The sequence below is a fragment of the Oreochromis niloticus genome, linkage group LG3 (genome assembly GCF_001858045.2).
Source record: "Oreochromis niloticus isolate F11D_XX linkage group LG3, O_niloticus_UMD_NMBU, whole genome shotgun sequence".
Lineage (NCBI taxonomy): Eukaryota > Metazoa > Chordata > Actinopteri > Cichliformes > Cichlidae > Oreochromis > Oreochromis niloticus.
Window position 1 is genome coordinate 4,643,884 of NC_031967.2, and position 121,896 is coordinate 4,765,779.

Sequence of the window (121,896 nt, forward strand, 5' to 3'; positions counted from 1 at the left end):
GGGATGTTTTGAATGTTGGACATCAACTACTAAGGATGATTTTTCATGAATTCTTGAAATAGACATAATTCTATTGTATTGGACTGTATTGCATTGAATACAAGTTTGCTTTAATATCTGAGGAATTCTACAGTAAATCTGTCTGAAAGTTGGCACAGAGGTACAGTAGGTGTCCCAGAGGAGGGATGTGTTGAAAGTTGGACATCAACTACTGAGGATGATTTTTAATGAATTTTTGAAAATGACATATTTGTAGTGTATTGACTGTAGAGAACTGAATATAAATCTCCTTTAAGATCTGAAGAATTTTACAGTGAATCTGGCTGAAACTTGGCACAGAGGTACAGTAGGTGTCCCAGAGGAGGGATGTGTTGAAATTTGGACATCAACTACTAAGGATGATTTTTAATGAATTTTTGAAAATGACATAATTGTATTGACTGTATTGCATTGAATACAAGTTTCCTTTAATTTCTGAGGAATATTACAGTAAATCTGGCTGAAACTTGGCACAGAGGTACAGTAGGTGTCCCAGAGGAGGGATGTGTTGAAAGTTGGACATCAACTATTGAGGATGATTTTTAATGAATTTTTGAAAATTACATAATTGTAGTGTATTGACTGTATTGCATTGAATACAAGTTTGCTTTAATATCTGAGGAATTCTACAGTAAATATTGATGGAACTTGGCACAGAGGCACAGTAGGTGTCCCAGAGGAGGAATGTGTTGAAAGTTGGGCATCAACTACTAAGGATGATTTTTAATGAATTTTTGAAATTGACATAATTGTAGTGTATTGACTTTATTGCATTGAATACAAGTTTGCTTTAATATCTGAGGAATTCTACAGTAAATCTGTCTGAAACTTGGCACACAGGTACAGTAGGTGTCCCAGATGAGGAATGTGTTGAAAGTTGGACATCAACTACTAAGGATGATTTTTAATGAATTTTTGAAATTGACATAATTGTATTGACTGTATTGCATTGAATACAAGTTTGCTTTAATATCTGAGGAATTCCACAGTAAATCTGTCTGAAAGTTGGCACAGAGGTACAGTAGGTGTCCCAGAGTAATAATCTGTTGAAAGTTGGACATCAACTACTAAGGATGATTTTTAATGAATTTTTGAATATGCAACCAGACTGTCACGATGGTTGTATTGGGCTGTTCCATTGTAATTTGTGTGTGCGCGTGCACGTGTGAGTGTTCGCGCGCGTGCACGTGCGCGCGGGTCTAGGCTTTCAATCGGGATATAAATCGAAAAGGCGATACCTTAAAGACTGGTGTAAAAGCGCAAGGAAATTTATGCGGCGGAGAGGAAACGGCTGGCTTGACCGCGGCTCACAAATGACGGCTCACTTGACCGCGGTAAGGAGCCGGCTAGCCTAGTTAGCTTTTGCAAGGTTAATTATTTAACATTAACGTGAAAGTCCGGATCAAAGAAACGCTTAAAAACGTATGTTTGATAATATAGTGGGTCAAACTGAAGCCTAATCACCGTATTGGCGTGTACTCCCTAGAAACTGGAGGATGATGACATAACCTGACGTATCCTGAAAGTAGTCCATGCTACAATAAAGATTCAGGGGTCTGTTACAAACGCTGTTGTGGACGTGGGATTTAAAAAATTGTATTTATTTGATCTCTTTTATGTACTAAACCGTCTTCTGTGTTTCTATGTGGGTCCTGACGCAATGCGTATGGACCAAACTAATTTCATATATGTGGATACCTTCCTTACACAAGCCCCTCTTGTTTAACTAAAACCTCATGTTACATTAAATAATGTAATGTCAAGATTTGCGTCAGGTCTCCAAACTTTCCTAATGGCTAGAGAAAGATGCAGATATCCGGCGAAATGGGCTGTTACAATGAGTTTAACAAAATAAAGCTGACATATATGATATACGAGGCATTTTTCATTGAGTGGCAGAAATTCTAAGTTGATCCTCCTCCAGTGGAATTCATATTTAATGTGTCTTATGCATTTACTACACATGTACAATGACTTTAAATGCCTTGCTGACGAATATGAAATTGTGTTCAGATGGGGACACTGAATGTGTCATTTTCACACCCTTGTATGCTGTGAGGAAACATTTGTATTAGCTCTTTTTCAGATTTCTGTTATCAAAGTGCTTAGAGTAACACAAGTTATGGACAGAAATATTTTAGCACTGTACATCAAAGTGCTTTGGCCACGTCCAGTAAAGTCTCTGTGGTGCATATATGGTGTAAATCTTGCTAAAATTTGAAAGTGCGGACTTGTTTGACTTATTCTGAGTGTCCTTGCCACCCAGGGGGTCTCCACGATTGTTATGCATGGCCACCCAGCAGAAGAATGGCCACAGGTCAGAGGAGGAGGCTGAGAAGCCAGAACCAAGCCCAACAGAGAAAACCCTGATGGAGGAGAAGACCCAGCTGGAGGATCAGCTCAAAGACATGACAGTAAGTCAGTGTGGGCTGCAGATCAGCCTCCAGTTCAGTGGTCACCAAAGTTACACTGACTTGGTATAAATATTACCATGTCGATACCTTTTTCTGTACTTCGTCTTTTGTCAAGTTACGCTGTTCTTTGTGAAGTTACTGTTCTTCACACAGCAGGACATACATTTATAATCTATCACTCAAAATAAAAAATTAAAAAATGAGGCTTGGATTCTCCAGTGGGTATGTGATTAAAATATTTGGCCCTTTTTAGCTCAAATGAGTTTCAGTCTTAGTGATAGAACCCTTTATAAAGGGGCTTAACAAATGTAAGTGCAGTTTTTAGCCAGCAGTTTGTTTCCACCTTGTTTCCAGGAAAAGTACAAGAGGGCGTTGGCAGACACAGAGAACCTCAGGACGAGAACTCAGAAGATGATAGAGGACGCGAAATTATATGGTAAGGGCTTGTTTCCATTTAGGCTTTCAGTTTGCACCTGTGGACGTTGGATCTGCTGGTGCAAGCCACTGCCTCGATGTCATTTCAGCTGGTCCTATACCTTTTGTTTTTGTAACCTCACACACTTTGTTGCTGCTGTTGCAGCCAGGTTGAAGACATGAGCACACGAGCATAGCAATAGTTTAATGATATATCAGAGAAGTATTACAGAAGCTCAGAGATTCACAGGTTATACAGAGGGAAATCTGGCAACAGTTTAAAGACTTTGAGACTTTCTACGAGGGGAAAAAAAGATTTCTCTGCTTCTGGTTTTGACAACTTCTCCTCCTTCACCAATGCTGATGTGGAGGTTTTGTCTAAATGGAGATACTTATCAGTCATGAGAATACTGCAGCACCTATTCACACCCTTGTCACTAGTATAAACCATCAATGTGTAATGCGGTGAGTAAACAGGTGCCATGTGATTCAATGTTTGTTAGGTGGTAAGGCTAAAACGATCTGCTGTTGCATGTTCCTACCACTAGATGTCAGAAGAGGTCAACTTTAGCCTTGTTAGAAAAATGATTTTCTTATGTGGTTTAATGCAGTTGTTTTTGTATAGTGACATCATATCTTTTAGATTTTGGTATATGTTGGTAGGTTATAGTTAAAATGACTCAAGAAAATGCTGAGTAGTTTGAAGATCATACAAGGTTAGAGTTGATTGTTGATAGACGTGGAAAAATGCAAGGACAATAATGATATAATTGAAGGTGTAACCTGAATAGTTATCCAACATCTTACCCTCACCAGGGATCCAGAGCTTCTGCAAGGACCTGCTGGAAGTTGCAGACATTTTAGAGAAGGCCACAGAGAGCGTGCCCAAGGAGGAGGTGACAAGCCAGAACCCTCACCTGAAGAACTTGTACGACGGCCTGGTGATGACTGAGGTCCAGATCCAGAAGGTGTTCACCAAGCACGGCCTTATCAAGCTCAACCCAGATGGCCAGAAATTTGACCCCTATGAGCATGAGGCCCTCTTCCACGCCCCTGTCGAGGGTAAAGAGCCTGGCACTGTTGCCGTAGTAACCAAAGTGGGCTACAAGCTTCATGGTCGTACCCTCAGACCAGCTTTGGTGGGTGTAGCCAAAGCTCTCTAGAACTGACACTGCAAGTCTGTAACAGAGCGGGATTAGTATTTCTTTCCTGACTGTTGGTTGACCTCAGGCTCAGCAGACTGCTCAAGGCACCCTACCAACATCTTCTCACATGTCTGTCCACACATCCCCTTCCTAGGGTGCCTCAAAGAGAAGGGGAGCCCAGCTGAACTTTGTATCTGGACGGTATCCAACAGTTTTTAACTGATACACTATGTATCGCACAGGATTTTTTTTTTTTTTTTTTTTCTTTCATTAGTCATGCAAGTTGTGATCTTTGTCTTTTGATCAAGGAACCCAGGACAGGTATTCATATACATAGTTCTCAGAACTATAAATAATAAGGAAAAGTATGAAGTGAGATCTCGAACCCCTGCTTGCAAGACTTTTTGGGCAGAGATGAGGTATAAAATATGTTCACAAAGTGGTTAATGTTGTTATCATTCCAGACTTCAGTGTAAAGTGCTCATATTAATAACCGTAATTAGAATAATAATTCAATTCATCCTGTGAAAAAGTGAAAGAACAGTACAACAGGAAATGATAGAAAGGTTGACATTTGCTCTGTGCTGATAGCGGCTTTCTATCAGTGCTATCAGCCCTGTTAAAGTAATCCTGGTATTGTGGATGTGATCAGGTGGGGTAAGCCAACTTCAGCCAGCGTAACATCTCTCCCAGAGTCGTGGTGGACTGTGATGTGAGAGCTTTATCTGTCAAGAAGAAGAATTCTGTATATGGACCTTTTTGTCCAAATTGTCACTGCGTCCAAATAAACTGGTGAATTTTGAAATCCTTATTGTGGTATTGTTTGGCTTTTATACACATCTTTAATGGACTGCATTTTAATGAAAGATGCAGGTAGCTCATGCAACCAGTTCAGAGTCCAAAATCAGTTTACACTTGGTTAATTAATTAATTAATTTTTCTTCTCTCAAGGATATAATTAACAGTTGTCCATTCTGACCAATATCTAATTCATTTATAACTCAAGAACTGACCTTAGGTTTCTGTAATACCAGAGTAAGCTTGTAAAGCTGTCTGTACTTTTTATTTGTTCCATAAACCGTAACTAAAAGATTTATATGGTTCCCAGATCTGAAAAGTAGGTCACGCAAATTCAAGGTTCAGCTACTAATTTCTCATATGATTAAATATCACTTCATTTTTAAATGTGCAAAATAAACATTATCATGTATGCAGACATAGCAAGATGTGCTTCATTGTGGAACTGACAAGTCTCGTTTAGTCTTCCCCAGCCTCTGAGAGCCACCTTTTTGCTCATCGTGTACATCAGGGGTGTCGAACTCCAGGCCTCAAGGGCTGGTGTCCTGCAGGTTTTAGATATCACCCTGGGTCAAAATAAAACTTGAATCAAATGATTAGTTAATTACCAGGCCTCTGGAGAAATTCAAGACATACTGAGGAGGTAATTTAGCCATTTCAATCAGCTGTGTTGGAGCAAGTACACATCTAAAACCTGCAGGACAGGATGATTACAGTAAAAAAGAAGAAAAGAGCTGAAATAGGAAAACAGCTACTACTTACAACTACTTTAGAATTGCAATCCACTACTGTACTGTAAAGTAGGTTAAGCTTTTATTGTTGTTGTTTAGCTAATTTTCTTTATGAAATTTATTTTTCTTTCTTTTCAGTTTAGTTTTGTTACATTTTTTTATTATTTATTTATTTACATTTTTATTATTGTTGACATGTTATTACAGTTACTCCATTCTATTCTTGCTTTCTCAAATCAAGTCTTCTTTTCCAGTGAAAGGGATCATTGAAACTTCTGTCACCTCATTTATATTCTGCCCTGGTGTGGACGTTAGGTCAGCTATACAAGTAACAAACCCTCTCTTTGTGACTCACAACACAATTCTGGCATTTTGTGTTAGTTTTTGAAAGATCACATTTACTGACACTGAAACACCACCACTTAGAATGATAAAGTATTTGCACTTTTAATACATCTCCACAGATACTTTGTCATTTTCAACAACAAAGTAACAGAACAGCAAAACAACTCAACATAATGAGACGGGCAACAAGATTTAGGACAGCTCGACAGCATGCCACAACTAGAACCAAAGCCTCTTCTTCTTTGCGATTCCAAAAACTTTTTTTTTTAATTACAAAAAGCTATAAAAATTTCCATGACATAAAATACTGTACATTTCACAGGTCAGCATAGTTCTCCCCTCCCCTAAAATGTATCTTATAAAGATATTTACATTTGGTAATGTAAAGTCAGCAAATCCCCTTACAAAAAGTATTTTCCCAATGAGAACAAAAGCAAATTCTTCAGTTTCAATTTTTGATTGAGACTTTAATATCAAAACACACCATTTTGGAACAATCTAGAACAGTTAGTTGCACGTGCAAACCTGAAAAAAGAAAAAGTGACAATTAAAGAAAAATGACCAGATGGTTTCAGCATCACCTTCGAAAAACATTCTGGGCCAGAGGCTTAAAGAAATGCTTATTATATCCGTTTTGCAAAATCAACAGAACACTCATCTAGCGTTCAACCAGCATCTTCTGGAAACCCACTACAGCCAATGAACACATTCAAATCCAGTAGGAAGATGTTAGCTAAGGGTTACAACAATGTACAGGAGTGGACCCGAAAACAATATCCGTGACCTAAAGAAATCTGCTTGAATGAATTTTTCAGTGTTTTCTACATACTGTAAATAAGAGGGATTATTTCCTGCTGCAGATCAATACACATTTGGTACTCTAGCTGGTTACAGGCAGACAATGTACGTTGGACTGTTTGTGCTCATCAGTGCAACAGGCACACACTATTTGTATGATACACTGACTGATTGTCAGGGTCTTTTCATAAGACTTTGTTGACAATCAAAAAATCAGCTGTAGCATTTAGCATAATGAAGCTCCTTTGGCCACGAATGTTGTTAACATATAAGTGAAATTTAAAACCCTGCACAAATGATCCTCAAGCTCAGAGCAAAACTTTACGTTCTTAGACGCTACATCGTCATAAACAAAACGCAACGCTCCACGTTTAAAGCAACACTACAAAAACAATGCCCTGCATGACTTGCATGACTACCCTCGCTCCATCCAGGAAACTAAATTTTAGTCAGCTACAGAAAAAGAAAAGAAGAGAATGTGAATCTAGACATTTTCCAGCACAGGTAACACCCACACTACCTCTTGTCTTTCTAATCCTTTTGTTTTTAGACGTACTCCTGCTTCAGCTGTGAGGCAACTAATGTTCAGCTTGGGTCACCAAAAAAAGCAATACAAAAGAAAATAATGCCACACAGTGCCACTGTTCTGCTTCTACTTTTAGCCAATGTAAAAAGTGAAGTGAAAGCATATTGATAGGCTGCACATCAGCCTTGTTGGGCAGCTGTAAATGTGGTCAGCTATGAGACTAAAAGACTATTGAACCTTAAACCTTAAGGTGCAACGTTGTGATGATGTATTAGCTCTGTGTACTCGCTCGGTAAACAGCAGTCTTGTACTTTTAAAGTCCTATCATCTGTAGTACAGCACGTGGACTGTAAAATATTTAAAGTTTTGAAGCTGAACCCACACTTTCCTCCGGACAAACTAAAAGGAATACAACAGTTATTGGTGGGTTGCTGACGCAGTCAATCAAATCGCTCCACTTACATTTTCTACAACATAGAAGGTTGAAAGAAAATATTCTTTTTAAATATAGAAAATATTTCACGCTGAGATTTTAGGGGCTTTAAAACAAATATAAGCCATACATAATTTTAACTTAAATTTAAAAAAAAAAAAAATATTTAAGTAGGATCTTTTAAAATTAGCTATCAAACAAAAATACATTCCGAGTTGGACTTTTTACAGGTTAAAAATAAGCCTGGCAGTGCCCTCTGGTGGACAGAGTGTGACTGGCGCTGACTATGATCTCTTCTTTGGCATTTCTTGTCATTTATTGGTCAAACCTGCGGTGACACTGCTGATATTAGCATTAGTGGATTTTTAAGTCATGTTTAGGAATAAGAAAAGATTCCAATATTGATATACTGGTCAATATTTGTTTAATATAAATATACACATATATATTCTTTTTTAATGTTAGTTACATTAAAAAAGGGACAATAATGGGTGTCGTTTTTTGTTTTGTTTCGCTTTAATTATCCAGCAATGCATTTCTCAAACTAGTTTCTACTCTGCTACATGTACTGAGAGTATTGTATGGAATGGAAGTTGGAGCACAGTCTCCTGCAAAAACTCTAAATTAAATTTCTAAATTACCCCAACGCCTTTTTCTGCATCAGTTTTTTGGTAAAAAATTTTTGGGGGAAGATATACAGCAATACTAAGACATGTGTAATAGGCTGACATCAGCAGATGATCAGCCACCTGCAGCAGGTCAAGCTCTAGCTGATCTAACTAAGCAGTGATAGGCTAGCAATGATATCAACCGGAAGGTATGGATAGGAATGAAGTCGAAGGGACCTGTGGAAACTCATCTTTTTGTATTCATTACTGTACTCGACATTTGGTGCAAACTGCAAACTCTGATAGGCCGATAATGACAGTAAACTTCAGCGAGCCCATATATCAGTCCTGCTCTAACTAATATCATGCTATCTAATTAAGTTTGCCCTAAAACCAGCCAGGTTATGGGCAAACCCTGGTTTTTGGAGCTTTTTTCTTTGTGTTTTTTTTTTCCAATCACCTTATTTTGCAGCCACCAATGGGGTAAGAGTTTATCATAAAATCACATTTTGTTATTTACTCTTCTTTTCAGCATGAAGGTTATTTGCCCTGTCGCCGGTTGCATTCATTACATTATTTCTACCTTCAGTGTACCTGCTGTAACAACACCAAAACAGCTCTGCAATACCTGCAACTGTTAACACTGCACTTATTATTTTGTCAAAACATTTAGAATAGAAAGTACTGTAACCCACACAGCTGTATTAATCCCCTGTTCCTTTCCAAATGCAAAAATATAGGCAGTTTTGTTCCTTGCCCTTGTATGAAAATATTTTTTTCTCCAGTTGGGCATCTTATTTCTTTTCAACTTACATATTTACAAGGTCACTCCTGAAAAAAAAAAAAATGGTGAAAACCAGTAGTTTTTCCTGCCTCCAGCGCTTATAGCTTATCTGTTTATAATTTCCTGAGCAACGATGGAGTGCTAAGAGGTGTCTCGGGATATCCAGCCACTTTCTGTGAGGAAGGTGAGAATGCGCTTCTTAAGAACCTTGTCCAGGTAGCTGGGCATTCGGCTCTTGGCGGGAATGCCCTGCCTTTTCTGCAGGTGATCTTTGATGATGATGGTTTTGACAGTCAGGTAGCGTGCCGGGCTGAGATTGAGAGAGTTGCACAGCACCTTCTCCCTGTCTGACAGCAGCTCGAAGCCCGTCAGATTCTCAATGGCAGCAAACTCACCATCTTTGCCCTCTTCTTTGATCCCACCTCCAACCCCTAGTCCTCCAGCAACGCCTCCTCCAGCTCCACCCCCGAGTCCCATCCCGGAACCAAGCCCTCCTCCTCCCGAGCTGCCTCGCTTTGAGGTGACCACACTTTTGTTCTCTTTGCGTTTCTCCCGTTTGTGGCGTGCTGCTTCGTATTCCGCTGACTCCTCCAGGCGTGTGATGCCGTTTCGGCGGTAACGCTGCAGCTCGCGCACCTTGGCCCTCAGCACTCGCTCTTTATGCATGTTCTCAAAGAACTCTTCAAACTCCCGATGGGCCATGAACTGGCAAAGCGCCCGCAGCCTCACCCGCTGCTCCTTCTCTTCCTTAGTGATTTTTCTTTTAGGTGTACTTGGGAGAGGACCAGCTCCCGATGCCGTCATGGATCCTGATCCGACTGCACCACCACCAGCCCCTGTCCCACTCACGCCAGCTGCACTTCCTACGACTCCCAACATCCCTGTTTTGTCCTTCTCCTTGTCCTTCTTGTCTCGGCCCAAAAATGAAGGCACCAGGTTGTAGTCACGAGCGATGTTCTTACGCCGCTGGCGTTCTCTGAGCTTACGCACATACATGTCCACATGGGCGCGCTTCATTTCAATTTCCACGTCCTCATCATCATAGTTGACACACAGTCCGCTGATGAGCTTCTCCGCGTCCTGGTCATACTCAATCTCATAGTCGTCACGTAGTGGCATGTAGCCCAGCTGCTGTTGCTCAACCAAGCTGATATCCAGCGGAGGGAGCGGAGTGGTCAGGCTGGGCGACAGGGGCCCCCCACTCGGGCAGGTGTGATCGGTCACCCGGTTTGGAATACTGTCAGGGATACAGGCCTTCCCCAGGTTTCCATGGATGTACATGGTGACATAATGTTCCATGACTTCCTGAGGAGTCCGGGATGCTCCGACATGATCAGCCATGTCCTCCTGAAAGGCCACAAAAAAGAAGTTGTTACTAAGAGGACACCTACACCATTTCTGATCACTGATATTCATATTTTATGCTTTTCAATTTTGGATTGTTTTTAAAATTAAACAAGTTAACTTTAGACATCATCATGAGATATTTGAAAATGTACATTTTCTGATGCATTATAGGGGTGCATAATTTTATCTAAAAATTTCCAAGTAAGTCAAACTTAATATAATTTATTTTACACAGACAAATATTCTAATACGCTACACATAAGCCATATGCACTTTGTAATTCACTTTAAATGGGGTTTTGGAGGTGAAGTGTAACTGGTCCACATATACTTAAGAGGGTCTGTCCATTAACAGATGTCTGTGCATTTTTCTGACCATTTGACACGCAAAAATTTATTTTATACTTGAGTAAATTAAACATCACTAGGTGGTGGTTGGTTTGTACCACAAGATCCTTGGTGGGATAACTCTGCATATCTGTAACATTTCCAGCAAACCTTTTGTGACACTATTCCACTCTTAAATGTTAGCCTTGGTTTTTGGCCCTTTGACCCCTGGGATAGGCTTCAACCCTCTCCTGACCTTGAGATGGATAAGTTGATAACAAAATAGATTGATACGCTTTTGCATTATGAAAAATGAGATTTGATTACAGTTACATTACTTTGCTTTTTGTGTTTAAACAGAACTATTCTTTCTTTTCCCTTTCCTCTTCTTCTGACTTTGTTTCAGGGGGCGCTAAAGCAGATCACATCTCACCCTGTCCCTATAGTCACACCAACCCTCTGCATACCCTCCATCACTACATCCACAAGCATCTCTGTGGTCTTTCTCGTGCTGTTTTCTTTCTTTTGTGCTCTTTTTTGTTAATTTTCTTATAAAAATAGAGTTTTGAATGAATGTCTAAGCTAAAGTAGGCACTAAAAAGCACTGTGACTCAAGGAGTCGTGGGATATTATGGAAAAAATTTAACATTTGTGTAGATTCCATCAGTCTGATATCAAAACAGTTGGTCTTTCGTACACATTTAATTCAGAGGTTGATACACTTTACATGTTTCTTTAATATGCTGCATTTTAACACAAGTTTCAGGTTAGGTTTCAGTTAATAACGAGTTAATTACTACTTACTACATAACAATATAGTTTTTCCTTACTTATTTGCTTCCTGTCTTGTCCCTTGTTGTTTTGTGACTCGGAGCAATACAATTATTGAATCATAATTATGATTATTTTTCCTTTTTATGCCACGTATTGTTAACATTCTACGTTTCTTAAAGTAAAGTGTAACACTATTCTCACATCTATTTTATTCAGGCTTTTCTTCTGTTTTTAACGTCTCGAAAATTATGTACAACGATAACAACGAAAATAAGAAGAAAAAATCATTTTTATCTTAAAGGTCATTAGCGTTATTCTTATATTATCGCTACAAGCCTACTGCTATTGTTTCCCTTTTCTAAGCACTAGGCACAATGAAACTCCTATGAGTTTGTAAAGAAAGCTCTAAAGGTCAGAAAAATAACTTAAAAAGTGATGTACCCAGTTTCCAAATCCATACTGCTCGATAGCATCGAGTAGCGACTGCTCTTCCCTGCTGGTCCACCCTCCTTCTGCCTCTGGACCCCAGAGAGAGAACCGACCGCCGTCGACCTGCTGGTAGCCGTGCCATCTCCGGTGATTACCGATTTCAGCGCCCGCTGAGAAGCACTCTGGGCACAGCTCGATATCAGGGCACTCGGTGCAGCGAAGCCGCAGGTTTGTAACATCTGCAAGGCAGTTAACGCAGTACTTCTTCCCCAAGTCGGCCATCTTGCCTGGCGTCTGCTTCTTGTTGTTGGAGGCAAACCTTCGCGCCTGCGTACAGCGAGCCTCGCAGCGCGAGCTACTCACATCCTGCTTATAAATATTAATGAGAATGGGTCAGGGCTCCTGTGATTGGTTGTCCTGCTTAGTTTCCAGGACAACCGAAACAAAACGAACAGTTTCATTGACCACAGAACTGCACGAGCCTTATCGCTGTATACAAAGTAAATATTATTTAAAATGGACAGAGAGGCGGGAAAGGGAGAAAATAAGGTAAGAATTCACAGTGACAGAGACACAGAGGAGAATTTTATTACTGTTAGTGGGGATAAAAATGAAGCTGTCTCAGCTGAAATGCCCACATCAGACCCTGAAGAAAAGCACGGTGATAGCGGGAAAGTCACAGAAGAGTCCCCTCCTGAAGAGGCCGCCACTTTTGAACCAGAAGCCAAAAGTGAAGATGAGCTCTGCACTGAGTTTGATGTGATGAATAAAGTCAAAGAACAGCCACTGTCCCAAGAAGAAAGTGTGGTTTCTGAGATGAACAGCACTTACCACGATGACGCTCACAAGCTACAGCCTGAGACCCAGGACACGGAGATCTCCAGCCCTCTACACCACGAAGATGAAGAGGCTGAAAAAGAGGGAACCACATCTCCATGTGCACAAAAACTAAACATAAAGTATAAAGAATACAGACAGCTCCTCCAGAAGCTGTGCAAGGAGCGAGATAAGGCCAGGCATAACAGCAGCCAGCTGCAGATGAAACTGGCGCAATACTTCAAGAAGGCTGGGGACAGTGTCCAGCTGGAGGGCGATAAGCCTGTGTCAGAGCAGCTGCAGGAGTACAAGAGGTACATCAACACCCTGACTGACCTGAAGCAGCAGCTCTGTGCTGAATCAGAGGCAGCCCAGCGTCAGGCAGAGGACCTGAGGCTACAGTCCGAGGAGCAGCTGGGCAAGGTTGGTGTTGTTTTAAGGGATTGTGTTTTTTACATTAAAGCACATCCCATATTCACATCTGCAGTAGCACAATAACAATTAAACTTCCAGCCTATTAAAGCTTCAGTCTCCCTCGGTATCTGGTAGGTCATAGATGATGTGATTTATTGTTGTTTGGTTTAACTCCAGAGTTCATAAAAACTGAAAGAAATGAGATGGGTCTGATTTCATTAAAAATTCTGTCTCTGTTTTTTATGCTTTCAGGCAGAATCCTTTTCTACTACTCAAAAGTGTCGTTTACTAATCAGTAGTTGTTTCACACTTCATTGTTCCCCACTCAATCTTTATCTGCATCCCACTTCTGTTACCAGTGTTGGGCCTGGAGGGGGCAAATACTGGCCCTACTAACCCCTAACCCTACTTTAGTGGAAATTTAGTGAAAGCCCCAATCAGAACCTTTAGATACATCTGCATCTAAAGGACAAAGGTCACTCTTTCGAGGATGCTAATGTTTACATTTTGGTTCTAAAGAGGAGTGAAAGAAGCCATCTATGTCCAACTGTTAACGACCCTCTTTGAACAGAGGGGGTGGGTTACGACACCAACTGTCTGCCATCTATAATCCATTTTTGACATCCCTTCCCAGGCGCCACATGATAGTGTGAGGCAATATCTCCCAATGGTTTCATCCAAAACCTCTGCAGATATCACACACACCCTAGCTCATGTGGTGAGCCACATAATCAAGGGCTTAAATACTTCTGACTCTCCATTTTTGATCTTAGAACTCAAGAAGCTTATCGAATGAGAGCTGAATCATCTTCAACAAACTTAAAGAAGTCCAGTCGCTTTTCTTTCCAAGCTCCTTAGCTGACCCCCTGTGAACAAGCACTTAACAGTTGAAAAGAAACACACTCCGCCCTAAAGCGGGTTTTATAACTTCTGCCTTCGTGACTCTACTGGTGTTGCTGTGGCATAGCTTTTGTCATCTGACAGGATGCACAGGTTTGCCTGCTTGCCTTAAACTGACCATAACCTTGACTCCGAATCTTAACCCTTAAACAAGTCAGAAGGGTTGTAAAAAACTGAAACCTTTAACCTTTCATCAAGCAGATGGTCTAAAACTTGCTAAGACTTTAATCACTCACTCCTGTTGCTTGTAAGATGGATTTTCCAGAAAGCTGGATTCCACATTCTATCTGTTCTGCAAAGACACATTTTCAACAGGCACAATTTAGATCCACTTTTAAAAATAACAACAATGTGATGTAAAGTGTTTATGTGACTAAATACATTGTAGCTTTAAAAGAAAAAGAAAAAAACTCCCTCTCCAAACACGCTCTGCACTATTTAGGTGAAGTGAGAAACCCAAACAAAGAACAAAGTTTAGTCAACTGAAAAAGCCACAGTTTCTGTCAGGTACTGGAGTTTCATTTTACACTTTAAATGTAAATCCCCCCCAAAATTAAAAAAAACAAAAAACGCTGATGCTGATTGGCATGTAAGCATTATTTTACATGTCTTTGTACCTACTCCATCACTGACTCGATGACTCGTTTAACAGCTTCACACTTCTTTGTTTGGACACCAAACCCACAACACCTTTTAGGAAGAAACTCGTTATGTAAATTAAGATTCACAGTCTACACCATAAGGCCTCTTCTTACAGGCCAAACAGAACAATAGGATAGCTGCACTTATTACAGTCCTGAGAGATCAAAGTCAAGCTACAAGCAAAAAGAGAAATTCTGTGATACAGTAATGTCCAGTGTTCCTCAATTGACTGAAGCGTTATCAATAAAACATTTATTTCCCATGAGATTAGATTTGCTACAACTTTACTGCCATTGTTGAGAGTAGATGTGAAGAGAAAGCTGCACACAGTTACAGTGTGTCTTGCTGAAATGTTCAGTCATTCCTCAGCCTGTATTTAAAAAGGAGCCTTAATTACAGCAACAGAGGATTAGTTAAACCAGTGATCTTTTGTCACCTCAAACTGATGTACTTAGGGTACAAGAAAAAAGAGACATAAACATTTTCATTTGCTCACAAATATGAGCACAGTTCTGCCCCCGTTCTTGCTGTTCACAGTAACACCCACTGCAATGTATCTGCAAGAGAGGCGGACAAATGAGAAAAAGAGAGCAGCTTTTCAGCCTCTGTCTTCACAGGGGCACAGTTATCTTTTCTTGAGACTGTTTTTAGTGTAGCCTATACAGGCTTCTGTTCATTAGTGTTGTCCTTCATTTTAAATATGAATTCAACGTTAAAAGCACAAACAAAAATAAGTAGATTTTAACATCACAGTTTTGATATGGCAAAATTTTCCAGTTTCCAGTCATTGTGGATCAAAATTATTGAAAGACTTACAACCCTAATTAAGTTGATAACACTTAAAATTGTGTTATTTTTGTAATTGTGTGTGTTGGATCATTCTGTCCACCACAAAAATACGACTTTAATGGAATTAGTACAGTGCTCTGCAAGGGCAAAAGGTGATATATTTCAGTTCAGCAGTCCGATTAGCTGCATTTGAACCAAAAATCCATCTATTTGTTTGTTTGTTTTTGTTGACTTCATTTTCACTTCAAACATGGGTGAACTAGACACATAGATGTTAGCACAGTAAATGCATGAAACAGTAAATCATTTTTTATGTATTCATTATTATCATTATTTTTGCCTGTTTAGAAAAAGGGAAAAGCTTTTAAATGATACCCCGGTCTCTACAGGGAAAATGAGCACAAGTGAGTCACACATGCACACTTGCAGGGAAGCTAGATGGATGTGCAATGCATACTGAACTGTGCAGACACAGTGAAAGCTGTGGAAGATGCACAAAGACCGTTTGTTGAATATAACTTGAAACTAAGTACAAATCTGCTGGCAATTTAATAAAAAATACACTGAAAATACAGTGACTGTACATATAACCCTGTTATTAAAATAATTTAGCAAACTGTTAATGTACTCAAAAACTGTCTCATCTTCATCCTCAGGTGGAAGATGAATGGCGAGCACTGATGGCACTGAAACAGGATACAGCTGTGAAGATGCTAAGCAGACGCCTGGGTAAAGAAGCAGCTCGGGCCAAAGTGGAGGCGTCTCTGCGAGCTGAACAGCTTCGGCAGGACGAGCTGATCAAACTGCGGCTGAAGCACATCAAGTTGAATATGAAGGTTCGCAAGCTGGAGGCAGAGCTCCGCCGTGGGGAGGAACATGACAGGGACCCCATACAGATCCAGTTTGAGCAGCTGCAGGCTGAGAAGCTAGAGCAGAAAAAACAAGCCGAAAAGCAGCACGAGGGATCAGTAAAGCTGCAGAAGAAGATCAGCAGTAGCTTGGAGGTATGCTGACAAATCCATGGATACAGATTGCTTCTAATTTCTTTCATTATGAGCAATAGCAGTGATATTTGTTGTCCCTCTTATGTCAGTGCCTGTCAAATATAAAGGAGAAGCTGCACTGGTGCCAGATGGAGGTCAAGGTGAAGAGAGAGCAACTGACTGAGGTGGAGGCCGTGGTGGCTGGGAAGAGGGACCACCTAAACAGGGTCAAGCAAGAAAACAGTCGCCTGCACAGACAAAACCTGAGGTTGAAGGAGCAGCGTGGGCTGCTGGGCAACAGGGTCCTGCTGCAGGACTTTGAGGATACTGTGAATGCCTCTGACGAACTGGAGGAACAACTAGAACATCTGAAGTGCCGGCAAGCCGAGATCCTCTTCAGCTGTGGCGGGTGGAAAAGTCAATAATGACTAAAACTTTATCTTAGGTTTCAAAAAGCTATGAAAAAAATGAGAAAAGAACACATGTAGCTGACAAGGAGCTACCAGGAATGAGAACGAGCACTAGCCCTTACAGTTTGATTCAGTGTAGTGTCTCCCTGCCTGCATGCTGTAAAACTTGGAAAAACATAATCTGCATAAGAAGTCATGGTCGGGATTCCATGCATCCTCTCAAAAACAATAATCATCTTAGATAAGGTGACTCAGAGATGTTGAATGCAATCTTAAAAACATTGATAGAAATAAAGATACATTTTTGTGGACTTTTTGTATTTTAATATGAAAATTTACTTGCTTTACCACAAGGTTTTAGTGTATTTGTCCTGTGGTAAAGAAATAATTCATTTAATTTAATTTTACAAAGAAAACATAGTAGCGGTTAATACTGTCACCTCACAACTAGAAGGTTGTATATTTATAGTTCCTGGCTGGCTTCAGCTTCTGTGTGGGAATAATTCGGTGATTCTGAATTGCCTGTAGGTGAAGATGTGAGAGTGACTGGTGAAGTTTGTGTTCAAAATTTTTTTTAATATTTTTTTCCTTGGAATAAAATTAAATAACCAAAACATTCATGATCGATAAAAAAAAAAAAGATACAACATAGACAACAAAGATGAATCAGACTCACGGCCTCTTGCTCCAGGGTCCACTTCTTCCATACATTTAACTATGTGTATACTTAGTGTTGTTGGTGAGGTATGTCCCGTCATAATAAGTCTGATTCTCACATACACATCAGTTTGGTTCTGTAAATGCTCACGTTGCATTGAATATACTGACTCCTGACTTTAGGGAAACTCCCAAGAGTCAAGGGTTAAGTTGTTTGTTGAATCAAACAAAAATTAAGGATAAACGTGACCTCTAGATTAGACTACTGTAATTCCCTTTACTTTGGTCTCCACTCGGCCCTTCTTCATAGATTGCAGCTTGTCCAGAATGCTGCGGCACGCCTTCTGACTGGAACCACAAGGTTTGCCTCTATTACCCCAGTCCTTGCTGACCTGCATTGGCTCCCTGTCAAATACCGCACTGAGTTTAAAATTCTGTTGCTTACCTTTAAAATCATAAACAATACTGCGCTGTGCTACCTCACTGAACTCCTTAGTCTCCTTAGTCCATATACCAACAATTACTCTTAGTGCAGCCTAGATCCCGGCTAAAGACCAGAGGTGACAGTGCTTTTGCCCTGGCAGCCCCGAGGCTCTGGAACAATCTTCCTGCTGCTATTCGCGCCTCTGTTCATTTAAATCTCAGTTAAAAACTTACCTGTTTGACCGAGTGTTTTCAGTTAGTTAGTGCACATTCCCTATATTTTACCCTTATGTTATTTATCTTCTACTAATGTTCCACTGTATAAATACCCCCACCTTATATTGATGAGTACTCAGTAATTTTATCTTCTAAACTATGCTCTAATGTTTTATTTCTTTTTTTGTCTGTACTTTTTGGGGTTTTTTGTACTCTTTTATAGCCTTTTATCTTATATCTTATGTTTTAACCTTGTCGTGAAGCACTTTGGTGTACCTTCGGTTTTAAATGTGCTATATAAATACAGTTGTATTGTATTGTATTGTATAAACTAGCAATACATTTATTTATGGATTATAAAGACAAGAAGACTTTGACAGCAATTGTATGAAATCCATTGTTTAGAAACCCAGAAGCTCTTGATCAGAAGATTCTGGGTTTTGATAAATCAGTCTCTAACACTGCAATTTTACACTTAATGTAAAAGACCTGGTGTCACAGCAAGAGAGTTACATGATGCTGATAGGACAGTGAGGTGACTGTGTTTTAATCTTCAGGCACTGAACCTTCTTTGGGTCAGTCTTTTTTTTTTTAAGACAGAATCATCCTAGTGCATGCACATCTCTATAGGGTAAACCTTAAAACTGTAATTTAACACAAAATTTCAGTGAGGACCACATTTATTTCATTTGTTTGGAAGCTCCTTGTCCTTCCATATACATGTAAAAATCACCAGCACATATCTCCAACCTTTCTGCATACATTGAGAGTCTGAAGCATGGAAAACAGCACCAAGAGCCAGTGCAGAACAGAGTAGGCTTCACAGATAAGACAATGATTAAATCAGGAACAGTAGAAACTGCGTTTAAAGGACCTGGGGTGGAAGTGGGTTGCTAAGCAGCATGCAGGTGCACAGCAACTGTGGGCAGGCTAAAGCAGCTTAAATAACCCACCCTATTGACAACTGCATGGATAGAAGGATATCAGTTGATACATCATTTATTGTGTGACTGGCAGCTTATAACAACCAATGCCTTTTATATTAGAAAAAATGTATATACATCACACACATGCTGTCATGGACAGACACTTCAAGGCTATGAGAGACTTTAACCCCAGCCTGTCAATTCCTAATAAAATGACTTGATGCATGCTCAGGTAAGAAAATCCTAAAAAATTGATTCTGTTCATCTGGATGTAGCGTTTTCAGTTGGAGAAACGTTTCGTCACTCATCCAGGTGACTTCTTCAGTCTCAGCTGACTGCAGGTTTCCCCAACCTTAAAAAAAGTACAGTTGCATAATGACTGAGACACTGAATGAATGAACAGTGGGCTGTGAGGTCAGTTTCTTGCTCATTAATATGCAAACTGTCATGACCATTGATCAACAACCACTGATCAATAACCGTTGATCATGGTCATGATTACCATTCACAGAGAGTTGGGGAATGGCTGCAATCACAGCATTGTAAGATGGTGAAAGATGTAGCTTAGGCCCCCCTCCTTGATTCAGAGATAGTGGTTTTCTTTTCATGTAAATGGCCTTCTTGACTCCCCCACTCAAATCAGCGTTCCTCCCTGTCCAGGATGTGTACATCCTCATCATTGAAAGAGTGGCCACTGACCTGTAGGTGTAAATAGACTGCAGAGTCCTGGTCTGACATGTTAGCTTTTCTGTGTTGTGTCAGAGGTTGTGTGGTTTGGTTGGTTGTAACTCACTGTGGCTTACGACGCCAACTGTCTTCCACGTCTGAAACATCTTCAAGAAACTTAAAGAAGTCCAGTCGCTTTTCTTTCCAAGCTCTCTGACCTGGATGACTGAGAAGCTACACAGACATCTACCAAACTGTGTCACTCCAGTGTAAAGTTGATATTAACCTAGCTAAGTGTCTTTGAAACAGACAGTTTTCACACCAGCAACATTTTGTACCAAAAGTCAGAAGAGGCTCACAAAGATTTTTTAGAGGAGCATTTTATTGTTATATCACTGTTCTGTGTCAGCACCCAGAAATGTCTGATCCATTCCTCCCTACTAATCATTTACACGCTATATTCTGCTGCTGGCACCAGCCTGACAACTTTTAATTTTGTCACTTTCTTGGGATGCAAGATAGTGACAGTATATATCTGTCTATCTATATATGTGTGTGTGTGTGTGTGTGTGTGTGTGTGTGTGTGTGTGTGTTAATATACATATGCAGATCGGTTGGCAGATCTGAACAATGAATAACCTCTCGTACACACTTTTGATCATAAATTCACTGACTGAGCAGGAGCTTTATTTCAAATAATGCAACATTTTAAGTGTGTTAATGTGCAGATTAATACAAAAAAAACTGGACCACACAATTACAAGCATTTCACATTTTTACATTTTATATTTCAGAACAAACTGTATAGATGAACAGGAGGCCAGTTTAAGGAGAGTTTGCATCCTTAAGTTTCATGGTACGGACCCAGGACGAAGAGGGATCAACACAGATTTTACGAGACATTTTGGTAACCAAACTGACACAAAGAGAAATGATTAGCATTACTAAAATGTATCGTTTTATCTATTTTACAAAATAAAAACAGCTGCAAAATAAAAATGTGCACAACAACGGTGAGAGGAAAACTAGGATCAGATAAAAACTTATGTGTTTTGACATGTCATGTTAAATGTAAGCTCTCATTTTTAAATATCCCCGAATTGTACTTTATTTCCTAAGCAATGGTCATTCTGAGAATTATTTGTTACACTTACACGTGTAATAAATATTTTGAAATGTAAGGAAACTTAGTGTAGAGGAACTTACATGATTGCAGTCTTTGGGCACCGTGGATCAGTAATGTAATATGAGACGATTAAACCCAGGTTAATTCTTCTTTGAGAGAACCTGAGGCAACATCCTGGACAAAGAACATTAAGAAATGTATTAGACTATTTTATTAAGTAAGACAGTAAGAAATCTTTATAAACCAAGAGTCACAGTAAGATAATGAATGTCTTTGTATATTACAAACTGTAATATTTAATTTTATATAAAAATATGTCCTAGTTTGCGCACCTTTTCTTTCAGAAATAATACTGTTTTAGAACACTGAATAAAACCAGCTTCAAAATTCTGTCTCAATAAATATATTCATTTGCATAAATGACAACTAGGCTCTCATATATAAACCTAAATGTGTATTTTAAACAATTTCCTTGCAGTAGTGTTGTGTAGTAACATATTAGGGAAGCAAAGTATTGAAACGTCAAAATTCATCAAACCATGAAAACAAAGAAGTTTGTTCATTTTGTTAATCATTTCCAGACCAGGTGTAGTAGAGGTGGTGTCAACTGACTCTTTGTTTAATTTATGAGCAATGCTAAAAGTAATGAAAATACTACTGATATGAGGATCATCATCATCATAGTTTATTTATATAGCACTTTAAAAACACACAAGCCTGACTGTGATGGACCGAGCAGTGAAGGAAACTTAGGCACAGGTTAAAGTCCAAAAAAAATGTTTTTTTATTTAACCCAAAAACATAATTGGTTAAATCATGCAAAAAGAATCAAAATCTTGGGCCCATAAAAGAGGTCAAAATAACAGAACTCTACTCAAAGTTGACAACACTACTGATAACTCAAACAAACTGACCTAACTTAACAAGACAAAGGGGAAACTTAAATAGTGGCTGATCAGCCCACAAAAAACACGAGAAGGGGTAAAACACACAAAACCTAACTAAACCTAACATAATGAACTCCAATTCCCCCCCATGGTCCCGAGTTATGGCATGAACCAATTTGCAGTCTTCCTTTAAAGCTCGCTCCGCCCCTTTTCCACCTCTTGGCTCCTTAATCAAGGGACTGGAACAGCTGCCACTAAGGTAACTCAGAAAACAAAAGATTAATCATACATAACAGTGTAAACTAAAATGTGCGCACTTATTTTAGAATGCAGTGTTATGTGGATATGTGAATTAATTCTAAACCAAAACCAGTTATTTATTGTCCTGTAAATTAATTCCTATATTTAAAGAAAGACAAATGTGAATGCAATGTTACTTATAAGCCTCTACACTAACATGGTGGGTATTACCACTGTGTGGCTGTAAGTGCAGCCATCACACTGACCAAAGTGCTGAACAATAGAAATATAAGAGATACAATAAGAATAATAAATACGATAAAAATAATAAACATAGCAAAAACAATAAAATCTAAGTAAATACAAGTCAGTTAACCACTGAGTCAAAAACCAGCGAATAAAAATGCGTTTTCAATCTGGATTTAAAAACCAGCACTGATGTCGATTGCCTAATGTGAAGAGGAAGATTATTCCAAAGCTTAGGAGCCAAGATAGTGAACGCTCGATCTCCTCTCAGTTTCAGCCGTGATTTGGGGACTGAGAGCAACAGCTGCTCAGCTGACCGGAGCGAACGAGTAGGGACATAAGGCTTCAGCAAATCCGACAAATATGCAGGTGCATAAATATGCAGGTGCATATAATAAAAGAACTTTAAAATGAATCCTAAATTCAATTGGAAGCCAGTGCAGGGAGGCCAGAACCGGAGTAATGTGCTCAAATTTCCTTCTACCAGATAAAAACCTTGCCGCAGCATTCTGTACTAGTTGCAGGCGTGTCAGAGTGCCCAGTCCAACCCCCATTAAAAGGGAGTTGCAATAATCCAAGCGTGAGGTTATAAAAGCATGGATAACAGTCTCCAAATCACGCCTTGAAAGAAAAGGTATAACCTTCGACAGACGCCTGAGTTGATAGAATGATGATTTCACCACCCCATTCACGTGGCCATCAAAAGTAAGTGCAGAGTCGATTTTTAACCCAAGATTGGTAATTGAGCTCTTCAGGTGAGGGGTCAGAGCAGCAAGGTCAACATCAGGGATATCAGAGGAACGATTCGGGCCAAACAGAATTGCTTCCGTTTTACGTTCATTAAAATTTAAAAAGTTTAGAGCCAGCCATGACTTAACATCGCTAAGGCAATCAAGCAGGAGTCTAATTGGGGAGCTATCAGAATGACTGAAAGGAAAATAAAGCTGGCAATCATCAGCATATAGATGAAATGAAACTTTGTGTTTACGAAAGATCGCACCCATTGGCAGGAGATACAACAAAAACAGTAATGGCCCAAGAATAGATCCCTGTGGTACACCCCATGGCAGAGGGGCCACAGAGGATGATGACGAACCCAACTTAACACAGAAGCTCCTGTTTGAGAGATAAGATTTTATCCACAGGAGTGCCAAGCCAGAAATACCCACACAATGCTGTAATCGAGAGATCAGCAGGTCGTGATCCACTGTGTCAAATGCACCAGTCATATCTAGTAGTATAAGCACTACATGTTTACCACAGTCCGTCGCTACCAGAATATCGTTCATAACCTTTATGAGAGCTGTCTCTGTGCTATGAAACGGCTTAAAGCCGGACTGAAAAACTTCAAACATTTGAGAGTTGTTTAGATAATCCATCAGCTGAGTGTGAACAACCTTTTCCAAGCTCTTACTCAGAAAAGGAAGTTTAGAGATGGGTCTAAAGTTTAACATAACTGAAATATCTGAGCCTGGCTTCTTAAGTAAGGGATGAATAACTGCATGCTTAAACTCACTTGGTACTTGACCTGACAAGAGGCTGGTATTAATTAGGTTCAGAATATGTGGTCCAACAGTAGGAAACACCTTTTTTAGAAAACGGGGATGAGCGACATCATTCAGAGAACCACACGGGTTAGCAGTTAACACAAGCTTCTCTAGTTCAGGTAGAACAATTGGTTGGAAAGCAATAAGCAAATTTAAACAGGGAACATGCACAGCCGGGTCAACAGAAGATAAAGTGGAGGGTCTCAAACTGGCAACCTTATCCACAAAGAAATTAAGAAACTTATTACACATAACCTCAGAAGACTGCAAAAGAACATGATCCTCTGCATTCAGTACAGAATTTATGGTATTATACAAAACACAAGGGTTATGCGAATTAACAGCAATAAGTTGAGAAAAATAGGAGTTTTTGGCAGTCTTTACTGAACTCTGGTAAACTTTCCAGCTCGTCTTAAGAGCTTCCAGAGAGACGTAGAGCCTGTCCTTTTTCCATCGTCTTTCACATCTCCTACATTCTCTTCTAATGGCTTGAGTAAAATCGGTTAGCCAAGGACTGGCCTTGGGTTTACACTACCTGAGTCTTAGAGGTGCAACAACATCAAGGGCAGATTTACAAACAGAGTCCAGATGAGATAGTAATCCATCTATGGTGGACAACTCAGAGGGACTGGACACAAGTTGTTCAAACAGCAGTTCAGAAAAGGCGCTTAACTCAACGGGTGAACTCCAGGTTTCAGTCAAACAGAGGAAATCAAGAGTCGTGGAAAAGATTGACGAACGGAGCGTCGATCGTGAGGAAGGTAAGAAATCCGGATTCACAGCTTAACCCTAGAACACTATCGCTATAAATAGTAACACAATCACTAATGCCGGGTGATTTTTACCCGATATAATATAACCAATAAAAAGTAATCAAATATATCAAAATATGACAACACATGACAAATTAGAGTGGTCTTCTTTTACTTTCAACTGTGCCATGTCTAACAAAATGAAAAACAAAACTCCTAAAACAAAATAATGACTCTGGAAAGCTGGTCTTTGGTCCACCCATTCCTGGGACATTTGAGACTTCCCTGGTGAAGGCACAGGCTCCTCGACACGCAAACAGCTGCAGGAGAGAGAAATCATGTAAATGTATTTGCTCGGGTGTAAATCACCCAGCGATAGTGTTCTAGGGTTAACAAGGCGACCTCCACGGGTACCCCGTCTCCTGCGTCGCTTCCGCATGTCTGGTGGCAGTGGTAGGGGATGCCAGCGCAATGGTACTGCTTTCAGGTAGGGAGGCAGAAAACCCTGGCTATCTTTACCAAACCAAACTGAAACTTTAGTGGAGGAGCCGATTTTCAATAAAGTCTGGTGATTCAATACTGGTGACAGTATTGAACTGACATGTTGCACAACATTAGCTAAAACAATAAAATCAGACAGATAAAAAAGAGCAGTTGACAGCGTGCCAAACACACAGTCGCCATCTTACCCCACTGTTTGTACACTGACAAGCAATGTAAAATGAATTAGTGCTGGTACGAAAGGATTCACAAAATATTCATCCACGTTTTTAGATACAGAAAGGGAAAGCAGCAAACTCACCGTTAATAGAAGGATATGGCATATGTTGATCTCCTTGGAAAGGAGCATTCAGTTGTTGTGTCACTCTAACATCAGGAGCTGCAGAGCTGCTGTGAGAAACTGTCTCTGACAGTGTGGTGACTCCTGGGACCTTCAGCTCCAGTACAGGAGAAGTAGTTGCTGTTGTCTCATCCAGGTCTCCTAAGGGTTGAAATATAAGACACAACTATTTAGCTGTATACAGAGAAAATAATGGGGTAGTACCTCTGGATTGGCAGACCGGGTGGTGGTTCCCATCTTTAAGAAAGGGGACCAGAGGGTGTGTTCCAACTATAGGGGGAACACAGTCCTCAGCCTCCCTGGGAAAGTCTATGCCAGGGTGCTGGAAAGGAGAGTCCGTCCATTAGTCGAACTTCAGATACAGGAGGAACAATGCGGTTGTCACTGATCCTGTTCATAATTTTCGAGTTTCTAGGCGTAGGCAAGTGGCGGAAGGCTTTTACTTGGGTGGTCTCAGAATCTCATCTCTGCTTTTCGCAGATGATGTGGTTCTGTTGGCTTCATGAGGTGATGGCCTCCAGCTCACACTGGAATGGTTCGAAGCTGAGTGTGAAGCAGTGGGAATGGGAATCATCACCTCCCACCACCACCTGAGGCCATGGTCCTCAGCCGGAAAAAGGTGGAGTGCCCACTCGGGGGTCAGGGATGAGTTCCTGCCTCAAGTGCAGGATTATAAGTATCTCAGGGGTCTTATTCACGAGTGACGGGAGAGGGGAGCGGGAGATTGACAGACGGATTGGTGCTGCAGCTGCACTGATGCGGATGCTGTACTGGTCCGTCATGGTGAAGAGAGAGCTGAGTGTAAAAGTGAAGCTCTCAATTTACCGGTCAAAGAATCTACGTCCCTACCCTCACCTATGGTCATGAGCAATGTTCCCTCTAATTTTTCATGTGTCTGAGCGAACACACAAACTCCCTGAGCGATCCCTTGGACCACTGTGAGCGACATCAGACGTGTGCACTGTGGTCACACCAGCATCTAATCCATCCAAGTTACATGGTTTATTAAAATAATCAAATTACAGCATTTACATTTATGTTAGACTACTTTTAATTAACTGCTTTAGCCCACATACAATGAAAATGAAAAAAATCCTGTTCATGACCTGTGTAATATGTTAACACTATTGGAAGTAAAAATAACTTGAACTCCAATTTTGAAAACACAACTTTCTTTGTTTTCTTTTTTTTCATAAAGCTCTGACTTGTATTATGAGTCTGTGGTCTGGGAGAGTCCTATAACTCTCTATCTGCAAAATACAGTATATAATGACCAATGCTGGGCAATTAATTATATAGTTACTACTTCAAAAAAGTAACTCAGTTTGGCAAACAACAAAGTTTTTTGCAGCTATTTTTTTTTTTTTAATGCAGCCAAGGCATTTTTAAATAAACATTTCAAACTATTTACAGAACAATCAGCTGTTCTGCATCAAATCTGATGCCACACAAATTATTTGTGCCACTCCAAAAAATAATTTCTGTCCACTATGAGATAAAGGAGAACAACAGCCTGATACCTGCAGGCCTGACAACAGGAGATGTATCACTGCTGTAACACCTGTAACATTCAGCAGTCGCCTCATTGTTCTGACACACCAACAAAACTATTGACTATACTACACACTAACTACACACGATTTGCGCTAAACGTCTCAAATCTCTCACATCTCAGAACACCGCCGTCACTCCTAAAACTTCCCCCCGTTTCTTAACAACTAGATGCCACGTTGCCATATCATTTTTTGATTGGTCGACATGGTACTTTTTTCGACCAATAGGAAAGGGTGGGGGGTTTTTTGGTTTTGTTTTTGCTCACAGGTGGAGAGTGCTTTCGAGCGTTTTCCTTATAAAACGTCGTTTTTACCGTTTCTTCCCGCAGTAAATATAAACAACCATAGTGTTCAGGAAGAAAACCAAACATTGCATATATTTTTATCATAACTCTGGTTTTACGTGGCCTATCAACACAATTTAAAAACTGGTATAAAGTCCACACTTTTTCCGTCAATTGTTCCGTCTGTCCTGCTCACATCTCCAATGGTTGTACACGTTGTCATTAATGTGGCTTCACTGCACATCAGCCACGCCGCTTTGCTAGCTAAAACACCGGTGTTGGCACATAAGGACGCTGTCATAGCCTGTCAACAACATTGATTGGCTGCGTATATACGAATGTCAATCGCATTATTGGCTGGACTATGGGATAAGGTGGCATCGTTCTAATCCCATACGGAAGCAGCCAGTCACTTACTGACTAACACTGCAAAACAGAATTGTTAAAGTTTTAATTTTAATTTCAACTCAGGTTAGATTTTTTTGTGCGCAACGCAGATTTCCTGTGCGCAGAGACCGTGCCAGCAGTGCGCAATTGCGCACGTGCGCAGCTTAGAGGGAACATTGGTCATGAGCTGTGGGTAGTGACAGAAAGAACGAGATCGCGGATACAAGTGACGGAAATGAGCTTCTTCTGAAGGGTGGCTGGCCTCTCCTTTAGAGATAGGGTGAGAAGTTCATCCATATGGGAGGGGCTCAGAGTAGAGCCCCTGCTCCTCCACATCAAAAGGAGCCAGTTGAGGTGGCTCCTTTCGAGGTGGTTCAAGGATGCCTCCTGTGCGCCTCCTGGGTGAGGTGTTCCGGGCAGGTCCCACCCAGCGGAGGCCCCGGGGCAGACCCGGGACACGCTGGAGAGATTATATTTTCTCGGCTGGCCTGGGATCGCCTTCATGTTCCCCCGGACAAGCTGGAGGAGGTAGCTGGGGAGAGTGAGGTCTGGGCTTCTCTGCTTAGGCTGCTGCCCCTGCGACCCGGCCCCAGATAAGCAGAAGAAGATGGATGGATGGAGGGATAATTACCCAACTACATAATTTAACAAGGGGGTATTGTGAAAAGATTTTGTTTATTATTCAAATATGCTTTGCTTGTAACTGTGTAAACCTCTGAATGATATGCTGTGATTGTGTAAACTCTGAATGACGATTCACCCTGATAAACATGAAGCCTTGCCTATGCTTATCATATGCCTGTGAAGACAAGTTCCTGTGTAAAGAGGAACGGAAAGTTCCACATAAGCAGATGTTTAGTATAGTATGAACTGAACGTTTTAGCAAGATATGCATTTGTCTGTTAAGCAATCTATATTCTTTAGCAAGATATACATTTGTAATCTATATTCTGGGAACAGGCGGAGACTGCCTCCGCCCTGTTGAGTAACCTACATGCCTATATAACCTGCAATAAAGAAGAGTACTGGTGTGACTCTCATTAGAGACGTTCACCCCATGTACATGTGATTGATTATATTGTCTCACTGTGTCTCTGTTTTACTTTGGCAGCCTTCTATTTGGGAGGTTTCCCCCGACAGGTATGCAAATTATTCATTCACAAATGGTCAGGTAGCATTGGCTAGCGTTTTATTTCCATTAATAAATTATTATCATTTTAAAACTGTAATCTATATTCAATTTCTAACTTTAGCAAGGGGAAAGTACTTTTTAAAGGCAGCTTCAGAATTCAAGTAAGTACAAGTTTTAACATATCTAATGACTGATGTGAGCATTTTGAACAATGTACAATGCTGTGCTGGTACAAAAGATTTGGCAAGTTGTTCATCCACATTTTAGAATAAAAATAATAAAAGCAGCATCACACTAACTCACCATTACCAGCAGGATATTCTGCTTGGTAAGGAGCATTCAGTTGTTGTTTCACTCTAACACGATGAGCTGTAGAGCTGCTGTGAGAAACTGTCTCTGAGGGTGTGGTGACTCCTGGGACCTTCAGCTCCACTACAGGAGAAGTATTTACTGTTGTCTCATCCAGGTCTCCTAAGGTTTGAAATACAGGACAGCACTGTTTAACTGGATGGACTTACATACATCCCCAAGTAACAAGTAACACTTTAAGCTTACTTTAAACTTCTTTCCAGGAACACAAAACCTCTCAAAACACTATAGGCCCTCCTACACATGTCACATATATTCGAGGAAAGGTGACAGCATTTTCTATCGAACTAAATAGTCAATAGTTAGTGGTTTGGTACATGTTGATCTCCAGAGCATTCTTCTCTAGTCTTGATTCTGATTTGAGCAGGGATGAAAACAGAAAGGAAGTTTACTTTTTAAGGTTGTGTTGGTGGAGTTGGTTTTATTATCAGGGATGTAGACTGCTGGTACACTTGATGTCCAGTTTATGTCAGGTGGAGGCTGAATACAAAACTCTCTCAACAGGATTTCCTCATCAGAGATTCTGGTGCTTCTTCTCTGCACAAACACTGCAAATGAAACGACTCCACCTCAAAACGATGAATCTACACTGAGTCATTATATTTGAAATATGAGATATTATTGGAGGCATAATTTTACATGAACATTTTCTATTTAAAATACCAAAGTCAAAGCTCTTACCTGGGACAAGATGTGGAGATAAAAAGAAAGCAATCCACATGATGTTTAGTAGAGCTACGATAATGTGAGTCCACTGCATGTTTCTGTGTGCTGCTGTTCTGCACCTGCACATGCACCTGACACTGTGAGCACAGCAACAGATGGTGTGCAATAAAGACATGCTGAAGGATACATCAGCAGCCCTCAGATATTTTAAAATAACTTCATCTCTCTCTCTGCGGGTGTTTGTGGGCTTCTGATTGAGCAATTTCTCATTTAACCACAAAGAACCAACAGCACATGATCATCAGAGTGTCTGGTCTCCAGAGCACAAAATGTACCATCAGTGCAATTAACCAGAGCTACACTTGGACACAAATACACTAAATTCTTGAACATCACAGTGAGTTCACTGTTCTCAAGCTGCCTGAACATTCATTCGATCTATTGATATTGTTTATATCCATGCTGCCCCCTCCACAATGCAATGCCTTTTATCACAGGTGATAATTTTTTTTCACTTATTGAATCTCAGATGAAATAAGTTTGATGATCCTCTGCTCTCTCATTACATATAAATACAGTTCTTACAAAATCATGTAAGGACACGTGATGATCATTTAATTCACAAAATACTAGATGTATATATATTAATGAGAATGGAATGAAATTGAAAACAACATGAAGCCCGGATGTTGCTCATTATTGTCCTAGAAAGTTCCCCAATCTGACAAACTTTGGCCTTTCTGTCAGGTAGTCTGTGGTCCAGGACACAAAGGAGGAATCTTCTTCCATCTCTGTGAGCTTGTCTTTGAGTATATTTGGCTGGATGGTATTAATATTGTTGTAAATAATGCACAATTAAGGATTTTCTGTATATTAAAAGCTAAAATGTTTGGTTTCATTAATTAATTAGTTAAACAAATAATTTAAACATGTTAAAATTCAACAAATATGACAACAAAGAAAGTAATTATATCTCAAACCAACACAGACTTTTTGTTTGACTGGCTCCAATTTGTTTAAAAACTTTATGGTACAACATTTGAACATATGTAATGATTGCAGTGGAATCCTTCCTCGCGTGTCAGTTCCCTTGTATTTAGTCTATTCAAGTGTATGTTATCTTTTCATTTAGTTATTTCACTTCCTGTTCCTTTTGTTCCTTTTCTATTTTCTATTCCTTTTGTGTTTTTGTTTTGGTTGGAGTTCCCATAAATACGGTGCTAATTCTTGTAGAAAGCCTTCCTGGAAGAGTTGAGTTGGGCCTCTGACTGCTATCGTCAGGCCAAACCACGGTCGCACTGCCACCTATTGGTACAAAGATGTTACGACAGCTACAGTCCCGTTTAGAAACCAGATCTCTGGTTGTCCAGTTGAGATTATTTATTTAGGACATTGTTAAATGAAAACGTCTACATTTGCAGTAAAATAATAAAGCTATCAATGAATTGTGATCACATATCAATATGAATGATAGTAAAAGTCCAAAAAGTGGGTTGAAAAAAATCCAAATGGACTCTTTCCCTGTAGAACTTTCATATGTTAATTATTTAGGCACTAACCACTGATAGTTTGCAAGCAGATGGGATATGGCAGAGCTTTTGAAGATTTATGATTATTATTTATTTAGTCTTTTCTAAACTTATTAAAAGCACTTAAAGTGATTAAGAAACATTCATAGAGTGCTTTATCTATCACACAAACACTGTATAGTACAAGAGTGTATATCTTATCTACCATTACATGAGGGGTTGTTGTCATTCAGAGGGGAGAGCAGGTCATCTACTGTTTAGAAAAAGTGGATGACCTGTTTCAGTCTGCATGCCCAAACTCCACATTTCTCTCCGATGTGTTAATTAGAATGTGAATATTAGATATAACACACTTTGGCAATGAATGAGTGTGAATGAGGTAAGTTGTGTAAAGTCTTTTAAGTGCTCAACTAGAGTAGAAAAGGGCTAATGATTCTGCTGTACATCTGATGATTTAGATGTACACCACTTTGGTCAACAGCTGTTATTTTTAAATGTGCTATAGAAATACATTTGACTTTGACTTTGAATATTCGATGACCTTTCAAGGAAATAAACATTCCAATAATGTATATTAAATAAAACTAATAAAATCCATTTTCTTAACAACATATTCAGCCATGGTGGGACTGGACCCTAACCCAGCAAGAACAAGGGTAGCTGCAGTGGACAGTTGCTATCACAAAGCCTCAATAACAATTTGGAGAGTAAAATTTGTAGAGTAATTATGAAATTTCAAGTTTGGCCTGATGATGGCAGTGTTTTTTCACTTCTACACTGCCAAAAGCCAGTCACTGTTACACAGAATTGTGTGTGTTAGTCTTATTGCCACATGATGTTGCATCATGAATAACACATTTAGCACAGAACAACTCTTTAACTGTTGTACGAGTGTAGTGTCAAGGTCACACCACATGTGCTAATCATTCAAACCTTTGTATTACCCACAATTGTTTATGGATTGACTTCAGAAGTCACAACAACATACTAGGCCTTGTGGGAAACTAGGATGGCTAAGCATTTAACCTTGACCTTCACTGTTAGAGCCCAAGGTCAGAGTTGATCTTGAAAAAATATTTCAAGAAGCCACGTCGAGTAATATATCATATGAAGGGGCGTGGAGAGAGCTGTACAACACACTTTTTATTTTTTCAGTACGATGCCCTACGACGACACCATAATGTTTCACAAAATTGCATATCTCAAGTTTTTACAGCTTATAGAATCAAAAGATCTCAGCCAATTCTGCTACAATCATATGGGAAAAGATAATAAAATAGTTTTATTATGTATGTAGTATGGTTCAAGGATATAGGTCAAAGGTCAGGCATTGTTATAAAAACAGGTTGATGTCAGCATGTTGTAATAAAAAACATTTTAAAATATCAAAATGTTTGTGTAGCTCTTGCCCTTCGATGGGAGTTGTGCATTCTGAGTGCTCTTGTTATTTTCAAAGTGGTCTTGAGCTTCAGTTCTCCAGGCTTTCTGAAGGTATTTCAGAGTTTTTCTTTGGCTGCTTTTTCACTTATTTCAGTCCTTGTACCTGGGCATTTTCAGAAGAATGTTTTCTTGTTTGTTAAGTCACCTAACACTGACCTGTGAATCATTGAAGGGATGAACCACTGTTGTGTGTATAAATAACAGACAACTTAGCAAAGAACCTGTTTTAAATTTTATCAATTGTTAGAATACAATAGAATACAATAGAATACAATAGAATAGAATAAACCTTTATTATCCCACGGATGAGAAATTTAGGTGTTACAGAGCTCTTACAGCAAGGGAAAATAAAATATAAAAGGAAGACACAGGGTGGTCCTATAAACACAAGCAACCAAAGTTCGTATATACAGGTGTATACAGATAACAATGTAATATGTATAGAAAAATTGAAAAAAAATTGTATGGAGATATGTATAAAATGTACAGGGTTATGTATGAAATCTACAGAGCTATGTATAAAATGTACAGTAAACAAACAAGCTGGTGAGTAAGATGACCAAAAGAATGTTAAGCTGCATTATAGATTCTGACAGCTGCTGGCAAGAATGACCTGCGGTAGCGCTCCATCCTACACTGTGGATGTAAAAGTCTACTGCTGAACGAGCTGCTAAGTGTTCGTACAGTCTCATGCAGGGGGTGGGAGGTGTTGTCCATGATGGATGTTAGCTTAGACAACATCCTCTCCTCCCCAACCTGCTTGATGGACTTCAGCGGACAGCCCAGGACAGAGCTGACCCTCCTGACCAGTTTGTTGAGTTTCCCCCTGTCCCTCTCTGCCATTCCACCACTCCAGCGGACCACAGCATAGAAAATAGCAGACGCCACCACAGTGTCGTAAAATGTCCTTAGGAGTGTCCTGTCCACCCCAAAGGATCAGGTGGAGACGACTTAGATCCTTTTTGTAGAGTGCATTTGTGTTTGTGTACCAGTCCAGTTTGTTATTGAGGTGAACACCCAGGTATTTGTACTCCTCCACCATTTCAATGTCCAAACCCTGGATGGTGTAATAAGGGATGGCTTCTTGCTGAAGTCAATCACCAGCTCCTTCGTCTTGCTGGCATTGATGCGAAGATGGTTCTGTTCGCACCAGCTGACGAAGTCATTGATGACCCCCCTGTATTCCAGTTCGTTTCCATCCGACACCCGACCCACAACGGCGGTGTCGTCTGAGAACTTCTGGAGGTGGCACGTGTCCGTGTTATAACTGAAGTCCGACGTGTACAGGGTGAAGAGGAAAGGGGCGAGAACTGTTCCTTGTGGGGCCCCCGTGCTACAGACTACCACCTCAGACACACAGTCCCGCAACCTCACATACTGGGGTCTCCTGGTGAGGTAGTCAATAATCTACGAGGACAGCTGATGGTCCACTCCCACTTGCTGCATCGTCTCCCATAGCACCGAGGGTTTGATTGTATTGAAGGCACTGGAGAAATCCAAAAACATGACTCTCACAGTGCACCTGGCGCTCTCCAGATGAGAGAAGGCCCAATACAGCAGGTAGGTGACAGCGTCATCCACCCCAATGTTTGGCTAGTAGGCAAACTGCAGCGGCTCTAGATCTCTCCCGACTAGTGGGCGAAGATGGTGTAGCATGATCCTCTCCATGGTCTTCATCAGGTGTGAAGTCAGGGCAACGGGTCTGAAGTGGTTTGGCTCCTTGGGGTGCGTTGTCTTTGGGAATGGCACCACACAGGTCTTCCACAGAATGGGGACCCTCTCCAGGCTGAGACTGAGGTTAAAGATACATGTGATAACCTCACAGAGTTGATCTGCACAGTCCCTCAAAAGTCTAGAGCTGATTCCATCCGTGGCCTTTCTGGTTTTCATCTTCCTCTGCTGACTTCGTACCTGGTCAGTTGTGATGGAGAGGCTGCAGTGTAGGGTGTGGGTGGGTGGCTCCTGATGACTGGCGTGGGGGGAGGAGGCAGTAGAGTGAAGGAAAAGGAAAAGGAAAGGGGGGGCGGGTGAGGTGCATTTGAAATCCCTGGTGCTATGGGGGGTTGCAGAGAGGTGTGAAGGAGGTGTGAAGAGCTCTTTAAAGGGCTATTAAAGGGTATTAGGAAAGGGTTATTAGAAGCCTGTTATAAAACAAACATTTGTTCTTATTCTTTTAATTAATTCTACAACAAATGCAAAGGGTAACACAAGTTTGACAGGAGAAGAAAAAAATGCATTTTATGCTCACTGATTCCTGAGGAGCTATTAGTCAAAGCTTAGCATTTCTTGATATGGTGAGTAGTGTGTTGTGAAAAAAAAATTAACGAAAATGGACAAGTGAAGAACATAAGAAAAAACGGCAAGCATAAAAAACAGTCTACAGAAGATGAAAAGAATCTGAAAGTGTTGTCCTTAAGAAATAGGAAAACACCCAGCAAAAACTTGATACAGAAGATCTGAGTGCTGCATCTGCACCTTCGATTCTTCTAGCTACTGCTCGCCAAAGCATCATCAGAAATGATCTCAGTGGAAGTGAGGCTGTCATGAAGCCATTCTTAAGAATAGGAAAGTAGGAGAAAAAGGCTGAGGTATGACAAATTACACAAGAGCTAGAGTTAAAATCAGTAGTAATAGTCCTCATGGAGTGATGAATGCAAATTTGAAATGTTTTATTGAAACCAAGTAAATATGATTTATATAATAAATTTATATTTATTATGATTTATATGATATTATCTGATAAACAAAAAACAATGTGTAAGGATGAGCAGGCAGCTGGTTTAAAAAGTGCTCTGGTCCAGGCTTTTCATGATGCTTTGGGTCCAGGAGGCAGACAGATCCACACATACTGAACGAGACTTTTTGGTAATGAAGCTGAAACAAAGAGGTGGAAATGCCGCTGTCATCATCAGTTCGCCGTCTTTTTTTTAATAAAAAGTGTTAAAGTGTTATATTTAATATGAAATTGGGTAATTTAACAAAAATATGTCCTTATTCGCAAAAGCCAGCTTCAGAATTCTCTCAGTAAATATGTACTTGTTTGGTTTTTTTAAATAAATGTGCAGTAGACAAACTGTCATAATATAAACACTTAAATATGTATTTCAAGTAACTTTCTTCCAGTGGTGTGTGTTCTGGAAGCAAATGAGTCAAACATCCACATAAACTTGATCAGAATATTAAAACAAACAAGTTTGTGCATTTTCTTAAACATTTACAGGATAAAACTAAAAGACAAAAGCAAGAGAACAAATACAAGTTCAAATAAAAAGTATGACATTCATAGTATGTCATCATGTGTAAAATTACAACTTGTCCAAAACTGTCCAGTTACTAATAAAATTAACCCAGATTTCTTCACTTACATGACAGCAGGCTTTGGGCATCGGAGATCAGTCAGGTAATACGACTGATTGAGGTTTGCTTTAATTCTTCTCGGGCACAAATTGAAACAGCAGTTTACGGGACCAACTGTAGCTGAGGAAAAATCATTAGAACATGTTTCATTAGACTTACTCAAAAAACCTCTTTGTAATGATGACATTAAAGGTAATCTTACTGTTGCAGTTAACTGCAGACAACAAAACAGCTCCAAGGATGCAGAGCAAAATGATGTGAGTCGTCTTCATTAGGATCCAATATTCCTCAGGAGTTGTTGATGATGATGATGATGGCGATAAAGACAACAGCTGCTCTTCAGACACAAGCAAGGGCTTCTAAATAATAGGTGTTGTTACATTTACCAAGATCAATCTATATCTCCAGATTTTTATAAGTACATATGGTGTCATTGGTGTGAAAGAGGGAGGGTGGTTGTGGTTTCAAATGGTGCTGAAAATGCCTCTGGTAGAACTTTCTACTTGGTTACATTGAGAGGAAATGAAGCTGTGGTTTAGCCCAGAGATACAGCTCAAAGCATGACACTGTTAACAAAACCAACTTCTACAGCCCCCTCGCCCAAAAGTTTAAAAAAAAAAATGTCACAAAATATATTGAGAACAAAAAACACACAAAAAATCAGTCAGGTAATATGACTGCATGAAGTTTGCTTTAATTCTTCTTGGCACAACTTTCAGCAGCAGTTGTTGGGACTATTTCCATCTGAGTAAAGAGGATTAAGATAAGCCTGTTTAAAAAGTATAACAATAAACAAAATACTGACAACCACCAGAGCTACCCCTCATCCTCCCAGTACACACACCAGTGGTATGAATTTCAAAATCCACCTTACCTTGTTCAAAAATTATCGCATTCCCAACACTTTCAGAAAACTTAAAATCAATGTCAACATGATTCAAACGTATACAATATTTTTAGTAGCTGCACCTGTGGCATCAATTTGAAAATCCTTCTCAAGTATCACATTCACAAACTTGGCTGCTGATGCTGCCCGCCTGTCTGTCAGGATAGCACTAAAATGATGAGGAAGATTAGGAACATTTCTTTGTATTAAAATGTTTCTAAAGTGTTATATTTTATAGCGAAATTAGGGAATTTAACATGGAAAATATGTCTTTAGTTGCATACTTTTCAGTTCCGAAATCTGAACTTTCTCAATAAATATGTACTTATTTTTATACATTTCCAGTAGGCAAACTGTAATAATATTAACACTTAAATGTGTATTTCTAATAACTGCCTTACATTAGTGTGTGTGACATATTATGAAAGCAAACATGTCAAAATCTGAAAGCAAACAAGTTTGTTCACTTATTGATCATTTTCAGTTCAGACACATGTGTAGAGGTGATGTCACCTGACCTTTTATTTGATTTAGGACCAGCACTAAAGTAATGCAAATACCAATAATGTGAGGATTCTGAGCAATGTACAATGACTGATTAGTGCTGGTATGATAGAATTCACAAAATGTTCATCCATATTTTGGAGAGAGCAGCCTTAGCAAAAACCCTTAGTGATCCCTGATGTGTCAAGAGCATCGGAGCAGTTGAGACACATTTTCTCTAAACACCGTGTCTCTGTGGCTTTCAAACTCCAAAACATGCTGTGCCAAAAACTGGTCCACCCCAAGGATCGGGTCCCCGGACACAAACAGAGTAATATAGTGCACTGTTAAGTGGCAGGAGGACTGCCAGGATTTATTCATCGGGGAAACCAAACAACCTTTGGTGAAGAGGATGGCACAACACAGAAGAGCTGCCTCGTCAAGCCAGGACTCTGCAGTCTATTTACACCTACAGGCCAGTGGACACTCTTTCAATGATGAGGATGTACACATCCTGGACACGGAGGAACTGTCACGGTTCTGGGTCATTTTGAACCAGCATTACTGTTTCTCATATTTTGGTGTTTTTCTAGATTATGATTTATGTTCTGATTCTTGAGATGTGCTGTTTTGCTTATTATTATTCTAGGCTTCAGTTTGGTTCTGGTCATGAGTTTAGTTTGATGTTAACTCTTTTAGTCTCTGTCGTCCCTGGGTTCCATGTGTTATATTTTTTCAGTCTGCCTCTCAGTATCAAGTCTGTGTCTTTGTGATGTGTTTCCTGTTTCCTGTTTTATTTTGATAGTCCCAGTCTGATGTCAGAGTGTTCAGTTCTACTTCTCTCCTGTCTCACTAGTCTAATTTCTCCCAGCTGTGTCTCCCTCCTGTTTCCCATTCCCTGATTACTCTCCAGTTTATATAAGCCCTGTGTTTTCCTTTGCTCTCTGTTGCGTCGTTAATGTCTGCTCACCCTCAGATTTTGCTGTGTGTTCTGTTACCTGTTTTGCCTGCCTGTTAGTTTATTTTTCCTCAGTATAATTAGTCTTCTGTTCAGTCTGCAGCCCGCAATAAAGCTGTTGGTTTTGAGTTCAACTTTGCCTCAGTGAGTCCTGCATTTTGGGTCCTTCCTCCCTGCCTGCCTGCACACAGCCATGACAGGAACGCTGGTTTGGGCGTGGATTCAAGGAGGCCATTTACGTGAAAAGGGAAAGACCATCTCTGAATCGAGGAGGCGGCTTAAAGGTACATCTTTTGCCATCATACAATGCTGTGATTGCAGCCATTACCCAACTCTCTGTGCATGGTAATCATGGCCATTGATCAATCAATTGTCATTGATCAATGGTTTCTGATCAGTGGTGATTGATCAATGATATTTGATCAGTGGTTGTTGATCAATGGTCATAACAAATTGCATATTAATGATGAAGAAACTGGCCTAACAGCCCATTGTTCATTCAGTGTGTTAGTTAAAGTCACTTTGCAGAGGTACTGTTTATAAGGTTAGGGAAACCTGCAGTCAGCTGAGACTGAAGAACTCACTTGGATGAGTGATGAAAGGTTTCTCCCACTGAAAACACTACGTCTAGTTGAACCGAATCAACCTTTTGGGATTTCCTTAGGTGGATGATTGAGCATGCATCAAGATAACACTTTAAGCTTACTTTAAACTTCTTTCCAGGAACACAAAAACTTTCTCAAAACACTATAGGCCCTCCTACACATGGTATATTCCAGGAAAGGTGACATCATTTTCTATAGCACTGAATGGTCAGTAGTTAGTAGTTTGGTACATGTTGATCCCCAGAGCATTCAAATCTCTAGAGCATTCTTTAGATTCATTTAAAATACCAAAAGTTAAAGATGAGAAAAGATGTGGAGGAAAAGGAAAGCAATCTACATGACGTTCAGTAGAGCTATGATAATATGAGTCCACTGCATGTTTCTGTGTGCTGCTTTACTGCACATGCACATGAACCTGGCACTGTGAGCACAGCAACAGATGGTGTGCAATAAAGACATGCTGAAGGATACATCAGCAGCCCTCAGATATTTTAAAATAACTTCATCTCGCTCTGTGGGTGTTTGTGGGTTTCTGATTGAGCAATTTCTCATTTAACCAGAAAACCAACAGCACATGATCATCAGTGTCTGGTCTCTAGAGCACAAAATGTACCATCAGTGCAATTAACCAGAGCTACGTTTGGACACAAATACACTTATTTCTTGAACATGACAGTGAGTTCAGTGTTCTCAAGCTGCCTGAACATTCATTTGGTCTATTGATATTGTTTATATCCATGCTGCCCCCAACACAATGCAATGCCTTTTACGACAGGTGATAATTTTTTTTTCACTTATTGAATCTCATATGAAAAAAATTGTAATGATCTTCTGCTCTGTCATTACATTTAAATGCAAAATCATGTAAGGATACCTGATGATTATTCACATTTAATTCACAAAATACTAGATTTAAATACATTGACAGTGGAATGAGACGGAAAACAATATGAAGCCCATGTTGCTCATTAATGTGCTAGAAACAGTTCCCCAAATGGCAAACTATGGCCTTTTTGCCAGGTAGTCTGTGGTCCAGGAAACAAAGGAGGAGCCTTCTTCCATCTCTGTGAGCTTGTTTTTGAGTATATTTGGCTGGATGGTATTAATATTGTTGTAAATAATACACAACTGTTAATACCCGTCTAGGGGCCAGGTCATAGCACGGATGAGGCGTGGATGGTTGTAACATGATTAAGATTTCCTATACATGAAAAACTAAAACTTTTCGTTCAATTTGATGATTAGTTAAAAACATGATTTAAACATGTTAAAATTGAACAAAATATGACAACAAGCAAGTCGAATCAACACAGACCTTCTTGACTTGCTTTAACTCTGAACATTGCAATGGAATTTTAACTTTTTAACAAGTTTTGACAAATAATTTTAAGGAGGATATGTAGAAACACACATACACTCATACACATGAAATGCTTTGTCAACCTACTAACCCACTTTCAGACTTTTTTTGCACATTGTAACTTGCAGAAATGTTCGACTCTTCAAAAAGTTTGAACTTGAATATATTTTATCTATTAAAGATCCAAGTCTTTCTTCCTATCAAAATCTATCAGGATTTATAATTTGGGACGAATAGATTTTTTTAAAAATCTATTCGTCCCAGTCTAGTATTGGATAACTAAAACATTTAAAAAAATGTTTTAACACTCCTTTGCATAAGTCCCATAATCAAGCATACACTCTGTACTGTGATGGATTTAAAGTAAAGAACAGTGGTCCACAGTGGCAATCTAGTAGAAACTCATTATAAACAATAAGTGTAAAGAATACAAATCAACCAGGTTTCTACACCTGATTTCAGGTGTAGAAATCCACAAAGAGCAGGACATTAACTGATCACAGCCTGTACACTAAGGAAATCTACTGGAGCGCTCAATAGAAATTATTTTGAGTTGTGATCCTTTTCCCACAGTGAGCCATTAAAACTGATTTTAGAAACAAAGAATAGTGCTGCAGAAACGACACTCTTCACTAATTGGGATAGTTACAAAGTTTTCTTCTTTAGAACTTTTGAGTGATACATGTTTTTATTAAACATTTATTAAACATGTATGTTTAATAATGTTTTTATTAAACATTTGAACATAACACAACACAAACTGTTGTACAGGATATAAAGTCAGAGAGATACACATTTTGAAATGACAAGGAGCAGCCGCATCTATACACAGAGTGGCTGCAAAACAAATGATGTACAAGCAGATTGTAGCAGCCAGCAGAATGTACATTTTTGGTCATTTGCCCTACCTAGTGACCATCACAACGCATGCCACATCCTGTGTGAATAATTCATCATTACCAGACATTTTGGACAATTTCATGCTCCCATTTTTTTGGGAACAGTTTGGGCCCCTTCCTGTTCCAACATGACTGTGCAATAGTGCACAAAGCAAGATCTAGAAAGACATGTATGAGCAAGTTTGGTGTGGAAGAACTGGACTGGCCTGCACAGAGTCCTGACCTTAAGCCAAAAGAATACCTTTGGGATAAATTACAGCAGAGACCTTGAGTCAGGCTTTCTTGTCCAAAGTCAGTGTCTGACCTCAAAACTTCACAATGCACTTTTTAACAATGGTTGAAAATTTCCATAAACACACTGCTAATCCTTCCAGAAAGCCTTCCCAGAAGAGCAAGATACTAACCCCAGGTTGCTCTCCAATGCATTCATCAGAGTGTGAATGTGTATGAATGTTAGTTAGGTAGCACTAAAAGCCTAGAAAGGTGCTTGTGTGAATGGGTGTGAGGATGAATGAACAAGTTGTAATAAGCCCTTTGAGTGCTCAGAGTAGAAAAGCGCTATATAAGAACCAGTCCATTTACCACTTACCAAGAGTTGAGTTGGGCCTCTGAGTGCTATCTTCAGGTTATATGTCACACTGCCACCTGTTGGTACAAAGATGTTATGACAGCTAGATTTGCAGTAAAAGAATAAAAAAGTATAAATGAATTGTGATCACATATTAATATAGATGAAAGTCAAAGTCCAAAATTGGGGTTGAAAAAATCAGAATGAACTCCTTTTGTGTAGAACATTCATATGTTAATTTTTTAAGCACTCCTGATAGTTTGCAAGCAGATGTCAAATTTTCAGAACTTTTGAAGCTTATGATTATTTAATTAGTCTTTTCTAAATTTAAAGCACTTACAGTGATTAAGAAACATTCATAGAGTGCTTTATCTCTCACCCAAAAGATGATGTTGTAGTTCAGAGGGGAGAGCAGGTCATCTACTATTTGGAAAAAGTGGATGACCTGTTTCAGTCTGCATGCCCAAACTTCACATTTCTCTCCGATATGTTAATTAGAATGTGAATATTAGCTAGAACACACTTTGGCAATGAATGAGTGTGAATGAGGTAAGTTGTGTAAAGTCTTTTAAGTGCTCAACTAGAGTAGAAAAGGGCATGTTAATTCTTTTAGATGTACAGCACTTTGGTCAACAGCTGTTATTTTTAAATGTGCCGTAGAAATAAATTTGACTTTGACTTTCAAGGGAATAAACATTCCATACTGCATATTAAAAAAAACTAATAAAATCCATGTTCTTAACCCAGCAAGAAGAAGGGTATAGCTACAATGTACAGTTGCCTCAACAACAATTTGCAGAGTAAAATTTGTAGAGGGTAATTGTGAAATTTCAAGTTTGGCCTGATGATGGCAGTGTTTTTTTCCCTTCTAAACTGCCAAAAGCCAGTCACTGTTACACAGAAGTGTTAGTCTTATTCTCACATGATGTTGCATCATGAATAACACATTTAGCACAGAAGAACTCTTTAGCACACCACATGTGCTGATCATTAAAACCTTTGTATTACCCACAATTGTTTATGGATCGTCTTCAGACTTCACAACAACATACAAGGCCTTGTGGGACATGTGTACCTAGGATGTCTAACCATTTGACCCTGACCTTCATTGTTAGAGCCCAAGGTCAAAGTTAAATTTGAAAAAATATTTCAAGAAACCATGTCGAGGACTATATCATATGAAAGGGCATGAAGAGAGCTGTACAACACACTTTTTTATTTTTTCAGTATGATGCCCTACAATGACACCATAATTTTTCACAAAATTACATATCTCAAGTTTTTACAGGTTATAGAATCAAAAGATTTCAGCCAATTCTGCAACAATTATATGGCAGAAGAAAAGAAAATACACTTTAGTATGTATGTAGTATGCTTCAAGGATACAGGTCAAAGGTCAGGCATTGCTATAAAAGCAGGCTGATGTCAGTATGTTGTATTAAAAAAACATTTAGCTCTTGCCCTTCGAGGGGAGTTGTGCTTTCTTGTTATTTTTAAAGTGGTCTTGAGCCTCAGTTCTCCAGGTTTTCTGAAGGTCTTTCAGTGTTTTTCTTTGGGTGCTTTTTTCACTTATTTCAGTCCAGTCCTTGTACCTGAGCATTTTCAGAAGAATGTTTTCTTGTTTGTTAAATCGCCTAACACTGACCTGTGAATCACTGAAGCATTAACTCAAGGAATGAACCACTGTTGTGTGTATAACTAACAGACAGCTTAGCAAAGAACCTATTTTAAATTGTATCTTTGTTTTGTGACAGGCTTTTAAAAACAAACATTTGTTCTTATTATTTTAATTAAATCTACAACAGATGCAAAGGGCAACACAGTTGAGAGGAAAAGGAAAAAAATCTGCATTTTATGCCCACTGACTCCCGAGGAGTTATTAGTCAAAGCTTAGCATTTCTTGATATGGTGAGTAGTGTGTTCTGAAAAAAAAATCATGAAAATGGACAAGAACAAAACAAAAAATGAAAAGCATAAAAAACTTGATACAGAAGATCTGAGTGCTGCATCTGCACCTTCGATTCATCTACTGCTTGCCAAAGCATTATCAGAAATGATCTCAATGGAAGTGAAGCCGTCAAGAAGCCATTCTTAAGAAATGGAAAGTAGGAGAAAGCTGAGGTATGACAAATTACACAAGAAAAGAGCTAAAATCAGTATTAAAAGGCCTCATGGAGTTATAAATGCAAATTTGAAATCATTTATTTAAATCAAGTCAATATGTACAGAGGCAGGTCAGGCGAGAGGTACAATAGTGTGTTTTTACAGACATCTGTGAAACATGGTGGGGGTTCTGTCCTGGTTTGAGGCTTCATTTCATTTCACAGGAGTACGCTTTGACAATAAACTGGACTGGGTTAAAAACACCACTGCACTCTACAGGAAGGGCCAGAGTCGTCTCTATTTTCTGAGGCGGCTGAAGTCTTTCAACATCTGCTCGACAATGCTCAGGATTTTCTGTAAGTCTGTTGTGGCCAGTGCCGTCCTCTATGCTACATCAGGGCTGAGATTACCCAAATGCACCACTGATCGGCACAAGAAACCGACGTCTGGTTCAATCCCAGAAGGAGACATGAATTGCTTTAGGGTTGTGTCAGGCAGGGGATCTGTTGTAAAAACTCAAATCAAATATGCAGAGCTACCTGCTGCGGTGGTCACTCACTCATGAATAAAGGAGCAGCTGAGAGTAACTCCATCTATACAGTACCATGTGGAAAGTGTTTAATTGGCAAGTGGCTTCAATTTTCACAATGATCCCAGACACACTGCCAATGCAGTATAAGTGCACCTGGATACAAAATTACACAATAAAACACCACGAGGCATGGATTGGCCTCCTCAGAGTTCAGACCCGGTAATATAGATCAAGCAAGTCAGCTAAGGCTCAGTGTAAACCAGGAAAAACTGTTTATATTTAGATACTGGATGCCACTGTCATGGTCCTCCAGTCCTCTCTGGTGCTGTTCTTGTTGTTCCTCCTTGCTCTTCACTCCTTCTCGCCAGGACGGCTCCTGCTCCCTGCCTTGATCCTCCGCTCCTGGTCGCAATTACTCACCTGCCTTTCATCACTTGTGATTGGTCCTGGCACTTTAGGAGGAACACCCTTAAATTGGTGCGGCAGTATGAAAAGGAATCAAGCAAACTAGTGGATTAGAGTAACCATCTCCGTTTCAACCTAAGCTGCAGACAAAGCAGACTTGTTCCCAAGAAAGGAAAGCACAAAATCAAGTTCTAAATGAAAGAATGAGACAGGTCAGTTTTACTATAGATGCACTCTGGAACAAGACTAGTCAGACTGCAGGTACTCAAAGCACTTTGCATGCTCCTGCCACTACGTAAGCCAACGGCGAGGTGACGTTTTTCACTGCATTGTTGCATTTACCTCAGTTAGTGTAGCCCTGGTGCTCTTTTTGAATCTGTTCATGTTTTTCTAACGAACCTTTCCTAACCTTTCTCTGTACAGATCTTCCTGGACTCCTTCTTGTTTCCCATGAACCCTGTTGGATGAACCTGAGTGGGTTTGAGTGAGTCACAGACTGTGTGAAGAGGCGTGTGGACATGTTACCTTTACCCTGGATCCCCCACCCCCACAGGCCCCGATCCTTCGTCACTGTATATATTACTGCTATTCCATCAGAACAGTTTATAAAATGTGTTATTTATTTAGAAAACCTTATTTTAAACTGTATCAAAGGAAAATTAGACTTGACAAGTCTTAAAGCTTCAAAGGAACAAAGAAGAGACAAAAAGTTTCAGACTCTTTGTCGTATTTGTGAGGTGTTTATTTTGGAGCATAATATATATAACACAAAGCATCCAAGAGACATTACACAATCAAAGGATGTGACTGTTCAGTGGATTATTTCAGGCTTATAATCACTTGAAAGATAAACTTTGGACCAAGTGTCATTTTAAAAATCAAGTTTGCATGCGTTTTATATGATATTATCTGATAAAGCAGAACAACATGTAAGGATGAGCAGGCAGCTGGTTTAAAAAGAGCTCTGGTCCAGTCTTTTCATGATGCGTTGGGTCCAGGAGGCAGACGCATCCACACATACTGAGCGAGACTTTTTGGTAATGAAGCTGAAACAAAGAGGTGGAAATGCTGCTTTCATCATCTGTTCTCCTTCTTTTTTTAATAAAAAGTGTTAAAGTGTTATATTTAATATGAAATTGGTAAATTTAACAAAAATATGTCCTTATTTGCAAAATTTTCAGTTCAGAAATCTGAATTTTGAATAAGCTTCAAAATTCTCTCAGTAAAAATGTAGTAATAATAATAATAATAATAATAATAATAATAATGTATACTTTATTTATCCCTGTAGGGAAATTACTCTCTGCATTTAACCCATTCACTCTAGTGAAGCAGTGGGCAGCCAATCCAGCACCCGGGGAGCAGTGTGACGAGACGGTACCTTGCTCAGGGGTACCTCAGGGTAGCCGTTCAGTGGTTTTGAATGCCCGAATATGTACTTATTTTTTTAAATGACCAGTAGACAAAATGTCATAATATAAACACTTAAATGTGTATTTCAAACAATTTACAAGCAAAGTAGCCAAACATCCACGTAAAATTGAGCAAAATATGAAAACAAACATGTTTGTGCCTTTTTCTTGAACATGTACAGGATAAAATTAAAAGACAATAGTAGGAGAACAAATACAAGTTCAAATAAAAAGTATCAAACTTATACTATGTCCTGAGCATCATGTGTAAAATGACAATTTTTAATTGTCCAAAAATTGTCCAGTTACAATGATCATACTGCATAATTTTCATCCCAGTAATTTCAGTCACTGTGTTAAACATTATGAAAATAAAATAAACCCAGTTTTCTTCACTTACATGACGGCAGACTTTGGGCATCGGTCATCAGTCAGTTGATACGACTTGATGAAGTTTGCTTGAATTCTTCCCGGGTACAACTTGAAACAGCAGTTGTCGGGACCATTTGCATCTGAGGAAAAAGACATGTTTCATTACACTTACTCAAAAAGCAAAACTTCTCTTTTAACGATGACATCTAAGGTAATCTTACTGTTGCAGTTAACTGCAGACAACAAGGTAGCTCCAAGGATGCACAGCAAAAGGAACTGAGTAATTTTCATTATGATTCCTCAGGAGTTGATGATGATGATGATGACGATAAAGACAACAGCTGCTCTTCAGACACAAGCAAGGGCTTCTAAATAATAGGTGGTGTGCTGTTACATTTATCAAGATCAATACTTCTTTTTTTTTGAAAAAAAGGTACATAGGGTGTCATGGTGTGAAAGAGGGAGGATGGATGTGGTTTCAAAAATGCTGAAAATGCCTCTGACAGAACTTTCCACTCGGTTACACTGAAAGGAAATGAGGCTGTGGTTTAAGTGTAGAGATACAGCTCAAAGCATGACACCGTTAACAAAACCAACCTCTACAGCCCCCTCGCCCAAAAGTTTAAAAAAAATATATGTCACAAAATATAATGACCACAAAAAAACAATAAAAAAATCGGTGAGCAGTCAGGTAATATGACTCCATGAGGTTTGCTTTAATTCTTCTTGGTAGCAGCAGTTGTTGGAACTATTTCCATCTGAGTAAAGAGGATTAAGATCAAACTGTTTAAAAAGTAAATACTGATGACCACCAGAGCTGCCCCTAATCCTCCTTGTAGATAATCAAATGGTATGAATTTCTAAATTCACCGCGCCTTGTTCTCAAATTATCGCATTCCCAACACTTTCAAAAAACTTGACCTCTGACCTTGAGATCACCTTGACTTGAGAAGGTCGCCAGGATTCAAGCTTATACACTATTTCAGGTAGCTGCACCTGTGGTATCAATTTCCAAAACCTTCACAAGTTATCCAGTTCACAAACTTGGGTGCCAATGCTGCCCGCCTGCCTGGCAGGTTAGCACCAAAATGTTGAGGAAGATTAGGGACATTTTTGTATTAAAAGTGTTATATTTTATAGGGAAATTAGGGAATTTAGCATGGAAAAATGTGTTCATTTCCATAATTTATAGTTCAGAAATCTGAACTTTGAACAAACGAAAAAACAAACCCCTCTGTGAATCGCTAACGTATCTTGGTTGAGGGGTTTGTGTGTCCCAGGGATCTCAGGGGCAATGTTGGCAAACTGGCAAACTGGTCCTGGGTCAGTGACCAGACAAAGAGCGATTCAGAAGATCACTATGAGCAGAACACCAGTTCTGCAGTTCGCCCTGCCCTGGAGCCAGGCCTGGGGAGGGTGCCTGAGGGCAAGCTGGTGGCCAGGCCTTAGTCCTGGCCAGGCACAGCCCGAAAAAAGGACCTGATGAGTCGTTCCTGGTGGGTGATGGGCTCCACCAGGGCTGCCCTTTGTCACCGATTCTGTTCGTAATTTTTATGGACAGAATTTCTAGGTGTAGCCAAGTGGCGGAAGGCTTTCACCTGGGTGGTCTCAGAATCTCATCTCTGCTTTTCACGGATGATGTGGTTCTGTTGGCGTCATCGGATGATGGCCTCCAGCTCGCAGTGGAACCGTTCGCAGCCAAATGTGAAGCGGTGGGAATGAGAATCAGCACCTCCAAATCTGAGGCCATGGTCCTCACCGGGAAAAGGGTGGAGTGCCCACTCTGGGTCAGGGACGAGTTCCTACCCCAAGTGGAGGAGTTTAAGTATCTCGGGGCCTTGTTCACGAGTGACGGGAGAAGGAGATCGACAGACGAACTGGTGCTGCGGCTGCAGTGATGCACAAACTGTGTACTGTGTATTTCAAACAACTGCATTCCAGTAGTGTGTGTAACATATTATGAAAGCAAAGTAGCCAAACAGCCACATAAAATTTATCAAAATATGAAAACAAACAAGTTTGTTCACTTTTTGATAATTTTCAGATCAGACAGACGTGTAGAGGTGATGTCACCTGACCTTTTATTTGATTTAGAACCAGCACTAATGCCAATACTAATGATGTGAGGATCCTGAGCAATGTACAATGACTGATTAGTGCTGGTACAAAAGAATTCACAAAATATTCATCCATGTTTTTGGATGCAGATAGTGAAAGCAGCACTACCAGAAGGATTTCTCATATGTTGATCTCCTTGGTAAGGAGTGTTCGGTTGTGTCATTCTAAAATCACGAGCTGCAGAGCTGCTGTGAGAAACTGTCTCTGAGGGTGTGGTGACTGCTGGGACCTTCAGCTCCAGTCAAGAAGTATTTGCTGTTGTCTCATTCAGGTCTCCTAAGGGTTGAAATACAGGGCAAAACTATTTAGCTGTATACAAAGAAAATAATCCACATCAACACAGGCCTTCTGCTGGACTATCTCTAAATTGCCTAAACATTTTATGATAAAAGTTTGAACATATGTAATGACGTGATGTGAATCTAAGGCAATGTTTGAACATGAATATGTTATATATGTTAAGGTTCTGGTCATAAAAAGAAGCCAATCCATAAGATGTTGAAGAGAACCACACTGATCCGTGGGTCCATTGCATGTTTCTGTACGCTGATGACACTTCACTTACATCATCTGTTTGGTATAATTCCCCAAACCATTCCTCGGGGATTGTGGTTCATATTAACTGAACAGCATCATGCAGAGTTTTTAAGTGCATATTCCTGATGCAAATCTCTCATTGGACTGAGATCTGGTGATTATGGAGGCCATTTCAGTACAGTGAACTCATAATCTGAGCCTTCTGATGGTGTGTTGTCCTGCTAGAAAGAGCTACCAGAAGATGGCAACAACGGGTGCAGTTATACCGGGATAGGCTAGGTCAGCTAGAATATCCAAGTAGGCTGTGCTGTTTAAATAATGCTCAAATTCCCACTACCACCAGCATGAAATGTTGATACCGAGCGGGATGGATGCAAACATTTACATTTGCACCAAATTCTGATCCAACTATCTCAATGCTGCAGGAGAAATCGAGACTAATTAGATCAGCTTCTATTGTCCAATTTTTGTGAACCTGTTTGACTTGTAGCCTCAGATTCCTGTTCTTAGCTGACAGGAAAGGCAGCTTGTGCTTCTCTATCCCATCTGCTCCAAAGTACGACATGCTGTTCATTCAGAGATGCTCTTCTTCTTCATTACCATTCAAAATTCAAAGTTACTTGAATGAACTTATGTCCATAAGTTTACAACCCAACTATATCTTCTGTGGGTATTTAAATATTTAAGGAGAAAATGAGGATTAATTTCTTTCAGGTTCCAATGTAAAATAAGTAATCTATATGATATATGAGGCATTTTTAGCTTCTGTTTTGGCCAAAACATTAACCTGAAATAGGAAAGAAATGATCAGACAGGGAATATTCTGCCATTATAAGAAAAGAAGACGTGCCTCTGTCTGCTATCATCAGGCCAAACCAAGGTCACACTGCCACCTGCTGGGACAAAGATGTTATGACAGCTACAGCATTGTTCAGAAACTAGATATCTAGTTGAAATTAATTATTTTAGGGCATTTCAAATGAAAGTATTTATATATGTAGTTAAATGATGAAAGTATAAATTATTTCACACAAATCTGATCACACATTAATATAAATGAAAGTCAAATCTCCAAAAACCGGTGGAAACCCCAAATTAACTCCGTGTAGTATATTAATTTCTTAATTTTTCAGCACTAACCCATGATATTTTACAAGGAGATGGTTTATTTATATATATTCTAATCTTAAGCACTAGAAGTGTTAATGACATATTCATTCAATGCTTTATCCATCACACATAAACACTGCAGAGTGTTTAGGGGGCTAGGTGGCGCGTACTGTCTTACCCATGTGCACTTCATCATGCAGACTGGAGGAACCTGGGACTGATCCACTGACTTTCTGAATATTGGATGACCTGCCCCTCTTTCAGAGCCATAAACATTACAGGGTGTATAACTCATTTAATAAATAATTAAATAATACTAATAATATACATTTTCTGAGCAACATATTCAGTCATGGTTGTAGGTGCACCCTGGAGAGCTTGCCATGCCATCACAGAGCCTCGGTAAAAGGCTCTAGTTTATTTTAACTTAAATTTAGCAATTTCAAGTTTGACCTGATGATGGCAGTGGTTTTTCACACCTACACTGCCGAAAGCCAGTCAGTTAAACAGAAGTGTGTGTGTGTGTGTGTGTGTGTTTGTTTGCCTTATTGTCACACTTACTGTCAAATTTGGTAGAGAACGACTCTGTTGACCTGCACCATTAATCATTTTATAATTAATGTATAAAAATTCTGCCATTCCAATATTTCTCTCAGCTCCACTGAAACAAGATGAAAGTCTGCACTACAATCACATCTTGACAAAAAGGAATGAGGATGAGAAGACAATGTTTTCACAATGGTCAATGCACATTACTGTGCAAAAGTGGCTATAGGTTTTATGAAGTGATGAATCCAAATTTGGGGGTTTTTTTGGAAGGGGAGGGGGGGGGGTCAGATCATTTAGTATGTCAATGTGTGGAGGATGTCAGGAGAGAGGTACAGTGTCTACAGACCTGTGAAACACAGTGGATCCTCCATTATGGTCTGAGGCTTCATTTCAGCCAATGCTGTTGGGATCTTGTCAAAATTGATGGCATTATCAGTGCAGAATACCATTAGATTGTGATGCATCATGCAATAACATCTGGGGTGGTTCCATAGTGTAGTGGTTTATACATTTACCTAACAAGCAAAATATTGCTGGTTCAATCCCTCATGGAGTCATGAATCCCTTTATGGCCATGTCAGGAAGGTCTGGTGTAAAAAATTGCCAAATCTAATATGCAGAGCTACCTGTTGTGGTAACCCATTGTGAATAAGAGAGTAGTTGAAATTAGCTCTTTCTATGCAATAACTGGGAAGTGTTTAATCGGCAAGTACTTCAGTTTTGAGCACAGCATTGATCCCAGACACACTGCCAACGCAGTAAACATACACCTGGATAAAAACGTAGTCATGGATCGGCCTCCCCAGAGAGCAGATCTCAGTTTGGGATCATTCCGAGATAATCTTGACACAGAAACAAAAGGCAGCCAATATCCAAAGAGGGGCTTTGGAATGTCCTTTAAGAAGTCTTGAGAACTATTTCCAAAGAATACTTAAAGATATTACCAAAGAAATTGCCTAAGAGGGTTCAGGTTGTTGAAGAATAATGATGATCATCTTAAATATTGACTTTAAAGCTGAATAGAAGTGTACAAACTAGAATTTTATTTAAATGTACATTTAAATCATTGCACTCATTTCCCATTTTTTGTGGCAAAGTATACAGAAACAAGGGTTGGCTCAAGACTTTTTGGACATTATTGTAAATCCAATTAATGGCTGCAAGAGAAATTAGGAACAGGAAGAGGAAAGAGTTGTATGAATGTATTTTGACCACTGATGAATGTTCTAATCTTCAGCCATAACATAATTTAGCAATTTGCAACACCAAGCACAAGACTGTGCCTAATTACTCTGCTGGTTAATTTGTGTTTAAAAAACCCCCCCAAAACAAAACAAAAACAACTTTTACTTTTAGAGACTGGATGCTACATAGTTTTCTGTATATCCACAGAAATATTTATATTGATATAAAAGAAATGACAGTTTCTAAATGTCTGTAGCATCTTTTACCTTCCAAAAAGGATCTATTGTTAAAAAATGAGCTGTACAAGAGTTATCGGTCTAACACTGAGAGTACTGGGCCATTTCCTTTAATATAACTTCTCTAATATCTCTGACAAACTACATAAAGACTCAAAACAGAACTCACAGAAGGAAGTAGTTGTTTTTTGTTTGGGTTTTTTAGTTGTTGTTGTTGCTGTTTTTTTAATGTCACTGTCAAGACTTACTTGATATGTTGTCAGTAGCGAGTTAATCAACAGACAAGCATTCAATAAAGCTCAACAAGTTCAAATGGCAGAGACCAGCAGACAGAGTAGCATTAAGTAAGGTGTCCTCTAGCCAGTAGCTCAGGAAGTCTGTCCCAGCTGACAGTGGGCAACAGTAGAGGTGAAGTCTGGACAGGCAACCAGTTAACCATGAGTAATTTGTAAAAGCAGTGGTAGTTAATAAAAAAAAAGACAGTTTGTCCTGGGCCAGAAAATCATTATTATTATTATTATTATTATTATTATTATTATTATTATTAAAGAGTCGATTATTTATTTTTAATTCCAAATGAAATTCCAATGATAGCTCAACCATGAGAATCTTTTAGTTGGTGCACAGAAGGAAAGTCAAACATTTACATACTGTTACAAATCAGTTGCATATATAATTCATAGATTGTGTTTAAATTAATTATATTTTCAGAATCAACCATATTATATGTTATTTGTTTAAAAAGTGTTATTTCACACAGTATGTAAGGAAGACTTGACTGTCTTCAAGCTTAGAGGGAATAAAGAAGAGACGAGAAAAAGTGTCACACTCTTGTATTTTTGTGGTGTTTATTTTGGAGGATAACACATAACACAAAGCAGAGAGACATTACACAATCAAAGGACTTTTCAGTGGATTGTTTCAGGCTAATAACTAGCTTTGGATCAGTTGAGACAGAGGTGCACTAATTACAAAAATCATAAAGGCACATTGGATATGATATTATCAGATAAAGCAGAACAAAGTGAAATGATGAGCAGGCAGCTGGTTTAAAATGAGCTCTCGTCCAGCGTTTTCATGATGCTTTCGACCCAGGAGAGAGACGGATCCATACAGACTGAACGACCTTTTTTGGTAGTGAAGCTGAAACAAAGAGGTAGAAATGCTGCTGACATTGTGTGTTGTTTTTTTTAAACAAAAAAGTAAAAATAACCAATAGGTACAAAACAACCACAGCTACAGGGTAATATTAGGACACAAAAATTAAAGAACAAATAGAAGTAAAAGTCTGAAATTTATACTATGTCTTGAGCATCATGTGTAAAATGAGAATTTTTAATTGTCCAAAAATTGTCCAGTTAAAATGGTCATACTGCATATTTTTTATTACAGTAATTTCAGTCATTGTGTTAAACATTGTGACAATAAATAAACCCAGATTTCGTCACTTACACAGCGGCAGGCTTTGGGCATCGGTGATCAGTCAGTTGATACGACTCCACGAGGTTTGCTCTAATTCTTCTTGGGTAAAACTTGAAACAGCAGTTGTCGGGGCCATTTCCACCTGAGGAAAAAGCATTACAACATGTTTCATTACACTTACTCAAAAAGTATAACCTTTTTTTTTTCTTTTTAAATGATGACATTTAAGATAATCTTACTGTTGCAGTTAACTGCAGACAACAAAGCAGCTCCAAGGATGCACAGCAAAAGGATGTGAGTGGTCTTCATTATGATCCAATATTCCTCAGGAGTTGATGATGATGATGAAGATTAAGACAACAGCTGTTCTTCAGATGCAAGCAAGGACTTCTAAATAATAGGTGGTGTGCTGTTACATTTATCAAGATCAATATTTTGAGGAAAAAAAAAAAGGTGCATATGGTGTCATTGGTGTGAAAGAGGGAGGGCTGTTGTGGTTTCAAAAGGTGCTGAAAATGCCTCTGACAGAACTTTCCACTCGGTTACATTGAGAGGAAATGAAGCTGTGGTTTAGCCCAGAGATGCAGCTCAAAGCATGACACTGTTAACAAAACCAACTTCTACAGCCCCCCCAAAAGTTTTAAAAAATATATGTCACAAAATATAATGACCACAAAAACACTAAAAATAGCCAACAGTGATGTTCAGGGGGGGATTGTTTTTCTAGTGTAATGACACATGCTGTGCTGGCCAGAGTAACATTTCAAACTCAACAAATCTATTTGAACAATGTGCATTATCATTCTTTTCCTGCTACATATAATCATGTTCTGTACCACAACAATCGTTGCGATTGCTTTGGTCGCGGGTTGCTGCAGTCATCCGTTGTTTTCATGGAAGACACAACTTAACCAACTTAACTGTTAACTGTCTTAATAACTGAGCACTATTAAAACTTGAAATTGTGACACAAACCAGAATTTTAACATTCACGCTATATGTTGTGCCTCAGCAATGCAGTCAGTACTTTTCAAAAGATGCAATTTTTACTTTGCAAAGCGATCGAGGATTTTGCTAACCAGTTGGGAAATACACATTTATTCCTAGTGAGTATTCTCGGGCTTTAACAAGCAATTAAACAGTGATTGGCATCAGCCTCCAGTAACCACCGGCCAACTGGTTGGGAAATATTGATTTTTGACACATTTTTTTTTTTGTGTTGCCAAAAGGTGATCAGTCTCTTTTGTGAGCCTCCAGGAGATTTTTACATTTAAAACTGGGCCGCTGTTGTCTGACGTAGGAGGTGGTCTGCTTTAGAGAACCGCATTTGATGTTTATGCTGAGCCTCTGAATGTAATATGTTCACTAATCAGTGGTTTATCACCACTCATTGAGAATCAAAGCAAAGGTGTGGATCACTCAATACTAACATATAGATTTTATCTCAGGTCAAAGTGTGACAACCTTTTCACAAGAAAGTGTAAATACACCACAACGCATTGCTGCAGCAATGACTGTTGCACTAACCACATAAGCCATCATCTTCTCACTCCGGTTAGGCTCAAATGCACTCTGGGAAATTCACTTCCACTTGTTGATGTATACAAGGCAGGAGGAGAGTTGTAATCCAGTAAGAAACAAACTCACTCCTGGTTGAATATGTATATCTTTTTATTATAATAAAACCATCATTTATAGACATTTCAAGTGAGAAACAGTTGCACGGTGACCTTCTGCTGTCTCCATGTATATCTATCATTCCTCTACAGTACACAGGTCTCTTGGAAAAAAAAAAAAAAAAGGAATACAAGTCAGACAATGCAAAACAACTGAGAACAACCAGCAAATCAACATGATTATCAAGCAATGGTACATCATCTAAAATATCTTTTAACCCAATTTAGTTTGAATGTTCTTTTTGACCACAAAGGATCAAAAGGTAGTGTTGATAGGTAGAGCTGAGAGGGATAATTCATATCCAGGCCAGCTTTAAATGTAACAATTAACTGGTAACTAACAGGTCTAATTGTGAAGATACCACTTAACTACACAAACAAGACATACACATACAGACACACACTACAGTTTGCAAACAGCTACCTGAAAAGGTGGAGAAACAACATGAAAATCAACAACCCGTTTTAAACCACGAGACGATCAGAGGCACAACTCAAAGGCTTGCACGTATGGCTTGCAAAAAGCTTTAAATGCAGTCCTGTGGTGTTTCACCACAGTGGGGGAGGGGGTGCATTTAGAAGAATCATCAGACATAGTATTGAACGGTGCTGAGTCAAAAACACAGCAGGCGCCCTTTCAGCGGCCATGTGGCTGAGATGATGATGAATTACAAAATGAAAGGCGCCTTCCTGTTTTTAAAGCCCAGACTGAACGTTCTACTTCAGCTAATGTCCAGGGATTTAGGAAAGCACAGCCTCAGCTGAGGGTTAAAGAGATGGAGAGTTCACTAATATTACAGGAAAGACAGACGGGAACTCATCACACACAAATTCAGCAGTACAACACAGCACGTGAAGCAGCTTCAAAAGGAACGACGAGACATTTCCTCATACATCGGCCTTTCATTCCTCTGATGAGGCTTGTGCAAAATGGGCGTTCAAAGTCATCACTCTCACAAAAAAGATCAGATTATCAAGAAATGCAGTGTGTTGACTTTGCACAGTGTATCCAATCAACGTAGCATTGGCTCCGCCCACTACTGGTGAGGATGGAGTGACACAATAACCACAGTGTGAATGCAGTGTCAAGGCCTCAACACTCCGTGACAACCTCAACTTTAAGCAGCCACAATACTCCAACACATGCAGCAGTTAGCAGATATAGGCCAGATCTCTCCCCGCTATGCCACTGTGACACAAAACACAACACAATCTGTGCCATCTCATGATAAAAAACTAAAAGTAGAGATGTGCGGGCTGTGCGATGCTCAGTATCCAAGAATCAGCTTCCTTCTTCCAACTTTGTGTTGGGCTCTAACTGAATATTGCTTCTATTATCAAATAATCAGATCTGCTACCCTAATAAAAGCCCCACAAAACAAAAAAGCAGCAAATCTTTAAACCACATTAAGAAATCTCTGTTATAATGCACGTTGCTCCAGAGCGGAGGATTTCAAACTCTGAGGGGTACCACCACATGATGGGTAAGATGATTACAGTGATGCAGGCTAGTAATCTGACCAACAGTCACTAACTACAGCTCCAGGAGCGACTTTTACACACAGCTAATGCAAGTAATTAAAGGATGCAGGATTTTAAACTTAGTAATCTCTCTGAACAACCACTTACGACCCACCGCATGTTGCAGTGTAGCTATTTAAACTTTATGCCCAAACCATTCATCCTTAATTTGTCACATAAATTACCTGGAACCAAACCTGGGTTGTCCCGCTCTTTCACGAAAAGCCAAATTTGTACCTTGAGATGGTGCAGCGAGTCCAACAGGCACGTCACTAAGAATGTACAATGACAGCTTGGGGAAAGCCCAGCCGCTTGATTAAAAAAAGTGAAGGTTTTGGTTAAATTTCACAGATGGCAATTGAAAAAAATACTTTTAAGCCAAGGACGACGGAGCCACGATGCAAACAGCAACAACAAAACTCCTGCATAGCGAGCCTTGAAAGTAAAAACCATTAACAGCTGACTGCAGACTCCTCAGACTTCTGTACCACATCTTAATGCTTCGAAGTTAATTTCATTGGCCAGTGTGGTTAGTAGTTTTGGATTGCTCCCTGGAAATCCTGCTTTGACCACACGCGCTGTGCACAGACCTCAAACCTGTGCAGAGAGCAAAGATCAATTCAGCTTCAAACTGACCCAAATTTCTGTGGTTTGGATGGTTGGCTGAGTTACGCAGCATGAGACTGTCAAAATGGAAGTTGTACTACATTCTGCTATGATCTTGTACCGCACATCGAATACACAGGTGTCTGCCGCCAAAACCAACACAATCATCAGTTATTTAGATTTAAAGAGATCCTATCACAGATCTTTGTGGACATGTAGAAACAGCCTTCTAGCTCTACAGTTTGTTTTTTTAAATGAACTGGAATAGTACCTCACTAAGCCTGAGAACTCAGGGTCAAGACTCTGAAGCGCTCTGCTGCCAGGAATTACTCAAAAACATGCAATCACGGCAACTGCCAGTGGGGACAGTGTACCAGGATGGATGTAAAGTCAAATAACTACAGTGCAAAGTTCTGAACCGTTAAGAGTATTTGAACTTTAAGTGAAGTGGTTGTTTTTGTCCAAAAAGATGGTTTTTCATCTTTCATATTCACGCAACTTATGCAGCCAAATGCGTGCAACGCCGCTCGAGTTACAGCCTGCAATCTAGAATGTGTTTAAAAAGAGATTAAAAGTGCTCCAAATGTGCAGACAGAAGCTCAATGACAACCCTTCATTTGTCTGGACCAAAGCAATCCTTTTCTTAAATATACTAAATAAATGAACAAAAGACTTCACACTCACACCAAGACATCTGAAATCATAACAAAAACAAGCTAAAATGTACCACAAATATATTAAAGACAGGGGAAAAACACATCTAACACTTTACCTCATTATTTATTCCAGTCTCGCTGACACAGGCAGCTTCTGACCTCTTCTAATGAACTAAAACATTTCATTAAACGTAACGCGGTGCTATCAGACACACCACACGTTTTCTTATGTGCATTTGTGTCATGCCTTCATGGATTATAACCTACAAAACTCCCCCTGTTCAGAAGAGTTGTCTTCATGGAAAAAGCTAAGGTAACAATTCGGCCCTGATTAGAAGCTAATGAAAAGCAAACTGATCAAAAGGAAATAAAAACATGGAGGACACAAAGGAATGTGAGAAAAATTAAAGTGAATGGAAAAAAAGGTGCCGCTACGCAGAAGGAGACACACAGAGACAGCTAGGATCCACCTCACATATTTTAAATGTCGTTTACAGATTTGACTACAGAGATGGACATTGCTGTAGACACTTAAGTTTCATTTGCCAAATCAAATAGAAAGGATCTGAGAGCTGACAGCAGTGAAGGATTTGATGTAGTATCTGGTATCTCTGTGGTTTCCTTTTGTCTGTGGGGAACTGAGTCAGTCGGGTAGGTTCATATATGTGGGAGTGTGTGTTACATTCTTCAGCCTTTCCCAGCTACAAGTTTCCAGTTTGCTGCTGGGCCTCTGAGCAGAGGAGGGGTGCTGGAAGTTAAATAAGGCCTCATATTCCTTTTTCACACCCCTGCTCAGTCACTGAGACCCCCACCAGTGTTCTGGTTCCAGTCGGAGGAGTGGCACGCCTCTGGAGAAGAGCTTTATCACTGCAGCCTCAACTGAACCTGTCCCCAACCTGACAGAAGATCTCTCTCAGGTCCTTCAGCTCGGGCAAGAGTGTAGGCTCTTCCAAAGGCTGGAGGGGGTCTGATTGAGTACTTTAGCGTGAGCTGGTTTTGTTCTGATCTCAGCTCAACGCTTCGGCACCAGGCAACCTCGCTCCCGATCTCTTCTGCTCCGTCAGTGCCTGTAAGACCTGAGGGGAGGAAGCAGGAGTGACAAAAAAAGGTTTTCAAAACAAAGATGCAGTGATGAGCGTAACCAATGTTTTCAGGCACAGTATCTAGAAAAACTGTCCCACCTGTGCCCACTTCCTGTTGCGGCTGGTCATGTGAATAGCAGCAATGTGCTGGAAGAGCTGGTCGGCAGGGATGAGGTCAGGCAGGCGGGTGAGGAACTGAGCCATGTGGATGAAGTCCATGCTGGTCAGGACATCCTGGTAGAGGCGAAGCAATCCCAGAGCCGTGCGGAAAAGGAACTCTTCACCATCTCTGCAGAACACATCCCACACTCGACACGCCAGGTCCAACGGCAGCGACTTGCTATACAGAGTGAAGATCCTGAAGGAACAAACAGAAGGGAAGGAAAAGTTATTATCACCTAGCGCTTATTTAAAAAATAAAACTACATAAAGGAAAACAAAGTAACTAATAGCAACAGAAATTTAAAATGACCTACTTGTCTGAAATGAAACTACTTGTCTGCCTTCAAACGCATATATAACTTCTTAAGTGACATCCCGTTTTTATTCCATAAGGTTTAATTTGATGTCTAAACCTTAGCAGCTATAACAGATTCAACTCTTCTTTTATATAAAGTTTAGGAAAGCATTTATTTTTGACCATTCTTCCAGAAGTGCACTGGGACATCACCAAACTGTTCCCACAAAGTTGGGAGCATGAAATTATCCAAAATGTCTTGGTATCCTGAAACATCAAGAGTTCCTTTCACTGGAACAAAGGGGTCGGGCCCAACTTCTGTGAAACAACCCCACAACATAATCTCTCCTCCACCAAACTTTACACTTGACATATAGTGCAGTAACACAAGTACCGTTCTCCTGGGAACCACCAAACTTAGACTCATCGATTGGATTGCCGTTTGCACAATATGCACCTCAGCATCCACTGATCCCACTGTGATTTTACAAGGCCTACCACTTCTGTCAGTTGCTGTCGTTCCCAGTTGCTTTGTTATAATTCCACTAACAGCTGACTGTGGAATATGTAGTAGTGAGGAAATGTCTGGACTGGTTGCACAGGTGCATCCTATCACAGTGCCAGGCTTGAATTCACTGAGCTCCTGAGAGCGACCCATCCTTTCACAAATATTTGCAGAAGTACTCTGCATGCAAATAAAATGCTAGCAAAAAAAAAAAAAAAGAAAAAAAAAAGGCTCCTTTCTACTTTGTTACAAGCTTCAAGAGATTTAGAAGCGAGCTGACTACCATCCGCTCTCTTAATAAAACAAAACAGTTATTTTAGGTGTAATTACAAACAAACAAAAAAACAACAACACAATAATTCGCAATATTAAAGTCAGAAGTCTGTGAATAAAAATAAATGATAGATATTATTGTCCTAGTTATGTGGCATATATGTGGTTAAAGTGAGGATACAGACACAAATTTCTACCTCAAATGGGCAGTGACCACTCATACAACCCCTTTCCTGTTTTCTCAGAAACACACCTGACACTGAAAGTATGACAAACTGAATGTGAGGCAAGTGTCATGTTTCGAGACGAAGGCATGTAGCGTGTTTTCAGCAAGACGGGGTACAAAGTGCACTGTGCATGTGGGTGGAGAACGAATCGGTAGAGCTTTGCTGCATCAGTGAAATGACACACTGCCAAGTAATTCATGTTCATCAATAGATGCAAGTTCACTGTTAAAAGAAAATAGGAGATATAAAATAAAATGAGGCAACAGCACAATACAGGGAAGCACTCACCAGTCAATTAAATAAATATCAGGTGTCAAGTTGTTTTTCTTGAAATGTGCAAATAGCTTTGGTAGATTTTCTTCAAAGAACACTTCAAATGCTGCAAAGTAAGTCAACATCTGTGGAGAGGAGAGAAGGTGGTCTTAGAGAGAAATAAACCCAAACCACACTTACAGTTTGCTCAGTGAGTCAGAAACAAATGACAGACTTTGGTTTAAATGGAGACAAATGTGTAAACACAGTAGAGAGGTTGATTACCAATTTTATAAATGTGGTTAGAAATAACAGCACTACCACTGCTATATTCAGTAAAACAGGTAATGGAATTTACTGACGTCTTAGGTATTACTGATAAGTTTTTTAAAATCAAACAGATTTTTTTTTTTAAAAAAAACCAAATACGTTAAGTTCTCAACTTTATAGCTGAACAAAGAGCTTGGCAGAAAAAGGTGATTTGCAGTCAACACATATGTATACATATATGTTTATTTAAAAAAGCTCAGAGTCATGTATATTTATAGGTACTGCATGTGAAATAAGTGGGCGCGCACGTGTTTGCTATGCTCTTTGTTTACTTACAAGGCTGTGGTCGACTCTGAAAAAGGCCATCTGACAGGGCTTGTTGAGCAGGTTGGCAAAAGCTATGAAGGCATCGGCTGTGTCCAGGTTCAGGATGAGCACAGCAGCGATGAAGGACATTCCCTGCACCTTAAACACACAGACGCACAAAGTCAGTACAAGCAAATACTTCCAGCAACCCTAAAACAGGTGACAGTGTGAGCTTGTATGTGTCCAAATGTTTTAATATTTAGACAGAAACACAGGCAGGAAGTCATTAACGGCTAAAATTGCATTGAACTATCGATGCAGGCGCTTTGACAGTGATGTACAAGTACTACTAGTGTGTGGACAATAAATCTGGGGGGAGAGATGAAATGCTGATGGAGAAATGGAAAGAATTAAACCTGCGTACAGCTTACACAGACTCGGAGAGTGTGTGTATGTGTAGCTGCTCATGGGTTGGGGTCAATGCAGGAAGTCACAGTCATTTCTACCTGTCTATAGACAAAAGCATGGGGCTGTGGGTAGGAGCAGCAAGGCAAACCACAGCATCTACAAGCACTGCTCATTAGTGCAAATGCAGCAATTTTGCTGTAAGAGCACACAGTGATGATACCGAGAGAAACAATAAAACAGAGAGCACAATTGTCTGGTCCAACTGACAACATAAACAATATGTAGTGGGTGACTTTTAAAAAAATACTGATTTGCTGCCAGCGATCATTATTCTTTATCCCAAATATTCACTGGGTTCACACTTCGTAAATGTCCAGATTGTTCGCTATTGTTCCTGTGCACGTGTTGTAAATTCAGTGCTTGGAGGTTTGGATAATTTAATGATAAAGTAATCAATCTGAAAACATCCCCCCTGTAGATTTTTTTTTTTTTGTTGTTGTTGTTTTTTTAAATAAACAGGCCAACACTGCAAATCAATAAAAACATAAAATTTTTAAATAACAGTTTAAAAAAAAATAAAACTTTAGCCAAAAATTCAGTTTAACTTCTAGGAATCAAGTAAACCATGAAAGTATCACAAGGGAAGGTCAGGACATTGTGAGAAATGAGAGTCGGAAATCCAGGACGTCACTGAGGCTCAATGCAAAGTCTCCTTGAAAGGAAAAAAAGAGCGAATGGAAGGAAAATAACTTTAAAATGGAACCTACATGCTGCAGAAACCCCCTGACCAATCTCCTGGGCACAGTATTTTAGGGTTAGTGAACGTCACACAGAGCTGATCTTTTGACTGAATGTTCGTGATGAGGCACAAAAAAACAAAAAACAAAACCAACAAGAAAAAACAAGAAAAAACCCCCACCACAAACAAACATGAATCTGTTGCTCAGAGAATTCTAGAAATTACTCTGAGCACATCACCTGTTAAACACACTAATGCCAATCATAAATGTAATATTTAATACTATCGGGAAAAAAAAAAAAAAAAAAAAAAATGATGTTCCTTCTAAATTTCCACTAGTAAAATGCGTTTTAATAGTGGAAATTTCCTAGTAACTTTTTATGATATGCTTGCTTAGAAAATGTTGTAAATTTTCACGTGTGCTCTTGTTCACAAGTAATTCAACAGAGGTTTATCACAGGTTCTCTTTTTTTTACAGTTGGCTAGCCCCACATTCTGTAAATAGCATCCTACATTTTTACTCATCATAGTTTGCTAAAAGGAACATAAGTGAGTCTGGCAGAAACATGAAACTTAAAAAGAAATACATACATATGGATGTATCCCAACTGAAACCCACAGATGATTGCAAACAGAAAACCAGATCAAATGAGACTTTTAACTACATTTGTCCTTCATATGATTGATATCAAGCACGCAGAGTTATCATTTTAGATTAGCTCTCAGCATCAGTACCAAATGTATCTACTGGAAATCTGAAGCACCTTTATTTAACACTAAAAACAAACCAATGGCATAATTTAATAAATCTGAAAATGTATCATTTTCCTCAGACAGAGCTTTAGTTGGGTGGAAAAGCTCACACAGATTGCTAACTGGACCATCCTCTATATGAATCTGATGATTTCATTAAAAAAAAAAAAAAAGCCCGTGTATGTTAATACGTGTCATGTTTTATAATGTTAGACCACATCTATTAATACATTCTATTGAGGGGAGCGACTACTCATGTGGTACTACCACCACAGCAAAGCTTATGTAACTGTAATTCATGTGCAATATATTCCTTACTTACAATCAATTAGCAGTTTTTGGGAGGTTTTTGAGAAAAAATATGATGGAGCTAAATAAGGTGATGCACAACTGTTTAATAATTGATATGAAAAAGACAAAATGCATGAAATGAAGCCAATGAGTATGAAGTACTTTAATATCGGGACACCTAGTGAAATATCAGCCCTTTAAATAAATACCAAGTGCCAAGGGTAACAAGATAAAGATGGCACAGCAGGTAAAGCATTTATTTACTTAATGAGAAGGAGTCGGGCCTAAATATTCTATTATTTCTTGCAGGATTTTGTTTTTCAGACTGATGAAATATTTGAGAACTGTACCTCACAGACAGTCATACCATCTTGTCTGTCTTCTTATTCATTTGGTGACTTTGAGGTAGATTACCGTGCTTTCCCCTTTTTGCTGCACTCACATTGAGCCCAGGTATCGAACTGTATCACACACCGGCATAGAAAATGTTGCATACTTCATATTCAGTACCCACTCAGCTCCTTGCATATGGCAACAACCTCCCACTTGGTGCAAATCAAATCGTATTATATTAAGCTAATATTAGGCTACTGTAGGTGTTGCGTGGGAGATCAAAGTCTGTTTAACCTTCATAATACACAATGAGCCGCAAGGTGCAATATCTCAAAGTTCACTTAAAATTTCCAAGAACAGTCACTTTGGTTTCAAGAAGACAAAGTCATGGAGCAACTTCAAGGGAACAAGACTCATATTTGTGGTGTATAAATGATGTGTTTTATCTGCTACCTGAACAAATGTATCAAACAGAAATTGTTTTATTTGTTCATTTGTTAAATCAGAGCATATAAATGAATAAGCTCTTTATGGTCTTTAATCTAAAAATCGAGCTGCATTTCAGCGCCAGTAGATGTAAGAATCTCATGACTAAATAATATTTTCTATACTTGAGCTATTCATGTGGCACTTTGTGTTTTTGTCCTAAACATGAAGATGTGACATGCACCAGTCACAGGTGTGAGTATCACAACAGGATGTAATATTGGTTAAGCAGGTGTGACTTACATAGCCAACATCAGGCCTGTAACAAGTGTATGCTCCCAGAATGCTGTGCAGCACATCGTGATAGGGTCCACCCTGATGATGTACAAAGAAAAACAAGACAATGAAACAATGAGTCCAAAAACACACAATGTACACACACCTTTTTACTAAAGTGTTATATTTACAAGCTTTCAAAACCTGTTTCCATCATACAAAATTTTATTTTAAAAAAAATAAGCAAGACGTTCCTTTTGTGTCTTCCTCAGTGTAGTCATGTTTTGCTTTGGTGCATCCCATTACACACATCCTGCTGATACTTTATTCTAATTCTCTCTCACTGACCTTCTGGAAGATGCACAGTTGTGGGAAAGTTCTTGAGATGTCCAGCTTGATGAGCTCCAGACTCGACTCTCTGTCTGAGGAACCAACATCTGGAAGACATTTCAGCACATTAAAAAACAAACTGGAAAAATGAGTATGATGTTATTATAAAATTAAAGCAGTTTCTTTTGAAACTCCACCTTCACTTTCAGTCTCTGTGAAGAGTGCCGCTGTGCTCTTCCACTTCTCCTTGGCCCGGGACAGGCAGATGTTATACAACTCTGCACAGACACACAAACAGCAGCACAGTCCAGTTAATGTGAAAGATAGGAGGGACGCACAGGTTCGAAGACAGTGAAATGTGAACATGATAAATGGACATGAAAGCACAGCTTTATGGTGCTCTGCATCAGCAAACCGTGAAGGTGACTGAAGGAAACATGTCCGCCAATTACAGAAGACTGTGACTGCACTGCTGTGCAGCCTGTTACAGTCTTTCCTTTGAACTGCTGCTGCCCTCTGGTGCTCAGATGCTGGATTTAATATTAAGCATTCAGAGAGGAGATGTGGAGATTTACACTAGTGCTCGAGTCAAATCTGAACTACAACAAGCTGCTTGTAGGATGAAGAGGTTAAAAAAATATGTGAAATGAAAACCATTCTTCAAATGATTTATTTGAAGAATTTCAGGTAGCTAATGATCAGTTAGCCTATGGTATGCAGCTCGTTAAAGACAGATTGAAGCTAATTGATTAGCTTAATTGATGCTAGGAGTTTAAGCAGCCTGTCAGGTGATTGGTCTAATAGAGACATTGATGGTTTGGAGGAACCGATTAGTGAAGTTAACTCAGAATTTTAAAACAGCTGATATTTATTTAAAGCTGCTGTACATAATGGCACGTTATGACAATGATCATTAAAGACAGATGAATACTCTGCTATAATACTCACCTGCAAGCTAGTCAAAGGCATATTAGTAGCAGCATTAGCAACAATAATAAAAATGCTTCTGTGAAAGTGAGGGAGTGCTGTCACTGAGCTGCTCATGAAATGACGCACCACTTTAAAGGGACTGAAAACTGTACGAGTGTGTGTGACTGCAATGTGTGTAGGATAGTGTGGCTCCAGTTAAAACGATGAATAGCACAAAGTGGAGCAGGCCAGCTCAGCAGTCACAGAGAGTGCTTATCTGCAAGCAGCCCTGAGGGTGGTGAGGAGCATGCACGCACACGCATGCACACAAACACACAGTCTAAGGAATGGCAATTTCAGTTTGTACTCCATTCTCAAGAGGAAGACGAGTGTAGTGTGTGTGTGACGTCCGTGCAGGATGAGCGAACTCATTGAAATGCTGCCCATTCCCTCATGTACTGGGGGAATTATTGGACCGTGCTCCTTAATGGACACTCTTCCTTCCTCTTTCATCCATCTCACTGCCACATATTCAACTACAAACACTGAGACAAATTGGTACACCCATCTGCGCGCGTGTGTGCGCTTTTATTACTTATTTTGTGGGGATGTGTGTTTTTGCAATCACCCAATGAGAAGAACACCAACTTTTGAGGTTCAAAATGCTGGCATTAAAGAAACTGTTACATTTTAAGTTGCAGACATAATTCAGGGCTAGGTTAAGTTAACCCAGCTGGTAGTTTTTAGGTTAAGGTTTGGCCTGCTAACAGATCTTCAGGATCTTTTAACTTGAGAAAACACACACACTCATTCCCATGTACCATGTGTTATGTTGAGCTCGTTGCCCACAGCCAGGCTCCACACTTTCCCTCTGACACTGGGGGGGATGCCCTGCCACCAGAGGTCCCTCACTCGTCGAGATGTACACCTGTAGCAGTGGGGGATTAGAGGGAAAAAAAATGTTAAGCACATCAGAGTCTATGATAAAAATGTTTTATAGAACGGGCCATAGGTTAACAATAACGTCATTGGAAAACCACTGATTCGACAGAAAGCAAGAAAAACACTTTCCTTCAGTCTAACACCATCTATACTGTCTTCTGTTTGTATTGTTATAGTAATAAAGATACATTAGACTAAAGGAATGATCTGGCAGCAGTACTGTAGTGATGTTTGGTAGTGTGAAGTCAATTAGTCACATATTAATCCAAGGAGTACACCTGCAGGAGGAGCCTGGTACTGTTATGAAGATTACCTGAGATGACCACACTGGTATGAACGTGTTTTGCCAGCTTAACTGCCACAACAAGTTATGTCTTGTTATATTCTTATGTCTGCATACTGCATTTCCTCCCTGCAGTGCTGGCCAACAGCAGCAGTGTAATATCCTCCTAATATGGTGCTGACATTAAAACCCAAGAAGGATCAAATATTGAAGATTCAGTAAACGTTTAAGCAGGCAGAAAAGTAAAACTGTCTATGTGGTAATAAAGAAATAGAGAGTTAAATTTGTTGTTCATTATTTTCTCTGACTTGTATTTCTTTGTTTTTTTTTTTTATTAAAAATTAAAGTCCAAAGACAACAACACTATTGCCTGTCCTTCCAACATGTACACTCCTATAGTCAGGGTACATAGGCTTTTTTCAGGGTCAAATTCAAGCATTTTCAACCACCTGTACAAACCCTGAATACTGTACATGTTGACCAAGAAATACTGCACATTGAGCATGTTGCACATTTTATGGCCAGGGCCAAGTCATGCATTAAACTGAGAATAAAACAGCAGTAATGCTCCATGTAATCCCCCGGTGTAACATGCAGTGAGGACCAACGTCAAGCTTAGACTTCATAGCCAGCTAAAAACAAATCCTAAACACTGATATGGCACTTTTGTTGTACAAGTGTCTCTAGTAGTTGGGATGGAGGCTAACTGCACAACTGAATATACCAAAGTAAAGCAATGAGCTTTATTTCTATGTGAGGGTATTTCACTGTGTTTAGTATCTGATATGATCGGCTTAATCAGCAAAAAAAAAAAAAAAAAAAAAAATCCCAAAGTTACCAGTATCATACTGTTATTGTTAAATATGTTATTATATTCAAATATATTCAAACCAGTCTTTTTTGTACTCACACTGTACTCCAATTAGGCAGGATCTCTTGGTTCCAGGTCTGAGCTGCTGTGCCAATGCTCTCTTCAAGCTTGCATCGATCCTCCAGCTGCTTCTTCCTCCTCTGAGCTTCTTTTAACTCTGCAGAAGTCATTAAACATAAAATTACATGGGAAAGAGAGGAGCGGACAACAGACTGGACAGAAATAGAGTCTGAACTATTGTGTAGTGTGCCAGGCTGTAGCATGAGTGGAGAAAAAAAAAGCAACATTGATGCTGAATCAGCAGCCTCAGTTCACTCCACTGAACTCACCCCTCTTCTTAACCTGGGCCACCATCTCTTCATACTGCTGCCTGTGTTTCTGTGCCTCCTCAGCTGGCTTGGCAGGCAGGTTACTGCACATGGAAACACACACACACACACATAAAGGGTTAGCAACTATGTGCTCTTCCATTACTCATGCTGAGCAATCTTGGAGTGTATAAAAAGAACAACAGGACCGGAAGCTGCATGTGTTTATGGAGTGAACACAGCTGCTTATATTCCAGTAAATTCAACTTACTGCCTCTTTAACATGCTACAAACATTAGATGACCCTTTTTTTTTTTTTTTTTTTAAAAAAAAAAAAAAAAAAATCTTTTCCAGTCTTTCTAAATCACTTGGCTGATGTCTTGCTAGTTGCTGGTTAAAATCAATAAGCATTTAAATTTTCTCAACACCTTGTGCTGAAACTTAAACTTTGTTGCCAGGGGCTGACATATAAAGTCAAAGGTGGTTAAACCTTTGACTTTATATGTCAGCCCCTGGCAACAAAGTTTATTCTTGGAATAATGACTCGGAATAGGCTCAGGGAAAGAACATAAAGGAGGAACATAAACATCTACATTCCAAGACAACAGTCAAACTGATAAAGCAAACACTCCACAGCACTACAACGGACAACGGACCTTGAGAAAAGAAAAAGAAAAACAATGAACTAAAGGAACATTTACAATCATTACAGTGCAGATTGTTTTCCTTTCCACTATCTTGCTTTGAGTCTTCTGCATGGCAAAAAAACGTATCAAAACTTTGTGTATATGGTTAACAATGTGTAATACAACTTTCATTATTTGGACGGCTTTCATGAAGTTCAAGCAGATGTTTAAGAGCATGCAAGTAGGTGCCTGCATCGATCTTGCCTCCCCAGGCAATCACTGACCCACCACCAAACTGGTCCAGCTGAACGATGCTTCAGGGAGCATCATGTTCTCCACAGCTTCTGTGGATCCTTTCATGTTTGCACTGATCAGCACATGGTGCCAGTGGTGGCGCTGCCACAAAAAGGCCTTTCTCATCAGTCTGTTTCTGTTTGTTTGGGTCACACCAGTGGTCTGCTGGAGGTCATGTTGTACTACTATTTTTAGGCACACCAGTAATGCACAAAGGAGCAGCTGAGAGACACACAAACTTTGTACCAATGACACGTATTAATGTGCCACCTCAGAGGAGTTGGAATATCTGTAAAAACCTTTCCAGGGTTCGTTTCTCGCCTCAGGATAACAGTAAGGACATTGACCCTAGTCAAATGTAAAACTAGTATTCTTGCCCCCGAAGTGCACCTGTTCATTACACGAACAACACAATTCAATTCACTGTTACTCATATAGCACGAAATCACAACAACAGTCGCGTCAATGTGCTTTATATTGTATGATAAAGAGCATACAATCATACAGAAAAGCCCCCCAACTTGGTGATAGTGGGAAAGAAAAACTCCCTTTTAACAGGAAGAAACCTCCAGAACCAGGCTCAGGGAGAGACGACCAGCACAGCTGAAACTGATTAAGAAGCTCTGCTCCTTAAGTGACATGATCCTATACTCCGATTGAAAAGTGTTCCTTTAATTTTTTTCAACAGTGTATAAAATGCTATATACATATGTGCCAAAGTCATCAGAATATATTTGTTATACTCTCTTATCAACTGTGACATTAAACATAAATACATACTGCATTAAATTTAAATGTATTCAATTATTAAATTGCAATGTGAAAAACAACATTAGTAACAATGCTAATTGTAAATAATCTTTGTTAACAGCAAAATAAATGTTAAAATTTATATGCTGTGGTTAGTCATATTTGTTATAAAATACATCATGTGAACTTTTCTAGCAGGTTTAGAGCTTGTGTGCAGACACATGAGAGGCTGCATGCCACAAAGGGAGCAGCAACTGAATGCAGTTCTGCCATTCATGGTGTCAAAATAAACTTCCTGGTGTTCACAGAGGAAATGTGTCCAAATATGTTTTCATACAGTTAGCTCATGGCTAAGCACCCGTATTCAAAGATGTCGCCCAGCATATGTTTGTATGCCTGAATGCAAAAACATTATAGCATGCTAAAAATAAAAAAAATTACAAAAGGGAGGGTAATGAAACAAAGCTCAGCGAGGGCCATTAAACTTTCAGCAGCACGTCTCTTTTACCATCTGTGATACAAGCGGGGACACAGTAAGAGCTGAAACAATGCTGAACAGAGCCTAACGACCTGGCAAGGGAAGGAGAACTGATAAGAAATGAGAGGAAGAAGGAGATTGGCTTTTATGTCTGATAAGCAAACTCAGCTGACAGTGAGATGGAAAGAAAAATGTGACTGCGCCGTTTGTGTTTACATACGCAGGTCTGTCTTCTAGTATCAGTGCAGTGGTGGAGAGAGGCTCAAAATCCAGGTTTTTCCTCACACTCTGCCTGGGAGATGTTGGGTTGCCAGATCCAGCTCTGCCACTCTTTGTTTCATATTCCTGACAAGAACAAAAAACAGAAAATTTAGACATAGAAACATGAAAGTAACAGTGTAACTGTGTCACAGGGAAACCAACTTGCTTTTGAGGTCAGTTTCATTTGGTCTATATTTAGTTTCACACTGGTGCACATTAAGATCTGCAGCATCTAAACTGAAGTGAAGAACAGAACAAGGTAGAGCACTAACAAAGGTCACAGGAGGCCTCAGTCCATGCTGTAGCTTGATGCAGACTGATTACTAATGGAGGGAAAAAGTTGATAAAAGAAGAAATGACTTCTATTCTGTATTTGTATGAAGTAACAAAAACAGTGCGAAATATCTTGAAAACTTGACATGGCCTCTGAACATTTGCCAGCTCCTGTCTAATGAGTGTGTTGCTTCTGCTTCACTACTGGGAATGTGATACAGGACTTTTAGGAAGAGAGCACCATGTGACAGGCAGTCATTACAGCTAAGACCACACTACACACAAGACCAACCGTCAGCTGACTCACAGGGTGGGTGGGTGTGTGTGTGTGTGTGTGTGTGTGTGTGTGTGTGTGTGTGTGTGTGTGTGTGTGTTCGGAGAAGGCCTTTAATAGATCTTACGGTGTGCTGCTAATCAATTAGGAAGCGTCTATAAATGGGCTGAGCGCAATATGAGTGCACAAACACCCCAAGTGTGACCAAAACGGCCTCCAGTGTGCAGTGTTGGTTAATAATGCAGGCTGAGGTCTGCAAGCAATCAACTCAACACTATACCGCCAATGGGACACACACACAAATGCCCAGTTGGAAAATCTATTCCCTCAATAGGACTGTGTGCGCACACGTGCATTCATGACTTTTGTGATGCAGCCCATGTCATTAATTTCTTTGTGTTTGTGTCTGTTGCACCTGCTCTCAATTGGTATTGGGGGTGGGGTGAGTAAATAAAGGTAATTACATTGCACTGAATTTTTGCTTGAGGTGGGGGGTGGGGGACCAGTATACTTGTCGTACTCTGCACCACACGCCCAAAATGTCACATCCCCTGATGCAAACAGGCTTTGGTGTCAGGCAGTTGCACACCTTTCTGTTTTTTGGAAGGTCCCCCCCCTCCCCTCACACAGGTGATGCAGCAGCCAGCGCCATCACAGCTAGATAGAAGACATGGCATGTAGGATCGCACCAGTTTTAAGCTACAATTTTAATGATATGGGAGATGCCGCAACAGACTGTAAAGCTGAGGCTTTCTGAAGAAAACTTTGAAAACAACATAAACTACAACTACTCCTACACCATCACTGAGTCAGTGGCTTTGTCTGAATGGTGACACCTGTTGTTTAGGAGGATAATGCAGCAGCTACCAGCACCCCTAGTCCTAGTATAAATTGTGACAGAGCTGTGGTAATGCAACTGCTTACCACTGGCAGGACAAATAAGGCAACGATAACAGAACCATTGCAGTGCACAAAAAAGAAAAGTGAACAGTGTACTAAAAATTCACTATTTAATATTCAATGTGACCTAATGTTTAAAAACCTTTAAGAGAAAAGGGTTAAATTAGTGTGTATTTCCTGTGTTAAATGTTTCTCAGTTTTGAGGCACATGATTGAAGTAACTACTTGTGACAGTGTAGGGTACCTGTGACTGACATGACTTTAAAAAACTGCAAGACACTGTTTAAATCCTCAAATATACTATTTCTAGAAAAAAGCTAGCTTAACATAAAGGTCAAGTGTAAACTGGTCAGTTAGCAAGTGGGAAAAAAATAGATCAGATATGCTTGTCTTTTAAGATTCAGGTGAGTGAATGATCCGATATTGGATCAGGACAACTGCTGGATGGAGAGCCGACAAAAGTAGTAAAGTATACAAAAAAGCAGCCACGGGAATTTTGTGTTTTTCTCACTCACAAAGAAATAAGAACTGTTAAGGAAGAAAACTGGTAACAAACACATGAGGAAGGCTACTTATGTGCAAATAAAATAGAAGAGAAATAATAAACCAATAAAACACAACACTAGTTTTAGGTGTCAGGTGAAGGTGACTGAAACAGAAACATGCACATGATAGAGGAAGATAAGAAGATGAGCTAAGCTTGTGGTGTGGACGAGGAAAATTCTGCTACTATAAGTGACTGAGGAAAGTCAGAGAGGAGAGTACTACACAGAAGGTTATCCAGCAGTGCCATTTGTGTGTACTTCCCTCTGCTTTGCCTGTCGTTGGTGTCCATATCCTCTTTCATCTGCTTTGCATCTGTCTGTCTTTCACTTATTCGGTGCTCGACTGTTCTTTAACTGCACCATACTGAAGATCACTGATCTCCCTGACTGGCTAAGTCAGCTTCAATCTCAGCTATAATCTTCTGGCTCATTGTTTTGGTTTCTTGACTCACAGATTTCTATTCCGTCATATTAGTCCGCCCACCTTTGATTCCAGCTGCTATTTAAAGTATTTAGCCGTCAGTCAGATATTTCTCCTAGCAGTCTTCCCAGACATGCTTCCAATGAAAGAGGTTGTTCAATGAACTTAGAATAGTAAAATTTCTCTTGTGAATTGTTAACCAGGTTTTTCTGGTCAACCATAGTGGTTTAATTGCTTAATAAAGAAATAGCAGTCATGTGCTGCTGCATGGCTTATTAAACACTGTGTACTCAAGCAGCTGCAGGTCAAAGAAAAAGGTTAGTCAGAGATCTGCTGCCTGGAAATCAATGGATACTGCAGAGAGGGGGAGGAAGAGCAGATTTTGAAGAGGAGTGGGCATCTGTTCAACCTGGCATCTGTTCAGCAGCAGTGCAGGTACACGCACCAACGTGAAACTAAAGAAGAGAGGATGTGTGAGTGGCAGTGCTGAGGTGCTTATGAGAAGGTGTAATAGTTGGTGCAGTATTAAAGTGTCTGAGATAGAAAAAATATCTAAACGTAGTGAGGTTATAAAAAAAGATGAGACAAGGCTCCAATCCTGGATTCTCTTCATAGGCTTCCTGTTAAATCCAAGGGAGTTTTTATGTCCTGCTGTCACCAAGCGCTTTCTCATAGGAATGATGTGAATGTTGGGATTTTCTCCCTATTATTGTAAACTTATTGCAAAATTATTCTTTACCTTACAATAAAAAAGTACCTTGGGGTGACTGTTGTGTGTTGGCACTATATAAATAAAATTTATCTGAACTTAAAGCTGAAGTGAATTGAAGTGATCATCTGGGAGGCGAGGCCAAAAAGCTATTGTGCCATTGTGAGAATGAAACAAAATCCAGCAAAACGGTAACCCAACTATTCCAAGTCTTGATGCATGCTCAATCATCCAGATAAGGAAATCCTAGAAAGTTTATTCTGTTCATCTGGGAGAAATATTTTACTCATCCAAGCAATGTTCAGATAATTGCAATCAACTTTTCCTCCTGTGGTTCTGTCCACTATTATAAATGCAACACACTTGTTTTCTTGTTTTGTAACACAAAAAAACTTCTGCTTTTCAAAAACAAAAAAACAAACTACACACTGATGTTTGTTGCACTTGTTTTGGATAATGAAAGCTTGATCCAAACAGCTTGATTTCAAACTGCTGATATGCAAAGGTGATCAAAGATCTCTTGCCCAGTTTCCCTTTGCTTACCACTGATCAAATAACAGAGCTTTATCAGACTGTGCCACGCCTCCTGATGCATCACTGTTTCATGTGGAAAGATATAGTAAAATCTAATTCATGTGTCATCCAGGTGCAGGAACAAAGCTGTAAATAACACTTGTAAGACGTGCTATATTTCTTAGAGACTCAGCATTGGGAATAAAGGCAATCTGTCACCTGTTATACCCGTTAGCTGCAATAGCAATTGGATCCCATGATAACCTACAGCCAAGGCAACCTGCTTTGTCACTCTGGCTTTCAGTAAAGTTCTCCAATTTCCTGGTAGTGATGTAAGAGCTGTCTGGGTGCCTGGTTGGCACAGTCTTTCCGATTTAAAGCTATAGACGTGAGGAAGCTGCTCTGTGAAGATGACATCATGATGTTTTCTTTAATGAATCGCCTTTGAACACATAGATAGCAAAAGGATAGCAAACCCGCATACGCGTGTGTGTGTGTGTGTGTGTGTGTGTGTGTGTGTGTGTGTGTGTGTGTGTGTGTCAGTCAATTTACAGGTTATCTAATCAGAAGGGTAGTAAATTATGTTGAAGGTCTCTTCCTAGTGAAATTCCTCCCCAATGTTGCCTTTTCACAGCGAATTTAACAGCTATTGGGGTTGACTCTCCAATAGTGTATGTCTGTGAAGGTTCTCAGTCATCCAGGTCATCGTAGTGTAAGGAGCTTATAAAGAAAGATGTCTGGACTTCTTTAAGTTTCCTTGAAGACGTTTCACCCCTCATCCGAGAAGCTTCTTCAGTTCTAAGAGTAACTGGCGGAGAGTCCCATATTTTAAGCCCTATGGGAGTGCCCCCCCTAGAGGGTCATGGACCCCCCCCACCTAATCACACAAGCCAAGGTGTGAAAAAGGGTGTAGGTGATAATCATCCAATGTTTCACGTGGACCGATTGTGAAACCTAGCCCAACCCTATCATGTGATTTCAAATGGTCAAATGGCCCAGGATCTGAGTGGGTATTAAGGCCTCTGGGAAAGGATCTGGATTATAGATGGCAGACAGTTGGTGTCCTAAGCCACCACCTCTGTTCAAAGATGGTCGTTCACAGTGGACATAGATGGCTTCTTTCACTCCTCTTTTAAACCATCTGTCTTCTTCTCCAAAATGTGAACATTGGCATCCTCGAAAGAGTGACCTTTGTCCTTTAGATGCAGATGAACAGTCGAGTCTTGTCCCGTGGAGGTGGCTCTTCTATGTTGTGCCATGCGTTTATGAAGTGGCTGTTTGGTCTGTTTAGTCTTGGGGACAAATCTGGGACTCACCACCAATTACTCTTAGAACTGGAGAAGCTTCTCAGATGAAAGTTGAAACGTCTTCAAGGAAACTTAAAGAAGTCCAGAAGCTTTTCTTTCCAAGCTCCTCAGACTGTACGTTCTGTACTTAACACTTAAAGGTACTTTTTGACAAGGTTTGCTATGGATTATTACGGTGGTCAGCTGGTGTGACCAATGTCTGGTATATGAGAACACCATGATGTTAATAGTAGACACACAAGAAACATAAAATTCTGCCCGTTAAGTTAGGTCAAGTTTGTTTTTGTTACGCACTCAAACTGAAACAAACATCTTGGCTCCTTTTTCTTAATCTTTTTCGTCTTCTGTCAGTAGAGATGTGTCAATAAGATGATTCTGCCTGAGTACCAGATTGGGTTTTTATTAACAAACAGATTAAAAGGCTTGTGGTGGGGGGAAAAAAAAAAAAAAAAAATCAAGGTTATGTCAGGAACAATCAAGAACCTCAACGTCACTTTGTTTTTAATGCCAACCAATTCCATCATGTCATTATCCCATTTGCTCATTTATATCATCTATTACACCTGACCTTACTCATGTTGGGGTAAATAAATGTTTCTGAATTGCTTTCAAACAAGGATTCCAACTGCATGTAGTATCTTTGGCACAGGACAGCTGACACATTAATAGTTCTCACAGGGGAGCTGAGGAGGAGTTTGTAATGATCTGGCAGAAAGTGAACAATATCTAGACAAAAACATAGAACTGAATACTGGCATCAAACACTCCAATGAGACGTTTCAGATGAGCTGTTTCTTTTTAACTGCATCAGTGGTGACAGCAGGAGGAAATCCCTTGGATGTCCCTACAATTCAAAAAAAGAAAAAAGAAAAAAAAAAAAAAGACAATGCTACTTCCACACTGCTACACATACTTTGGTAATACTTGGCAAAGGGCTACAGGTCAGGTTCCATGCAGTGGAGATGCTATATCCCCTAGATGGCCAAACCACCATCAACACATCCAAAAACCAGACATTATCTTTTTAGAGACATTCCAGCAATCATCACCCTGCTCCCCAACACAAAGCTATGGCTATTATGGAATAGCCTGAAAGAGGCTATTATGGGATACCCGAGACGTCCTTTTCCTGTGCTGCTTCTCTTCCAACCTCTGACTACCAGTGTCCTCTGATTCTGCCAGACAAGGCGAGAGACAGTGGGTCATCACGCTCACAGTGCAGCTGCTCACTCACCATGAACGCTGCGGTTCTGTACAGACAGCCAGTCCTCCGGTGGGGGTTCGTCTTCAAAACCCTAGCCTAGCATCATTGCTGCTCCACAGGGCTCACTCCTGGCAACAGGAAACCCAGGAGGTGAAAAAGAAGGGCTGCTGACAGAGCGACACACCCCACATTACAAAAGGATGCAGCACCATGATACCCTGTCCCCCCCCCCTCTCTCTCAGTGTCCCTCACTTGGAGCAGTGACGCTACACTGATCCACTCTGCATCAAGTCTGTCAGTGCCGCTGCTGAGTGTGTGTGTGTCAGCAAATCAGCACCACCGTGTCGCTGCGCTCAAAGGAGCTCTGCACTCTGCTGTGCTCTGGCAGGCACTCTAATCAAACCCCGAGTAATAGATTAGTTCACAGCCACTCTGCCCTCCACTCTCTTAATCCAGTCAGGACAGAATGAGCAGCTGCGACTTAAGAACTGATAGATCTTTTAAAGACAGCATAACAACACATGAAGAGATCTAAAATTAAATGTAGGCTTTGATTCCATTTCTACACATTCAGTTGCCTTTCAAAGATGCAAGTGTCCAGAAAGCTTGTGTTTCAGCCTTAGCAACAATAAGTTCAACTAATGAAGGCTTCAGGTGCTGTGGCAACATTGTATCTGTACTGTGGACAGATGGAGGGATGGAAGAATTGGGGGGGATGAGGGATGGGGTGTAAGGGTGTAGCCAAGTATATAAAGCAGACTTCCTGCTTGGTGAGGCGTTTCACCACTTAAAATAGATATTGGTCTGAAAATGTTATTCTATTCATTTTATTTCAATGTTGTTCTGTATTTAATATAAAAATGCATTAGAAGCAACATACCAGTTGTTAGAGGGAACTAACATAGCATGGAGGAAAGCAAAGATTAAGTTAAGAGTTAAGAGGATTTTAGGCTGGTACGCACATTTTTATTTGAAATGAAGTCATATTATCGCAACCATGCAAAATGTGAAAAAATTATTTATTAAAACTAAGTTTAGACAACATATGTTTGGCTATCAGCTTCTGTGTGAACATTTGTTGAGAATCTTTTCTTTTTTATTTATTTATGGTGACAAAAGGTTGTAACTTCATTCCTCCTATTATTTTGTTCACACACGTGTGTGAGGTGCTGGACACAAAGGGGGACTGGCTATAAATAACTGCATTATACAGTAAAAACAAATCACATTGAGACTAGATTAAATAATTAAGAGAGTAATCTAATTTGAATTTATCTTTGTCTCTTTTTATGCATTATCAATGTGAAATCAGACTCGAAGTCACAACAAGGCCTTAAAACACGGTGCAGCACAGTGATGTTTTCTCTCAGCAAAGCAGAAATAACATGACAGAATAATGATTCATAACTTTGGGAAAAACTGTTAGTGGAAACAGCACAGTGTGTCTCATAATGGCTCAACAATAATCGAGGCAAATAAGAGTCCACACAGAGTCCAGTTACCCCTCCTTGAAACAGCAGCAGCACTGGCTTAACAAAGGCTTGAAATCCGAGCCTTGTTAACTGATTCCTCAGGTCCAATATAGAGTTACAGCCACAGACAGACTTGTGTGTGTACATGAGCACTTGTATATCAACATGCAATTTAAAACCAATACAAATACACAGTCGACAGTGCATTTACGATTTAAAGCCAACTTGTTAAAAGGTTACACATTAACAGAACCTTTAACTGGGCTTCCCATGCACAAAGATCACTGAAAGAGCGCTTCTTCCTCTGTATCAGAAACAGGGTAAATGGAAGCACAATAACAGGTTTCTGATGGCTCTAATTACATGTTAGCATCTGGTTCTTTAGTTTATTTTATCAGCACAGAGCGACCCTCTGCTTTTATTGAGCCTCGAGCACTTTTCTGTGGAAGTGGGAAATTATAAGTATTCAGGCACCAGCTGGCTATCTGGCAGTGTTGTCAAAGACCTTGACATTTTGAATACTGCATAACAAAAACATGCCATGCTTCCTCTCCACTAAACCCAGTTACATAGAGAGAAACAGAAAAACAAGTATATATGATCTTTTAGAAGGTTTTACTTGTATACCTGTTTCTTCTATTTTGGCCATTTTACATCAAAAGACAAAAAATATTTTAGGCAGCCACAAAAAGAATTGAAGATTCATTATTATCAAAAAGCTGGAGCTCAAACGGGTGTCCATAAAGGAAGCAACTACCAGCAACCACAGAAAGTCAATGAAATTGAGCAACTTCAAGAAAAGATGGAAAAAATAACCACTGACCATATGAAGTTAAAATATACAGATCATTTTCATCTTCGAGGTGAGCAACTGCAGCTTGGAATGTCTGATAGCAACCAAACATCACTTTCTGTCAGTGGTAATACGTGTAGCATGCTTACATCGCTAAAGAAGTATATTATCAACTACTTCAGCTATCTGTCTTCCTGAAGTCCACTGTATTGTAATAACATGCTCCTGCTATAGTGACCATGCAAATAAAATTCCCCTTGTCATGTAAAACCCAAACCATGACTGTGCATGCTCCCAGCTCTGAATAAATGAATAAATAGCTCAAGCCAAACATTTGCTGGGCTATCTACTATACTTCTAAGAGCTGCTGAAGCCAAACAGAGGGACCGCTTCAATTTCTGCAAGTGGTATCTTAAATATAGCAGCTGAACCTGCATCTCATTTTTCAGCTCAGTACTCCTATTATTCGAGAATACAGCAGATTGTATGCATGATCTTGAACTCACTTATGATGAGGGTCATTATGTAACAACTATTGACTAAGGCTTCTTTATCAGTCTTAAGAAGTAGTTGTGAAGTTACTGTACTTGGCCTTTACCTCATGGTACAACATTAAGGCTCTGCTTAAAACTGAATCTAAGCTACCTGCTTATCTGTCTGACCTTTGAACAACAGATGCACACTCTGCAGAAACACCAATTCAAATCTGCACTTTCTGAATTGAAATGATCACATTTTGGGTCAGAGTTGGACCCTGGATCATGGAGCCAGTGCTGACTTGTATTAGCGTCAGTTAACTTATGAATATAATACCAACGGTTTATGCTTCAGACAGCTGGCTGTACAGTTTGACTGTGATCGCAGCACCTTCTCCAGCCACATAAACTGCGCCTGATAGTCTATGCCAAGGCCAGATCAACCCCATTCATAGCACACACATGCGGAAGGCTGGTTTTCAAGGACAGTGACCAACTGGAGTAGGGTGTTGATACCTTATTAGCTTTATCAAACTCCAGACTAAACATTTAATTATACCTTTCATGGTTATTTTCCTGTTGGAGTCTTCAGAATTTTATTTGATGGTTTCTATTTTTCTGTATAGTCACCACAAACAGCAGATCAGCTGCTCTGGGAAGACAAATCCTCTGTTCTACTGAAGCATGGAAGGCCATGTTCTCTGTGACAACCAAGCAAAGCACACACAGAGCTGAACAAATGGGCTACAAACAGACAAAACTCTCCTTGGTTTATAAAACAGGACAGTGAAACTTCATGTAAAGGAGAAACAGCTCCTTTTCTGATTAGTTTTCTCTCAAACGAGCAGTGACCTCCACCTCACACTGGGGCGGTTCCCAGCTGAGCAACAGGAATGAAATTTGGCACATCCCAAGTCTGGGAGAACAGTTCTCACCTGGAAGAGAGTTAAAGGCACATACCAGGGAAGGCAGACGTTCATCTGTAGTGGTGCAGACACTGTAATGGTGTGCTTTGGAAATAAGAGCTGAGTGTACAGCAGAGCTGTAAATTCATTGGTCGGTCTATGTTCCTACCCTCGCCTATGGCCACAAGCTGTAGGCAGTGACTGAAACAATAGGATAGCAGATGGCTGAAAGCTACAATATAACTGCTGCAACGGTTGGTCACTTCCCTCACCACCACAACCGTGTTTCATAGACATCTGTTTTCTCCTGAATGATAGATATGGCCACTTAGACAATATGTATACATAAGCGCTGATATAGGAGGAAAAGAAGTCAAAACTGGAAGCCAAGATGTTGTCAAAGGTTTTTTGCAAAGTTTTTTCCACAAATTGTCAAGTTTTCTGTATCTGTGCATCTCTGAGCATGTGCTACAATATCATTAAAATGGCAGTAAAAACCAACACAGCTGTGTCTTCAACCCAGCTCTAGCGGCTGCAGCGCACCGTGCCAAGTTACAAAAATCGAGATGTGCATAAGCAGCTGACTGGCATCAAAACTGATGCGCAACACTACAAACACAAGCTATGCATCGAGCATAAAACACGAGATTGAGCTTCGCCACTGAAAGGAGCTTGGCTCAGAAATCTTTTCTGGAATGTTGTCAGGATGCCTCCTTGGTTGGGAGTTTTAGGCATGTCCTAACAGGGAGGAGGCCAAGGACATTGTGAAGAAATGAATTGGAGAATTGAAAGTATGGTGGGGAAGGAGAGATCTGCACATCACTGCTTGGACTGTGGTTCGTCTGACCCAGATGCAGATAAGTAATAAATATAAATGAGGGGACAGATGTTGAAAATCTGATTGTTTATTCACACAACTAACACATTTCATGCACCGTAGTTTCAACCTACAAAATGCTCACAAAACGAGATAGACTGGGAAGCTGGAGCCAACACAACATGGTGACTATTAATTTTAGTTCTAAATCAACTTGGTTCTAGACTTCTGAACTACTGCCCACATCTCCATCCTTATTGGCAATTCAGTAGGTATGCTCGTGCCACAAGCCACACACAAAATAAAGCCCCTGAAGTTCTGTTGAACCCCTGGTCTGATTACAGATTCTACCTTTTGTATTTTCTTAGGGTCTTTGAGGGGGCTTTCCCGAAGTGGTACTTTCCCAAACAGCTTCCACCCAGGGTCCTTCTGGTCCACAGGCTGATTTTCCTTCACTCTCCTGGCAAACAGGCTCCTGAGAGAGGAGAATGACACAGAATTAGAATGGACGATAATTAGCTCATTATAACAGCAACAAAAAGGAAGGCATTGGTTTAGTCAGGAGGCAGGTAGTCAATCAGTGAGGTGAAACACTGTAGTGTGTGTGTCTCTACTACTGGAGAGGACAGCTGATGTAAATCCACAGATTGCATATTTGAATTAAAGAACAAGGGGGTATAGGTCGCAAGCCTCCTACCTTATATCAATGATATTCAATTAAATTTTAAGGAGGTCTAGTTAGAGAAAATTTCCTCAAACCAAGGTCCAAAATATCAGTTCCAAATGCATTATAATTCAATGCAATATATTCTAAAGTACCCCAATAGTTATATCAGTAGGCTGTCAGACAGTTTTCAAAGAGCTGTCAAAATAAAAAAAATTTTAAAAAGTACAATTTAACAGTATTTCAACAATATTTACTATTAATTTTCCACTTTCTCATTTAGGGTCAAATAAAATCTGTAATAAAAATTAAAAGTCGGTGAAAAAGTTGCCTTCAAATAAGATGCTTAAGTTAAAATTATGGACAGGCGTCGTTTGAAGTTAAAAGTAATATAAGAATAGTAAGTCTCTAAATTTATGGTCATGTCATTTTCAATGGAGAAAGACAGAAAAATCAACCAAAAATACAGAAAAAAAATATTACATGAAAGTAAAGAGATTTGTATGTCACTGACTAAAATAAATATTTGATTCCCAGAGATTGGCTCTGTCCTATGGTTACAGTCAATCAATCACAGATACTACCGATCTTAACTTGTTACGTGTATAAAGCACACACTGTCCACAGAATCAATTTATTTTAATCCAACCGCCCACCACCATAGGGCAAGAACAAAGATTTGTCAAAGAACGTGACAAAATTGCAGATCTGCACAAGGATGAGTTACAAGACCATCAGCAAGAAGCTTGGTGAGAAAATGACAACTGTCTGTGCAATTATCCAGAAGAAACTGTCACCCTTGAAGGAGTTCTTCCCTCATAGGGTGAGGATGATCACGAAAACGTTTGTGGATCAGCCCAAAGCTACACTTGTTAATGATCTAAAGACAGATGGGACCACAGTCATCAAGAACACCAGTTGTAACACACATTAATGGATTGAAACCTTGCAGCGCTCCAAGTTCCCCCCTTGTTCATGTGGCCAATCTTACAAATTCAGGAGGAGAACATTTCCCCCACTGTACATCGGCTATTGTAGACAAAGGAAAAGGCTGACCATACTCAAATAACAGTAAGATAAATGTGAGAAATGTTGTACTAACGGAAAATAGAAACGGTCCAAAATCTAGTAATAGGTCTGGGTTCAGATCCAGATGCGGACTGTAGTCTGCCTATTCGTGACCTAGGCACAATATGGAAGAAAGGATTGGGAAATGGTTGAATTTAGGCGTTTTCTGTCCCACTGCCATAGGTGTATAAAACTCAAGCTCCTAGCCATACACTCTGCTTTTACAAGCATTTGTAAAAGATTGGGTCATCTAAAGCGCTTACTGAATTTGAGTATGGTAGTAAAATAGAGGCCACTGTTGCAACAAGTCAGATTGTGAAACTTCGTAGCGGCAAGTGGTATTATTGCAAAACTGAAGTGTTTAAAAACCACATCAACATCATGTAAAGTTACAGAGCAGGGTTACCATGTGCTGAGACACACAGTGCCTAACTGCAGAGTTTCAAAACTTCCCTCATTATTGCCGCTTTGACTGAAGAATACTACCTTCATCCGATGAATTTTGTGAATTCCCATTTCAAATGAATTGTATCCAGCCTCCTCTGCACTGCATTGAAAGTGCAGTGGTTTCAGCCCACCTGGGGTTTAAATACTACATGCTAAACTGTTGAAAAGCTTTCCTTTGTTCTGCAACATTCACTAAGCCATTTAGCCAGCTATTCGATTTTATTTTTATTCATTTATCACTGCGTTGATGTCACTGAGCTGTTAGCGGTGGCTTTAATTAAAAGCCCAAATAGAGGCAAGCTGTGAAAAGACACATTTAAATTGGTCAAATAAAAAGCCTCTTCTGACCAAGCAGGGCAAGAACAGGCACAATAGAAGGCTGTAACATCAAGGAGCCCACACACTGCTGTTTGTCTAAGGCTGAATTTCATCAAAGGGTCTTATATAATGATTTTCACACATCAGCTAAATATTACATTTTCAAGCTTTGGCTCTCAGTAAGTTGTACAGACATGTGGAAAGAGCCGGGAAGGGTCAAATAGGTCTAAATACACAAGTTGTCTCAGATGAATCAGTGACCCCTGACCTGATGAGTGCTGCACAGCTTGACCTGTGCCCCGTGGCCTGGTCTCCAGAGTGGTGATGACAGGAAACATGCTGCCAAACACAGGACAGACTCTGTTTCAATGACTGTCACCACGTGTGCTACGGGCTTCTGTTTTTGCTTCGGAAATTCAAGATCTTCTACTGTGCTCAGTAAAAACTTCATCTGTCATCTGGACAACAACATTACATTGGCTCTTATCTTGCTTAATAACAGTAGTTATAAAGTTATTATAAAATGCAATTAATACTAATCAAGAAAAAGCTGCATCATATCACAAACAAGCAATGCTTTCCTGCTAGTGATCACTTATGTGGACTCTACAAGCCGCTAATTGACATTTTCAATTACTAAACAAATCTTACAGCTGCTCCAAAATTAGTTTGTAATTTTCCTTTTTTATGATTTGGTAATATTTCAGTTTTGTAGTTAAGTAAAACAGCCTGAGTTGTAAATATGACCTATATACCAGAAGAAAAAAAACACTAACGTACACATAGACCAAACTACTATAATAAAGCTCACCACCTCTGAGCAGCTAACTCAGCTGAACTTCCCTTGTTCTAACCAAGTCAGATCTCTTCAGGAGCTTCTAATTATCCTAAGAAGCCAATTAAAAAGCTCCATTTTAAATTCAGAAAAGAAACAAATCCATGAGCTATGAGCCCTAAAATGCTGAGGCCTGAACAACTTATTCGGCAATATTAGCTGAGAATTAATGGGGAAGAATTATTATTTATGCATAAACTCCAGGTGTTCCAGTGGAGGTGGTGAGTGACAGGAGAATGGTGGCTAAGCTGTCATCCCTGTTGGACAACATCTCCCACCCCATGCATGAGACTGTGACAGCACTGAGCAGCTCCTTCAGTGGGAGACTGCAGCACCCACGGTGTGGGACGGAGAGATTTCGCAGGTCTTTCCTCCCCACTGCTGTCAGACTCTACAATAAAGACTTTTGCAGCTGATCAAACACACAAACCCACACATGTGCAATAAGACTGCTATATGTGCAATTCTTCTTCTGACGAAGTTGTGTTTGTATTTTCCTACTCAGTTGTATATAGTATTTGTATTTCTATTTTATTCTATTGTATATATTATTCTATTCTATTGTATTCTATTGTATATATTATTCTATTCTATTGTATATATTATTCTATTCTATTTTATTCTATTGTATATAGTATTTTATTCTATTTTATTCTATTGTATATATTATTCTATTCTATTTTATTCTATTGTATATATTATTCTATTCTATTTTATTCTATTGTATATAGTATTTTATTTTATTTTATTGTATTTTATTGCATTCCAGTGTTTTCTAATTTCTGCTACATAACTTTGCACTTTTGCTGTAACAAAACAAATTTCCCACCTGTGGGACTAATAAAGGCCATCTTATCTTATCTTATCTTATCTTATCTTATTCAGAAAGCAACGTGTTTTATGAGCCATCTGAGGAGCAAATATCAGGAAAAAACATTTCTTGCAGACCATTAATACTGTTAAGAATCAGAAGTTCACACAAGACCGAAAGATGACAATACCATCACACTGCAACCCTGGAAAACGTTTCAAGGATCCAACCAGGTGTAATTGCTTATGAAACATAAGATACACATTAACCACTTTTTACTTTGCTAATGATTTACCATGGTGACATTTCAGTTTCCAGTGACAACCTGAAAACAAAATAACTTGATCTTAACAAGTAACTATCGGCCAAATCCATGGGCTGAAGCTGGGCGAGCCGCCATTCTATTTACTCTCTAATGCCAACGCCTCATTCCTGCCTCGTTGTAGCCGCACGTTTCACAGCAACCCTGCATATTTTCCGCTCTGCTTACTGATAACTATAGTACACAAAGATAATCAAAGTAATGGAATGTAACTCCCAAGGTGAAAAAAAGAAAGCTGTTAAAAGCCAGCACTTTTAATATTTTACAAACTGTAAATGCACAGTGACATTTAAGATGAACTTCTCTTCTATTTTCACAACTGCACAGACTAACCAGTGAACAAAAAAAAAAAAAAAAAGTAACCACCATTTTCCATACTATTGCTATTTTCTTAAAATTTTGACAAAGAAGTGGTTGAACGTTTAAGACATCGGTAAATTGTACAGCACCATTTCACACTCAAATATAGAGGAAACTGTCAATTTAAGGTTGTAATATCTACTGACATCAAAGCCATCTAACTCCACCCACAGCAAACAGAGGAAGGAAACGTTAGCCTTCAGATTACAAAGAAACAAAAGATGGGGAGGATAACTGAGGAACTGAGGGGTGACGGAGGAAAGATTCATTTAGCCACAAAAACCAGGGGAAAGACGAGGACTATTTCATAGATTTCTTTGAAGCTTGGAAAACTCACAGCAGTTAAAAGAAAACTGCTTCACAGACTTTGCACAGGCTGTACTGAATTCTATACTAAAGAATCCCATTATTATCATCATCCCTCATTTCCTGTCATATATTTACTATTAGAAAGAGGAGTACTGGCAAAGATGGCAAAGTTTCATATATTGAATCCAGCTTTAGCTCTAAAAACAGATACATTTTTCTACTTTTGGTTTTGAATGATGTTAATCTGAACATATCGTTAGAATCTGATCTCATCTCTCTGGTAATGAGAACCTACCTCCTGTTTAATTCTTCTGGCTTAAAATGAATAAGGGTTATTTATAAGTGTTAATCATACAAAACTACTAAGAGTTCTAGAATTTAACACTTCTCTTTGGTGAAGAGGACAGATGAGCTGACCCATGCAACAGGGCTCTCCAACACCTTTATGGGCATTTCATCCCTCCATCGCAATTCCAAAGACTTAGAGAAGTAATACCAAAAAGCAGGGTGTGGAACAATCTTAAAATCATATCCTATCCTATCTTAAAAAACTGCACAGCTGTGAAAAACACAAATTCACAGCTTAAAAAACCCAATTACACCCTTATGTCTTCCAGAGAAATTAATAACAAAAACAATCTTGGCAAAATGAACATTCTAGCAAATTCACCGCAAAATGAGAATGCTCAGAGAACCTGCTAAAAGCAACAACCCCAAGAACTCCATCTCAGACTCAACATTTAACATGCTGACATTTGTAAACGTTCATGACAGCACATTTAGAAAAAGACTTTTAAAGTATGGCTTGTTTGGAAGAGTTGTCAGCAGGACGCCTATTCTCTGTAGAAAGAAAATGGCCGCATGAGACAGGTTTCTAAAGTTGCATTTGAATAAAAAACTTTGGATTTTTCTTTTTTTCCCCAAAGGACATCATTCCAAAGTAGATGTGTTTTGCCATAATGTAGTGTTGTAGTTGAAAAACAAACAAACAACATCAGCACATGCAGTGGTTTTGCATCACAGGCTCTGGGAATATTGCAGGTGTTGAGTTGACCATGACTCAGAGATCCACAGGGAAAGATAAATTGGGTTTATCTTTCACTGTACTTGGCAAAGATCTGGCAGATTTTACACCTTATGTGGTTCTCGATGCAAGCATTAGTTATCCCAATTATCTGGGCTCAGGAACACACTAGTTTAAATGGGAGCTTTGCTGACCACTGGTAATTCCTCCTGAAGTCTTTGAATGTTATTTACTTTAGGAGCTAATAAGGGAAGGGGTTCTTTCCTACCTGTCTGCAGCGGTGCTCTCTAAACAACTCTAAGCTTAACAACTGTGAACCAGCTGCTCTCCTTTGGCATGCGATGAAGATATTAGAGAAACTAGCTTTGGCTGACCTAAAATCAAAATGGAAAGCATCTCTTGATGCTTTGCAATTTACAATACCAAATCTGGGAGTGGATGATGCAATCATCTGCTGCAGAGACCGTACTCCCACCCATTTTAACAGTAACAGCTGCACGTTAAGGAACCTTTAAGAAATCTTGGTAAACATGCCCACCATCACAGGGATTACTAGAATATAATATTGTTATCTCAACCTAAAAATAAACCCACAAATGAATCTCAAAATGTGGTTCAAAGCTTAGGAAAAAATTATTTAGTCAATAATCAACTTTTGGGCTCAACCAACTAATTATTTAAACAAGAACGTGTACATCTGTAACACAACAGCAATACTGAATATCTGATGTGCCATAAAAAGTAAACTGTCAGCAGGGAGTGGTGAATGCGAGTAACCCCAGTAAGCCTCTATAAAAGAATGCAACACAGATCAAAGTACAGAGGCCAACACGGTGCCACCTTTAAGAAGCAAACTTTGACTTCAACTCCTGGCTTACTCAACACCCCGTGTGGATGCCATGTGTTTTGTTTTTGCTTGTTTTTGGCTTTCGTGTCTGCAGGAACATGATTTGCATTCAGTCGGGGCCAAAGTTGCTTCAGCGTGACATCTGAATAGGTGCAGCCGTGGTCGAGTACTCAAACGGAACAGCTAGAAAGAACCAAAGAACTGACTGTCAGAAATGCTTATTTATATGGTCAGTGTGAGCTAAGACACGGCACTAGTTTATTATTTCCAAAGGATTTTAAGATTTTTAGCATTTCACAAATCTGGTTTTCAGCCTCGATGTCTGCAAATAAGGTGATAAAGTGTCTCAACAGGTCACAGGCCTGAATTCACAATAAAGAGACATGACACAAAAATATTAACACAAGCCACCTCAAGTAGAAAAGCAGACTCAAGTCACAGAAAACATAAAATAACCAGGACAAAGAACTGCTCCAGGCTGCCAAGCAGAAAAAAAAAAAAAAAGATCCAACAGGACACAGTAACCATGACATGTCAACCAAGACACAAACTTATGCCACCAAATACTGTGTATTGTCCTACCTGTCAGTGTACAGCATGAGCGATGGAGTTGCCATCCTGCTCTGTTAATGCAATTACACAACAGAGAAACAAGAGCCTGGAGTCTAAGCTTCAAAAGACGATACGAGGAACAGAAAAACAGCAAAAACCCTGTGGTTAAACTCAAAGATCAGCAAGTCCCACTGCATTTACGGCTTTTACTACAGTGTAAAAAAAGCCCTACTCAGCCACTTTGTTCAGGCAGAGTGGAAAGGAGGGAGCTGCTCCTCTAGGTCCCCACCTCCTCAGTCACAAGGCTGACTTCTAAACAAATGGGATGTAAGGAACAGGAGGAATGAGTGAGAAGCAAGAATCTGAAGGGCAATCAGTAAATGAGTAACTTTTACTTGTGACGAATGAATAAAAACAGGGATGAGGGTTCGAGGGAGTGCCAATTTAACACGTGATGTTACCTCATTAACTGATTAATTCAGTCAGTAAACATTCTGAGTGTGTTTGGAACTTGGATTCAATTTGATGAAAACCAAAGCAGGTAGTGGATCATTTCATTCCCGTCATTCAACCCAACTAATAACTCCAACCAAAACAAAATTTAAACTCGTGCTTTTGATTCAAATGCATCTTTCCTGATATATATATATTTCAGGAAAGATCCATTCAGCAGAGAGGAACAATACATTTCTTGCAAGTCAAACAGAATAAGGAAATTCCAGGTTTGGCTTAAGTTCCTAAAAGAAATAAAGCGTCTGAAAATTAAAATGGTCTCCGCTCCACTGATCAGAGCATCTCTTCTTACATTCAAGTAAAACCTCCAGGCACCGATGAAAAGAGGATTCAAACCAAGGTCATCTCAAATCATCACATTTTTGGCACCTTTCATTTGCCAAGTGAACTCCTACATGAATGCAGAGACAAGAAAAGCGCTACTTTCAGCTGCTCTATTACGACAGCGGGCAGTTCCACATGTTTGATTTGGCAGAGTCTTGCACCAGATGCCAAATACGAAATGATTCACACACAATAAATCAATGAAATGTTACATTTCGGTAGCAGAGTACATCTTGGTTAGAGGAAGAAAGAATGAGACTATGCGATGTGACACACGTGGCAATGGCACCTGCAGCCTCAACCTGAAAGCAGTCTCAGTTGTGATTACACTTTTCAAAACTCAACACACACAACAATCTCTGCAGTATCTATAGTGCTAAATGCAAAGCTATGCATGACAACACATTTGATCTGAAATAAAAACCTGGTCAAATACAAAATGTACCTAAAAGCTTAGGAGTGTTCCTCAGAACGTGTGAAACAGCCTGAGAGTCAAATGAAAGTCCCAGCAGGTAACTAGCATGTCTGCTGCCAGCTTATAAGAAGTTGAACCCAAGGATGATCATGAAACTTGTAGCGAGACATCAAAAACCTCATTAGCATCTTCTTCAGGTAATTAAGTAGTTGGATATGTTCTTGTTGGCTGTTGTATTTTTAACTTAGCATTTTTAATACTGGCCCCATTGAAATTTAATAATCAGCAACCCATTTGTGGTAAAAATGTGTAATAGCATATCCAAAACCTTAACATGTAACCATTATCAATATCAATCTAACACTGCTATTTAAGAATTTAGTATGCAATCATTGCCACAGCAATGTTGACATCACAGGTATTGTCAGACAGCAACTAATGCAGCTTGGGTGGTGTGTGTATGTGTAATGTTATAAATACATAATAAAATGTTTCAAAATGATGAGTATGCAGTACGGACTTATTTTGGAAGAGAATGCGTGATTGCAAAACTAGTAAAGGACCAAAATATTTTACTGGTTCTAAATTCAATGCACAGGCAGGTGCACAGGCACCCATATCTCTATTAGATAATACAATTTCACTTCATGTTATTTAATATTTAACTGTGCACAGTAAATACAATAATAATGCATTATTTATTACCCAACTATTACTAAAAAGTTTTAAAGCACTATGGAGGTGTTGAAACTTTGCGTGGTGTAAGTGAGACTGAGTGAAAGGTTTTACAAACACAGATGTTAAACAGCACAACAGTTGCTGGGTCACAGCAATGAACAGGATTTCCTACCAGAAGCTTGATACAAAAACTACAAAAAATAAAAAAGCAACAACAAAAAAAACCCACTTTGACAGATTTACAGTCAGTCAGATTAGTGAATAAATCTTTTAGTTAAAAGACGGCTCTTCGGGAGCAAATCCTAGTTTAGTGTTTGTGCTCCGTTTACCGACCATCAGCAGCTCCTTACTACAAGGGCTACGGTCTCCATTCTGCTGCCTTTTCTGTGCACTTAACCCTCCAACTTCATCTTAAACAGTCTTAGTAAACCACTGTTCCCCTAAGGTTCTCTATCTGTAACATGCACGAGGAGGAGGAAGAGGAAGGAACACCACACCTTTAGCTGCACACATTCAGAAATGGGAAGTAGCCCATTAGATGCAACGTCATGACAGTATCGTCTTCACAAACAGAGAAGCAGTGCACACTCTCTTAGGACAATTTATGCTGTTAAGGACTTTCCCTGCAAGAAAACAGAAAATTCCTCAGGATCTGAGATACTGGGTAGGGATGGACATATCTGATAGTCAGATGTAGGGGGAGAGTATACAGAGTGCTTTGAATCAACACAAATATGCTCCTCTGCAGGCCTCTAAAAAATTCCAACTGCACATTTGGATTACACTGTGGATTTGTTGAATACTGAAGCCCCCCCAAAAAAAGAAAAGAAAAAGAAAAGAAAACCACAAAGATCCAAAAACACAGTATGACGAGTGCAAACAGGAGTTGCTAACATCAGCACAAGTAACAGTGGTCAACAGACCAGTTGTATGTAACACATCTTTTTGACACTGACCCCATCTGAAAGCAGCAACATGCTACCACCACTGAAACAGAACCTCTCCGTGACATAGCACAGAGGAAGCCGACAGCAAAGGGTCAGGTGTTTGAAGGCATTTCACATGTGCTACAGCAACAATTTACCAGGGGTGTTCATATACTGTTTCTGCATCTTAAACATTAGAGACAACATGCAAGTGGTAGCTAGGTCGCTGCTGTGGTTTAAAGCTGCTATCCGACTCATGCTGGGCCATGAGTTGGATAAGCAGAGGTCAGGGTCATGACCTTTTATGTTCTGGGTGAGCTGCAATTTCCAAGAGTGGTGGAATGGGTAAGAAGGATATTTTGCTTAATGCATGTTTGTGAAGCAATCTTAAGCATACAAATTCTGCAAGTCAAAGAGGAAGTTGACGATGTAAAATTATCTCACTAAGGCTGGCTACAATGCTGCTTTTTGTTTTTCTTCTTCTATTTCTGCCCTCTTATGGCCTCATAACATTTGTGATAGATCAATATTTCTGCACACATATTTTCTTATACTCCAGCATGGTGCAAAAATCTTGAAGAAAGCTTACAGCCCTTAATTTGTAGTTTACATCCCAAGAGACAGGCTTTTTAGATTTTTTTTTTTTTTTTTTTAAGTGCTCTTGGGCATCAGTTCTTCAGGCTGACTGGAGGTCGTTTAAAGTTTTTCTTTGGACAACTGCTGCTTTTTCATTCATTCTGAGTAAAGGCCTCATGCCTGAAGCAGTGTGGGATCATCTTTACTGAAAATAAAACAAGAGGCAATATCCAATATTCAAAGAAGAACTCTACAAATGTCCTTCACAAATCCTGCAGAACTACTTATGAAAGATTTATGAAAATTACAAGTAGTGGTGCGTGGATCACACCATATATACTGATTCCTCTGATACCAGATATTCATGTTCTAGAATCGATTCTCATTAAAATATTGATATTTTAGTAATTTAGTAATAAATTTGTACTTTATCATTAACAGGAACACAGTGGAAAGTAACTTTTATTGGGATCATCTAAATGATTGGTAGGAACAACTCCTTCCTGTCGTAGTGAGATGCAAAATGCTGCTGTATAAATGTGTCACGCTCACGTGTGCTCACTCACTCAGCTGACAATAATGGCTGATTGTAAGCAGAGTCATGTACCAGCTAAGATGCGGTTTGTGGCACATGTGGCAAAACCTGAAAGAAAGAAATCATAGCACAGAATATGATGACTTGATGATGAGGAGGAGAGGGACAGGTTATGCTAGGGCAAGACAGACGTCGCGCGCAGAGTCCTTTGGTGCTAAAGGCACCGTCCCGGTACAGAGGGAGAAAATGTGGAGCCGCTGGCGACGTGTACCACTACTGTTGATTTTTCGAAAGTGACTTACATCTAGGCTTAGGTTTTGTTTTGATGTTTAAACAACTTGAATTACACGCATTCTTAAAACTATGGAATCACATTTGTTCAAATTTACATTAATAAATATGGTAATGAAATAAATACATGGCTGAATGAGTTATTACCCTTAGATGTTTTTACTCTGAGATTACCTCACATGAATTCAATTGACCTAGATTTAGTCAAGGTTGTACAGTACATCATTTAAAATGGATTATATAGGCTAGGTATCATTAAAATATATTATCTATAAGCAATAAAAACATCTATTGTAGACTTTGAAAAAATAAAAATGCATCCAATAAAAACACAGCTCAAAAATGTTTCATATATAAAGACAAATGGATAATAACATCTGTCTAAAAATGTTTCTCAGCTGTATTATTTTCAATCATTTGTTTTGAATGATTGTTAATTGAATATTCTAAAATGTATAAGAGGTATAAAAGGTATTGACTTTTCAGGTTTTTTTAAATTCTTACATGATAATTGTTCATAATTAAACAACAAGAACAAGTAGTCTGTGGGGGTGGGGGTTTACAAATACAAAGTACAGGACCATGGACCTACCTTGCAAATAAACTTGCTAGTGGTCCCAATTTTCTCTGCCTCCCATCCTCTTCTTTCTGCATGACTTCTGCCACCCATAAGTCTCTGGAGGTTCCCGCCGAAGACGACAACGCCACGTCTGAAAAGTGGGCAGTGCTGCTGTCGGCTGTCTCCAAAGTGACAATCGCACTGGAGTCGGAGGTAACTGTGAAATCCAGGATGTCTTCGTTGGAGACCGACAGTTCTGTGCTCATGCTCGACACGCTGCACACAGAGATGTCGTCACTACGGTTTAATGCTCCGCCCCCAACACCAGCTCCCATAGTGGAGGATAATCTGAGGGTGGGGCTAAAGAGGCGGATGTTGTCATAACCGCTGCGGGGAAAGGTGGAGGATTTACGTACGGTGGCGCCATCAGAGGGATCATTGTCCAGAGGTAATGTGGCGGGGGTGTCGTGACTCGAGTCCAGCATAAGGCCTCCGTCGCCTTGCCGTTGGTGACTGTGAAGGAAGGGCTCTGGAGGATTGATCTCCAGAGTGGGGATACCCGAGTCCTGGGAAGTCAGGCTGTGGTTGTCGGGCTCCGGGTCTGGGTAACTTTTCTGTGGGCTGCTATAACAGACATTAGCGGGCGAGCAGGATGGCTTGTAGATGGGCAGGACGGCGTTGCTGTGTGCAGCCGCTCTGGCCTCATGACAGTGATTGCTGATGTGATCATTTAGGTGAGAGGCCGTCGTGTCTTTGACCACAGAGCCATTCTCCACTATGGTTCCTCCAGAGATAACTGTAAGAAACAGAGCTTTCAGTTTAATACAGTTTATACAACATAAATATATACATTCACCTCCCAATAACTAGTTTGAGCCCATTTGCTCATGTCTTCGATAAAAAGTTTGCAAAAAATGTGACAATTCCATTGTTACACACATTGTTACATTTTTAAAATAAAGAAGCACAGAGTGTGCAAACTTCTGGCAAGGCAGCTCATTCTATGGTCTCTTTTCTGTTTCTTTGTTTTTTAATAGACTTGAAGTTTAAAAATAATGCAGATCTACATTATAAGAGTGAAATCAGAGGTGAAATGTGACATGACATTTAGATGCAAACTATAATGTGACATTTAGGATCCCCATATACCAGTATCAAATGTTGCCAATACAAATAGAAGGCTGTACAATTTTAAACATTTTTAAAGATAAGACAATTTATGAAAGTTTGACCTTATTTGACCTTGAAAAGGAGGTCAAAGGTCCAAATATGATTGCACAGGTGGGAGGCGGCCTTTCTCCAAACAGCTTGTGTGGAACATGGCTTTAACTTCCTGAAGTTAAATCACTGTCCTGCAGCATCTACATCTACCTATTTATGGAGGAATTTCTCAATTTCTCTTTCAGTTTGTTGCTCTGAATGCGAGACGTCCATGCAAATTTTTGTTTAATGTGAATTTCTCTATAAGCAGACACCAAAAGATTTTTGGTTTTCAAAGATTTGGCTAATCACCATCTCATCAAACAGATTGCACACAAATACCAACTCGACCTCATTCAATGGCAAACTGATAGCGCATCATCTTATTTTCATTTTACTGGCACCTTGAGTCAACAAACTCCCTTTAACAACAGCAACTGACTGCACAGTCTTCAAAGCAACTAGGAAAATAAATCTCACTGCACACAGTTGGAATACCTTTGGTTATGTCGCAGTCCCACATGACAGTTTTCCCTAGTATAACTGCACCATAAATTGACCATAACTGAAATCTTTTAAATGTTTTAATTTGCATTTTGTTGTTGCATGTTGTTATTCGTGGACTTTAGTAAAAAAGATCCCACTTCTCTCCTTCACAAACAGAGTTTGAAGAGTAGGTGAGTGAAGCTTCTGTGCTCACAGAACCTTAAGCTCAAATAACCACATTTATGATAATGCCTCTCAATGACATCGTCAAGGCCCAAGAGTAAGAAAAAACATCCTACAAGTGTTTAGATCAGTCTGAGCTTTTGGCCCACAGGAATTACTTGTACACGCATATACTTGTACTTTGTCTATGTTTAATACGGGCATCCAATCTTTTAATAAACACCTGCTTAATCAAATAACCACAGCTTAATTAGAATTAAAGGTCTAGTAAGACAAACTGCAGAAAGGTTATTTTTGACTGCACATCCCATTGATATTGGTAGCTTTAATACAATAGGATTAAAGGTTTCCTCTAATTGACATTGGATACACGAGCGTGTGAGCCTAACTAGGTGAAAACTAATCCTAAAGTAACCCGACTGTAACTGGAGTCTGCAGTGTAATGTGAACATGTTTTCTGCTGGGCTACATCATGCTCCAACCCCAGCTTAGGAGCTAGTGTGTCTAAGCTCTAAGCTGCATTAGCAGTGACATGAGAGAATTTCAGGAATCCTTTCATTAAACCGATTGGGGGGGGGGGGGGGGGAGATATCAAGAACTCTGGCAACAAAGGAAACTCACATAATCTTCAGGACACACATGGTGGCTTTAATGTTCCTACTACATAACTCGCAGTGCCCCGACTTCCTAAATTTCATCACGCAGAAATTAACGACAGGCATGTTAAGACAGTAAACAGATCATGATTAAACCAACAGCGCCCTAATCAGTAAAAATAAATACCCTTTCAAAGTCAAAACCCTAAAACAGAGTTGAGTGCTCGCCAAAGCACTGACACACAAAGCCAGATTCTTACCCAAGCTCTAAACCCTGACCTGCAGGTAGTCATGTGAGGCGGGCAGACTTTGTCCCAAAACACAGCAACAGGTTGTGCCACTGTGGAAATCAAACTACAAGCAGAGGAGAGGTCACCAACAAATGTCAAAATGACTTTACAGTCATCATTATTAATACTGCTATGTATTATGAAAATATTAAAAGGTCTTAACAGCTAAGCACTGAAATGTAAAAGCTGTGAAGCATGCAGCCAAACCAGAGAGTTTTTGTTCTTTTAAAAGTCATGAAACAGAAACAACAAGGTTGCCTTCATTGTCTGCCCAACTGAGCCGCCCATTTGAATACACACACACACACACACACACACACACACACACACACAAATCTGGTTCTTCAAGTCATTATATGATGACTCTATGGACATCATAAGGAAATGCAATATTACGCCACTATATCCCTGACTAACAGCAGAAATTGTGAAAAGTGGGCCAATGCTTTCACAAGCAATGGAGCCAGTTTTCAGTTTCCCTGTATTTGTTTTAAAGCGCAACACGTGTTATGGCATAACCCAAATCCAAATATGTGTCACGTATATGGGGGATTCCAGTTTTCGGGAGTGGATACACATATTTATTCCATGCTAATATCTCTTTCTACAAAATTGAATCAAAGTTCAAGTTTTACAAGAAACTTTTATTTTGAAATGATGTGCAGAACTGAAGACTAGCCATAGCAATTTGCAAACTCACTCAGTGACGCTTGATATTTGAGATATGTGGCGAAATAAAAGTTAAAAGGGTTACATTTTCACTGCGCAAGTGGTGTTTAATGTATAATTAATCTATGCTGAATTCATGCCCGTCTCTATAAAACACGAATTACTCAACTGGTCATGGTTAAATAGCTGTGTAAATTCGCGATATTACATAGTTTTGATTTTTAAAAGTTTTTTTGATGTAGCTTGGTGTGACATACGTCACCAGGGAGGGCAGCACACTCAGTGTCAGGGTCACGGTGAACATGTCAAGTTGTCCAACCGCGATAAATAGACAGAAGTGAGACAGTGCTCGACAATAACGTACCACAGTGGTTCTCCCTCCGGTCCTGCGTGTCGTGGGCCGTGTTCGCCATGCCACCGGTTAAAGCTACAGGTGGGTGACAGGTAGGCGCTGGCCGGAGTGGTCCATGATGATGCTGTGACTAGTGCTGCACCACCATCACCTCCCAGCCTCCTCAGCGGAGTTTCGCCCAGACGAACAGCACTGAAGTCAGCTCATTTGTTGTGGAATAAATTCCCCACAAAGACGGACGGAATGCGGCCAGTGAACACACAAACGCCGCGTCGAACCGCACTTGCTCGCCAAGTGCACTTGCCCCTGACGCCAACTCACTAATTTCACGAGCGCTTCCTCAAATGGAACCAACTCTTTTTAAAATGAGAGAGACATGTTGGTTTAGCCTTCCCGGCATCACAGCAGGACAGGAAGTGCTTCTCCGCTCTTTTGTGAATTACAGAAGCAAGCACATTTCTCAAGTTTCTCCGGAATCGTTAAGATTTCATACCTGTGTCGATGCTTCTGCCGCCATTTTAAAACAAACTTGTACGAAGAGTGCGGTCTAATCGAGTAAAGAGTGCTCCCTGTCGATGGTTCACCTGTCTGGACCTGAAGGCATTATTAATCGACTTCGCAACCTGAGGGCTTATTATTTATCATATCACTGACCGTATGTTCCTTCTAAGATATAGACGATTGTATGACGTAGAAAAAGAGTAGTCCTCCCAACATTTTTAAAGCCGGGTTAATGTTAGAAACACATTTTATTAAATTTATGTTAATATTAAAATCATATTGAGCCAATATTAACAGAAGTATATTCAATAGCATTGTAAACTGAAATTTCACAAATTGCTATATTAACTGAGCACCTGCTTATCAAATTGTGAAAACTGTCATTTAAAGTGCTATAGGCCTGCAACTTTTAAGAAAATCAACTCTGTATAAATAAAGTGGAATTCTACAGAAGCAGCTCTGGGAAAATGTATAGTTGTTAAGACGCAAAATAATGTACAGAGTTATCTCCTATATGTCCGCACCATTTTGGGTAGCATCCCTTTACAGGCTATATAAATAAAAAGTTGATGGTAGTATTTTAGTTGTACAAGTCCTGTAGTTACAACAAAACTTTTTAAAAAGATAAATATTTTACTAGCAAAATAATATTTTCTTAATAAAATAATTTTTTCTGCTGATAGAATACCCAGCTTTTCATACATTTTCATATTCTGTAGCATTCTCACAACTTGACAAAAGCGCTGCAAAACATGGTTGTGAATTCTGGAGGATTGTATTGTAACATATCAACTACTTAAATGTATATTTTCTTATAAACCTTTATTCTCAAGCTATTCCCAATTCCCGTTACATCTTTATAGGTCTAAATGAGGGATAGCTAGAATAAATATGAAGTAATATGATACTGTTGAATATTTGGAAGCCCTACTCCTCTTTTTGTTCACAAGTTTACAACAGATTTTCAAATTACTAATAAAAGTTTTGTGTAAAGCAACAATTATTGTTGCATACTCAAAAAATATCAAGGTTAAAAATTTAAGTGTGTCCATACAGGTGGATTGCAGTTTTATTAAGTGCAATTTCTAAAAGTAATCTAAAGTGTTAGGTGGCTGGCCTTTCACTTAGACAAGCTGGCCTTTTACTTATCTCTGTGGTGTTCCCACAGACAAGCTGGAGGGGGAGAGGAAGGTCTGGGCTTTTCTGCTTAGGCTGCTGCCCCCGTGACCCTGCCCCAGATGAGCTGATCCAAGATGGATGGATGGATAAAGTGTGCTTTATGTCAACTTAAAATAAATGAAACAAATACATACTTTTTACTATGTACACAGCATGTTTTCTGTACATAGTAAATTGCTAGCAAATGCATAATTATAAAATGGTAAATGGTCTGTATTTATATAGCGCTTTACTAGTCCCTAAGGACCCCAAAGCGCTTTACATATCCAGTCATCCACCCATTCACACACACACATTCACACACTAAAAAAGTAATATAGTGAACTTTAATTATTACTGCTACTATTAATGAAAGCCTTTATATTGATTGTAGACATCAAGATGATAAAAAGCTACACTTAAATGCTATGCTCAGAAATATCAAAGTTTTAAAAAAAAAAAACAACCTGTTTTCTGCATTCTTGTGGTGTAACCCCTCCCCCCATGTCGCTAGCCTCCACCTTTTTAACAAGAAGGCACAGATCAAGTCTGACAGAAGCAACAATCACACACAGGATAATCATTTATCTTGTTTGGTCATAGTTCTACATCTTATAAACACATTGGGTTTGTTTGACAACCACAAATATCACATTCATTTTATTCTGTTACATTAGAAATATAAAATCTAAATGTGTATGTGTGGATAATCTCATAACGTAATGTTAAATATTTAGTCACAATTCTTCAGTGCAATGGATAAATTATTTAAGGCTGTTGCTGTTATATTAGCCTTTCAAAAACCATCCAATAATCTATTGGAAAAACCACCTTTGGTACACAAAAGTATACAGGATCTTAAAAACATTGTCCACAAGAATAAAAGCTGCAGTCTGACATGTGCTATAAATACTTAAGCAGCTGGCAGTGCCTCACCTGCTCTCTGGTGTCACCGTGAGGCTGGCGAGCTAAAATGTAATGCTGCTCTTACTTCCTTTCAACACTCTGGATAATGCAAAGACACAGGAACCTACAGACTGCATTTTGGTTTAATCCTTTATTAGATGTTAAGAAAATCCACAATGAAACAAAATAATTTGCTCAGGGTGAACATGAAATAAGAACACAGCTACTCAGGACACATAGGGTTCAGGAACATAGAGAAGAGGGAGGGCAAAGGAGCATCATCTATTTGGGAATGAACAGACGAGGAAAACTTGGGTTTTCTGTGCTGGATATGCTCTTCAGACCACAGCGCAGTTGAAAGTTTGCTTGTAAGAAGTCTCTCCAAACACATAAACCCTCTCTGAATGCGTTTACTCGTCAAATGTTTTGTTTCAAACACAGCCTATCAAAATGGAAGAGTTAAATACAGAACTCCCAAGTAAGTGTCTTTTGTGATTTCTTGCACACATTCACTGACAGTTTCACACACACAGTCATAACATTCTTTCAATCACTTTAACCTCGCAAGTTTATTTTTTTTTACCCATAATAATCCAACTAAAAAAGATGGAGTGTGATGTTTGCATGCTGTATTTTTAGAGACATTCCATAAGTTTGTTTTTTTTCTGTCTCATGTGTTCCTCACTCAAAAGCGATCCACATGCAAAAGTAACTAAATGACATTTCTCCATATTCTCTTCAATGTTTCCATGCGCCAAGGTATTGCATAGGACTCGGGGCTCGTGGGACTCCCTTCCACATTGCTTATGCAATTTACAATGGCTTAGTTCTTTTTTCCCCCCTCCTAAAACTACAGCTCTAAATTAATGAAAGTCACCTCTGCTATTTGGAAAGAACTCCTGTCAATAACTTGTTCAACAATCAAAGAAAATGTTTTACATTGATGCATCAATGCACTGCCACAGGTCTGAGTGTAGACTATGCAGTATGCTTATATTAAAAAATTCCTGAGTGTCTCAAAGAAAGGTGACAAAAACCCTGAAGTTGAGTACCTTCCATTCAGCTACTTGGGGGCCCTTTTTTAAAAATCAAGCGGCATTGGACTAAAACTTTGGACCTTCAAATCTTAATTTTCTACAGAGCCATGTCAAAGCCATGCCCAAAATAAAAACACCTTTACCTGTGACAGTGCATTACAGTGTACACTGCTGACATGTACCCATGACAGAGGGATGATTTTGGTAATCTGTGCTTCAGTTTGGGGTATGGTGTGACCAAAAAAAAAAAAAAAAAAAATTAAGTCTGAAAATAAAAAAAGAATATATACACACACTGCTACTATCCTCAAATGAGAAAATAATAAAAGATCAGACAGAAAAACACCTTTTAGGAAACATGCTTATCTGCAAATAGTTTGGGGTTTCAAATGCAAAGGTCACACATTGAGGCATGTGTGCCACGTCAAATTGGTAGCCAATTTGGTCAGGGTTTTAGTTCAAGCTAGGCCATATTAATGAAGGTGAAGCTCAACATAGACATATATTTAAAAACAAACAAACAAACAAAACAAAAGAAAAAAAAACAAAAAACAAAAAAACAACCACTCACTCTGAACCAGTGCTTTCACAAGTTCTATGCCAACACACACACACACAGTGACATTACTTAATGTCATTTCAACATGATATAGTAAACACAAAAAAAATAAAATAAAAAATAAAACCCATATGGAGAACAAAAAGCATTTGTACCTTAGTGTAGTTACGCCTGTTTTTGGTTTGAACATTTGCTCCACCACTTACACTGCTATTAATCTGTTTAGCTACAGCAGGGAGAACCAGTTTTGGCCTTTCCAAGGATGGACAGAAAATGAAGACTTACTACCTGCAAGTATTTCTCCTTCTGCTGTTACAGGTGAACTACTGGTAGGCTTCATTAAAATAAAATCCAGCCAAATTAACCAGGAAGGGCAAGTTTTCTATTAATTTCTTATAGGTTATCTGAGGGACAACAAACAAAATTTGTATAATCTGTAAATCAAGAGTCATATAATAAAACTGCAACTTCAAAATATTTGTGAACGTATTTATAGCACCAATAGTCTGTACCATTGAAATTACAAAAGAAACAAGAGACCTCTCCCTCCCCCCGCCCACACACACACACACACACTCTCACACACCACACACAACCCCCCCCACCCCACCCCAAAAAACCAACCAAACAAACAAACAAAAATAAAAACCCAACAACAACAAATATCTCATTCAATTGCAATGCAGGTCTCTGGAGAGAAAAACAAAACAAAAGAAAACAAAGACTGTAGTCATGTTTTATCATGATGGGTTATTACCCCAAATCAAACGTTGCCCCCCAGTGTCTTTTACAGCATTGCATTTTCAAGTAGATTATTAGTATTTTTTGCCAAACAAAAAACTCATTTGATTTCCTTATTTTTATTTATTTGTTTAATATTTTTGCGCCTCACAAACCACGCTATATCTACTGCTAGATTCTAAAAGGACTATCACCATTCAAAAAAAAAAAAAAAAAAAGAAAGAAAGAAATTTTCACACATGGGGAACAGATTCAGAATGAAGCTGCACACATTCTCTACTTCACATTCAGAAAGTCATCCAAACAAACTATTTAAACTTTTAAACTGAACTCTTAAAAGTCTTATGATGTCATTCAAAGAAAAAAAAATGTTGTATCGTCTTTCTGAACACACTTTTGTAAGTAGAGGATGTGATAGCAGTCGTTTCGCACAACTACAAAGGAGGAGTGAGGCTGGACAAACATACCGAACAACCATTCAAACACCACCAACTATCAGAGACCTAGTTCAAAAGCAAAAATGGTGGGAACAAAACTGACAACAATAGAACAAAAGATTGTCCCTCCTGGTAACTGTGAGATTTGAAAAAGGACCAGTTTACAAAAGAATCAACCCAAACAAATTCTAAAAAAAAAAAAAATGCCTAAAAATGCACATCCGCACATGGCATCACTCAAAGACAGAACATATTTTTTTAATTTTCCTATTTTTGTTGATCCGATTGTTGATTACACAAGGTTTTTTTTTTCCTTTTTTTTTTTCCTTTTTTAAAGTTAGAAATGAAAACCAACAGGGTTTATGCGTTGTGGGATTTGGAGGGGCGTCTCAGGAAAAAAATGAGCCTACATTAGGTTTTCCAGCTCTGAGATGACCCTGAATCTTTGCTGGTAGAGGTCCAGTCACAAAAGGAGAGGAAGAAAGGTTTCCTCTCTGCAACAGGTAGAATATTCAAATGTTGCTGCTCCCTGGAGAAGGACAGAAAGAAAAAATGGTTAGATTCTTAACTAGAACTAGAGTAGACTAATGCTACAAGCACAATGTCTCTAGATACCAGAGTAGCAAAATTGTAAAAGAAACAACTACAGTAAAGCAGACAGTTCAATAAATTATATGTTCTGAGAAAAACCTAATTCCAATAATCTCCCAAAAATAAAATTGCCTTTACAAGATTTCCAAAAAACTGTTGTCTCGAAGTCAAGGTCACTGAGATTCAAACTTGTCCATGTAGCCTCGTTCTCAAATTATACACAAACTTAGAGGCCCACGCTGCCCACCCAGCCAACGGGGTGATGACTATACCCCATCAGACTTTTACAGCTGAGAGGTAAAAAGTTTTTTTCATGTGTTCTATACAATAATGGCATGAATAAGATAAGGATCAAATGTTTTCCAAGTTTTACCTGTGCACTGAGATCCAGGGAAGAGGGGGGAACAAGTTGTGTTCTGCCACCAGCACTCATCTTGCTGGTTCCCAGTTCCTTCCTGTTCACCTGTATTTAACAGAGAGAACTAAATAAGACAAATGCACAGTTAGTTTTGTTAAAATCAGTATTCATCCAACAGACTGATTTCACAGCAAATGACAAAACACTGTGTAGAAATTGACAATCTTCAGAAATCATTTGAATAAAGACTTACCTCTGACACATCTCCAATAAAGTCGTAAGCAATCCCATACTTGGGAATGTGACCAGTTGGTGAACATAAGCAGAACCGCTTTTCTCCTGAAGATTCCTCTTTTTGAATCTTGGTGACTGAAGTGTCCGTCTGTCCACCTGCACTGGTAACAGCTGCTGCTGTTTTGCAGTCTAAGCAAATCTCTTGCTCAGCGATTGGCAGGAGGGTACTGGAGCCCTCCTGTGAATCCAGAGAGGTCTGAGCACTCTTCTCCATGCCAGACTTCTTTAATCTGGGTAAGAATTTACCAGATTCCAGTTCTGACTTCCCGTAATAAGGGCCCTCGCACTCTGCGTCCTCCTCCAAAGGTTTCAGGTCTGCCTGAGGATCATCGAAGACGTCGACTGGCGCTAGGACGGGAAAACTCGTCTCCTCTTTGTCAGACTCAGCCTCAGAATCACTCGCTCCACCAGGAGACAACTCAGAGGCAGATATTGGTCGGAAATGGGTCCTGGGGGAAATACGAATGGCCCTGTACTGTGTCCGATTGATGCCATATATTCGAGGGTGAAAAGCTTCATTCTCAGAGTCTGAGCAAAGAATAGATTTTGGCTTGAACCCTGGACTGAATGACGCCATATCCTCAGGCTCAAAGGAACACTCAACATGAAGGACTTGAGAAAAGGGATTGTTCAGGTTGAAGGATGCAAATGGGTATTCCAAACCTTGATCCTCACTATGCAGGCCTCCATAAGATCCAAGCAAATCTTCATGGAAGATGAAAGAAAATCCCTTATTCAATCCATCACCGCCTCCTCTAATGGCCTGGTCACTCTGCCCAAAGGACACCAGGGGCCTCCACAGGGGCCTGTGCCCAGGTGCAAAGCAGCTGCTCGTGTTCATGAACACATCAGTGCCAGTGATGGTGAGCATATCTGAGCCTGAAGCAGATGCAGCTGCAGCAGCGCACTGCAGCAGGTTACCTTGGCCGTTACTTGGCGGCACAACAGCCCAATTCTTATCACCGCTTAGTGTCTTCAACTCTCCATATACCCCTCCTAGGATGAACGACGTGCTCTCCTTGTCAGAGTTCAAGTCCCAGGGCTTGGACGGAGTCATGTAATCCCCAGCACCATCTACCTTGGAGAGTTTGTTTTTGGCCAAGTCCTGTTCTTCTTTCTTGCCTTCCCATAGGTGATATTCTGACCGCTGCACTGCTTTTTTCTGAGGTCCCTGAATTGGAGCTCCTTTCGCCTGCACCTCCAGACAGCTGCAGCAGTAACCACCTGACTCCTCTGAGAAGAGGCCCTCGCTTGATTTTTCTGCTCTTTGACGTGACGTTACAGATTTGCCGTTTCCAATTGCAGTCCAAATGTCTTTTATTATCCCTGAGGTGTAGTTGTCACTCTGTTGGTTTGTGTTGTCTGAAAACATGCCAGTGCTATACTGTTTACTCTCGTCCTCTTCCAAAGCTATACCACAAATGGACTCCAATTTAGATTTTTTGGTGAAGGTCTGATTGGACGCTGTGCTAACACTGACCTCCTCACACTTGCAGCCAGAGTCTTCTTGCAAAAAATCCAAGATTTCATCCTCGAGATATGTACTGGTCAGAGGAGGTATTATACAGTTAATCTCTTCACTGCCAATGTGAGCAACATCTTCTGCTGGAACATTTCCTTGCTCATTGTCAGAACGAGTCTCCTCCGAATGAGACCACGGACTGCACGTTCGCGTTGATAGGTTGGAACAGTGTTCAGTTTCGTCAAAGGCACTATTTTTGGTCCATATTAGCAAACGAGACTGTTTATTAGAATGTGGGTCGAGACAGCTACTAGAATCGGTGTTGTTTTCGTGACCAACGGTGAGGGAGTCGCCAGGAAAAGGAAAAGTAGGACTGTCGTACTGCAGCTCGAAAAGAGAGAAGCAGGATGGTTCACTGGTGGCTTCAGGAACGGGGCACTCCTCCAGATGTCCTGACAGTTTGCTCAGTGTGAATGAAACACTATCAAGGAGAGGAGAGAGACGGATGGGAGAGTCTCCTATGAAGCTTTCTCCATCTATATCCTCTGAAGTAGATGGTGAATAACATCCCCAAACTTGCGCCATGTTTTCAAGATCCTCCATTAAATATCCAACAGATCCTGAAGCTTCCTGCATTGCACTTTTCCCTTGCTGCTCAAGGCCATCTAACACTAAACAACATTCTGCCTCAACGTCTCTTTGCTCTTTGCTTTTCTGTCGAATCATGCTTAAGATCCGACTCTCTTGTATTGAATCTGAGGCACTAGTATCCAATATGGATTGATAAATATCTACTTCATAGAAGTGAGTGAATTCAGACAGATGCTTGTCATCTAAATCTCTACTATCCTCTGGCTGAGGGCAGCTTGAGGTCCCAGTGAGTTCAGCAGCTTCATCGTCTGCTTCGCCAGGCCCTTCTACAAAGTGCCCATCCACAAATGAGCCTGCTGCTAGGTATGCTCTCTGGTACTCATTGGCGATGTAGATTCCCTGGATTCTCTCCGGAAGCCTCTCCATGTTGGTTGACAAGGAAAAGCCACCGGGAGAATCTACCTTGCTTCGATATTTTGTTTCCAGCTTGCTTTCTCTGCTGCTGAAAGGTATGAAATACTCTGTTATGGGCTCAGTGTACCAAAGTGGCTCCTCCATGTATTCTTTTCTGTTCCTGGCCTCAATTCCGGACTCTTTTGCTTCCACCCAGCCTGGATCTTTACGAATCTCTTTCAGCGGTCTCTTCCCCTTTTTGTAAGGCTGTGGTTGCTTGGCAGTGCCACCGGTGGTGCCACTACTGCTCCCTCCTGTGTTTCTTCGCTCTTCTTTATCAAGAACCTTCACCTGCAGCTTCACTTGCCCACTGTTGCGTGTTCTCCTATTCTTTGCAGCCTCCCTGGACTTGTGCCTTATTCTAACTGCCTTGCTTCTTGATGACTTCGAGTCACCCTGGTTCCCACTTGAGCTCGAGCCTGCCTCACTAGAGCCAGAAGACCAAGATCTTGGTCGGTATTTGCCCTCAGATCTGTGTCTCATCTGTCTCTTAGAGTGGACAGTAGGTTTCTCCTCTGCTGTTGCACCACCGTGATATCTGTTTTCTTTCTCCTTCTTGCCTCGTCGTTGCTGGCCTCTCTCACTGGTTACAGTAGTGATGGTACCACACGCCTCTAGGTTTCGCTCCTTTGCAGCCTCGCCTTCACTGTTGCAATCTTTGGGGGAAGAGGTGTCTGTGCTAGTTTGTGGGGCTGCAGAGGATGAGGAACTTGAATACGTACAGGCCTTAGCCTTGTTCCACACTGTCATAATCTCCTGGAGACAAACAGATTTCTCTGACAAAGGAGGAAAGGCTTCATAATACCTGCAGGTATAAGAGATGGGGAAATGGGAGTTACATGCAATTTAATTCAATTACAACTGTAAAAGGTCACCTTTATTTTTTAGTAAAACGAACACTTAGGATGAAAACGTCCACATTATATAGCTTACATTTCCACCTGGTCCTTTGAAGAGGGGGACTCAACACGTTCTGGAGACTGAGAGCCATCAGATTTCCTTCGAATCTGTTTTTCCTCTGCACAAAACATTAAACACCAAAACATCACTTTAGAACAATCACTCAATGTTTTTACATGTTTTTAAATGAAAGGACTATAGATTTGATAACACAGGATATCAAACCTTTCTGTTTGTTTTGGATCTCCTTCAGTTTAGAGCAAAGCTCTTCAACGAGGCTTTCAATTCCGGAGTTCTGCACAGGTTAAAAAAGACAAAAAGATTAGAGTTGCATATTTTTATGCTGTACTTAATTCCCACAACTACCCAACTTTGGACAGCAAATCTCAGCAGGGAAATTTACCAAGACATTGCAGTTTTCTTGCTTTCCTATGTGTAGTAACAATATAAATTGTTTTATAAAAAATACTTGTCATACATGGTTCAAAACAAGCAAATTGTAATATTAAATAAAGTAACCAGAGTTAATGCAAAAATTATTGCTTTATAATTATTTCATTCAGTGATGGGGGGAGAAAAAAGCCATCCAACCCTATTGGCCCTCTTTTGAAATAGTAATTGCTCCCCTTTGTTAAACTATGAATGAACTGTGATCAACCACAATATTTTGGAAAGCCGAGTTCCGTAGTCAAATGAATCCTAATTACTGCCATTCCAGTTAAATTGAGAGATCACTTAAATAGAACCCATCTGACAAGGTAAAGTAGACCGAAACATCTCAACACAAAGCACATCATGCCACAAGACTTTGGGAGTCCAGCAAACCACAGTGAGTGACATTATCCACAAATAGAGAAAACTCAGCTGTGTGGATGCATACTGTCTGGGATACTACTGCTAAGAATTTTTACACACACACACACACACACACACACACGCATATCATTGTTCATATATATATATATATATATATATATATATAAAATATCTCTTTACGCATATGTTCCTAGTATGTGCAACAATGAGCCAAAGTTGTGCATGAGGCATATGTCCGATCCTGAACTCTCTCTCTTTTTAGGTCCTAAAATTCCAACAACAGAGTTACAGTGCAAAATATGAAAGAAAATTGCTCCTTCTGAAGACGGAAACACAAACTCGTTTCACCGCGTGATCTAAAAACATGTTGTACAACCAAGCTACGAAAGAGGAGATGCTAGCAGCTGGAGATGCATGACCCAAATATAAACAAATGACTCAACCAAGTGTGGTTGAAGCACCCACTAGTTCAAATTTGTAGGACAGGAAGAGCAAATGGTGAATGGAAATTACTGATGCAGTAACATGGTAGCAAAGTAGGGGTGGTCCAAACGCCTGACCCAAGATACAAAATTCCAGGCAGAAAACATTTTTCACTTGTTGCGTAACTCCTAAAGGGTTACAAGTAGGGCTGCTCAATTAATCGAATTTTAATCTAGATTACGATCTGGGCTTTCAACGATCATTAAAAATGACTGAGCCAATTATTAGCACCTCCCTCGTGCTTTACTCTCCCGCTGCTCCGTGCGGCAAATCAAGCGCACCTGTCTGCGTTTCGAACTCGCGTCACAACAATTAAGAGGACCCGAGGGAAGCTCGGAAAGCTAAGCAGAAGTTATTTGGAGAGGAGAGGATAACAGTTGCTGAAGAAAGAATGCCGTTGGTTGAAAAGAGAGGTAAAACGACTTCAGTGGTGTGGAAACATTATGGGTTCGCGGAGTCAGACGTGGATCAAATATTGTGCAGTATTTTGAAGTTCACTAAACATAGATGTTTACATTTTTCATTTATTTTTTATATTGCAAACATTTGCACTGTAATCAGTATTTGCACACTATTTTATATTATCTTTAAAGCCATTACTCAATACATTGTTATTGTTAAATAAATATCGTCAAATAATCGAGATCTCAATTTCAGTGAAAATAATCGTGATTATCATTTTTGCCATAATCGAGCAGCCCTAGTTACAAGGTTAATTTCCTTTAGTTATTGCTAAACAAAAATCTTGAGCAGTTATTTTAATACTTCTACTTAAAAATTAAAGAAAAAAATAAAAATATTGGCGACTGCCAGTGCTAATCTTCAGCCTGCTAGTACACACATCTAGGTTTCTATCAGTTTGAAAATTCTACGTCGCCTTGTTCTGATTTATTGAGTTCACAAGATTTTTAGAAAACTTGACCTCGACCTCAAAGTCAGAGGTCACTGAGATTCAAAATCCCAGATTTTTCGTAGATTGAAAATCCAACATCCCCAACATTCCAATTAACTTCACCCCACTAACTCCATGTCTTTGGATTGTGGGAGGAAGCCAGAGTACACTGAGAGAACCCACACAAACACAGGGAGAACATGCAAACTCCACATAGAAAGACCCCACTCTGGTGGTGGAATTTTTAGGACCTTGTGAGGCAACAGTGCTAAGCACCATGCCGCCCCGATCCTCCAATGTGCCTGAATTAAAATAAAAAGTGGGCCAAAATGTGTCCACAGCAATGACTGCAGTTCTTGCTGTCAAGGATACGACAAGCAATATTTTTAATGCAACATGCAAATGTGACAAATATGGAGAAAAAAAACAAACAAACAAAAACAGCACAATCTTGCCTTAGGTAAGACTGCAGTGTTCCTAACACTACTACTACACACTACTCTGACCCAAACGAAAGAATGAAAAACACAAGATGGACATAACTTAAGCCAACTGAAATACAAAAGTTCAGGCATGCTCAGAAAAGACTGTTCTAGGGCTGGGCTATATCATACCGTTCACGGTAATACCGGTATAATGTTGGGCAACGATAGGAAAATGAAATATCGCGATAGAATATGGGTAAAACGTGCATGCGCAGTGCCTATGTTTACATACGCACATGGCGGCGACGCAGAATGAGAAGAGCGAAAGTGGATCGTTAAATGAAACGGATGAACCAGAACTGGCGCTCGAAAATCTGTCAAATGTTTTAGTACGACTTTGCTAAGCTACGAAGCCGCACGGCTTGATGGATTGTCGGAGCATTACGGCTATCGTACGCAGGCGCCTCGCGGAGTGATACGTACTGTGCTTCAACATAATATTACCGTATTGTGTGTGTATGACCTCTTTTTAAGTTTTGTGGATATTCTACATGGTTATGCTGAGGATATGTCGGCCAATTTCCACTGGAAATGCCTTTTGGTTGAACTGTCAGCAAGGAATTTGCACTGTTACATTTTTATATAACTTTATTGCACATAAAAAAAACAGCTGCTTGTTTAAGTGAAAATACATTGATGGGGTTTTTTGCACTAATAAAGTTGTGGAGTTGTAAAGTATTTTGTCTAGTGTCAATTATATAGTCAGTTATATCGTTATCGCAAATTTTCAAATGTATATCGTGATAAATATTTTTGGTCATATCGCCCTGCTCTAGACTGTTCAATATTTAGCTTTGGTACAGAAATGCTTTAAAAAGTATATAAATTTAAAAAAACTAACGATAAGTAATTGACTTACATGTTTTAACAATGTGCAGTTGCTACATATACTGTTACAATACACTGCTTCCTTCAACAGTTGAACAGAATGTGAAAAACAGTAACTGTAATAAACAAAACAACGTGTTTAAAATGCCAGCTTAAACCAAGGAATCAGAGCAACCAGCGTGAAACAAATAAAACAGCCATTTCTCAACACCAGCCCTGTTGCAGTTTATCACATATTTGTTGTTCATTCTTCCAGAAAACAAAATTTCTTACCATACCACTTCATTAAAAGGAAACCAAAGTTTTCTCCTCCCCGTGTTTCCTCTTGCATCATTGTGCTAATGCCGGTCAGCTGACAACCCACAGACTCTGCTGCAATTCCATGCACTGTGTACTGGTTAAAAAATAGAGTGCAGAGTCCAGTCCCCAGGGAGGAGCTCCACACTCCTCCCTCTTGCCTTGCAGATCCTTCCCCCTTTCTCCTTCCAGCTATTTACACTGTGTCATTCTCAGCTGAAGCACACACCCCCTTACTACAGCTGACCATACATGAAAATCCCAGCATTTTTTTCTGCTGTCTTTCCCCTTCAGAAACATAGAAATGCAATATAATTTATACTTGTGTAATACCCTAAACCCTTACACAAATGATGTTGATTTTGAAGGTCATTTAGAAGTCAGAATAGCACCATTTTATGTTCAATAAAAACTTAACTTCTGACAGTAATATAGCCCTTCTAATGCAGACTAATTGAAGGTGTGACCATCCAGCAAAAAAGGTGACTATGCATTTTCAATACAGATCTCCCTTTTCCACTGCTTTGGCTTCACATACTGACATTGCTTTATTCACAGTCTATCCACTGCGATTCAATCAATTAGGAGCTGCATGACTGCACCTTAACAAATGACAAGAATACTACAGTAACAGATTCCTTACATAATTAGCACCACCATGTCTCTTGCATTCAGACTGCTTTTCATTCACAAGTTTCCCAAAAGTGGAGTCAGTGACAGTCACCAGCCAGTTTATCAGGTTCCGAAGCAAAGATGATTTGAGTTTATTTTATACAGAAAATAAAATCATAAAAAATAAAATCTAAGTTGTGTCATAATGAACATCTGAACAACCGCAGAGTTACAAGAGCCAAATAGAAGAAAGCTTACTTCATCAGATGCAGAGCGGAGACATTGCACAGCGGCTTGCTTCTTCATTTCCTCAAGACTCAGATCGGTCCCTCCCTTCTTTTTGCTCTTGCCCCATTTCTTCCCCGTTCCCTTCTCCCATCCCAAGAAGATGTCATTTTCCTTTAGCACACAAACCAAGAAAAGTCAGTCACAAAGCACGTACAAAACAAATGGGTAACATTGAGTAACATTGCACAAGTCATGGATAACTGTTATATGGTATCCTAAATATGTAATAATATTTCTGTTCAGCATTATGTACCAAAACAATCTGCAGATAAATATAACAGTGTATTTAATAATGTAAAGGCAAAGAGCAAAACTCAAAGAGGAATCAGTGGTACAATTGCCAGGTGAAAGAAAATCCACACTGTGAACCTCTCCTGGCAAACTGACTTATTCCCCTGATGAGACCTTTTTATTCCTACACCAGCAATGAAAATAATTTCTTTAGGGTAAAAGAAGTTTTCTTTAGGGTTGTAAATTCTCACCTGGTCTTGTAGGTCATAATCATAACTGTCATGCAGGAGAAGACTGAGAACATAGCGGGTGTAGATCATGGCATCAATCCCGCACTTCTCAAGCTCCTGGCCTAGCCAGCTTTGCACTGGACCCAGCGAATGGAGCAGCGACATCTTTGAGGCAGGCAGGGGGCCCACAAGAGGGTAGGGGCAAGAGAGGTTCTCAGGAGGAGCAGGACCGTCTGAATCGGTGCTCACTGGACGCATGGGACCTCAGGTATTGGCCATTCTCGGGTAGAGCAACATTATGACAGGTATTTACTGCTGAGTGGTTGGTGGAGAAAGGTGCAGAGGCGATTAACCTATCTGGAAGAGGAGGCCGTCACTCCAGCAGTACAAACTACATGAGGAGGCATGTAGGATGTTTTTTTTTCCTTTTTTCTTTTTTTTTATTGCTTTGAGCAAAAAGGGGGGATGTTACTCATCAGGCATGGCTTAATGCTGCTGATATATTTCAGCTTCTGAGCAAAACACAAGACGTGTTTGCATTTCAGTCAGAGGGGTCCATTTTGGGGCTACGTCTTACTTCACCGGCACAACCTGAAACAGAGCAAACAAGTTTCTCACATATATTTTCAGTGTAGAATGCAAGTGAGCATAGCAAAGCAGCGTGGATCAAGACTTTTTTGCTCCTTTCAGCTGAATATATAGTGCATTTTATGGAGCAAACGAAGGAGAATTTAATGTTATAACAGGTCCAACTGCAGCATGTGTGTCAGATAATCAAATCTTTATTTATTTATTTTTTGTTACTATAAAATCTTAAGAAGTAAGCCCAAGCTCTTTCAGCGGAATAAAAAGGTTTGTTTTAAGCAATGCTGCATTTCCTCAAAATATAGCCGACTGTGACCCTTCACATAAATCTCAAATGTCCATGCTATTCAGGTCTGCATGCCATTTAAGTGACAGACAAAGTGAAACATGTTTGTAGTGCAGGGCATAAAGAAATCCTTCCTGTTTGACTACTTTTGTATACCACTTATCACGATCACAAAACATCCGCATTGTTTCATGACTAATATCGCCAACAAGTTCTGTATTAGCGACAAACCCAACAGCTGAGTGTAACTGCGGGCAGTGAGCAGGGGAAGGCTCGTATAGCAGCGGTGGATTAGGACACCGACGTGAAGAGCAAATGGAGGCTGCGGCGATTTGATTGGCTCCAGTGCTCGTCATTCAGCGGTGGTATATTATAAGTTACGACATAAAAAGGTCGAGATACGAAGCCTTAGAGCTTGCCATCACGTGATTCCAGCAGTCGACACCTTTATGTATAAGAATGTTTATTGAAGTGCAGATGGACAGCAGCTGAAAGGTTAGCTAGCTCGAAAACTACTAAATATGGCTGACCAGTATCTCCAACCCAGCTGTTTCTTATATGCACACCATCTCCGGCCGGCAGTTAGCTTTTCACTGCACGACACCACACCAACAGACCAACTTTATGCAGCAGTACTTAAATTATCCCACATAAGAAAACAAATGCGTGCGGCTTTAGCGAGTTTATTGTGACTTCGCGCAAATATTAACTGACATTAACGTTACGCCGTTGAGCTACCGAGTGCGGCAAAGCAACTACAGGGAAATCTAAAACAATATTTAGTATTAGACAGAAATGTCATCAACATGCCAATATACCATTTAGTCTGTCATTAGCCAACAGCTGTGGTGTCAGCTAACGTTGCGCTGACTTATGCTATAAGAGTCATTTTGCAGTCAAACAGCAAGGTTAGCTTGACCACCGACCTTTAGCTAATAAGCCGTTAGCCAAGTTAGCTGCCGACAGCTTCTCATTTTTGGTCATAGGACGGACCTTAATATTAATACGACTACCACCTACCATACATAATTATAACGAGGCGTTTGTTTAATTTGGTTCTTTTCTTCTTCTTTTTTTAATCTGAAGACAAACGCTACTGAAGTGGTGACCAGGTAAACGGAGCTTGTTTCGGTTACAGAGACCTGACAGTTCTCTATTAAATATATCAACACGCTAACGTTTGAGCAACTTTCTGTAACACGGCACATGAAAATAGCAAGCACAGAGTCAAAACAAAACGGAGATGCGTTTTTATTAAAACCGAAACAACCATTACATAAGGTTAGCTACGCTTGTTGTTGTGACCGAGGGGGAGGAGGAGCGGCTGCCCGGTAGCCTACAGAGGACTTTCAGACGTTTCCCTTCAAAATTGTGCGTCATATCGTCGTATATAGGCAAAGAAGTAAGCTGCTTAAGCATGGAACACCAAGTAGGAACTAGGATATTTCAATGCAAAAAGAAAACTTCCATGTGAGTCGCTGGTTTACGTACCTGCCGTTGGCTGAAGTTAAGAGAAGCAGCGAGAGGGGAGCGGCAATTTCTCTCCCGCTGCTGTTCCGAGCTCGAGCTCTGGAATCTGTTCCAGTCGCATAGCTATCATGGACGCCGACAGAAATGGCGCTGTTTTCACGTCTAGTGCGTCTTCAACAGCGTCAAGGAAACTGGCGTCATTCGGGCTCAAACATGAGAGAAGGTCACACTGTGACGAGACTACGCGCAGAGCCAAAATGTCCGCTGAGTAACGGCAGTTTCATTTAGAAACGGACTCCAAACGCACCGCCCTTTGCGTTCGTATCCAAGCAACAACGCAAACCGCTGCTGATCCTGCTCGTATGGGTTGATCCCTCCGCTGGGGTATTGCATCAGAAGGCCATCTAGTACTGTCATCGTTTATACTCACAAAGGCGGGTCTGACGGGGTCTCCCCTACGCCCCCTGAAGTGTAGTTTCGGTTCCGGCGTCCCCCCACTAAAAATTGCTGTTTTAACACAGGAAACGCCAACATTCACTATGTGGGAATACAAACTTGAGTTGATAGAACTCAGAAAATCACCGTGTCCTATAGTAAAACGGATGATACTGACCAAGTTAAATGCAAATTTCATTCAGTAATGACGCCTTCTTGTCTGAGTTCTAAGAATTTGTAGACATTATTCAAATTTCATGTAGACATTTAGGTACAATTAAATAATATTGTTTACTGTGACATGCTGTCTCTTTGTCATTTGAATGCCAATATCTTATATTTCACATATTACACATTTATAAATGAAACCACAATCAGACATCATTTAAATCCAAATAGAAAATGAAATGGTATCCTCTTAATTTGACACTTTAAAAAAAAAATATTTTTAATAAAGCAGGCTAAGTCTGAACTGATGCAGAACTGATGCAGCTGATGACCACACACACTCGGCATGTTTATCTGTATGATTCACAAATACAAGTACATATGTCAGAATAAAATCTGACCATTTTGACTTTTTGCTCTTTATTAATTACAGCTGGAGCTTTATCTCATACTGTCTGTCATTACTACTTTGAGTGCAGCTTTTAGTCACTTTTACCACTATTACTATGTATAGCTCTGCAATTCAACAAGAAAAAAAGATTTACAGTGTAGGATTTAGTAACAAGAACAATCAGCATCTCCAGACTACTGCAAATAGAGAAATTTTGGTTCAGTGGCAGTAGTGTGTTGACAGTCCACTGGCAGTTATGGATCATCCGTCTACCTGCAGAGAGCATTTGTTGAGAAATGGCAGCGGTGTCAAAAATATGTGATGCAGCCAGTCCCACATATTTTTCCATATGTTGTTATTAATCCATCAGCCAACTGTGGAGAAATTATAACATATGAAGTATTAAAGTAAAACTGAGTGTTAAAAACAGCTACTGTCTTTAGTTTTTGTGCTGTATTATTTTTTTCATCTTTGATGGTTTTTTTGTGCTTCTCTCTTCTACTGTGCATGTTGATCAAGTATTCAACCAATGCACAGTGTCATCACATTAAGCAGTACAGTTGAGAGCATGCTCATGTTTGTAAAAATCCCCTCTCTGTAGGCAAATACAATCACAAAATCATAAATAAAGCATAAAACTGTGTGTTTTGAGAGGGGGTTGATGGTGCTTGTTCTATGGACTGCCTTCTAATAAGGATCTATAGTGTGGCACTCTTTATCTGACCCCAGGGGTTATGACCTTTGTGCTGAGACGAGCCAAAGCCTATTGACCAGCTGTTTCTACCACTATGTGTGCAGATACACACACACAGACACAGCACAGTGTGCTTCAATCAGGTTAGCACTAATGGTGAGAGAGCTAACTGTAAATACATCGTAATATTACCCACAATATTCCAAAATTAGAACAATTCAACATCAAATAGGCTGTGAACTTGGCAGCTGGCAAGTTAATATCCCATTTGAAAGTGTTGGACAACTGTGTTGTAATATATAACTTTATCGGGGAAGTCCTGTAAAAATTCAGGTATGCAAAGCTTGTGCACAACAGCCACATATGAATTTCTGTTTTGCCTGCAAGAGCACTGGGGATAAAAAGTCAAATTCATATTGACTTTTTGTAACCTGGAAACTAAAGCCATGAGGAAGAATTATAAGTTTTCAGCATCAACATTCTGTGCACACTGCAAATTCAAGATGGTTTTTTTTTTTCATTGTTTACTTTCTGCCTCACTTTTTTTTTGCCTTTCCTGTTACATGATAACATCTCATGAAAGCCTCAGCCATGAGCACAGCAGCAGTTTAGCCCAAGGCTGTTTGACATCTTCACATGTATCTCATCACCAAATTTGCACAGCAGTAACTATAAACTGTCCAAACGGTTTGTGAGGATTAAAATACACAACGCTGGGCTCTGTGGAAAGTACGGTTTTGTAATACCACAAGTTTCCCTATACTCATCAAAAGCACAGAGTCGGGTTAAAAAAATCTAGCAGATCCTGATAGCCTAATCAATACAATCAATCAGGCAGTCTAAATTAGATGTAAATTAGATTTCAAATTATCCAAATTGAAATCAAATTTAATCTACAGAAACAAGAATCAAATGTAACAAAATATATATCAATTTTGGCCTCATTTTTCTCTTATTACAAGTTGATTTCTTTAGTAAATTTAGTAAATCGTCCACTCTTCTCTCACCCCAACCAGTCGCAGCAGATGCCCGCCCCTCCCTGAGCCTGGTTCTTCCCTGTTAAAAGGGAGTTTTTCCTTCCCACTGTCGTGAAAGTGCTTGCTCATAGGGGGTCATATGATTGTTGAGCTTTTCTCTGTATGCATTATTGTAGGGTCTACCTTACAATATAAAGCACCTTGAGGCAACTGACGTTGTGATTTGACGCTGTATAGATAAAATTGAATTGAATTGAATATGGACTGGATGTGGTACAGGACCCTCCATTCAGAGAGCAACAGCTCAATCTGCTCTGCTCTTTGCTCTGACAGCTTTCTCATTTGCCAGTGTTAATTGAAAGTCAATTTGGAACAGATGGCAGAGTTAAAAGATGCCCTATAATCCTCTCGCAGCAAAAGGGGTTAGGGAAGTGGGGGTAGGGAAGGATGCCTCTGGGTGATTCCACTACAATGTTATGACAGTAAAATGTTTCTCATAATGCTATAGCTTTGCTTTTCAACAGAGCACACAGTACCATTTCAAAGTGAAATTGGTTCTCATTCACATGGTGGGTCAAATCTTTTATTTGTCACAAGCATGAGAGCAACCAAAGCTGATACTGATTTGAGTTTTAAAATATCACCTCATTACTTGAAGTTTCCTGCAAATTTCTCTATTTTCATGCTGCAAAAAATATAAACGAACTCACGACTGAAAGCTTTAATGAACATTCAAAGAAACTATACACAATGGGATACATACATTTCAAGTTCTTAGAAACAATTAGCTCCCTTCAGTGAAGAGATTTACTACACCTGACTGCCTCATTAAAGGTCACTACTCCGCTGTGTATTTTCAATTTAAGTTATATAGTGTCAAGTCACAACAATGATGAGAGAGAGACAGGACAACGACTAGTCACCATTATTTTGTAGTAACCTTCACATCTACAGCATAAAGTGGCAAGTATTTTAAGGAGAATATTCTAGAAGATTGACATATGTCATTGTGGTATTTTTGAGGGCCTAACATTTTATTAATTGTGAAAAACTTAGATATTCAAATAAAATGGTGTGGAGAGTATAGCAGTCTTTATAAAGCCTTTAGTGGGTTTCAAGAAATTACAGTTGAGCATCTTTCAGACTAAGTGCAATATATAGAATAATTGAAAAATCTGTGCTTACCTAGCGAACTTGCTAACAATGCTAACATTGAGTCATGATATTTTGTAATTTGAGGTAAGCTATGTTGTTAAACTAGGGTGACCAACCGTGCTCTTTTCCCCGGACATGTCCACTTTTCACGTTCTATCTGGGGCGTCCGGGGGGATTTTCGAGATGGATGAAAATGTCCGGGTTTTCCTACAGAAGACCCATATGTGCAACGTCATCCCCGAACTACTGTGTTGTAAGTGGTTGTTCCCCGCTCACAGATGGGACAGAGCGTGGAGCGGCACGCTGAAAAGATGCCAAAGCGCAAGTGCATCTTTTTAGACAAACTGCAAAAGAAATTTACCTCGTACCATCCCGGTCGGAATAAATGGGAGGCGTAGTGCACTGTGTGCAGAGCTGGCACATACGTTTGTATGTCTAACAAAGGTGCCGGAGATCTTGTTGCTTACATGGACACAGAAAAACATAAAAAGGCTGCTCGAGGCGAAAATTCATCTAGTAAGTTGACTGAGTTCTTTGTTACACCTGGGAAAAATGAGGATGCTGTTGTATCTGGAGCAGAAGGTGCACTGGCATTTCATACTACGAGGCATCAGAATAGCTAGACCCATGGATTGCACTAGTGTGTTGCTAAAAAAAAAAACCCCCAAAAAAACAACATTTCCAGACTTTAACACAGCTAAAAAGTTCAGCAGTGCCTGCACCAAGATTGAAGCTATTGTCACTCTTGAAGCTAATGAAATCCATTACTGTGGCATTTCTCAGACTTCAGTAACCATGGAACAGAGAAAATATTCCCAATCATACTTTGACTGGAAGAATGGTGGCGTGCAAACAAAATTAATTGAGGTTAGAAACGCCAAATGAAACAGCAGAAACCATTGCACAATACCTCACTGGTACCTCACTGGTAATTTTTCTTATACAGATGAGGCATTATTTCTGTAACATTATTTAATTCCAGAGGTTTTTAAGTTATTTTTTTTGCACTTGTTGACTTGTAAAAGCCTATATGACATTTTTTATTTCACCATTCATTAACCACACAGAGAAGGCATCTTTTAAATATGTTAACATTTTCTTTAAACAAACAGTATTATTAAAATTCGTCATGACTGGGCCAAGTGTCCTCTTTTTTGGAAATCAAAATATGGTCACCCTAGTTAAACTATATAAGAAAAGGTCCCCCGTTTATGTCATTATTAGGTAGCACTTTATCAGTTGTACAGTAAACCACTCTATACATTTTATAGTACCTAATGCCATTCAAAATAGCTCATATTAATAAGCTAAAGTAAGTTTTGTTGCTAGCAACACTAACAACACAACAAGTGCAGCTAGTAGTTTTCCTGTGTAAATAAATACTAGTCACAGTTAATCCTCAAGTAACAACTAGTTTGGGTTGTGCAGCCTTTTTAGTTTAACGATTTATAGTTACTGTCCTAATTTAACTGTGTGATTTAGCCACTTAGCTATTGGTGCTAAGAGTAGCATGTGAAAAAGTAAACAAACAACAACAAACAACAATTAATTTTGGTCAAATCTGTAAACACAATGAGCATAGGGACTTGACTTCATTAGGTTTGAGAAATTCACACCATGTTCTGAAAAAATGAAACCTAATGCTGAAACTAAACTAAAATATATTATTAAAAAACATGGAAAATACAAAACTAATAGTCTAATGATCATTTTCCATATACTGTAAACAACAATAAGCAAAGAATATAAGAAAGAGTTTTAACTAGCTCAGTCATCTCAGCAACAAATGCATATGGTAGTTAGGGAAAACTAATTTTTATATAAAAACTAGTTCATGCGCTTTAACCAGATTATCTGGGCTTTATGAGCACTTGTATAACACACATGGTAAGAGATGGTATAAATGGGTCAAGTAAGTGTTAGCTTGGTTACAAATAGCTAGTTCTACTAGCTCCTGATCCACCAATACAACTACGAACAGTAATGATAAATGAAAAAAGAACACCAGTCATTATATTTTATTACCAGTGTGCATTTATGTAGAGTTAGGTAAAATACTTTATATTTTTATTTTGAGTACTAAAGGACTGTTATCAATTACACAATGCAGTTAGTTATTGTTCAGTAAGTATCAGTAAGAGCAGATTGATACTGTCTGTATCAAGTGTATTTTTCTTTTAAAGGGCTTATTTCAGACAGGGAAGTTATTTATGTGTTATCCATATAATCGGATTGAATTCATGAAACATATTCCTCATTATTATAAGAATCTAATCACATGTTAGGATTCAGTGCTGACTGTAGAAACTTTAGCTCACATGTGCCGCAAACAGCAAGTTAATTCTCACCTCCTGTGAGGCTGACACACTTCTTACAACGCTAATCCATTTACAGAATGTAAATGCTCATGGAGAGACCAATTACAGCTTGATGCATTATTCAAAGAGACCACTCAACATAATTAGAAGACCAATGTGACTTAAGTTCATTTTTTTTCATCTCCAGACATGTTTACGACTGTCTGTGGTCTGTCTGGCCACTAATTGCATACATGCATTTGTATGTGCTTTAACAACAACTCCTCTAACTGTGACTAGTGTGGTTGAGTGATGCTTTGTTTCCTGTGCTCACAGTTGCACAATGCTCCTGCTAGCACTCAGCCCGCACACTGTACCTCTCCTCAGGCCATTCACAGAGATATTAATAAAAACAAATTCATCATCTTCTCTCAATTTGTCAATGCCAGTATTTTACCTGCAGTGCTGACTGCAGTCTTGTCAGCTTTCCTATTCTGGTCTTTATTGCATCTTATTGTAATCATGCCTCGGCTTGCAAATATGTATCAACCGCTGTAGCATTAAAATGCTG

General features: G+C 39.6%; 7 protein-coding genes across 13 annotated transcripts in view; 2 read left to right on the plus strand and 5 right to left on the minus strand.

The window, feature by feature from the left end:
- The window catches only part of grpel1 (GrpE-like 1, mitochondrial), a 14,278-nt gene extending 9,457 nt beyond the window's left edge, over nt 1-4,821 (plus strand). The window contains exons 2-4 of the mRNA XM_003458171.5: nt 2,306-2,453; nt 2,808-2,889; nt 3,684-4,821. Coding sequence (XP_003458219.1) covers nt 2,306-2,453; nt 2,808-2,889; nt 3,684-4,030 — 577 coding nt within the window. The 3' untranslated portion in view covers nt 4,031-4,821. The remainder of the gene's footprint in view (nt 1-2,305; nt 2,454-2,807; nt 2,890-3,683) is intronic.
- A 1,146-nt stretch (nt 4,822-5,967) lies between these two features.
- tada2b (transcriptional adaptor 2B) lies at nt 5,968-12,229 on the minus strand. Its single transcript, XM_003458180.5, has 2 exons — nt 11,924-12,229; nt 5,968-10,382 (listed from the first exon to the last, which is right to left on the minus strand). The coding sequence occupies exons 1-2, from the start codon at nt 12,191-12,193 to the stop codon at nt 9,177-9,179; spliced, it is 1,476 nt and encodes a 491-aa protein (XP_003458228.1). The 5' UTR covers nt 12,194-12,229; the 3' UTR covers nt 5,968-9,176.
- A 163-nt stretch (nt 12,230-12,392) lies between these two features.
- Nucleotides 12,393-17,241, plus strand: cfap184 (cilia and flagella associated protein 184). The gene is made up of 3 exons (XM_005463146.4): nt 12,393-13,150; nt 16,129-16,476; nt 16,566-17,241. The coding sequence occupies exons 1-3, from the start codon at nt 12,428-12,430 to the stop codon at nt 16,878-16,880; spliced, it is 1,386 nt and encodes a 461-aa protein (XP_005463203.1). The 5' UTR covers nt 12,393-12,427; the 3' UTR covers nt 16,881-17,241.
- A 28,396-nt stretch (nt 17,242-45,637) lies between these two features.
- LOC100704474 (eotaxin) lies at nt 45,638-47,075 on the minus strand. Its single transcript, XM_003458172.4, has 3 exons — nt 46,914-47,075; nt 46,721-46,832; nt 45,638-45,954 (listed from the first exon to the last, which is right to left on the minus strand). Exons 1-3 carry the CDS (start codon nt 46,981-46,983, stop codon nt 45,861-45,863), a joined length of 276 nt encoding a protein of 91 aa, XP_003458220.1. The 5' UTR covers nt 46,984-47,075; the 3' UTR covers nt 45,638-45,860.
- Nucleotides 47,076-53,253: 6,178 nt separating this feature from the next.
- Nucleotides 53,254-54,280, minus strand: LOC100704742 (C-C motif chemokine 3). The gene is made up of 3 exons (XM_003458173.5): nt 54,089-54,280; nt 53,880-53,991; nt 53,254-53,570 (listed from the first exon to the last, which is right to left on the minus strand). The coding sequence occupies exons 1-3, from the start codon at nt 54,156-54,158 to the stop codon at nt 53,477-53,479; spliced, it is 276 nt and encodes a 91-aa protein (XP_003458221.1). The 5' UTR covers nt 54,159-54,280; the 3' UTR covers nt 53,254-53,476.
- A 1,222-nt stretch (nt 54,281-55,502) lies between these two features.
- On the minus strand, nt 55,503-98,340 carry tbc1d14 (TBC1 domain family, member 14). 5 transcript variants are annotated; one of them, XM_005463148.4, is made up of 15 exons: nt 98,211-98,301; nt 97,730-98,073; nt 93,975-94,737; nt 81,919-82,042; nt 70,918-71,042; nt 68,571-68,653; nt 68,281-68,398; nt 66,967-67,073; nt 65,434-65,514; nt 65,255-65,343; nt 64,934-65,005; nt 61,711-61,839; nt 61,141-61,250; nt 59,490-59,748; nt 55,503-59,384 (listed from the first exon to the last, which is right to left on the minus strand). In XM_005463148.4, the coding sequence occupies exons 2-15, from the start codon at nt 97,776-97,778 to the stop codon at nt 59,316-59,318; spliced, it is 2,178 nt and encodes a 725-aa protein (XP_005463205.1). In that variant the 5' UTR covers nt 97,779-98,073; nt 98,211-98,301; the 3' UTR covers nt 55,503-59,315. The 5 variants fall into 5 exon arrangements, with proteins under 5 accessions (XP_005463205.1, XP_003458229.1, XP_005463206.1 ...); XM_003458181.5 differs by having other exon boundaries at nt 97,730-98,340; XM_005463149.4 differs by lacking the exon at nt 97,730-98,073 and having other exon boundaries at nt 98,211-98,317.
- A 4,382-nt stretch (nt 98,341-102,722) lies between these two features.
- kiaa0232 (KIAA0232 ortholog) lies at nt 102,723-115,789 on the minus strand. 3 transcript variants are annotated; one of them, XM_003458174.5, is made up of 8 exons: nt 115,230-115,789; nt 112,889-113,458; nt 112,377-112,517; nt 107,931-108,000; nt 107,739-107,823; nt 104,259-107,610; nt 104,021-104,110; nt 102,723-103,585 (listed from the first exon to the last, which is right to left on the minus strand). In XM_003458174.5, the coding sequence occupies exons 2-8, from the start codon at nt 113,123-113,125 to the stop codon at nt 103,520-103,522; spliced, it is 4,041 nt and encodes a 1,346-aa protein (XP_003458222.1). In that variant the 5' UTR covers nt 113,126-113,458; nt 115,230-115,789; the 3' UTR covers nt 102,723-103,519. The 3 variants fall into 3 exon arrangements, with proteins under 3 accessions (XP_003458222.1, XP_005463210.1, XP_005463209.1); XM_005463153.4 differs by having other exon boundaries at nt 104,021-104,129; nt 115,230-115,783; XM_005463152.4 differs by lacking the exon at nt 115,230-115,789 and adding an exon at nt 114,759-114,980.
- Between the last annotated feature and the right edge of the window lie 6,107 nt (nt 115,790-121,896).

Bases quoted from the DNA above. Each gene is read 5' to 3' on its own strand.
- cfap184 (XM_005463146.4), top strand. From the start codon at position 12,428: ATGGACAGAGAGGCGGGAAAGGGAGAAAATAAGGTAAGAATTCACAGT. The intron at 13,151-16,128 runs GTTGGTGTTGTT...CTTCATCCTCAG, and splicing joins CCGAGGAGCAGCTGGGCAAG to GTGGAAGATGAATGGCGAGC. The intron at 16,477-16,565 runs GTATGCTGACAA...CTCTTATGTCAG, and splicing joins AGATCAGCAGTAGCTTGGAG to TGCCTGTCAAATATAAAGGA.
- LOC100704474 (XM_003458172.4), bottom strand. From the start codon at position 46,983: ATGAAAATTACTCAGTTCCTTTTGCTGTGCATCCTTGGAGCTACCTTG. The intron at 46,833-46,913 runs GTAAGATTACCT...CTTTTTCCTCAG, and splicing joins GTCTGCAGTTAACTGCAACA to ATGCAAATGGTCCCGACAAC. The intron at 45,955-46,720 runs GTAAGTGAAGAA...TCTTTGTTTCAG, and splicing joins TGCCCAAAGTCTGCCGTCAT to CTTCATTACCAAAAAGTCTC.
- tbc1d14 (XM_003458181.5), bottom strand. From the start codon at position 97,778: ATGGCGAACACGGCCCACGACACGCAGGACCGGAGGGAGAACCACTGT. The intron at 71,043-81,918 runs GTAGAATCTGTA...TGTTCTTGTCAG, and splicing joins ACCCTAAGAAAATACAAAAG to GAATATGAAACAAAGAGTGG. The intron at 59,385-59,489 runs GTGGGACAGTTT...TCCTCCCCTCAG, and splicing joins GCAACAGGAAGTGGGCACAG to GTCTTACAGGCACTGACGGA.
- LOC100704742 (XM_003458173.5), bottom strand. From the start codon at position 54,158: ATGAAGACCACTCACATCCTTTTGCTGTGCATCCTTGGAGCTGCTTTG. The intron at 53,992-54,088 runs GTAAGATTATCT...CTTTTTCCTCAG, and splicing joins GTCTGCAGTTAACTGCAACA to GTGGAAATGGCCCCGACAAC. The intron at 53,571-53,879 runs GTAAGTGACGAA...TCTTTGTTTCAG, and splicing joins TGCCCAAAGCCTGCCGCTGT to CTTCACTACCAAAAAAGGTC.
- tada2b (XM_003458180.5), bottom strand. From the start codon at position 12,193: ATGGCCGACTTGGGGAAGAAGTACTGCGTTAACTGCCTTGCAGATGTT. The intron at 10,383-11,923 runs GTACATCACTTT...GTGGCCTTTCAG, and splicing joins AGTATGGATTTGGAAACTGG to GAGGACATGGCTGATCATGT.
- kiaa0232 (XM_003458174.5), bottom strand. From the start codon at position 113,125: ATGCGTCCAGTGAGCACCGATTCAGACGGTCCTGCTCCTCCTGAGAAC. The intron at 107,611-107,738 runs GTAAGCTATATA...TTATACCTGCAG, and splicing joins TCAAAGGACCAGGTGGAAAT to GTATTATGAAGCCTTTCCTC. The intron at 104,111-104,258 runs GTAAGTCTTTAT...TGTTAAATACAG, and splicing joins TTATTGGAGATGTGTCAGAG to GTGAACAGGAAGGAACTGGG.